Source organism: Calonectris borealis, chromosome 1 (assembly GCF_964195595.1).
Source record: "Calonectris borealis chromosome 1, bCalBor7.hap1.2, whole genome shotgun sequence".
Lineage (NCBI taxonomy): Eukaryota > Metazoa > Chordata > Aves > Procellariiformes > Procellariidae > Calonectris > Calonectris borealis.
Genome location: NC_134312.1, coordinates 145,067,024 through 145,174,534, shown reverse-complemented (window position 1 = coordinate 145,174,534; position 107,511 = coordinate 145,067,024). Strand labels below are relative to the sequence as shown.

General features: G+C 43.1%; 2 protein-coding genes and 1 non-coding gene across 16 annotated transcripts; 1 reads left to right on the top strand and 2 right to left on the bottom strand.

Annotated features, from left to right (window-relative positions):
* The first annotated feature begins 8,466 nt into the window (after nucleotides 1-8,466).
* On the top strand, nucleotides 8,467-26,579 carry CHST7 (carbohydrate sulfotransferase 7). Of its 9 annotated transcripts, none has more exons than XM_075134603.1 (5): nucleotides 8,467-19,547; nucleotides 22,277-22,657; nucleotides 22,864-22,982; nucleotides 24,221-24,282; nucleotides 24,540-26,579. In XM_075134603.1, exon 1 carries the CDS (start codon nucleotides 8,652-8,654, stop codon nucleotides 10,068-10,070), a length of 1,419 nt encoding a protein of 472 aa, XP_074990704.1. In that variant the 5' UTR covers nucleotides 8,467-8,651; the 3' UTR covers nucleotides 10,071-19,547; nucleotides 22,277-22,657; nucleotides 22,864-22,982; nucleotides 24,221-24,282; nucleotides 24,540-26,579. The 9 variants fall into 9 exon arrangements, 8 of the variants coding, with proteins under 8 accessions (XP_074990704.1, XP_074990685.1, XP_074990734.1 ...); XM_075134584.1 differs by having other exon boundaries at nucleotides 24,535-26,579; XM_075134633.1 differs by lacking the exon at nucleotides 22,864-22,982.
* A 3,664-nt stretch (nucleotides 26,580-30,243) lies between these two features.
* On the bottom strand, nucleotides 30,244-106,100 carry SLC9A7 (solute carrier family 9 member A7). 6 transcript variants are annotated; one of them, XM_075134537.1, is made up of 17 exons: nucleotides 105,757-106,100; nucleotides 71,310-71,509; nucleotides 69,898-69,975; nucleotides 69,059-69,135; nucleotides 67,960-68,072; nucleotides 66,511-66,616; nucleotides 66,081-66,222; nucleotides 61,954-62,059; nucleotides 61,486-61,574; nucleotides 61,258-61,371; nucleotides 58,691-58,802; nucleotides 57,154-57,307; nucleotides 50,013-50,072; nucleotides 44,935-44,998; nucleotides 42,302-42,384; nucleotides 38,197-38,302; nucleotides 30,244-32,790 (listed from the first exon to the last, which is right to left on the bottom strand). In XM_075134537.1, exons 1-17 carry the CDS (start codon nucleotides 106,025-106,027, stop codon nucleotides 32,542-32,544), a joined length of 2,124 nt encoding a protein of 707 aa, XP_074990638.1. In that variant the 5' UTR covers nucleotides 106,028-106,100; the 3' UTR covers nucleotides 30,244-32,541. The 6 variants fall into 6 exon arrangements, 4 of the variants coding, with proteins under 4 accessions (XP_074990638.1, XP_074990645.1, XP_074990651.1 ...); XM_075134544.1 differs by having other exon boundaries at nucleotides 61,954-62,054; nucleotides 66,076-66,222; nucleotides 105,757-106,089; XR_012670527.1 differs by lacking the exon at nucleotides 44,935-44,998.
* LOC142078122 (U2 spliceosomal RNA) lies at nucleotides 34,747-34,929 on the bottom strand. The gene has a single exon (XR_012672132.1). It is a non-coding gene; the product is annotated as a U2 spliceosomal RNA (small nuclear RNA).
* Nucleotides 106,101-107,511: the final 1,411 nt, after the last annotated feature.

Sequence of the window (107,511 nt, the reverse complement as noted above, 5' to 3'; positions counted from 1 at the left end):
GAAAGCTGTTTGGAAGCCCTATCACCAAGACCAACTAGATAAAACCCCAAAACAGCTGAAATGCAAAGCGACTGTTTAGCTACTGGTTCTGCTCAGTTTGGAAGCAGGCATGACTCTTCATGGTGGAGAAGTTACTTGACTCAGTCCCAACACTCGAGAGGACACCCCACCCCCTTTGCAAAATGGCTGTGCATGTATCAAGGAGACTCAGAGAAGGTATACCCTTGCCATGTTTGTGTTATGCTTACTCTGGGGATATACAGACAATAACCCACTAGTAAGTTTCTCTTCTTTTAGCAATTATTGGTGAGTACAGGTGGGAGAGCCCGGTTCTTACAGCAGCGAGTCAGCTCAGATGCAGGTGGGTGTCCACACATCCCTCAAAGTGACTCTTGGCAGAAATGAAAGCCAAGAGTGCAGAAAATTGTCAGTTACAAAGTGCCGGGCCCCTGAGGGCACCCGCTGTCCCTGCCCAGCCCCGCCAGGCTCCCCCATCCTGCCATGGCCCAGGACCCCATTTCAGCCCAGCCCAGCCCAGAGCCATCAGTCAGGAAAGGTCCCAATCAGAGTTTACTTTGCTTGAGGTAACTTACCTTCATCAGAACTCAGATGGAGGCAGCTGTGGCAACAATTTTAAATACTTAAAATATTCAAAAATTGAGTAAAATTTTCTGCCTGTTTTACCAGTAGTCTTGCAGTGTTTTTGGGAGGTGTTTCCCAACAGCAGGTTGAAGGGGAAATCACAAAAAAAAAATCCCCGAACAGTAAAACCACAAAGTATGGCAATTTGTCAAAACAAGATGTAAAATAGGGGCTTCCTTCCATTTCACCCCAGTACCAAAACAAATGTGAACAGCCCTCTGTAGCTCCTGCCTGGGCAGCTGCTTCAGCCTCAGGAGGGTCAATGCTCTTCCCTGGAGGTTGGGTAACCGGACCATCCAGCAAGAGGATAAACAAAAAAAGCCCATAGGTAAAAGGACTGAGGACAGTGAAGGAAGGACAAAAGAAAAACCAACCAACAAACAAAAAAATACAGCAAAGGAAACTACAGTAAAGTTTCCTGTAAGCAGAGCAGAGGTATGGGGAGTTTGAATGCACGCTCCAACCTTGGCTGATGAACCTCATGGCCAGTAAGCTGGAGCGGCCTGATTTGACTTGTTCAGTCCTACCACCAGTAATGCCTGCATGCTCTTCTCCATACAACCAAATCCAGCAGCTAATAAATGATGCAGGAAGCCTGCCTGGACACAGAATAATTCCAGGAGGTGCAGAGATCAGGTTTTCCCAGAACATTTCTATAGTCAGCCAGAAGGCGATAGGTGGAATGGGAAGGAATTTCTTCTGGGAGGAGAATGTGAGGAGTATTGCAGAAACTGTGCTGAGATCAGCTTGAAGTTTTCAGGCTGCATTTAAATATTTTCTGTTTGAGCTGCATGGTTGAAATTAATTTTGCACAGCAGCTCTGCAATTGCATGTAACATTTTTTTGTTGTTCAGCTAGAGCATTAGTTATCTCTCATTTGTAAATCAGCCGCTATATCCTGTAGTGACCTTTTACTGTGTGGTTTTCTTCTGTTCACCCACTTGTTTAATGAGTTGGGTTTCTGGGTCTTCTCTTCATTTTTCTGATAGGTATTGTAAGAGTGAAGCTACTGTGAGAGCAGAAGAGCGGATGATTTCTCTGCTAAGGCTTTAGTAAATTTTGTGAGACAATTTTCAGAGTCATATACAACCTAAAATTGCATTAAATTGTCTACATAGCTAAAGCAGCAAAGAGCCTGACAATTAACGCTTGCATACAAAAAACTGCCCAGAGCAAATTTAAGCAGCCCCCCCTTCATGGAAAACTTGTGTAAGCATTTCGTCCTAATCACCTTTTTTCTGCCAGGGCACTGATACCTAATGCATCCTCTACTTCTTACTCCCACCTAAGCTCGGTCCCGACAATGAGAAGTGCAGGTAGCAGACGCCTGTCCTGGGACTGTAAGACAGCAGCATCCTGTCCTCGTTCAGCAGCTTTGAGAAGCAAAGCTCTCTTACCTCTGACAACCACAAACTTGATAGTGTGAATAGGAATAAAATACCCGTGATAGCTGATGTGCACGTCAATGCAGTTGTCTGTGTTTGTTACAGGGATTCTCAGACATGCATGAGTCTGCACACATGTGGGCATGCATGGGGGTCCTACCAGGAAATCTTCTTGTCCTCACAGACAAGTAACACAGCTTATTGCTTCCAGTTTTTAGTATAATAAACTATATGTAGTCAAAGCTTATTTTAAACCTTAACCATAAAGATTTCTTTTTAAAACTATTAATATCTAGCAGCTTATGATCAGCTGAGTTGGGCTCAGCTTCGGCTGGACATGCCTGTACTGACAAAGACCTCTGTTCAGGAGCCACGAAATGAAATAGTGGCACTGGAAACTTAAGCAGGGTTGTCCTGCAGAGCCTGAGGAAGTGTGGTTAGCCAGTGTGCGAGTTCTTTGTTGATAAAAGTTACAGTCAAACCAAAATGGTTTTCGTATAGTGTTTTAAGCATATGGATGTATCGCTAAATAAATAGTGTGCTGCAGCCGCATGGTTATGGTATGATCCCTTTGGCCAGATTTTGTAAAGCTTGTAGTGAGGGCCCAAAGCAAGAGACTATCATCACCAATTTTTAAATCTGTTGCGCTTATTAGACAGCTGAAAAAAGAAATTATGGATTGCTGACTACCATTCAAGTTGGGAAACCCCAATTAACAGTGTAAAAAAAACAGGGAAGACTTCCTCATTAATTACCAGTAATGACAACCAGGGAGCTAAACTGGTTCCCAAGGTTCCAGGAACCCAGGAGTTTCTCAGAATTGCTACCTTTTTGCCCACTAACATTTTCCTCATAAAAGTTAGATCAGCTGGCACAAGCATATACAAGAATAAATTTCAAGTGAATTATACATTCTGGCATTTGTCTTTCTCCCATACAAGCACAGTAATGTCTCCTGGAAATCATTTGCACCAGAAATTCTGAATTTACAAAATGATCTTTACAAAACTTGACGGGACAATGTTATACAGTAGGTGCAGTGATTAAGCCCTCAGCATTTTCATTTGCACATGCCAGTATGGATTTGCACATAAGACTGAAATGAATAAAAAGGCAGATAGATTCTCAGTCCAAAAATTATATTCTGTGCGTGAAAGTGTTGCCTTATGAAGGCACAGGAGAGCTGTAAGTATTTTGTTACAATGGCTGTCAGAGGGGTTTTTTTGGGAAAAAAAATAATCCCCGGTTAAAAACAGGTCTCAAATTTTCTAGTTCATTTATTCGCTTGACTGAATTGTAAAAGATTTAGTTCCCTAATTATACCGACACAATGGCTTAACTTGTTGAGTTGCGAAAGCTTGCTGTTATTCTTAATCAGCATCTCTAATTCAGCAATAGTAAGTCTGTGACAATGAGAGAAAACAGAAAAAGATTCACGGTTTCTGCCATTAAAAACAACTACTTCCCACGCATTTTAGTGTTGAGGCACTTCTAGTACTCGACGCTGTGAGACCCCAAACACATTACCATTGGAATAATTTTTCTTCAGCAGCTACTGTAAATTGCCAGGCAGCGGGAGGCTCGACGGAGGTGCTGGCTATTCGTAGCGTAAGCCCGTTTCTGGGTTGTGAGATGACTGTCTCATTGCTAATGGGATAACAGAGCACACTCTGCAGGGGAAAGGCTTAAAGACTTCAGATTAGAGTCATCCTTAGCATAACTTGGAGATACGCACATTAGCATTGAGTTGGATCGCGGAATAGATGTTTTCTTCTTTCATTGTTATCCATTTATCTGAATTTCCACTGTTATAAATAACAATAGATTTTTCCTTCTGAACAACTTCTTGAGCCTCAATAAATTCATATACTTGCTTTGCTCTGCCTTCCACCTCCTGCGTTTTCTTGTTGCATTTCCTATTGCATTTTCTATCACCTTCAGTGTAGGCATTATCTTCTTTTCTTAGAGGAAGTTAGAGGCGCTCACAAGATCACTGATGACATAAAAGGGAGCATCACAAGATCACTGATGACACAAAAGGGACCATGATTTATATTTATAAAACCCCTGCTTTCAATGTAGCTCTTCTCTCGGGTGCAGAAGAGCTCGCCTAGCTGGGTACCGTCAGGCTGCTGCAGCTGGTTCAGGGAAGCTGGACTGTGCTATCAAGCATCCCTTAGCCCAAAAGCAGGCTGCAGTGCTGGTTTTCACTTCATCTGAACGCTTCCCCAGCTCACGCTCTGTGCCCGGCTCTTATGTCGGGCAGCGGAGAGCAGCAGTGCGCCTAACTTTACAGTTAACTTTACCAGTTCTCAGTTAGGAATAACTGGAGAAATTTGGGAGAGAGGAGTGAGGAACGTGCCTCCTGCCTTCCAACTCCACACGGTCCCCAGTCTCAACCGCCAGCTCCCCTCAGTCTGGAGGGGCACTGAGGGGTCTCATACCTTGCCATTGCCCCCGCTTTTTTGCAGGGAGACATTGGGTGGTATGATTCGCACTGTGACTACTTGATTATATTAACCAAAACCTGAAGCTGTACACCTGCCTTCTCTCAAATCAGCCCACAAACTCAGAGGTCTGAACTTGTTCCAGTTTAACTAGGAGAAAGAGTACACAGACCAAGAAGGTCGTGAACACCAGTTTTCCTGCCCCATTTCCTCATCTTTCTCGCAGGTACTGAAGAGTGACCTCAGAGGTATGTGCAGAGAGCAGAATTACCACCTTCTGCGTGTGCCTTTGCATCTGAAGTCCCTTCCACCCGGCTGCTCCCCAGCCCCTGCATTAGAAGCCTCCTCTCCTTTTGTCCAACTTTCCGCTTTCTTCATATCCTCTAAATTTCCACTGAGTCTCTCAAAACTTCTGTGATATTTTTTGACCTTTTGCAGGCCCTCAATCTCTGTTCCACTTTGGGGGAAACTCCACTGTGAAAAATCCCTTTTGAGCCGGCCGCCTTGCCTGGACCAGCTTCTCCATTCTGCTATTCTTAACATGTCTCTTCTGAAATGTGAGCTACTAAGACTGGTCTCATATGTGAAACATGTGGTATTGCACATGTTGAAACATCTGATGACAAAGCAACTTCAAAAATAAAAATATTGTCCTAGCTTGTCGGCTTCTTGAAGCTTTTTAAGCTGCCATTAACCACACACTTCCTTTTGGCTGAAGCCTGTGAGTGACAGTATGTGCAAGCACAGCGCTCATTAACAGCCAGGATGTTTGAGGGTGGTGCTCCCTGTGCAAAGCATATTTAATTTTATCAGCTAATCAAGCTATTTTTAATCACAAAGCGCTCTTTGAAAACGACAAGAGCGTGCGAGAGCCGAAAGATGGCTAGATATAGAGGCAACTATTTCTATTTTGAAATCTCTGCTGAGAAGATAAAAATGATTCTGAGGCTGAAACACGGCGTTCCAGCATTTACTGTCTCTCTTGTCAGTAGAAGTACCGTGGGAGATGGAAGAGCAAAAATTAAGTTAGAGAGACAATACACAGGAAGCCAATGTTATGTTAGATTAAAAACAGCCAGTACTTTCAGTGACAAGCTTGGAAACTAGAAAGGAAATATTGCTATACTAAACTATGCAGAACATGTTATGCTTATATTCTTTTTTTTCCCCTTTACAAAATAATATAAGGCACAGAATTATCACCAAGAAATGGCAGGAGCTAGATGCCAAATGGGCAAGCTGCTTCGCAGATCAATGAAGAAGAACCTGGCTGCCTCTCTCGGGTACTGAACTGTCCTGCTCTCGGAAGGAGATGCAGAAGATCATCTGTATATGTAAATGGTGTCTTTATGGTTCGTAGAAAAAGCCTAAATGGGGGGAAATCATCCCCCTTATCTGTGCTGAAGAAAGAACAAATGAATACAGAACTAAAAAGCAAGAAAAGCGAAAGCCGATCTCTTCCCAGCTCTATTCGGACCAGCAATCCACTCCCCAGTGCTCAAATTCAGGAAAGCTGGAGCTCAGCGATTTCAAGCCGAGCTCAGGCACCTGCTGGGTGGCAGAATGAATACCGGCTTTGCTGGAATCTCCCCATGCCAAAAAGCCCTAACCCAAAACAACCGAAGTAAACACTTCCAGGCTAATCCTCTTTCAGTAGAGGAACCAATGTGAAGGTGCAGAACAAAACATTTACTGTGATTCTTTTTTGGTTTGATAATCTTTTAACAACTGGCTGTGTTTTAATCTTAGTAAAGATGTAGCCTGTGGTAAAGTGATTTGCGTCTTCCACTTTTTCCAGAACAGTTGCCACAGAAGTTTGTAGCTCCATTGTCTGAAAAAAAATCAGCGTAATACGTACGTAGTTTTATTAGTTTCTCATTTGTCTGGCAGGCTGTCTTACTCTGTGAGATGTTTCATTCTTTTCAAGACAGCTTTACTTTACTTAGGCAGTTTTAAGACCTTGATTTTAGTTTTTAGATAAGTATGTGTCGTAGAAACCAGTACAAAATTAGTTTAAGGTAACACGTATTGCACTGTGGTCCCTTTGCCAGGGATGGTGCTGATGCTACTGCCAACTCAGTATTTCGTCTTACAAAGGGGAAACCCCAGCAGCTCAGGGTTATCCATTCTTATCTGCACTTCTCAGGATCCCATCTTGGTAAATCTTCCAAAATTACTATTCTGCATGATGCCACAGAAGTCAACTACACTGGAGATACCTCTCAAAATACTACATACGCATGTTCTTTGGATAAGGGAAGTTTTTTGGGCGAGACTGTGACCTGGTTTTGGCAAGTGTGTTTTTATTCTGTTGTCCTCCTTTAGTTGCTTGAGGGTCTGGATGAAATCCTGGCCTTTACAGAGTCAGAGCTGAAACTCACACTGGCGTATCTTGCTGTGTAAAAAGCCATGACGAAATATTAGCGGTGAAATGTATGTTGGGGCAGAATTTCCTTTCCAATGCCATCATTTCTACATTCTTCTGCTCAGGAGCCTACAAGTCTTGCTTGGCACCTTCTACCCACTCAGCACACCATAAACTGCAGGAAGCCCAGTCTTTAACACTTACTTAACAGAAGTCAAGTAAAGTGTTAGCAGGCAGACTGCTGGCTCGCCACCTGGACAGAAGAGAAGCATGCTTTTTCTCTTGCATTGCTTTGTGCTCCTCGTATTTTGCCCAATAAATTTGAAGTAAGATTATTCTTTAACAGCTAGACATTCAGACTATGTGCAGCAGCTGCAGACGCTGTATTATACATCTATCCTATAGAATGAGCATTTTTAGAACTTATGTAACTAGTGGGTCATTTCTGCGCCCTGTTGTATGAGAAATCATTGACTAAGGTTGTCATGTGCCTTACCACAGTGCATACATGCCACATAGACTATTCTGGGAGTCAAAGCATTACACACTGAGGGTCAGAATTGTGTTATCCTTGCTGAATTTCACCCTGCACGCCATACTTCAATACTAGTAGTGTTTTACAGAGGATGCCATCCATTGCCTAGAGGTTAGGGCAGTCAGCAGCCCCCGCTACACAATCAGCAGGACGGGAACATCGCTTTGCTGCCAGGTGGATGCCTTAACCAGGAAAACGGGATCATGGTCCATCTCTTTCTGTGAGCATCTCCCAAGGTCAGGCAGGGGCTGGGCTGGAGACTTTGAGACTATACATTCGAATTTAAAACACCTGAAGTCAACCTCTTGTTGACTCTCCATCCCACAAGAGGTGTATTTAAGCTAATCTTAGATGTCTAAAAAAATTAGAAGTCTAAGTCTGAGCCAGTAATGTTATGTTCCCACTGTAGTTAATAACAAGAAGGGTTATCAGAAGGCTATCAGACATCCAAGACAGGTTGAATGTCCCTCTGTGGGTGCCCATTTCTTCCTACCAACTGGAAAGGGTGACCAGCTCAGACAGACACAAAACTTTTAGATGCATGAACTGGAGCAGTGAGTCATGATCAAGATGTCCGTATCCCATCAGCACGCACACACAGGCAAAAGCGTGGCTGAGAAATCCCGCAGCTTTCTACAGCGCCCAACTGCAGTATTTCTGAAACCCACTGCAGATTTTAATAGCTGTCATCCATCGTAAAAATACATTTGCACCTCTTTTCGTTACTGTAGCGTGCTCTTTCTCTGGAGACGTGGTAGGTAACAGGACCAAACGCTCCTCCCCAGGTCAGTCTCAGCTGCCCGGTACCTGTCCTGGCTAACAGAGCTCCTTTGCGGTGCGCCCTTGCCCGGGCGGGGGTGACTCCTGGGGTGCCAAGCCCGCCCCTCCGGCCCTGCCCGGCGGGAGGGAGGGAGGGAGGCCGGGCGACGGGCGGCCCGGCGCCCCGCGCAGCGGCAGCGGGAGCAGCAGCATCAGGCGGCGGCGGGGCAGGTGCGGGCGCTTCCGCGTCGCGCTGCGAGGAGGAGGAGGAGGGAGGAGGAAGAGGAGGAGGAGGAGGAGGAGGAGGAGGCGGCAGCGGCGGCGGCGGCGAGGGCGGGCGGGCGGCGGGGCCGGCGGCCCCGAGCCTGGCCGGCGTGCCCGTGGGCGTGCTCCCCGGCGGGGAGGGCCGCCCGCAGCCCACACCCCCCGCCGCCGCTAACTTCGCCTCTTCGCGAAGAGCCGCTCTTCGGCAGCCAGAGGGTCGGCGGAGCCCCGGCGGTCCGGAGCCGGCCCCCGCGATGAAGGGCCGCCGGCGGTGGCGGTGGCGGGGGGAGCACCGCCGCTTCGCCGCGGTGCTGGTGCTGTACACGCTGCTGCTGCTCCTGCTGGTGCCCTATGCGTTAGACTACGGGGCCAGGCGGGGGCGGGCGGACGAGGAGCCGCTGCTGCGCCGCTGCCCCAGCCTGGAGGAGGCGCTGAGCGAGTGGGGCTGGGAGCAGCGACAGCCGCCGCTGGACGAGGAGGAGGAGGAGGAGGAGGAGGCGGGCGGCGGCAGCACGGCCGGGGCGGCGGGTAACGGCAGCGCGGCGGCGGGGAAGCGGCACATCTACCTGCACGCCACCTGGCGCACGGGCTCCTCCTTCCTGGGGGAGCTCTTCAACCAGCACCCCGACGTCTTCTACCTCTACGAGCCCATGTGGCACCTGTGGCAGGCCCTCTACCCGGGGGACGCGCTGAGCCTGCAGGGCGCCCTCCGCGACATGCTGCGCGCCCTCTTCCGATGCGACTTCTCTGTCCTGCGCCTCTACGCCGCCCCGCCCGGCCCCCGCGACCCGCTGGCCCCCGCCCCGCCCGCCGCCGTCAACCTCACCACGGCCGGCATCTTCGGCTGGCGGACCAACAAGGTGATCTGCTCGCCGCCGCTGTGCCCCGCCGCCCCGCGGCCCCGCCGGGAGATCGGCCTCGTCGACGGCGCCGCCTGCGAGGAGACGTGCCCGCCGCGGGCGCTGCGGGAGCTGGAGGCCGAGTGCCGCAAGTACCCGGTGGTGGTCATCAAGGACGTGCGGCTGCTGGAGCTGGGCGCCCTGCTGCCGCTGCTGCGGGAGCCCGGCCTCAACCTGCGGGTGGTGCAGCTCTTCCGCGACCCCCGCGCCGTCCACAACTCCCGCCTGAAGGCCAGGCAGGCGCTGCTGCGGGAGAGCATCCAGGTGCTGCGCAGCCGCCACCGCGCCGAGCCGCGGGGGCCGCCCCGCCACCAGCAGCAGCTCCTGCTGCCGCCCGGCCTGCTGGGCGGCGGGCGGGCGCCGCAGCCGCAGCACCGCGCCGAGTTCTTCCTCGGCGGCGCCCTGGAGGTGATCTGCCAGGCCTGGCTCCGCGACCTCCTCCTGGCCCGCCGCGCCCCGGCCTGGCTGCGCCGCCGCTACACGCAGCTGCGCTACGAGGACCTGGTGCGGGAGCCCCGCGCCCAGCTGCGCCGCCTGCTGCGCTTCGCCGGGCTGCCGGTGCCGCCCGACCTGGAGGCCTTCGTGCTCAACATGACCCGCGGCGCCGCCTACTCCTCCGACCGGCCCTTCCTCATCTCCGCCCGCGACGCGCGGGAGGCCATCCGCGCCTGGCGGGAGCGCCTCAGCCGCCAGCAGGTGCGGCAGGTGGAGGCCGCCTGCGGCGAGGCCATGAGCCTCCTCGCCTACCCCCTCAGCGGCGGCGACGCCCGGTAGCGCCCCCGCCCCGCGGCCGGCGGGGAGAGCCCGCCGCCGGGTGAGGGCCGCGGCCGGGGCCGGCAGCGCGGGGCCGGGCGGGGAGCCAAGCCTCAGACGGGCCGGAGGGCGGGCGCCGGGGCCCGGCTCTGCCCTGGCGGACTGCCCTGGCGGGAGGACGGGCGCTGTCGGGCAGAGCCGAGGGCGGGGATTCACAGCTGGCATGGCGGCGGCCGGCCGCTCGCCTCACGGGCCGGGCGCTCCGGCGGAGGGCAGCCCTGGCAGAAGCAAATCCGCCTCGCCTCAGGTGCCGGCAGCGCGGCGGGGTCCGGACCCCCCCCGCTTCCCGCCGTTGGCTTCGGTGGGGCGGTGTTTGCTCTGGGGACGGCGGCCACCCCACGCCGGGGTGTGCGGAGAGGGGACCGGGGGTGTTTTATTTAAGACAAGGGTTTGGTAAGAGGTGTCCTCTGGGCACGGCGTCAGTCTCGGGGCCCTTCTAACGTGAAACCGCCACCAGGTGCGAAGCACGGGCGTTCTTCCAAAAAAACCACATCGAAACTTAAATGAGGACTGTCGGCGAGGAACCGGGGGGCTTGGAAGGCGTTGCTGTGAGAGCATCACCTGTCCCGAGCGCCGAAGCGCGCTCGGCTCTGTCCTATCGCTGCTGAAACGCGCACGAGGGGCTTCTGAGAGGTTCGCCGCAGAGGTCAGTGCAGGCCCGGGCGGGCAGGAGGGTGCCTGCGGCCGGCCGGGGGGCTCTGCCGGGCTGGGCTCTGCCCCTGCGGGCTGCTGATGCTCTGGGGAGGGGGGCACCGGCTGAGGGAAGGGGAACTGCGTCCGACTCTGTCCATCGCTCGGAGCAGCGGGGTAAGCGGTCGTGCGGAGGGGGTAAGCATTCGCCCGCTTACGTGTTTCGAAGACGTTTGTGGCAGAAATCTTTGCTTTTCTAAAGGAATCTGTAATTCTTTTTAAAGTAGGAAATTTTTTTTAATATATTGATGTGGTTAGGTGGCGATACTCATGTGGGATACTCATGTGGGATGACTAATGCGTTTCTTGGGGACACGCGGAGAGGTGACTGTAACTGGAAGGCGAACACTCGATATTTCCATTTTGTTTTCTCACTTTTCTTCCCTTGCTTCCGGGCTGACCCATTGTGCCGTGCACAGGGTCCTCCTGGTCACATCCCTTCTGAACAATAACATCCTCTCAGCTGGCAACTCCTGGACAAAAGCAAATGTTTGCTAATGAGGCTAAGACAAATTAATCGCAAGGTTCCCAAATAAAAGCTTGTACTTAAAAAAAAAAGAAAAACCAAAAACTTAAGTTTCATTTTGGATTTTAAAATGCCATTTTCCTGTAGACATCCTGCAGCTTGTATGAGAACAGTGTGCGTGTGTGTGTGTGTATGTGCGAATACCACTTTTTTCTTTATTTCTTAATTTGGGGATAGAAAGTTCAGTTGTAATTTAGGGGCGCAATATTGTAACTCCTTAGAGACTGCTTTTTTGTCCATTACAGCCTGGCAGCATTTAAACGGCCCCACAAGAGTATACAGGGCTGCAGGGATGTTTACATGCAGTCCTCAAATACAAACTGAGAACATGAACTTCAAATTGAGGATAATCCAGGATCAGGAAGAAAGCTGTATTTATATTAAAGTGCTGGAAATAAAGGCGGTTCAAAGGCGTTACGTTATCTTGGAGGAAACATTTGAATTGCATTGTAGGTTTTCGTGCTCTGAATATTGTGCTGTAAAACATGTCAGTGAGTTAGGATGAACCTTCATTTGGTTTAGCTCTTTTTCTTCCTTGAGCCTCCCACCTGAGAGTACATCGGCACAAGAAGCAGGGTTCTTTCATTATCTGACAGGAAAAGGTAGTCATAAAAATGTTTTTGGGTAAATCTATCTATTTCGCTGTACCATGCTTCATACAATTCTGCATCCGTTGGTTTCTGCTTGAAGTAAAAATTACAGGGGCTTGTTTTGTGCTGCAACAACCTTTCATATTATCTAAGGGATGTTTTCTGTATTCTCTCACAGGCACCGTGAGAGCAAAATTTGTCTCTGGGTGTTCTAGTGATATTTAATAGTGGTATTTGTATAGATGGACAATACCTGTATCGATGCCTTGATAACCTGTGTTGGGTAACGTAATTTGGAAATCTTTTCTGGAAATACACCCAGCCTGACTTGTACTGACAGGTTTGGGAAGAAAGTAAGATATTCTTGCATGCCGAAAGATGATACGGTACTTATTTTCTTATGTTGGATGGGAGATGAAATCCAGTATATCTTGTTGATTTGTTTTCAGCAAGTTGCAGTCACAGATTTGTACGGTGCAACTGTTAAGCATTCGCTCACCTCGACAGGGAATCTCATCTTGTTTCAGGTGGTAAATGTCTTTCATAAGAAGTTTCTAGAAATCCACTCTTAGTTTCACTTATACCGGTTCATCATGATGAAGGAAGAGTGTTGCCATCTAGCTTAACTTGATGCTTATAGCTGGGCAGAAATACACTAATTGCAAATTATTTAGTATTTTCTGAAGCAGTTTCCATGTTTGACATAGATGCATTTTCTGTATCGAGAGTTACTTCTCTCAAGAGAAGTTGTTCACTAACACAATTGCTTTTTATTAGTGATTAATTCAATTTTTTTCTCACCCCAAGTTGTTCTTGTAGCCTTTTTTGTATACTGGGAAGAGGGCTCTGTTTGGCAAAGTGCAATTCCTGGTTTGCATTCAGGTTGCCCAAGTTCATAAGAAGACTCTAAAACAATCTACAGGGAATATCCAAAACTGAAAAAGGAGTAAGTAGCCCAGAGTGGGATCTTTGAGCAGGACGTGCAAGAGCATCTAAGACTGGGTGACAGTTGCTTAATGACTGATGTTGCGACGTGTGTGCTTCAGTCACTAGAAAGCTTTCTAAAATTCCCCTGCCTAAGTAGGACAACTAAGGCTCACCAACAAATGCATCCCATTTTTCTCTTCAAGGTGTTGCGATGCTGCCGGAAAGCATCGTTCAGGATGCTTACAGCATATATGTTGGCCTTGTAACCCATACCTTGAAGGAAAAAAAAAAAAGTACTGTCAAATGACAGTGTTGGTACTTACCTGAAAAGACAGAATCAGGTCTGATTAGGGCGACCAGCATGGACTTTCACTGGTCTTTGGAAGTAAGTAGAACCTGCTGAAAGCAGGACACCCATGGTTAAACCACATTTTGAGAGCAGCTGGACATTTGTGGCTTGGTCACCAGCTTTTTCACCGTTACTGGGCTCAACTGCGATTTTGAACTGAAGTCGCAGTTCTGCGGAATGATGTGGAAAACCAAACTAATCGCATCTTTCAGAGCAGAGGATGGCATGATAAGCAAGGGAATGATAAACACGTTTTATAACTGAGCTGAACTTGGCAGGCTTAGAATCGGGGAGCAGGACTGAGCCACAGCGTTTTAGTAGTTCAGACTGAGATTTGGGAAAAATACCTACTTGTGCTACATTACATATAATGAATTAACAACTTTAATATATTAAAAAGTCATAGTGGGAAATGGGAAAAAAACTGACAAATGCTCACAAGACTTATTTCTATCGTCTGTTTTTACTTAACTTTGGTCATCATGTGTTTGCCTTGAGGGAGGTAGAAACTTGAGTACTCTAATTGTACGTAAAAGGCTGTGACATTTCGACGCTGGAATTGTTAATTGCTCTCTTACAACATTATATCTGTATTTAAATTGTTGCTTTTGGTGAGACAACTGTAGCGACGTACTTGTGAGAAATGCTTCAAGTCCAGGGTCAAGAAATGCTTAGCCCCTGCATTACTTGCTCCCCCTAGAACATTACTGATGGAGTCCTTGTAGATACCCACGGTATGTACTCACATACCTCAGATGCAATAGAAACAGTTCAGTAGCTCTCCCAGTTGCGGTATCCTCTGAGAAGTGTTACACGGTCGTGAAGTTACCTATTTAACAACTTCAGTATTGCATGGGTCCTTTTAGTTCCCCCTCTGCCCCATCAGTCTGCGCATCAAGAAAAGTTCTGAGTTTCTACATAAAATTCTCAATATTACCACTTTCAGTAAGCCCAATGATAAAAAAGAGTGTAGAATTTCTGGGTTTATTATGGTAATGCAATTAAACAACATTTCAGTGAAGAACTGAGCTCCTGAAAGACTGTGAGTGCCAACAAGCCTGACAGCACATTCCGTTCCTTTCTTGAACACGAAGAGTTGCCACTGAGACTCTCTGATGGTATCTGGAGTACAGGGACAGTAAGTACGGTGCATGTCACTTCTCAGAATCGCCCTGCAATCCATGCAGCACTGGGACTATCTTAGATGCTTATTTTGCCATTCCTATTTAACTTGACATGACACCTACCACTGTGGAGAAGGATATGGGGAGAACAAGATGGTCAAAGCAAATCGTGCACTAGTGGAAGTTTTCAGCGCCTCGCTGGCTACTTGCACGCGAGTGAGGGGCCAGGAGCTGGATTGTCCTTCTCTTGACTGCGATTTAAAGAGAGGAATGTGAAATCCAAACTCGTTAAGGTGGTGGTTTTCAGTGACTGAGGGACCTGTTGCTCGTGGCTGAGGCGTACCTTTGGCAGTCTCGGCGCCGGGCAAACGGCTGGAAGCTGATCCATGTTTTAGTACTTGGAGCGTGTCTGGGTATTGAGTCCCGGGAAATTCTTGCTTCCAGCACCGAGGCGTTAAGCTCTGCTGCCGATCTACGGCACCTGCAGTGCCATTTCTTGGTGCTGGTAAATGGGAATCGGGTCTTTCCCCGGCGCTTCCACATTTGTCACCTTGTTTCCAAATTGAACTTTGCCAAACTTCAACTGTACGTAGGCCAAAATTTTTCATCTTGGGCTTAAGGTTTAAATCTCTTTGGGAAACTTCAGTCAAAACAGTGTATGTTCTTTTGAACCCAGGGTTACATTGTGGTGGGGTTTTGCCTATGTTCAATACTCTCGGAGATGTTTCTTTGAAATCCTTTGTCACTTCAGTGCTTTGGGACAGGAACTCCAATTCGGGTAGGGGAAATGACCTCTGTATAGAGGATGCCTGCCGTGTTTTGTTTTTACCTCTGCCTTCTGTTCTGATTTGGCCAAATATATTAATGTTTGTAAAAAACGGATAGCATGTGCTCAGCAAAAGTGGTTTTGGTATGTGCGTGTATCTTTATTTTATACCAAATAAAATCTGCGTTTTATCTTCAGTGAGCATGCTCAAACCTCTTTCTTTCCCACAGAAAAGCTCAGTGTGGTGTAGGACATACAGCAGTGGGAATCAAAGCCACGTAACTACGGCTGGGGCTGCGGTGCTGGGGCTGAACAGGGAGGAGTCTGACATTCCTGCGCTCCCGCTGGTGCCTTCTCCTCTAGCCCCTCTTGCCCCGTTGCTGGTAGTCCTAAGGAAGACTCCCGAATCCAGCGTTCAGCTTTCAGTGCTTAATAATGGAAAGGACTATAGGTGAGAAGGGGAAGACATTGCTGACGGATGGGGTAAACACGAGGGGGCAGGGGAATGGAATTGCCTCTGAGTTGTAGAGAGCGGGATTTGTTGGGCAAAGGGTTTGGGTGTGAGGGATGAGGGACTGGGACTTGGTGAGAAGGGGCAGCTGGAAGCTGTGACTGGTTTAATTGGAACAGGCAGCTAGGAGCATGCGGGAGGAAAGGAAGGGACACGGAGAGAACACGCTGGGAGGAAAAGTAGGGACCAAGGGCTGGGCTGCAGTGAGATGCTGGGAATTGCCCCGAGAACATTGTTCGGAGGAGGTGGAGGGGGAGAGTTCAGGGGGATGGAGAGCAGGGTGGGGCCGAATCATAGAGGGAAAACTGGGAGTTCTTCAAAGTCAGGTCTTCCCACTTCTCTTTTCAAATGGCGGTGCAGACAACTGGCAGCCCCCTCCGGTGGAGTGCTGGTCCACACACCAACGGTGACTTGCCGTCTGCTATCCCTTTCTCAGCCCATACAAACACATTTCTCCTGCAAACCAGACTCCTCTCTTCCCCTCTGCATAAGGAATTTAATAACTGCCCCACAGCTCTCCTAGCAGCATTGGGGTGGGAGGCATGGGAAGAAGGGCTCTCCTGCAAAACTGAGGTGGTAGAGCTTAAGCTTGTAAAAAGGGAGTCTTCCCCCACCTCCTGGTACTGTCAGGCTCAGCTTGTGAGTGCAAGAGGTGATGCGAGAGCTGTCTCATCCAGCTGCCTTTGCCTGAGGTGCATTTGGGAGTGCCTTTGCGGTCCCTTCTGCAGTGGGCATTACCACCAGCCGCCAGAACAGAGGGCTCTGGAGGAGGCCCTTGTCCGTGTCCTTGGTTCAAGTGACAGATGTTTGCACACTGGATTTAAAAGTCCCAGTTCTAGCAGTGACTCACGTGTATATCACTGACATCTATTGTTTTCAGCGTGAGCTTTTTAAAAAATGCCAGGAAACCTCTTGTATGCGCACACTGTTACAGAGACCTTCGAAGTCTGTGCTGCAAAGTCAAGCACTGAAGGGTATCATCTGCTGCCTCCCCTTTCGTGCCCCCGACAGTCATCTATCACAGGTGGCTGGTTTTTCTCCTCTGCAGCACTTGGTCCATGCACAAGGTTAGACCCATCTGGGGCAGGAACGCATCATGCCACGCATCTGGCACCGTGAGCATTGCAAGTTAGAAAGGGCGCAGGAATCTGTTAGGAGACTGAAGGAGGAGATAGGATGGGGGCAGTGTCTCATGGTTGAGGTATTCAAAAGCTCTCAGAGGAACTGGACTCAGTCCCTGGCGCCAGACTATCTGTGAGATGTTAGACAAATAATTTCGCTTTTCTGAAGAGGCCAAGTCCGAATCGAGCTGCCAGATGCCGAGTGACGCATTTGGTATGCTGGAGTTGGCTTTGCAGAACTGCTGTAGCAGCAGCCAGTGTGTGGGTGTGCCTGGTCGGGGAGCACTGGTGGCTCATGGGGGGACTCCGAACCCCTGAGCGAGCTAGTTGTGAAAAGGGCAAATGTACAGTGGCATTAATGCGTTCTTTCTCCTAGTTGCCCAAGTCCCAAGGGGATGAATTCAGATTTTTAATAGGTAGAGAGAAATGTCAAGTGAAATAACAGCCTTCTGTCTTGGAGAAGACTGAGCTGTGTGGTTTATTTAGCCTCGAACTCAAGGTTGAAAGAGGACAGCGGTGCGCAGCAGCGTGAGTAGCAGTGTGGGAGAGAGGTAATCAAGCCATGGACAATACTGGCATAGAAACAGATGTCTGAACATGAGCAATGAATCACTTCAGCCTGGAAGTTGGGAGAAGTTTTTCTTTAACCATGAGAACAGCGTGCCCTCAAGCAGGAAGGGAGGGAAAAAACACAACTCATTTTAAGAGGCAACTCCATTAATTTAGAAATAGAAAGGAACTGATATGGTAGACAACCATGTTACAGTAAGAGATGAAGCTATGTGATCCAGGAGCCCCATGGTCTGTGGAAAGTTCTGTACAGAGTGCTGAAGTCTTCTGAAAAATTAGCTTTACTGCACAAAAAGACCCGAGCCCCCGGTGTAAAGATGCTTTGCACATTTTGTTTGTGCTCTGTGGAAAGGAGGCAATGCTGACCTTCACGGAAATGTTGTAAAATAGTTTGTTCTGGAGTACTCTGCAATATGTTAATGTCTCATAACATTTCCTAGGAGGAAATCTGGTAGCTCTGTCTCTGCCAGGATTTGAATAAAATATATTAGAGCTGTACAATAAATCAAGAGGAGAGCAAACCCCCCCACCATTAACTCAGTAATTTTTGCCCTGTTTTTTTGAGAAGACAGGAGCTGAGGGGCAAGGAAAGGCGGCGTGTGTTTGTGTAAGCAAAAGCTGCGTGGCTGTTCACTTGCCATGGGTAGAAATCCCAGCTGTGTAGGGTGTGGGGCCGTACAGCCCTAACACTACCCTAGCTGTGGATGAGCTGTCTTTAATGTTTTGCCATAGATCTGTGAAGTGATTAGCCCCTGTTTATTTATGCACACGCATGAAACAGTATTAGTTTCAGGTGTGCTCTGGATAGCAGTTAAAGCGCAGCAAAGATGTAAGTGCACTTGTTAAAATAATGGGAGAGGGCTAAGTACAGCAGAGGCCTCTCTGATGGCAGTTTGGGAAACCTTTCCTCGGCTTTTCACAATCATTTCAGCTGCTGCTTGAGCAGGGGTGACTTGGGTGAATGGTTGTGTTCTCCCCCCCTTTTTTTTTCCTAAAACCAGTTTAAGAACAATTGGTGATACCTAGCTTTCTCTCAAACGGATTTAAAGACAATAGGACGGGACATTTGTCACCTGTCCCAAGCTGTTCTTAAAATCATTAGGGATGGAGACTTCCCATCCTCCAGCAGCCATTTACTCCATTATGTCAGTACATCCACTGTTAAAAACTGCTCTCAATCATCTATCTGAATCATCCTTGATTCAGTTTAAGCCTGTTACTTCTCTTATTGGATGCGGAAAACAGCCTGCTACCATTTCTCTGTGCTAACTTGGTCTTATCACAAGCATGTAATTATGTTTCTTTTTTACACAACAAGAAGAAAGCCCAACTAACCAGCTTTCAGGCCGATTAGTTTCCAGTTCAGGTCTCAATTTTACGATTCTTGTTTTGATAAAGCACTTTTTGGTTCGTTCATCCTTTCATATTGAGCAACTTCCATACTCCACCTGACTCAAGCCCCAGTTCTGCCTTGATGCCACCAGAGCAGATAACCAGATAAATATTTCAGTCATTTATATAACCTCAATTTCTTGCATGAAAAGAGGTGCTTTTGCTTACCTGAGACTTGGTCTTGGCTGTTCACAAGGGTTTTTGTATCTAAGCTGTGGAAACTGATAGAAAGCAGGACCCAGCCTCGAGCTGCTTTCTGACCAAGTGAGTTACAGCTGGTTATACGCTGCAGCAAATGAGGAGTCACTTCAGTATGAATTTCATTTTGCACCTTAAATTGTAAATTGGAAACCATATCTTCCTATTGATTCTCAGTAAATTCTTAGTAAACTATTTGTGTTAGATGGCTCTTCTAAGAACTTACAATTAAAGCAGTTACATTCAGACTGGAGGTAGCTAGCCAGTATTTCTTAAACCTTGTTCCTCAATGGGAAAGGAATTAAAATCTTGACAAGTGATATAGGTTATGTATAGCTGCCTTGATACTTCTGCACTGGAAAATGGCCATCCTCTGCTTTTAGCTCTCCACTCCATTGTAGGTTAACATGTTGCCTCTAAATTGGTAATGCTAACCTTGACGGAAATAGGTAGTAAGCAGTTTTAAGACTGAATAAACTCGACTTATTTCTAAACTGAGTTTCAGGTTGCTTGGAGCTGTCGAAGTGTGTCCGGTCATGCCTGTACCTACAGCTCCACGATTCCTGCCAGGAGGAATTCCAGCCCTGAGACACTGAGCTCCCCGGGGCTGCCCCTGGAGCACCCCTCAGCGGGTGGAGGCAGAGAGTGAAACCCCTTTACTGGCTACAGAGCAGGTGGGTGATGCCCCATCCTCATGGCAAAAATCCCGCCCTTCTGAAGAGTTAGGCTGTGCCTTTAATAAAGTTTATTTTAAAAACTTTACTATCACATGGGAGAGGAAGGTCCAAGGATAAGTGGGAGAGAAGTCTCCTGTGATCTGTTACAGAGCAGCTAGGATAATTTTGAGGTAGACATTTAATTAATATAACTTTTTCATCTTCTGACGATGCTTTGATCTGGGGAATGCAGAAGCAGTATAGGGCCCTACAGAGTAATTCCCGAGACTTATTGCTGAATGTCTGCAGGGCTTCGTCACTGCTCTACCCATGAAATGTTCATTCCCTACGGAGTGGTTTTAAACCAGTAAAGGTAAAAACTATCTAGGGAAGGTGATAGTTACTCCTTAAAATAAACCAGCTGTAGTACTAGAAGCATCTAACAGTGAGCAGTAATTTGAATACCTGTAATGGCATAAGTGCAATTAATACAGAGCAACGCTTACAGCCTTTGGACAGTCAGGTTTTGGAATAACTGCCAAAAGGTAAAATTAGGTTGATTATTGTAACCAAGTGCTTACATACATGCATAGTATTACCCTCCAAACAAAGTGTGAACTTCTACAAGAAAAAAATGCACATCCATCTTTGCAAATTTTCTTGGATAAAGGCCCAGGATGGACCACATTCCTTTTTAGAAGCATTTTTTTTTCTTACTGCTGCCTCTGCCCCACGCAGCTGTCGATAGCTTTAGTAACCTGAGGGTGGTTTTGTTTACATTTGCCCATAACATTGTAACAGCTAATTCCTTCCTAGTGAAGGGAGAACTACAGGAGAAGTTTGATGGTGTTCCCTTCTCCTCCCTTTCTAAATACCAATAGCCAGGGTAAATCCTGTTTTGTCCTGTTTATTTTTGCAGTATTTTTGCATTTTTACCAACATGCGCGTTGCTCATGCCCGAGGAGACTTTCTCCCATGGTCTATTAGACAAAACCGCACCTGCGCACCCCTGGGCTCTCCTGCCTTTTACTGCCTTAAACCGCTCAACGCTGCTGCTTCTGTGGGGCTGAAACCCAAATTCCTACTGTTGGCCGAAAAGCCCGACCAACAGGTGCGTACACCTGAAATTCCACTCTGTGGATAACCCAGCCGGCACTTGGTTCCTCAAGGTCTGGGTAGCGAGGGACCCGGCCGGGAGCAGGCGGCTGGAGCTCCGCAGCCGCATCCAACCCCGCAGCGGCCGGCCGCGCCGGCGCCCCGGGAGGAGGTGCCTCCCCCACCCCGGAGCGCACCAGGAAAGCTCCTACCCGGCACAACTCCCGCTTGCCGTTTTAAAACCCACCCTCGCCACACAAGACGCGCTCACCGGTACAATAGGAGAGAAACAATTTTCTGTACAGGATGACTAGCGTACAGTGAGAGGTGGGCTAAGCGTGGAGAAGCGCTCTCTCCGCCTTTTCGTATAAAGGCTAAAAGCACTGCCGGAAAGACGAGGCTGGAGTTTCTACGGAAAGACGAGGCTGGAGTTTCTACGGAAAGACAGGCGCGTTTCAGTACTGCGGTTGGTGTTGAGAATTTCATGCCATAAACCAAGTTTCTGTCCATAGCTGGGGCATGTGTTTAATCACTCACCCTTTCTAGACTAAAGCATGTTTTCAAGATAGCTGTAGTCTTACCTCAGGTTATGCCTCCATTTTTTAGATTGTATGTAATCATTTAATATTCAAATACTATTTCTTGTCCCATAACAAGAGAGCAGACTTGGTTTTGTTTAAGATTTTTAATAGAGGTGGATTTGATAATTTTAGTTCATTGATCAGATAGCTTAGAACACATAATGTATTTAGAAAAAGTCACATTTTCAAGCATTATGCTACACAAAACTGAATGCAGGCTGTCACTTTTTTTTCTTCTTAAAAAAAAAAGAAAAGAAAACGTCTCCTAACTTCAAAAACACACATGGCCTATGTTACTTGAAGTGCTTTGCAGAAATCACTTTGTCTTGGAGTGTGGATTAGTTTAGCAGGAACAATTTTTACTTCATGAATCCACCCTTGGTTAGGGAAAATAGGAGGTAAATGGATTAACAAAATTGAGTTTCTTTGAGAATACTGAACTCAGTCGTATCAAAGGTGTGTTAATCTTGGAACAGAAGCTATGTTAGGTTGTTTGTTAGATTGATAAAGACTTAAACATCCTTTATTGATTATATTTAAGAATACACAGAATGGCTGGGGTAAAGAAAGACAGGGTGCAGAACGTCTGTAGCTCTTCAAGCACAGTTTAATTCTGACCACCATCTCCTACCATTATTTCCACTCCTCCCTTGTTTGATCCAGTTCAAATATTCAGCTGATGTTAGCATACTGAAACTTTACGGAGTACCCTTAAAAAGCTTATTTTTAGAGGGAAGCTCCCACATTTTTGAGGAAAACATATTGCAAAAGCAAAAGAAAAATGGTTTATTTGGATTGAACAAAAAAGTTGAAAACAAGTAGCATTAAAAGCATCCATTCTTGGGCCTCCCGAACAAAGGGGCTCTGTAGTTGTAAGCAGGAAATAGCTGTAATTTTCTTAGAGCTCAGTTTTCCAAGATAGCACTTGGTAATGTTGAAGAAGAGTCCCTTTCTCATTAAATAATAACAGTTCTGAACTTCATAACTTACCTGATTACAAGCTTTCCTGTCTTCCTACAGATGCTAAAACCTACTTGTTACTGTAAAACCCGATATGCTTCTCCCTTGCAGGCTCACTGCAGAGCTTCCCTTCTTGACCGCAGGATGAACTTCAGCGCAGGGGGCAGTTTGCTCTCACTGAAAGCAGAGGGAGGGACTGCGCCGCCTTGTCAGCGAGCACAGGCTTTGCGTGTTCGGTATGATAGTGAACTAGTAAAGTCACGCTCCCAAATGTAGGGCACCTACCCACTTCAGCCAAACTGAAGTGATGCTGCCATCAAAAAATAAAGAAGTGCATGCAAAGTACAGCAAAGCCCTCAGATGGTGTCACTGGGAAGACGACGACCGTCCCTGCTCAAAGAAGGTCACGCTGTGAGCAGAAGCCTTGCCAACAATTTCATAAGCTACCAAGAAGCGCCCATGTCTTCAGTCGTCTTATGGAGAAAGTGCAAGGTATGGGGGAAATACTCATCCTGAGGTGTAAGTTCCTGTTTTCATTAAGCTGAAAAAATAATCCCAGTGCTATCTGGTCACTACAGTAATAAATTCCGCAATTTGTATGCAACTAGTATGGTTTTGGTGTAAAATGCATGATAAGATAATGCAAGATAAGTAAGACTGTCCACTGGTATCTTACACTGGAATTACCATTCTGCCAGGCTCCACCTCACGTCCTCTCCGAGGACAGGCAAAGCCCCCCGCGCATCGCTGCTTGGGACAGTCCCACCGAGCAGCTTCTGCACCGGACCCTCAACCCCCCAGCCCGGGGTCTGTGCAGGTACAGCAGAGGGGTTAACACAAGGGGTCTGTTTCCAGCATTCACCTCTTTTATTGCCAAACTCAGACTAGCTCACTGTGCGTGTATGAGGGGAAAAACCTCACAGCAGTGGTCCCTGACTCAGGCTGTCGGGACACGCCTAGGGAAGGCAATGCCACGGAATACCTCCTTAGTCCTCCCCCAACTCCTTGCTGTTCGGGGAGTGCCTGAGGCAGAGGCCAGGTTTGGATCATGTTGAATGACTGTCGGTGCAACTGGTCTTGTCGGAAAGGCTGACTTTTGAACCTGTTGATATGCTTTTGAACGCGCAGCCTGTTCACTATTTGCTTAGGGTAACAACATTGCTTTTGGTTTTGATTTGCTGCTTCGTGTCAGCAGGTACCCTCCTTTGTTTTAGTAACAGGTGAATCACCATTCCCTGTTCTCCTTTGCCATACCATTTTTAATTTCACAAACCTCAGATCTTCCTTTGCCATCTCTTCCACCCAACTGAAACAACCCAAGTGTTTACTCATCCCATGATATTTGCACGGTAATTCTGGTTACCTTTTTGCCCTGCTCTGTACCTTTTCAGGTTTTCTTATGTCCTTTCAAAGGTGACCAAAGCTACATGGGATGCTGATAGCAGGGACACATGGGCGATTTATAGAGTAACAGTTTTTTGATTTTGATTTTGGATCCCAACATTGTTTACCTTTTAAATCATTCCTGCTATCTTCTGAACACTAACCAGAATGATTCCAAGCTCTTTCTTACGAGGAGACAGCTATTTTACAGGCCATTGCACTTGTATAGTTGGAGGTGCTTTTCACTAAGCACATTTTACAGTCAACCGTGGGTTCCATAATCCTGGGTAACTGAGTATCCCGCACGTTTTTCACTTTCCTACTCACTCCCTTCTCCAGATCCAGCAGCACAAACCTCTGGACGACATTGCTAGCAACTTCTCTCCATTGTGAAAACTAGTGACAAGATAAGAAACAGAAGCAAGAATAAATGGTCACATACTAATCCTGATAGATTCCTCTTCCTACAGTGACTAAGACAGCATGAGCTAAGACTTTTTGCTAACGGACTTTCCAAATATCTTCTTATAAATGAAGTGTACCATCCTTTGTCTGCGTGATCATTTATTCTTCTTTCTAGGAACAGAGTTAGAATTTACAACTCCTCTTTATCACAGCCATATTGACATAAATCTATGTTTTATTGCTATATATAACAATGTTTACTTTTAGTTGTAGCTTGCAGCCCTTCATCAAATAAAAAGGGTATCGGCGCAACTGTTGGATGCTCCCAGGTAGGAATCATTAATTGTGTTTTGAGGAAGGGAACTCCAAATCAATTCTGTACTGTGAGAAGAGGGTTGAGTTGCTAGCTTTGTCTTGAGGAAAAACCTGCCGATATCAGCTCTTTTAACTTCTGAGCTGAAATAGGGAGTTTATACATGTGTGTCAAGCCACAGTAAGTTTTACACTATTATTAATCAAATAGGAAGAGGTGACATATTTCTGACTTGACTACAGATGACAAATATGATCATTTGTTCTAGCACAGCTGAACTCCACAAAAGCTACCAACACCGTGTGCCGCCGGCTTCCCAGTGACTCCAAGGTCTCTGTGAAATAAGGGAGTACTAAGAAGAAATGGAAGGATGAAGTACTTTGCTGACCTAGGACGGTATCACCATGCTCATACCTAATCGGAGAGTTGTTGACAGAGCAGGAGCTGCAAGCTGCACTAGCATTTCTTCTCTTTAGAAAGGAATGTGTGGATGAGGCCTTAATCAGCACACTCAAACAAAGCTGAAATTACTGCAATATCTCGTCCACGCAATTGAATGTTTAGCTAAGTATGTACACAAATCAGCCAGTGGCAGAAAGCCCAGCAGGTGTTTCTGTTCCCCCTCTGTCCCCACAGCATGGAGAGCTTTCACAATATTTCGCTTTTTCTCTCTTCCCCACCCACTGTTGTAGTTAAACGATAATCCCTTGCCATTTAACCTCATTAGGATACTGAACTCCCAAACTAGGGCTCAGAGCACCTGCACGCCATTGTTGCGCTAATTGCTTAAGACCAAAAAACTGAGCCCTGAAACTGCAGAGAGTTGCTGTCCTCCTTAAATCCTCACAGCTTAAACTGCAAATATTGGAAAGATTGTTGTTGCTGTAACTATCAACACTATGAAGAGGATGTATCAGGGGATACAGTATTATATTCTAGTTCTACTGAACCTCTGCTTACAGTAATTACTTCAGCGTTGTTAAAGACATTTGATGCAGTAGCACCCAATTTCTTGCACACAAGAGGTAAACACATCTCTGGGAAGGACTTACTGTACATTATGGCTCTCCCAACACAGCGCTTGGCCCACCCCCAGCTTGAACCTCCCACACCACACAGGCTTTAGGTGCTTCGACAATAAGGGAACAGAAGTCACCAAAAGTTTTGGACAGAACACCTACCACAGCAGTCCTGGTCAGGACAGCATGATACGCTTTGGGTGCCTAGTGCGTTTTTATGTTTGAAGTAACCTTAAGGCACCTCCTGCAACCTTACTGATGTGTTCGTATCTTAAATGACAAGAGGTTAAGAGTTCTGAGAATGGTAGACTGATGAAAATCAGGTAAAATGCTGCTTCTAATTTTCTGCTTTATGAACAGACCAGAACTAATACACAGTAATGCACATCCTCTAACTGCAAAGGAAAGGCACGGCAGCCCATCTCCCTTAAAGGAAGGAAGTGAATTTGGGACATGCTTAGATGGCTTACGTTCTCCCTGCTCCACTGAAACCAGCTATGGGTCATATCCCTTTCTTTACTTCCGATATCCCAAACTAAAATCAGACAAACTTACCTCACGTGACCCCTTGTGCTGGAAGCTGTTATTTCCCAACAACTCTTACTAATCGGCTGTTATGATCCAGAAGAGTATCTTCTGGTATTCTGCTTTCTGGTATTAATCTGTGTCTACGTCAAGGCATTCAGCCAGGCAATTTAGGAGTGAAATTCAGAAGCAGACAGTGGATGATAGCTTCCTTGATTAAAATAAAATCTGGAACTAAAATTCATGAATATGTCATAACATGGGACTGCACGACCTACTTCTCCCTGCGTCTGTAATAACAACTTCAGAGATTTCACTAGTTAAAAAATAAATCCAATCTATTTCTCATAGCCTGAAGTTAAATATTTTAACATTGCAGCAAACCCCTTTTAAGTTTGAGCATTCCCTTTTTCTGAGGGAATGCAAATCTGTTTTTTTCCAAATGAAAGTGGGAAAGTGACCTTTAAGTGCAGTATTTCAAATTATTACTATAAAATTAACCAAACTTGCATAAGCTAGCAACGTAGCATAGCTTTGAAATTGTGCTCAGGCACAAAAGTGAAGTCTGACTATTCTGCCCCCATTTTTTAAAAAAAATACATATCAAATGTGTTTATATGGGATGCTTTCAAGCTCCGAAAGGTTAAAAAAATGCAGGAATCTAGGGGCATCAGAAAATTAAATGAAAAAGCATTATGTTAACAAAAGCTAGAACTAACCCAAACATTTTTAATTTTCCCAGAATGAAGATTGCTTCTCATTTGCATGCGCCAATATAAATCCTTTCTGACTCTGTACTTTGGTATACGAACTTGGGAGGGGCACGGGCTTCATCCATACCAGCACAACCAGGTATTCAAAAAGCCAGGGCTTCTCTCCCTCCATGCAGAGACCTTTCTACACCACCAAGTTCCCTGATGTAGACAGTGCAGGCAACCTACAAAGTCCTTTATCCTGGTGTAAATTATTACGAGCTGTCTTTCCCAGTTAAGTTTCAGTCCCTAGTTAGAGCTTCAAACGCAATGGCATTTCGGAAGTCTGCAAGTCCATGTAGGTTGGTGCAAAATAGATGATGATCAAGAAAGTAGCACGGGATAAAGGTGTCTTGGATAAAGCATCCAAACCAGATAGATCATTTTATTACCTGAATATCTGAACCGATTCTGGTACTTTATCACAACTGTTTAATTTCCATAGCAAAGCTTGTATAAATTGCGGGTATCAAATGAAGATATGGAATTTCATTTGAGTCTGCAGCACAGATTCAAATATGATCGGCCAAACATTTACAGCCTGTTTGTATGTATGCACATATTGTAAGGCACCTCCATATTTATCAGACTGATGTTACCCTAAAACTACTTTCAAAATTACTAAAGGCTTTTTAGATTCAAGAAAACATAGTAATGATGCGCAATTATTTTTTTTAAAAATTATTCAGTTACTTGCCTTGCTCTGGAGTAGAAGCAAGTCAGTGCTTCCCTGTGAAAGCCTTTGATTTTTTCATCAATTAGGATGGAGGTAGCTTAATTACTTTTGCATTATCTCATTGCCTTTATTTTAGAATAAGGTATGCAGAAGTCCACAAAACTTCTCAGCATTTAGGACTGCAAGATTAAGAGTAACAATTGTTTACAGTGCTGTTCCCACAGTAAAGCTGCCTGTTTAAGCCATTTCCTGGCTTTGTAATTCACTATTTCCTCCACACTTTCCTTCTCTTTCACTTTGCAGGCTTATTTCTACTGGAAGTTATTTTTCAGAAGGGCACTCCCAAAAATCCCAGGCCAAGAAGCACCCGTGGTTTCTCATTGCTCAATATTAAACTCTCCCCCCTGAACTTGGGAAGTGAAACCCTCCTTCTGCACTGCAAATAAGGTTTGCATGAGCCGCTTCTTACAAAGAGGGTTTTTCAATATAGGAACATTTGAAATTGTTATTCTACGTGTTTTTCTCTTAGGAATGTGTTCATGCCACTAAGCAGCTCTGTCCTACTTTCTGTGACTCTGATTATGACCGAGATAGTATATACCCCAAACTGGCTATGTATAGCCTGCTTTCCTGCTGGATGGTCTCTGCCTCCCAGTCATGGTTTATTCTCCCCTCCTTCTAAGTTTCAGCGGGTCATGAGTTCAGTATTTTGGAGAGGAATACTCCCTGCTGATGCATCTGTAAGTTCTCTGGTTTCTCCCCGAAAAAGGCCCTCCCCTCACCCGCATCTTAAAGAAAAGCACATGGAGTTGGGGCTGCTGGTTACTCAAATTCCATTCCCACACTTGTGCAGAGGCAGAGACCATCTCTGCCAAGGCTGAGGTCAAGCATGTTATTCCTGTGAGCTACTTCAAACAGAGTTAAAAGAAACACTGAACCTTTCTTTGAAAAGCATGCGAAGCGTATTAGTTTCCAGGGTTTTACTGTTACAAATTAGACTCAAAGAAGATCCTCTGACCAATACTATCTGAAGAGAGACTGCAATTCAAGTTAAATTGAACTTCTACACGAAGGACCATGCTTTCCATGCCAATCTACAAAATGTCTCACTGATTATAAAGACTAAAATCACAGGATCTGGCCTCCTAGTTATTATAAGCTGCTCATGCTAGCTATTAAGGTTGCTAGACTTCCTACTATGAGGCCTTTCTCTCCCCCCAGGAGTAAAACGTAGTAGTTATCATATCAGTAGTAGCAGACATCATTTTAACCTTTGCTATGTACTTGCTTCAGATCAGGCAATTCCTTCAGTGTAAAAAAAAAAATTTTAAAAAAAAATTTTTGGTCCTTTCACAGGCCAAAAAACTTGCATCCTTGGAATAGGGCTAGACTTGGTCAAGTACCAAGTATGTGATACTTTACCCCTGTTCAGCCTTTATCAGAAAAGGCAGCTTACACTGTACCCTTCCTCTGCATAGCAGACATGTAACGTACAGCATAAACACACTTGTCAGAGCGTTCCTCCTTTCCGATAACTCGAGATCAGAGTATCAGAACTACTGCTGAAGCCAGCATAAGCAGCGCTTTGAACACCTCTCACAAAAAGCACCCTGAAAAATCCAGCGTTTTGCTCGTGTTTGTAGTGAGGCTGCTACGGTGCTGCTCTTAGCAGTCACAGGATCTGCTCATAGCTACTCAGCTTTAACTGATGAACTGCCTGTAGTCCCACAGAAGTTAAGAGAATTTGCTCTTCTGCACAAAACATGCGCAGTGTTGTACAGGCGACTCAAAACATGATCATTTCTCACACACGCTGAATTAACTAGCAAGCAAAGCACAAAAATGCCAGTTTTCTAGGTATTTTTTGTGTTCTTCCAAATTCTGTAAATAAAAATCTTTCTATTTCCCCCCCCTATCCCCAACATGATAGATGAATATACAGAAGGGTTTAGATAACTCTTTAGTCTGTTTAAATATGATGTTAGTGTACAGCTTGTGGATTGCTGTGGCCTTTAACACAAGTAAATCAGGAAGATTTGTTTGCATGGGAATTCAAGCAACTGCAGAAGAGTCTTGCCTTACTGTCAGTATTAGCTTCTATGAAGCAGCGAAATAAGATTAGGCACTTCATTTTGCCCTTCTCCAGGAGCTGAAGTTAGCAGATTCCTTGGCAACTTCAGGTGAAGATTTTCAGCAGTAAGTTGATGCAGCAAGCAACAAACTACAAGGGGAAATCACTCAGCCCCAAGTACAAGGGCAGCCACATAAGCTGCAACATCCTATGTTAGTATAGCAGTACTTTTTTCAGTGAAGACCATCTTACAGGTTTTCTTTTTCAATTTGAAGAGGATACTAATATGTATCGGTTGCCATTCATTTCAATCTTAAGCTGTGCTTTCTATTCAAAACTTCACACCAAGTTTATAAGAAAATATGCATCTGCTGGTATGGTTCGGTCAAGTTCTTGCCAGCTCAGGATCTTACTGGAAAGGAATTGAGAGTATTAAACTGTTCTTTAAAAAGGATATACACAAGAAAAAAGGATCGATTGGAGAGTTGGTGAAATATGCAGCGTTTCAGGACAAGGAGGTGTTTTTTTTGTTTTTCCCACTTTTTCAGTAAAGGAGTCCCTTGGGAATTTGGTACAAGGATCTGTGTCAGCAGTAAGAAGAGGCTAGGTGTTTTAGCTTACCTTTTGTTGGCAGTGAATTCTGGTTTTGGAAGAAGACTTAAAATGAAAAATAGATAAAAGTCAAGGAATAAAATTCATTGTTGTAATATATGAATAAGAAGTAAGCTTGTGTATACGGGCCTCTCCTCACCATGTTGGATAAGTGTTTTAAGTAATTTTTGAATGTGAAGTTAGACTATTATATTCGTTACCCCTCACCAATGATCCGTCTATTTTGGCTGCTCTTTCACAACCACATTTTGGGCTTACTGGTGAACTTCATTCAATTGTATATTTTTGTTATGGGAATTAAAAACACAGACAGAGAAGCATCTGCACTGGGATGGTTTATTGATGCTTTCAAGAGATTCAGTCTTCCTGAGGAAGCTAATGAAACAGAATTTCTAGTTCCAGAATCTGTACCTGATCTTTCTTCCAAAGAACAGATCTCTCTCTGCATAAGGCTCTGTTTTTCAGCCAAAGTGATTTGGTAAACTTCAGCTTCAAGCTACACGTAAAGATTTGCCTCACTGTATTAAGTCCATTTATTTTGAGTAAGTTTCACTGTCTCAACCCAAAATTTGGTTCATATGACTAAGCTAATAACTGTAATTGTAGAATTCTCAAGTCTTCACTCAGCATTGACAGCATGGGTCCCAAAGACTTGTCCAAAATGAATGCAATTGTTTTTGTAATTTAGGAGGAAATGACTTTTTCTACTGCCAGAGCACTTTAAAAAAAAAAAAAAGAAAAAGAAAAAACAAGCCATGTAAACAGTATAAATAGCATGGATCATTGCTATCTGCTTCGTCTTCCTTGGAAGCGGAGGAGAACTGAAACAGAATTGTTCTACTCAGAGATCTTCATGAGGGTTTGTTACTCTTCACCATCTGAGAACAGAGCTCAGACAGTACTGCTCTTCCAGTTTTTCCCCAAAAAAGCTTCTGGTTTCCTCGTGTCTCTTTTCTTAATAATGTCAGACAGTCATTAGAGATCAATGCCCTTTACAAATTTACCTTGGAGGGACAGACAAGGAGGTAGATCACTCATTAGAGAACACATTTGAAAGCAAGCAGACTAGACAATATGACTGCAATGTTTCTCTGCAGCAGTAAGTTCTTGTACCGAAGTTAGCCTGTTAAGTTTAATAGTTAAGGAAAAACAGAGTGGGTATTTACTCACACACAAATTTTATGAGAGGAACAACTGAAATGGCGGCAAGAAAAACACACTTTTTAGACAAACTGATATTACATCACATTAGTGGGCCACAGAACTCTCTAAAAAAATAAACTTTTTGAGACATGAGAATGAAATCACATTTTAGCATGCTTTAAATAGCTGAACTGCTCTTCGAAGCACAAATTTTCAGCTATTGGCAAAGACAATTATATCTCCTCATTTGGAAATTAAAAACATTTAGCAATAAGTTAAAGCTAGCGTATGTGTAAGTGGGCTAAATACTAGGCAAAGATTTTTCCCTTTTCACATTTAAGATGATACTACAGTTCACTTCTGTAGCTTATATGTTGTTGTGCAATGCCCCACTGAAGTTTCACATCTACTCTGCGAAAGAGAACAAGAGTAAACACTTTTCTTTTAGGATAGTCACAAATGGTAAAGCCAGTAGTATTTGTTTGTCTGTTTAATTAGATGTTTGCTGTTTATCACACACAAGAACTGTAAGCAGAGTCCATGGATTCTTCTGAGCGATATGAAACCTCATGGTTCCATGCAAGTCCAATACTGCCTCTCTGTCTCTCTCTCTCTCTCTTCCTCCCCCGCCTCCTCTTATCTACTGTTTTCCCCAGCCCAAGATACGTTTCCAACTATCTTCATCCGATTTTAAGAACCTTAAGGGAGAGAAAGTTTTACCTCATGACTTCTACCCAAGAGAGCCTGGCTCCAGGCTTGTGTCGGGTCAGATAAGTCTTAGACCACAGGAAGCTGGATGTTTTTCTTTTGAGGCACTAGAAGTTAGGCTAATAATAATAATCAAGTTGCCCAAAGCTAAAGGGACAAGTAGCTCTCATTGCCTTCCTATTTAAACACACTGCCAGTGAAGAAATCTTCTTTTCCCTTTTTTCCCTGAAATACATTAAGTACAGCTTGCAGTAACAGATTCCCCACAGTCTTGCATTCATGCACCTGTAGTACTAATGTATATGTCTCGTTTTACTTTATAGTTTTCTCAACCTCACGAGAGAAGTTAACAATGGGTGTCTCCACATTCAGATACACACACATCTTTTTCATCTCATAATAATTATCATGTTTATCTTTCTTCTTCCGCATTCCCAAGCTAAGCCAAGACAAGCTCAGTTCTATGACAATGTTTTCATGTAACTCTCTTCAGGGAGAGCTGCTGCAGCTGAAGAGGACAATTGCAGCATGCTAGTTATACTTGGATTCAATATGCGGTTGAAAAGAGAATGACCAGTTTTCTCATTCGTCTATTTCCAGACATTTAGAAAACCCCACTGTCAGCATCTTGAGTAAAAAATAGGTGACATCTTCAGACCCTCGTAAAACCACTTACGCATGTTAACTTGTTTAAATAAACATCCCCACCTCAAGTGACACAAGTGGCCTGCAGTCTTCCTTGATCCACCCACAGAGCAAGAGTCAGTAATCATGCATTGTCTTCCAGAGGAAATACTAGCCGGGTACCCCTGCTTGTAACTTCATGATCTGCTGCTCCCAAATCACGTTCCAGTGCTTCCTCTGAACTACTTTTTGTTCTCCTGCCATCAAGGCTAGTGGTAGCTGTATGGGGGCCAGAAGAACCGTTCGCAGTTATCGTTGTATCACCGTATGTCACAGTAAGGTCACCATCATTCAGAATAAAATCAGAATCCTCTTCTCTAAGCTGTTCTTGATTCTGGAAAAAAAGAAGAAAAAACTTAGTACAGTGCACATCTGGTCTTTGCCAGGAAGGTAACTGAACAGAAGAGTTTACCTGTGTGTCAATACAGAAGCAGTAAGCGGTAAAGTGCCACCTTAAGAATTGTTAAAAATAACCTTGAACCCAATCTTTGCAAATCAGCTTACTGCTCCCTGTATAACTACCGCTATTGTGGAGAGAAGAGGGGGAGCTGAATCCAAGAACTAGATTATGAAACAGGTAACTAGGGATTGAATAGCACTGGAAGTTTACCAGAAGTACAGGATAGATGAGCAGTATACACTGGTTTTTGCATGACAGTTTAGAAGGTAGTACAGGAAAAAGACTGGAGACCAAGCACAATTAAGTCACTCCAGATACAAAGTCAGAATTGCATCTGTTGCTAATTAGTCAAGTTCATTAGTAAAAGACTCATGCAAACTGGTAAGAACTCATTAGGCCCAAATTCTTTATATTCAAGGTTTCCTCAACAAATTTTTGTTATAGATTGAAAACTAACCATACGCTTTTAAACTACCTGCTTACTCTTATCTGGTACTAAATACTTGACCTAGTTCTTAGGAATGCTCCTGAGCGATAGAAGTATGAAAGACTGATACAAGAAAGTGCTTGATTCATAGTTTTGCAACTAGTTCTGATACATAGTTTGCAACTAGTTTTCTTTTCAAAATCATTTAAGAAAGTGGCTCACAAAACCCTGTGAATTTATTTTGGCAGAGATGGGATGAAATATATGGTCAGAGACTAGAAATTGCTGAAGAGTAACAAAACACTTAATTTCTCTATACAGCATGATACAACAGCAAGCAATTGTACCATGTTTCACTCCTGTTTAACATCGTCTTGGTAGAAGGCAAAACAGCTGAATTGGTCAGAAAATGGGGCTTCCTCATATTTGAAGAAAATTCTATCAGTACTATAAGCTTGCTTTCTTGCTACTGAAAGCAATTATTTCCCCAAGTGAATAGCTCCATACTGCTTAGCAAGAGCTGAAATGTTAAGTGTATGTATTGCTGTTCTCCTCGGCAGGCTGAACACCGATCAGTCTACATTCTCAAAATACATCGTTTTCTCCCACTTCGGCAAAGGAAGGAGGGCACAGGCTACGTGAGATAGGATGCCTGTGATCAGCATGACCAGAAAGCCCTACCTGTACTGCAGAACAAGAGTTCAGGGCTCTTGAGATTGAAAATGCTGATTAACCTGTCCACGATGAAAAATGCAGTGCCTGGCTAAATAAGACTTCCTTGGAAAGCTTCCTGACATTATTTCAGAAAGATAATCAGCCAAAATAAAGCAGCAGAAGTCTATAGATGATACAGAATGTTTAACTAATGAGGACTGGAGGAGGTGTCAGGAGTTTACCAAAACCAACGAAAGAAATTGAGCAGTTGAGTGTTGGGTGCAAGACAAGCCCTACTTAGAATGAATGCTAATTTCTCAGAACCTTCATCGCATCCAAATTTATCATCGCTTATTAGAAACAGGGTGATTGTGATAGAGAGCACTGTTCCCAAAGAGCAAATATAGTTTAGGACACTTGCTTTCTTTGATTGCAAAGAAAACGCTGAACTACTGTCACTATCTTAAAAAGGAAAAAGGCAGAAATTAAAGGGTTCAGCTATAGTTGGCAGAAACAGCCTTTACAAGATTTCCGTTGCAAAAAAAGTCAAAGTCTGAGGAACAAGTCCAAGATGATTAAAAAAGGTACACAAAGTAATCGGCTGTTTAAGAAAATCTGATATCCCTATATATTCTGCTTTTGAAGAAGAGACATTCAAATAAAGACGAAAAGCAGAAAAACGAGTAAGAAGCAGGCAGCTTGTCACTGTTGACTGGTTATGTTTTAAGAAGTTGAAGAAGCTGAGAAGCTCTATCACAAGTTGCCGTTCATGGTGTTTGCCCTTGGAGAAGCACCAAGGAGGGGAAGGCAGGGCTAACAGCGCACCAGGAGGTATTGCGATACCAGGGCCACGTGTGAAGCGGCTGCAACAAGCTCCCAAAGCATCTCCTGTCTCCACGATACTATTTAACAGCGAATCCTTGCAGCCACCTATCAAGATAAGAAACTGGTAAGAACACACACTACACTTGAGCTTCCCCAAGAGCTGAAAAGCTCTTGGAAGCATGATACTGAAAGAAGAGGGCCACAGGCTTTATACTATATGGCAAGCCCTAACTCAGTCTTTGCTGGTTTGTCCCAGGCTATACTTACATGTACGTAAGCACGATCAGTTCCAGAGAAAACATTGAGCTTTCTCTCGACATAGTGAACAAACATTGCCTTGTACGAGCCAAGTTCCCCTTATTTATTTCACTTCTGAATAGCACTGCAAGCAGCAGGCAATTTATTTCATATATTTCCCCAGAGAACATCCATGAACAATCCCATGTAGTATATGGATTTGCTATGTTTGCAAGCAAAGAGGATGGGTGAATAAACCTACTGTGCTTCATGCAGCATGAACAATTCTTTCAAGAAAGACAGGAAATGTATCCAAGTAGATCCCTAGAGATTTGAAATTCTTCCAAGAATAACCCTAAACTGGCCTCTGCAATCCCCTACAGTTTTGTAGGAATAGCTTCAATTCACTCAAAAACATAGGTCTGAACTTCACTACTTAAACTGACAAACTAGAATGGCTAGGTACCTAAATCCAAAACCCCACAAAAGATTGAATTTTGCTTTGACGTGCTGACCATAACCCTGAGGGACCTCACAGCATTCTGTCCCATTTGTGGTAAAATCTGCTCATGCTCCTAAGAATGCGTGCTGGAGACGTTAAAATGGCTAAAGCTTATTTAGAGTTGCTGCTTACAAAGCCAGTCTCTATTGCCTCCTAAGGCAGTGCAAAAAGAAGCACGTGCAAGTACGCTGCACGTACAAAGTGCTGGTAGTCATCACGTACGCTGCTGGTGATGAATACCACACAGGCATCATGGATGACAAAACTTGCATCAGAAGATACTGATCTTGTGGCTCCAAAACAAAAGCATCAAGTAGTATGCGTGCAAAATATATTTAAACTTAAATCTGATGCTCTGCTTAGAGTTTCTCTATTTCTCAGCTGAGTTCAAATTCATCAAGGAAACTAAACAATTTTTGCTATGAAGCTAGAAGCACTAAGAAACGGGAGGGGGGGGCACAGCCGAACAGTTTTCTTACCAATTTTGAGAGTTACCTCCTCGAAGACTTATATAGACTGCAAATGAAGTTTCTTTACTGGGTTTGCATATTTAGAAAAATAATTCAATTCCCTCTACTTTCATACCAAGTTGTCACACTGTGTATGGTGCAAGAACTAAACTTTCAAAAAAAAAAAAAAGGTGGGAGCGTGTGTAGGACAGAAAACACACCCCTGAACAAACAAGCGGAAAAAAAAAATCTCCAGGAGTGCTTCATGAGATGAGCAGGTGATAACACAGATGCTTCTTCCAAATGGGATAAATGGTTGATGAAACAGAATTACTAAAAGTTTCAAAGGACATGTCAAAAGGGAAGGAAAAAAGTGACCTATGTTAGTTTGGGATAAATTGGAAAGCCAGAGGAAAAAAAAACAACAAAAGCTGAAAACAATACACAAATATACAGTCAGTACAGCCACATACTTGTATGCTTTTTTGTCTATGTCCTAGTGCTCAGACATGCACCTGAATGAGATCTAGGATTTACTACTTCTTTTTGAAACATATTTTCCAGCTATGTTACATTCTGTTGAGTATTTACAGACTTTTTTGTTTGTTTAATTCAAAGCTTCAGTTTTCAGTCTTTAATTCTCTCAGATGTACCATTCCATTTTCCTGGAAATACCTCACAAAAGCACAACTATTCCAAGCAGTTTCTGTCCCCGCAAAGACATGACGCTCTCAGTTGCTTCGCTTGCACTTAATGGGAAGGCAAAAGATTCCACAGCTTTTTAGCCAGTAATAAAATGGTATAGTCACAGTGCTGTAGCAAAGCCAGCCATGCAAAGCAAAAAAGCAATAAAGCAACTGCAGAGTTTGGAAATCTTGAAGAGAAACTAGAAATAAAGTCTCAAAATTATATTCTTTCCTAAGACTAATGCAGCAATGCACCAAAATAGGAACAAGAAGAGATAATACAACGTGAAAGTTCCAACATTATACACCTTAACAAAGTATGCAGCCTTATAAGCATTTTTAATGATGAAGTTAACAACCCAAGAGGGAGCGTGTGTGTGTGTGTCACAGAACCAATCCAATTAAAGAATAAGTTTCCACATGCGGTAGTAGCTAAGAATGAGGAATAAAGAGAAAAAAAAAAAAGAGCCCAACTCTTAAAGAAAATGAAAGCCAAAGCTCGCATGTTCATTCTGGTTAGATCCTCAGTTACTGGATAACTAATCTTATAAGATCATACACAGATAGACATGTGGGCAACACACAAGTAGGCTAATTGGTCTGATGGATGCCTTCCAGCCTAGATCTCTTTTAAGATCTCCAGTGGCATTGCAAAGATGGGAACAAGGCCAATTTCTTGCATTACTAATAGCTCCAAATAGGCAGCAGACATTTCAAGTTTCTTTGAAATGTTACTATCAGGTAAAAGTAAGATGCTAATGATATCAGAAAGAATGCAGGGAAGTATTTCAAAGTTGCAAGTGGAATTCATAACTCCCTAGGAAAAGGTTAAGAGAAATCTGGTCCAAGACTACTTGAACACAGCAGGGATGTTACCATTCCAAAGAACCTGCAAATTTGAGTGATCCCACATAGTACTATGGTTTTATTTACATGCGGCTCATAAAAAGTTGTAGATTTCAGAAGCACTGTACAGATAGGAATGACACGTATCAGGATCCTGCAAGAGTAATAGGAGAATGAAGCATTAATTATTGCAAGACATGGCTGTAAAGACAGTATAGTAACCTGCTAGACTGAGATAAGTAAGTGATTAACGGTTTCTGAAATGGGATCTCAAATTTCACAGTGGAAACAATGAAGGGAAGCTCCACCAGATTTCTTTCCAGCACGGGTAAATGTGCCAGCGTCTTCTCTGAAGGAGACCTCAACACAACCTTAGCAGTAACAGGAAAAGAATTTTGTCCAAAAGTGCTGAGAAGGGACTGAATATTTTGAAGTGATTCACTGAACTGGTATATCGGCTAGGCCTGTAATTTTCCAATACCCTTAAATATTATTTTTTTAATGTAGATTTTGAACAATAAGATCATCTCTGATTTCTACTAACAGAAGCTGTTGCCTCAGGGGAGAGTATCTTAAATCTTTTCTTCCTAGGACAAACCAGCACTTTCTTGCAGTATGTATATCATACCAACCTTTTGCCTAAAAAGAAAATATGCTTTGCTGAAGTTAAATAAATAAAAAACAAAAACACAAGTATTGAGTCATTCTACTTACATCATAAACCTGGGGACTTGTCAGACAGCGGGCTATCAGGCCACACCAACTGGGTAGAGTTGTGGTTAACGGAGGGCCACTGTGAGTGAGAATTGGCTTTAAATAACTTAAGTAGTTAAGGAAAATACATCAGTGCTCAAAAATCACTATTGAAAATAAAAAGACAATTGTACATAAATGTGGTTCTGCCTTTGATCTATGTGCTGCTCAATAATTGTATATAAAACATCCATTGAAAAAATCTGCATTTGTAAACAAATAAATGAAACACATCTGCCCCCAACATTTTTCCCTTGATCCTTTTAAGGGCAGTTTCTTTACCCACACATTTACTGCAAGGGGAACTAGCTACCTCTCAAAGTTTCAAGCAGTTGCAATGTTTCCAGCTTTTGGGCTCTCTGGAGCCAAAAGGAGCAAGCAGAGGTACAAGTGCTTTAATGTTAATAGGTCCAAGGGTGTTTCTGCTCTGCAGATGGGAGCATGGTGTCGAGATTGCAAGCTAGAGGTAACAAGGTGACAGACCTGCATGGCTCAACACAGAGAAATAAAGAAGTACTGTCCATCCAACGTCCTCCAAGCAATGCAGCAACCTCAACTGGTCCACTGCTAGCTGGTCACCAACCCAGAGGGATGCAACCAGAGATCTTACTCTGGTAAGGCTCAAAGACATCTCTGCAGTGCACATATACATACCACACAGAGCCTCAGAAAGATGAAGGGAAAATTGTATGGCAAGAACCACGTAACACAGCGTGGAAAGAAAGCATCTGCCCAGGCAACGCTACCTAGATTACATTGAGGGCGCACAGGGGTGGGAAAGGAAGGTCTTTACACCTCTCCTCATACGTCTGCCCACAGGTAAATCCATATTTGTTCACGTTAGTACTCCAGACTGATGATATGCCTGAGGAAGTGCTCAGGAGTCAAAAAAGGTGTCCCTGCTATAGATCAGCATGCTGATCTTGACTGGCACAAGAACAGAGCTCAGAAGGAAAGTGCTAAGACTTCCAAACTTTGTCTGAAATTATGACCAGAAAGTGGGGTTTTTTTGTTTTGTTTTGGTTAGTTTGGTTTTTTTTTAAGTCAGTCTGATTATTTTAAATATATAAATATATTTAAATAAATATATATTGCAGGTATTCCAGTTACTTTCTTAGGCTTCTAAGCACAGAGAGAATCAAGTCCACTTATGAAATATAACACAGTTTCCCTGATGCTCTCAACAGATCAGGTGCTTGGGGAAAAGAGGGAGTTAAAAAAAGGGGCTGTTTTAGCAGAGATGTATCCCTCCCCTTTAGCAGGGCCTGGCATAGCATGTTTACTTGAGCACATAACGGCGTGATTATGCCACTGCAGAGTTATATTTCCTCCTTCCCTCCCCCAGTAACAGTGTGGCTACACCCAATCCTGGAAAGAAATAAACTCTTCCCCCTTTCACTAACCCACCAGCCTCTATGGCAGAGGCACACAGTGACTCAGTTGCAATAAAACAAACCCAGTAAAAGACATCTGGTACTTCTTCAAAGTTGCAGTGTTCTTCGGGTTTAACAATTGTGGGTGAACCCAGGGAACTGCCCGTGACATTAAATGAACTCTGCGTTCCACAGGAATGAAGTTCCCGGTTATCCATCCACACAGAGCTCTGCAGGCAATAGCCAGCATTGGAGCACACCGCCAAGTGCATCTTTCTCGCATGTTTTTCAAGTTAAGTTCCATTATAAAGAGTGAATTTTGAGACAATCTGCCTTTCTACCCACAAGCCAAGTGAACGCATCAGCAAAAAATATTTTGACATTTAGCCACGGGTACAGTGGTGGCAATTCTAAAGATCATCCCTTCCGTGCAATTTTAGCCCACCCAGCCGATGTTTATCTGAATGCCTCCTTGCAACAGAAGGAGCAGAATTTTACCTCTAAGATACAATAAGACAGTTCTGCCTCCAGATGTCAGCTTCCTTGGCGCATACTTCACAGAAACCTTCCCTGAAGATTGCTAGTCACCACTGAAAAAGCAAGTGCACTACCAGCATCCTTTACTTTTCTGTGAAACAGCTAATTAAGCTGTAATTTTCACCCAGCACTCCCCCCGGTCCTTGCTGCAGCTGCTGGGGACTGCACTTGTGCTAGCGTCAGCCGAGGGGAAGTCAGCATTGCCAACTACTCCTTTTTTCATCGGGCACATCCTTTTGTAAAAGCAGGGGAAGAGGATAGCTCTGCTTCCTTCTTAAAAAGACAAAAAAGAAGCAGTCAGTCACAGCCAGATCCTTCCGTGCTCTTACCACAGAAGTCGTGGGTTTTTTTTTTTTTAAATAACAAAAATTGACGTCAATACACTTTGACACCAGTCACTACAACTCAAAGGGTTAACTTGAAATTACTAACATTTATGAATATTTAAACTAGCACATTCTCCTGGTTTCGGCTGGGATAGAGTTAATTTTCTTCCTAGTAGCTGGTATAGTGCTGTGTTTTGGATTTAGCATGAGAATAATGTGATAACACACTGATGTTTTAGTTGTTACTAAGTAGTGCTTACACTAAGTCAAGGACTTTTCAGCTTCCCATACTGTGCAAGCGAGGAGGTGCACAAGAAGCTGGGAGGGAGCATGGTCAGGACAGCTGACCCAAACTGGTCAAAGGGTTATTCCATACCATATGATGTCATGCTCAGTATGTAAGCTGGGGGGAGTTGGCCACAGGGCAGCGACCGCTGCTTGGGGACTGGCTGGGCATCGGTCAGCAGGTGGTGTGTGGTTGCATCACTTGTTTTTCCTGGGTTTTGTTTCTCTCTCGTTTTCCTTTTCATTACAATTTTTAATTGTTATTATTATTATTATTTTATTTCAATTATTAAACTGTTCTTATCTCAACCCACGAGTTTTCTTACTTTTGCTCTTCCAATTCTCTCCCCTATCCCACCGGGAGGCAGGGGGGGAGGGTGAGCAAGTGGCTGTGTGGTGCTTGGTTGCCAACTGAGGTTAAACCATGACACATATACACTCCCTTCTGAGCTTTGACCCAGCATCTGAAAGCATCAGTCACACACAGATTTTATCCTGAACAGGCAAGTGCTATTAGGATCTAAATGCTTTCAACACAATATCTGGGTTTCCCTGGATGGGAAATCTTGATGCACAAGGCATGGAAGGAAACCACTGTGCTCCTACCAGGCCAGCAATGTCTCATCAACCAATGGCCAAGACCACAGTGAAAAGACTCCCTTCTCAGATGCAAGCTGCAACAAGATTAAGGCCCTGTCATAGGTATTTACGTATATTTAACTGCCCCAGAAACTACTAGGAATCAAGGACTGAAACTTCTTTGAATTTCTGGGTGACTTGCCATGGCCACAGGATTGTCTTTGCCATTTTCCACTAAGTGAGTGTAAGCTGTTAAGGAGGGGCACCTGTATGATATACTGATTAAAAATATGCTAAGTAGATTAAAAAAACACAAGCATGAAAGACAGAACAACTACACAAAAATTGCTCAGAAGCTTAAGCAAGGCTATCTAAATAGTATAATAATAGCTTCAGAAAGGTTGTACAGTACTATATACACACAAGGACACTCTCTGCTTTAACACGCGTAAGGAGTTCTGGATATACTGAAGGGAATAAGCTGGATCACATGTAGATTTTTAGTTCCAGAACTTCCCGTGTCAGCAATGGGTTTCCAAAGAGGACTCCATCGCAAAAGCAGATGGCTCTTCCGAGCAATGAGTGGGGGCTTAGACATGTACAATGAACTGGAAAACTAGTTTGTGCTATGAGCATCAGTGAAGATGAGAACAGATTAATGGAACAAATCAGAGGACCTGAAATAGTTAATTGTCTGTCTTACTGTTTATGAAGGAACTTCAGCTCCTAGAACTGACTGGTTTCTGTCCTACAGCAAGCGTGACATACCATGCATTAGAGAAAGGAAAGGTCCGTCTTCTGAGTCAGTGAGTTCAAGCTTCAGTTCTGTGCCTTGAACCTGTCAAATACTTGATCTTTCTCTTGTTTGACTCTCTCAAGTGCTTAAGGCTACATATGGGTACATGAAAAGGGAAAAAAAGTGAACATTTCATGCCTTGAAGCTAAGCTGTGTTTTCAAAAGGATACTTATGGTCAAAGCTATACCACAGTCTGAAGAGCCAAGCACTTTCCTGCTTTGTCCTGTTTCTTCTTTCAGAATCTGGGCCATCCTAAAAATAAGATAAAAACCACATTCAATTATTTCAGGCAGGAAAAAAGCACATCACACATCATACATTCCAGTCATTCACATTACAACGTCCTGTCCAAAAAAGCCAAATTACTTCAATACTGTACTTGGACTGCAGAAGAAAGCTATTTAGAGACATGCTTATACTGAGAAGGTTACTTTCCCTAGAAAGACCAGAAATGACTGCAGAGAAGAAGTAGGCCCTCTTCTTCATTACCCTCAAGTTACCTTAATGAGCCCTCTACCACCAAGTTCCCTTGACTCTAAAAGCTTATCACACAGTTAATGCAGTAATGGACACAGAAATAAGTCCAAAACTGACAAATAAGCCTCACTGACGTCCCATGTCCATTCTCCTCCCCAAATAAATGAACTGGAATAATCCAGATTGACCCCTATTCATTGCATGGTTGGCTTCCTTAACTCTAGGTCTATTTGATGTTCTTTCCTTAAGCCTATTGCTTCCTTGGAAGAACAACGGAATTTACCATACCTGATAAACTCTTGCAAACCTGATGAAAAGTATCACACTTAAAAGAACAGGGGATCCATACAAAAATCACTATTGAGGAAGGTCATACAAATTTTGTAAGTGCTAGATCAAACTCAGATATTCAGATATATCTACCACTGCTAACAGTGTTAAATATAATCCCTTTACTAGCTGTGCTGCAAGTCATCACACCAGCTGGTCTGCAGCTGCATTTGTTTTTACTTTTGTTACTGTTTTGAACTGGTTTTTGTTTTGGCCAGAGGCCAAAGTTAAACACAGGAAAACAGATGAAGTGAGAATGCCTTGTTTGAATCATCTTCCAAACTACTGACAAAGAACAAGACGGGATTGCCCTGTGTACTTCTGATCTGCAAAGAATCCATGATCCACCAAGAGTTAAAGATTAGTACATTTTCATTCCCAAATTATGTATTTTCTTTAACTGTGACATGCTGCTAATCTTGGCTTGGTGAAAGAAAGAGGAATCCAAAGGGAACTGACTAATGGAGTCAATTAGGAATGCAATGCACAGCTAAAGAGGGAAACAAATGGGTAAGTGCTTTATGTTTACATGGGAAAAAAGCAAACAAGTTATTTCCACCCAGACACTGAATGAGAACAGAATACTCATGCTCTGTTTCTTGTTAAAGCAGTTCCTCAAATACTGACAAGCTCATCCTTAACTAGCCAAATCCATCTTACCACGATACCACTTCCTAACCTTGGTTCTATGCAATACCTGTGGCCTTCATTGCAGAAGGTGTTTTGAGGCCTGGCCTTCTGGTTGCTTCCAGATAGCTACAAAACCAAGTTCACCCTTTTTGGTACCCAAACCCACCATTTCGGAATCTATTTTGTGTGCTGGACACAGGCTTCTACAAAGAACACAGAGATGCCTAATGCAGTTTCTGCAATAAAAGACATGGTTCCCGAGCAAATCACTCTTATCTGTACAACCTGTGACAAAAAAAAAGGCAAGGCAGGAGAAACCACTAATAAGAAAGTTGACCCCAAATACAGCAAGTACTCCGTGCACGTATCTGTGACCAGCCTGGACACCACCGTCATACAACCTGAGGTTTACAAAGCAGAGTTCACACACTTGCACACTATGCATCCTCTGGCTCCAAAGTCATCCGTCTTTCCTGCCATTCAACTTCCTCTAGCAGGTTCCTACATGAGCAACCAGTTGTGCTACTGAACAATTAGTGTCAAGCAGTACTCTGGGAGAGTGTAAGCTAAGGTCTGGACAAAGGAAGCTCCCAGTTAAGCCTCAGGAAATGTTGGGTCGGTATTTTTTTTTTCCCAGACCTTTCACTCCTCCTGTGAATTCACTCAATTTATAGATGAAACTTCTGCTACAAACAATATTCTTTTGATACTCTTGTTTGCCAATAGTATGTTGCGGGGGGGGGGGAGGGGGGGAAGTCAACTCTTGGGTTGTTACTGATGCATAGAAAGCTGCACTAAAAATTCACAGCAACAGTTTGCTGAATATAAATGACAATTTTCCAGTGCTCCTTTTGCCTCATACAGGTGGCAGGTAGTACAAGCAAGATCCAGCTGGCTTGTGGCACAGTTTACAGAAGCTGAGCTGGGATTAGCGAACGTAATCTTTGATACTAAGCAAGTCCTAGGCCCAAAATTTGGTATCAATTATTGAACAGAAGCCAAGAGGGTTATCTCTGGTCAGTCGTGGGGAGGACTGTTTCTGCTGTAGCATGTTAAAAGCAAGCACGTTGAGTGGGTGGGGGAAGAAGAAAGCACATTGTTAAATAGAGTGTATTAGTAGATTTGGGAAAGTTTTTGATGCCTTATATATATATGTACACACAAAAATTTGAATGCTATAGCATTACACCCAACGCTACAGAATGTTTTTCAGTGGGCATTACTTGAATATTAGAAAGTAAAATGCATTACTGACTTGCCAGCTAGGAGAGAAAGGTTTTATCCATGCACATAGCTTCTGCAGTTCTTTGTCATCTTAGTTATAAAATAAGATCAGCCTAATACAGAAGTAACATAATTACTTACTCCTTGTAAGACTTGAAAGCTGTCATTAGTAGGTGGAGGATCCTGATCTGGGTCAACCCCAACCCTACAGAAACATTAGGAAAACAAAGCAAGTGGTGTTACTGAGGGTTGCAAATGCTGTAAGTTTGGCAGAATGCATTTTAAAAGCACTTTAAGCACCCAGCAAAGCTGCATTCAGAGAGGTTATAAGAATAGTTTGAGGAAGAGTTGTCCATTATTCCCCTGCAGTTACATACCTATAAACAAGATACTTTTTCACTCAAGCAGCAACTAGCTGTAGATAAGAGCTTTAACTCCATCTCGGCATCAACTTTAACTGCTTACCTTTGTTGTCAATTCTTTTGCGACATTGGCAAATACTATTTTTGGCTTAAAAGGTGAATTGTGGGTGGCATCCTTTTCAGTGGAGAGCATCCCTCATGTCCAGCAGCAAGAAACCAGAGACTAAGGATAAGCCCAGCCTAAATATTTGACACACCAAACAACTTAGCTGCCAGATAGGCCTGAGAATGGCTCAAATATATGATTTTAAAAAGCCACTCACACCCCAAGTTTTAATGCACTGTGAAGCAACAAAAATACTTTATAAAGACTCATAATATTAATTTGCTGCAAGTTTCATTCACTTAACATAACACAGCCACAGTGGATTAACAAGAGGTCTGTCTAGTCCAGCCTCCCACCTGAGTAGGTCTGTATAATGAGATGGTGGATGATTACAGAATAATATGTTAACAAGAAACTGTCTACTTGCTTTTGCATAGTCAACGAGCACCTTATTACTGAACCATCCTTTCACATAGTGCTCCTATCCAAGATGGGTATTATATCCTTGTAATTATGTTCACATTTTTCTGGTCTGTTTTGGGGGTAGCTATTTATTAAGATTAGACTTGTCTAGTTTTAAATCCTATTCATGCCTTAATCTCTGTGCTCTCTTGTAGAACCTAGACCTCCAACCTCAAATGTTAGGTAAGATTGTCAGTCTCAAACGTGTTGTGTTTCAGTCCTATCATGTTGCATAATAAGTATAGGAAAATGCACGCACTAACAAAAACTTGTTGTCTGAAATGGCTAACTTCTTCATTTCCCCTCTTAGAAGGGACTGAGCTGGTTTAGTGCAATTTCTTTGTTACCTAGACTTTATGTCAGCCATTTCTAGCCACAGTGTTTATGCAACATCCCTGAGGATCACCAGAAACCAACAGAACATTGCTGGTAAGACCATATCATTTGTGTGTCCCAGGGACATGTGCTTGCATAAGGCAAGCAGTGATCCAGACATGATTTACCTTCAGGCATAGAGGATGGCATGGATTAAACTAAAAGGGAACACCTTCAAATAACTTCCAGGGCAGCACTTTATAATAGAACAATAGAAGAAGAAAAGTAGGCACTAAACTAAAGTTTTAAGTCATCCTTGTGGACTCACGGCCAACCCAAGTCCTCACATGAACTACTTCAGGGAAAATCCAGAAGGCCGCTTTAAGACAACCTGCAGCAGCCTCATACAGAGTTAGTGCTGGCCCAGTCCTCTGCTTGGATTTTTTCCCGAGTCTCTTTTCTTTCCTCATCACTTCCTTTTTCCACATACAGAGTCATCTTAACCCTTAGGCACATTTGGCCTGAGAATTCATTGGCACTGACCAGCCTCCAGACTAAGAAGCTTCACCAGTTTAGGGGAACACTGGACAGACAGTGTTGCTGGATTGTAACACATGCCAAAATAAAATGCCACACAAGAGCTCTGAAAGGTTACAAGGGCTTAGATGTTACTGCTTAGGCTGTCACTAAGCAGCAAAGACATAAGAAGGGTTTTCTGCAGACAAACAAGTTACCCAATGAAGCCTCACGCAGAAAGCTGACAAGCAATGTCAGGAAACCCCCTCAGTATGGCAATATATGTAAGATTGCACATTCCTTTATAAATACACATAAAAATAATAAAAAAAAGATTTGTGGCTTTCCAAACTCCAGCTGCACATTGGGGAGGTTCAACGTGCTATGCACAGCAACCACGCTCATGTTAGCCGTGCAGCTGGCAATATGAACAGGGAGTTCAAGAAGCTCGTTCCAGAAGATGAACATAGCTGGCATTCCCTAAATAGTTTTAACTCACTGGGCTACCCATTCACTTCACAGTACGGAAGAAATCCAAACAATTCAGAATGTCTCAGCTTTTACTTGACTTACAAGGTTGTGCATTTGTTTTGGGGATTTTAACTGCCCTTAGGCAGAGGAAAGGGGCTTAGGGAAGGACCAAAGCGGGACAACCATACTGTTCAGTGAAAAGTCATAGTACATCATAGGCCAGGTGTTTGGGTTCAGCGTTGTGCTGAAGAGGAAAAGAGAGCTTTTCTATATTAAAATGGTTCAACTTTTAGAAAAAAGTTCTTACTACAGACATTTCTTTCAATACTGAAATAGTACCTTGACGCAGACTTGTCCATTTTAAATTTTTTTCAAAGTTATTCTTCAGGTGAATTTAAATTTTGAGTATTTCTAATTAATTCTTTTCTATAAATCATTTTTTTTTTTAAGTTCATGTTTCAAAGTGTGTTCCTCAGTTCACAGATTAACACAAAATACATTACTATTTTGAATTCCCACAACTACTTTTTGCATCTTTCAACCAGCCTACTGTGTCTCTTATCCTCTATTCTAGCATGAATTGTATAGGGAGCTTTATTTTTCATAGCAAGTCTGCCTCTTCAAGTTTCAAGGTATACACACCCTGGCCTCATGACAAGCATCACGTTTTTGCAGGCCCTGCCCCAAATTTCTAAGAAAGTACCATCTTTACCATAGAATCATAGAATAGTTTGGGTTGGAAGGGATCTTTAAAGGTCATCTAGTCCAACCCCTGAAATAAAACAACACCAAAAACCAGTCAAGTCTCTCCCAACCTCCTTTACAGTGAAGAGAAGCACAGAAAACATTCAGTTACTTCATCCTTACTTAACTACTTCCATAATTAAAAGTAAAGCCAATGCATGTATGTCTTCAACATAATTTTGTTGAAGAAAAAATCCATCTCACATCCTAAGTACATTTAAAAAGCTTCAGGTAATTTAAATGTGCTGTAAAGGCCAATATCAGATCTCATTTATTTAACCAGTTTTTAAATTAAGAAAAATTGTTACTGGATTGATTTACGCAGATCCCCTCTCAGAGATCAGGGGCACAGAGAGGGTAGCATCGCTAATGACTGTGGTGTTTTGCTCAAACCCCCTAGCAGAAAGGCAGGCGAGCAAGCAAGCTCTGGTTGAAAACAGTGTTTTGCTGAAGGGGCACAGACTGCGTGATGAGGGCTGGGGAGCACATCGGCTGTGGGACAGCCAAGGCCAGGGCAGTGCAGATGCCAGCAAGCATCTCTGCTTTCCCCTCCACCCGTTCTGAAAGCCCACTGCAGCAGGCGTCTGTGGATTCCCCGAGGGTGTACAGTAGCAATTCAAATAAGTAACTCTTAAAAAACAGACGTCAGATGAAGAATATGAGCAGTCTTTCAGCTGTAACAATGCATATATATCCCAAAACTGGTGAAAAATCCATCTATTTCCCCCATTTGCATCAATTTGGTATTTGATAGATACCTTAATACTTCAGTACAGACAGTTACTAGTACATAAAGTTCAGCCATCTTTATTTCTGCCTTGGGAAGTTCACTGGAATATGTAGACAAGAGTATGCTACAGTAAAAATCCAATTTAAGTATATTTCTTCACTCTTCCCTAATTAATTTTTTTTGTTGTTTTTAAGGCACAAAAGGCTTTTCACGCTTTAAGAACTCTGTAATAGCAAAGAGACTAGCATTGAGCTCCTAACTCCCAATACCAAAGCACCACATTTCTGCTCCTAACTGACGCCTGACCTTCTTGGTTCTTATTCTACTGCTAGAACTCCAGCATCACATGTAGGAGAGCAGTTACTCAGATTTGATCCCTCAAACACTAAGCCTATGTATACTTCAGTAATTTAAGCAGTGTGGTAGAAAATGGTTGACATACAAAATGTGGAACGCAAAGTGGAAACTAAATGTATGGAAATGAATGGTAAAAAAAGCAGATAGAACTACTACAAGTTCTCCTCTATGTCATTTTAAAATGGGTGGAACCATTTCTTCTGATACTTCAAAAACCTTTCCAAGGCCCTGCAACACATAGATGACAAGTTACCAAAATGCTAGGCTTTATTACATTCTACCATATGTAATTAGTGTGCCAACAGCCAAGACTAACTGTAATAAACAATAGTTTTCAAATTCTCTATACAAGCTAAGGTACTGCATCTCTGGCAAATTTAGTAGTTGGCTGGGAACCTTCAAGTGTGACAGGATAAATGAAAAACTTACCATTGCCCCACTCCAAAGAGTTTTCTTTATATAAATATTCTGTGTTTCATATATATAAAAATATATTTTTTTTTTTTTTATATATATGTATGTATATACACACAAACACAGGCATACAAATACACACTCTCCTATAGCTGCCAGTTACAGATTTTTTTTTTCCTTCTTTCTCTATCCATGTGTCAGTTATAGAAACCATCAACTGGAGAAGACTAGGATTCTGGTTTATCTCCACTCTTATTAGCATCTTCCTATAAAGCAATCTGATAACTCTCAGTTTTTAAAAAACATCCCCAAAGAGGTTGGGCTAAATCATCTATAGAAGCCCCTTCCAACCTGAAGAGTTGTATGAAATAACCCCAAGGAATACTTAAGAATACCTGTGTGATTAAGGATCATAGGATCGCATCCATGACTTATCAGCTTTCAAGTCTTCCCAGGCCAGAGACACTAATTTTGCTTCATTAATTACCCATACGCAAGAGTTAAAGGAAGTGGTGTTTTGTGGGTTTTTTTTTTAAGCTAAAGACATGATGTGTGATCCACACTCTCCCAGCTCGGAAGAAGAGAACAGACTCAGAATTGAGGAACATCTACGGCACCCTGCAGAAAAGGAGAAGCAGCAGCAGCATGCCATAGTATAGAAAAAGAGCACACACACAGTGTTATAAAGATGAAGAAAGCCAAGCACCAGGTTAATTTGGTATAAAGGAAGGCACAGTGTCACCTGAAATACAGCCAGCGGCTTTCACTCATCTCTTCCACCGATGGAACATGGTCACCAACTCTGGTACAGTACAAGAATGCAATGTGAGTAACAAAATGTTTATGAGATGGTAGTTTTATAGAGCTCCCTAGCAAAACAAAACAAACAAAAAAAAAACCCTACCCAATCAAAAAAGACAAAGCATACAAGAATAAGAATGGCAGAACAATGACAAAGTGACAAAAATCACAAAAATTAACAACAGCACTTTATGATTGAGACGTCCAGTAATATTCTTCATTCCTTCAGATTCAGGCTGGCAAAACACCTGTATTCAGGCTAGCTCCCCCAGAAAATTAGATTCAATAGCTCTCCAGAGAGCTGCTACACAGAGACAGAGCCAATCCAAGACAACTCCTACCACTTCGGACCTGCACACGGACTAAAAGAGAAAAAGTTATTAGAGAAAGTCATGACAGAGGTCATCAATACTGCCTCGTTTCAGAGCAGTCCAATACAACTGGCAATACATACTAAATCACTTGGTTTAACTAACAATTGACTAAAAATCTTTAACCTAATAAATCTCCAGTCATAGCAGAGTGTGCTTTTACTCCTTGCTTTGCCTTTTTCAATTGTACTTAAAAAAAGAAAAACACAAGTGAACGCATGTTTGGTTTCTAGTACTTTCCATGTAAATTCCTCAGCAGCTTGTGGGGTTTTTTTCCCTGTTTTTCCATGAAGGCACGCTACGTGAACTATATATTGCTTATGTGAAATAAAAGCCCAGATGATCAGAAATCCACAGGGCCTTCACTTTACAAAGAGCAGGTGTACACATCCTGATTGCAGGCTCACATCTTGACGAACCAAATATTTAAAGCCATAGCTTGCGCTATGAAGAGCATGCACTCATCTAATCTTTGAAGGCCAAGGCAAATAGCAGACTTTGGATAGATTTGTTTTGGATTCGTGGTTCAATAGCTCTTCTTCCATACCGACATACATTCCAGGTCAGAGCACTCTGCCCTGAAAGGCCAACACTGAGACGGCTCTGCATATGCAGCAAAAACTAAAATTAAAAACTGCTCAATAACTTCCCTTCTATGACTTCTCTTTGCTGTGTCTTTGCCAAGTTAGTATACTGAAGTTTTCCCAGATGTCTATAATGAGTGCAGCATTTTTGGAAAATTTTATCTATTTTGGAAGAGTTCAACTGTTTCTCAGAAGATGGCTGAGGAAGAAGATAATTCCCACCACCATGTTTAAAAAAAGCAAGAAAACCAATAAACAAAGAGACCACTAAAAAAACCCTGGAATTAGGAAAAGTTGTTTCAGGTTGGTTTTAGGGTGCATTTGGGTATTCCTTTACTTGACCTAACCAAGATAATGACTCCTGAAACTGCCTGCTGAGGCTTGCCAGAGCTTGGCAGTTAAATCCATACCACCCATGTGTTCTGGATATATCTCAATCCAGCTTCTACAGAGTCCGGGCCTCCCCCACACTTTTTCTCTCTGGTGTGAATTGCTATGTTTCAGAGCACAAGAACAGAGATAAGGAAGCATCTCCCATGCTTACTTCCAGAAGAGGAGGAAATCTCTTTCCCACCTAGGGAAAAGCCCAGAGGGGTGAGGCTGGAGGTTCGGAGGCTGCACTGCACCTCCATTAAGAGAGATTCAAGATTGATGATGAGAAACTAGAGATTGGGAAAGAAGGAGGAAGACGAAAGAAACTAGATTGGGAAAGACAACTGGAGAAAACAGTGCAGAAGAAGATATGGTGAAAGGAAAAAGCCCACAAGAGAGGGCAAGGGACAGCGCCTGTGTCTGTGCATCTGCCCTTCAAGGGCAGCAGAGAGCAGTGAAGGATCTAAGTTGTAGAATAATGGAAACAGGCTGCAAAACGGAAGGATGTAACCTGTTATCAGACATCCCCCACTCCTGTCCGGAACATAACACAAGGCTGGATCCCAGGATCAACACTCGCCTCCTGCCATCACAGCACACTGAGGCAGGGTATTTAAGAAATGGACATTTTATCATTGGACCACCCTGGGTAAGCCAATAGAGTATAACCCGAGACTGCCACCAAGCTGTCAGTTTTACCACCATCCCAGATAGTTAGGTAGTTCACACAGCAGCTATGTGAGAGTCAGTGTTTCCAGATTTCTTTTTCAGCTTGCTCATTTAAAGAAAAAAAATGTTAAAAAAACCCACTAAGTAGAAAGCGCTTAAAAAGATTGTATTTGCAAAATCAGACATAAGGCAGTAAATATCTAAGATGACATTGTCTGCACAACCTTTAACATCTATGGTAGAAAGATAACTAAAATATTTTAAGTTGAAAGACATAATGCTTTAAGATTTAGGAAAAGGTTGCTAAGTACAACTGAAATTACTTCATTAAAATAAACATGAGCTTCCATGAAGCGGATTATGAAGGAGAGGAAGGCATTAATCTACATGTTGCTTCGTTCAACATGAAAAGAACCAGGTCAATAACCTCTAATGAGAAGTGGAAAAAACATTATTTTGCAACACAAATGCTAGGAGTTCCCTTTTTTTTCCTGTGACAGATGAATGAAACGATGAATCAGCTACTTTTCTGAAAAGAGGAACTTTGCCAGTGGTTTTGATTTACAGGGCTCTTGAGTTTGCTGAAATTGTTAAAACTTCAGGCAGGAAATTGTTTCTTTGTTTTAGTCTCAAAGGATGAGACTGTATTTTTAATATCCAAGTTATGCTTTAGTTTCTACGAAAAAAAAAAAAAAACTACTGCTAGAAAACTATAACTGTTTACCACTCACATGCTTGGATACATCTCACTGATAGACAGCCAAGAAATTCAAACACATGACATCATGGCTTTAACTCTGGTTTCTGGTATTAATTTTTAACTCGCTTAGCGTTAAGTGGCAGAAATCAAAAGCATCTAAAGATCCCATTATTTTTTACTCAGATTTTTCTGTCATGACCTCACTTTCCAACCAGTTAAGCAGTAAACAAAAGTTAAGTCTCTGCTACAAACCATAGGTCCTCTGCTTAGCTGTACATTTAAGCCTGATCAGTGGACCCTGGTACACTGGTAACATACCCTATCTGGAAAGATACCTGCTCTTCTGATTACTTGAGACATTCAGAACAGAGCAAGAGGAGGCAGAGGGCATTTTTGCCTATTTTCCTCCTTATACTCCTTTTTACTTTACCAGAACTTAATTTTCATGTTAGCCTCTCTATCCCTCACCTACTTCTAATACATTTCACATCATGGGAAAGAAGGGACCACCAGAAGTTTAAAGAACAAAGCATGCATCCCAATTGCTATGCAATTAACGGTGCGGCCAGAGGCATGTGCCTCTGCCTCTGAGCCACAGCAAAGCAATTCTGGACCCTTGTGTAGGCACTGCCCCGTCCGTGCATGCAACTGTCTCCCCGTGAATGTACTGGTATCAAGCCAGGCTGAAAGTCTTCGCTGGAATCAGCTCTCAGGTACTGTTCCACTTAAATCGCGCAGGCACAACCTTAAATAAGACCCTTCGGTGTTGACATCCGTCTTCGCTCCCCTGACTTGCCCAGTACAACAGACATGCGCCTGCAGTTCCTACGAAAGAAGCTCAGCCCATCACAGTCCACAGGAACTATCGAAGGGGCCACCCATAAGCCCACTGATGGGCAGACCAGTACCCACACGATTACAGTAATGCCACTCTGCCACACAATGACCAGGCAAGCTAAACCACCCTGAAGGGTCAGTCAGCCTGGTCGATATTTTGTTAAAGCAGGCCCTTGTCTTCTCCTCACCTCCACACTGCAACAAGGCCAACTACTTCATGAGGACTTTGTAATGGCTGACTGGCTTTCCATCTCTCCTTCCACAAAGGCCAAAGTCAACCAGGATACAACTGGTGTGAACTTCACACTAGAGCTGGACTTTTAGGAGTCCGCACAAATCCTGACATTTAAGTCCAACACACAAATGGCATTATTTTCTTATGTCCCTTCACTTAATCTAGGAAGCAAACCACCTTTTATCTTTTAACCTCTTTTCTGCTAAATAATCCTGTATGGGAGCACTACTTATTTCCAGCCTCTTGCAATCTAACCTAATGGGCAAGTGGCAAGGTTCAGAAAGCACCCCAGGCCACCCCAGGGACAAGCCTCAGGACTGCATTGTGCTGCCGAGCGAGGCACTGGCACAGCATCTCATCTTCATCTCCTCCTGCCTATCTCTTCCACTGGGTAGAAAGGGATGGAAATGAGAAAAGCAGCATAAAGCAGCATTTCTAAAATTCAGCTGGAAACTAATTTGTCCCTTTCTTAAACCTGTAAGGTCAGACAGGACTTGCTTTCCAGAAGAAAGGGCTTTATCACAAAGGGTACTTTACCAGCACCGAGTGTCTAATTATCAATCAGCTGCACACGACTGCCATCTCCTGGCACAAATCTGATTTCATGTCGTCTCAAAAAGTGCCATCTCCATCATTAATAGAGCAGTGCCTATCAAGGAAGCTGTAGGCAGACCCATGCAGTTCTCTGAAATACTTCCTGTGTAGAGGTCCCTTGTTTACATGATATTCTTCCCTTAGTAGGGAAGTTAACCATTTATTTTCTGTCAACCATGCAGAACAAATGACAGTTAAAATTACTACTTACTAGCAAGAGTGGGTAAATCTCCCAAAAAGCTACAGCTAAACACTCAAAACTATGGTTCAGCCAAGTGCCTTTTGGCAGCTACTCCTCTAGGAATGGTATCATAGCCTTTCCAGCTGTTCTGCCTTGTTGGCCACATTAATGATTTTTGCAAGTATAGCCTACCCAAAGGGCAAACCTGGAATGAATACAGTGTTAGCCCTTTCTCCCTTCAGGAGCAACTCATCAGCCAGGCTCATGGAGTCTCATTACTGAACTAGATTAGTCCTGCTAAAGGAGTGAGTGCATATTCTTGGACGCTTCCACAAACTGCTTCCTAGGCTCAATGGGGAGAAAGAAAAAAAAAAAAAAAGCAAAAAAAAAAGCTGCTACCTCAGAACTGGTTTCCAGTTGGCCAGGAGCTGAGCCACATGCTACAATTCAGTCCTGTCCTACTGCTGACGACTGAAGGAGCCCTGTGGCAGTGGTAATGGTTGACTGCACTCAGAAGCTGCCTTTTGATACAGGCAGACTGAAGACAAGTCCTCTTCACTTAGCTGTTCAGCAGCGCATCCTGTCCCTTGCTGGATGACAAGGTTTGAAGGAAATACCCAGCTGTGCTCCCTCAACAGGAGGGGTGCAGGCAGCAGGGCAGAAGGCTCAGGATGCCAGCACCTACGATCAGAGCTGTTAGAGTCAGTTTTGTTGACCTGGTTGCAGCCGTGCTTCAAAAGATGCTTTGGAATCCACTCAAGCGGAGATCAGACAAGGGATATCCTCACATCAGCCATCGCAGAGGCTGCAGGCAGATCTTGGCAGACTTCACTCGGCCATTGCAAGCAGACGGCAAGCAGCGTTCTCACCTGCGTACTGCTGGCCAGAACTCATCTCCTGCTCCCTCGTACCCCACGCCCTGGACAGTCTATGCACACTGCCGGTTACGCAGACACTGTGCCTGCCCTGCTTGCGGAGGTGTACTAGTACAGTTATTCCTTATATACCACCATCAGACAGAAATCTCCTTCTGTTGCCAGAGGTGCCAAATGGAAAGCTGCACATGGCACCTATTCCAGGCACCTTTTTAAAGTCGTTACAGAGCTCTCACGTGGGAACAGAAACCAGTCAGGCTGGGCTTAGAAATATCGTTATGATAGGGTATCTCACGATCATTCATGACACAACTGCACTGGAATTGTTTTTGTTGTTGACTTCACACCAGGTGTTGCATTACCTGTGGTTAGCGACATGACCTTCAGAGAGCCTGACTACATGGAAGTGATGCTTCTTTCTGGTGTGCTAGCCAAACATCTGGAACTTGCATTTAAAGACAGTTTTAAAGGACAGAAATTGATTTATTTGGCACCAAAAAAAGGAAACCAGGACTTCCCAATATTTGCTGTTAGTCAGAGCTGAGATACTGTAAATCACTGCTGTAATGCCCGTCTCTGGCTGGAAGCATGCTACCTTCAATGAGAAGGGTTCACAAGCATTTTTGGGAGTCCCATCCTTTTTTTTTTTTTTTGCCAACCTAGAAAGCACCTGCTACTTATTGCCACAAGCAGTTCACTTAAGTTTTCCAAAAGCAGCACCAGTCCCTAAGAATGATCAGTTCTTCCAAAGACTGAAACTGGTTTTACCTAAGATTGTTTTTTCCTATCCTATCACAAGACAACGGGATACAAATTCTGGTTAGCACAATTAGAAAGCAAGACAAAGCAAGCTTTCAAGTGCCAAAGAGCACAAATAATTTACATATGAAAAATGCACTGAAGGGTTTGTACAGTGTATGTTGTTTTAATTCCACTCTATTTACCTTTGCCCCCCCAACTGCCAAAACTTTCACAGAATGGTAACACATGTGGTCTTTAATAATGATTGATTCATGATTCTCTAGCACTTCTGTTGATAAGTATCCTCAAACACGAATGTACTTGCAGCCTGAAAGTACTAAGTATTGGCCAGGATTTACGGACAAACATCTATAATCATGCTACTTACCATTTTCACAGGTCTCCTCAAAACAGGAGGAAAAACACCCAGAAGACTAGGAGGATCCCAGTTGTTTAGATAATATCAGGTTTGTTTGAATAGATGTTTAAAGTGCCTTCAGTTTAGCACCACCCACTAAAGACTCCATTTAACTTAAAAAACATAACAGGGTCATTATCAAGAGCCAAAGACAGGGAAATGTCTTAGTATAATAGGAAGAGAAGTTTATATGGGACTAGATAGATTAATTCTTTCTTTTCAATATAGGGGCTGCTGTATCAGGCAACACTATTCCATATCCTGCTGGGCTAACAAGGACCTAGATACCTACTTGCAGAGCCTCAGAGAGCTTTAGACTGAATCCCAGCAGCATCAGTACGTTTTCTTTACCAGTCTGCACTAGCACCTTCCTCTATAAAACATAATGTTCTAAATACCTAAGACACCTCTAGCAAGCATCAAGTAAGTTCTGTAGGACTATGCCCGATTAGCACAGTTGCCACTTGAAAAGTGAAGTTTCCCCAGCACACAGTTGCCTACTGACCTGATGTTCAGCCATGACAGCATGGGAGTTGTACCTCCACCGACAATCCACACAGTGAAAAAGACGATGAGGAGAGTTGTTGAGAACATCATTTGATGTGAGTAAGTAGCAGTATCTCGTATAGCCAGAGCAAATGCCATGGCTCCCCTGAGACCTATGCGAAAGAATGAAATAGCAGAACTTCAGAAGTGCAACCGTGCCTATTTATAACACAGCATCTTTCCTTGCTCCCTCCCTGCCACACAAGCACAAAGTGACAGGCAGAAAGCACTGGGCTCCAGCAAGTTTTAATTCCCTCAGTTTCCCTGATTAATTATGCCCTGGGACGATTTAGAACATAATTTGCCCTGGTAGTTTTCTGTAACTTATAGAATCCACAAGTGCTAAGAAAAGGTGTAAATATTTCCAGAAACTAACAGGAAAAAAATGCAGAAAGAAAAAAGTTGTGGACAACAACAAAACATATTATGGAAATCAAGCAGCTCCCTGAATCTGAATGAAAACTCACACTTTTCCAGTTGATTCCATAACTGAAGTATGAGTTCTTGGTATGAAATTGTTATCAGCTGGAAAAATATTCTAGTTAGTAACATGTTCACAGGCAGACTATATTCCCCCCCTTCCCCGCCCCCGATTATGAAACTCCACTAGCAAGGCCAAGCCATGGCATTTGGCCATCTGCAGACTTCTTCAGTAGGGGAATCACAGGATGGTTAAGGTTGGAAGGGACCTCTGGAGGTCATCTGGTCCAACTCCCCTGCTCAAGCAGGGCCACCTGCAGTAGGTTGCCCAGGACCACGTCCAGATGGCTTTTGAATATCTCCAAGGACGGAGATGCCACAACCTCTCTGGGCAACCTGTGCCAGTGCTTGGACACAGTAAAAATTGTTTCCTGATGTTCGGCGGGAACCCCCCGTGTTTCAGTTTGTGCCCATTGCCTCTGGTCCTGTCACTGGGCACCACTGGAAATAGGCTGGCTCCCTCTTCTTTACACCCTCTTGTGTACAGAGGCATCCCTGGCACTTCCTGAGGATGCACATGTTTAGACACACAGACACACACTCCATGATTTTCTTCAAATGACAAACAGTTACCTGTGTGACAGAAGTTGTAAGGGAGTTTAAGTCAAATACCTTGCTTTCTCCAACTACATGGGAGAGGCACCCATAAATATGCCTCTCTACTCAGCAGGTATCTGTTTCTGCACAATGTGTACATCATCTCAGCTAGAAATAACCTTCTGGAAGAGATACATCCCAATTCCCCCATCCCCTTCAGATGCACTTCAAATGAAAATACCCCATTACCAACATGAGGTGACTACTTGCTGCCAGCAGCTGGCATTTCAAGATGTCACTCTTCCCAGACATTACACTTTCTGTAAAGGTTGAAAGATACATGATTGCACGCTGCAACAACCATTAAGTCTTCTATTCAGGATGCATGGATGTGGATTATAAAAGCAGAAAGTAGTACTATAAATTGCTTATGAGTTAAAAATAAGATTTTTTGCTTCACCAAACATTTTTGCTTTTACCTGAGAACATCATCATGTGCTGAAAGTTCCAGCTGATCTTATGCCTTCTGCCCAGATTCAACAAGAAGGAGAGAGGGTAGACGTGTGCAGCTCTGCCCAAAAAGATTGCAATCTGTTCACAGCTGAGGGTTAAGGATTTCACTTTCCTGTGGTATGCACTCTTGGGTACCTGGCTCAAACATGAATCTTCTGTTTTAGCGAGAAGTTTACATCCTGATATCAAGTGTTCTTGTTATCTCTGTCTATATAAAACAGACTTTCGCTAATTATGTGCATACAGAACTCATTGCACAGAATGCAAATTTTAACTAATACAACCAAGTTTTTTAATACATAGTGAAATTATACCTAGTATTAAAATTACCAGTTGTACAAATGAAGACTTTACTTAAAAAATTCACAACTATCACCACCACCATTCGATTATGTGTTTCAGACCAACAGAAATGCAGTCCTACATACAGAAGGAAAACCAACATAAGACCAGCAACTGGCCACTCCATTACGGCTCCTGCAGAGGCAAAATCTCCTGCTGGCTGGCAAGCACTTAGGAGTACAAAGTTACTAAGATGATAAATCCAAAAAACACTTGTCAGCACTAAAATGAAGTTCAAAAAGAGTAGTAAAAGAGTATTGCAGAAATTCATGACAGTATGTAGTAAACTCCTTCCCTCCCTTACTGTAGCGTAAAACATCCGGTGGTTCCAGTGAAGAAGCAGAAAGCTGAATATACCCTCCATCGTCTAAGGAACACTTTGGGACAAACTAGAGTGATGTGCTGAAATCCTAAAACACCAACTCAACCAGAAGCTCACCAATGACTGATCATTTGCTGCTGGCATAACAACATTAGAAGAATGAAACAGCTCTCTTACGGAAAAGAAATAAAACCACATAAGGGCTCTAGACACCACTGGATTGTTGCCATAGCTGAAGTAAAGCAATACTGTCTGCAGGAAATTATGTCTCTAAGAAAATAAGATTTTGATTATTACTTTGTACAAAAAGCTTCATGTAATTATTCCAAACAACTTTTATAGCAGTCCTTTTGAGGACTGCAGAAGTCAGACATCAGAAGCCATCATGACCAATGTACATAGGAAAAATGGCTAGGATTATGTCAACGACACTGAGGCTTTAGCTCTGCCTTTGCAGTTCAACCTTTCTCTTTCAACAGCTAATGATGCCTCTACATTTTGCTCCTGCAAGGTGTTAATTCAATGGAGACCACAGCTGTTGAGGCAAAGTGTGGGTGCTAGTATTAGCTGCCCTCCTCACAAAGGTACAAAAACACTCAAGAGGCCACAGAAGGTTAAGTGCAATGGTAGAAAAAGATGTGAAAAAGGTAATAAAAGGTAGGTGGGTAGGAAGAGAAAGGAACAAAATAAATACTGAAAACAAACCTAAGACAGATAGCATAACCTGAGACAGGACAGAAGGCCACAGCAAAGATGAAAAATTACAATGCTTAGTATACCAGATGCAACCATTCTGTTCACATCTTTATCTGATGCAGGGCTCTGGAGCATTTTTTAGGTCAGAAGAACGGACGTGAGGATACACAGGAGAAAATTTATTACTGTTTCAGAAAAAAAGTAAATGGCCAAAGGAAAACAAAGACAAATGTGATAAATTCCTAGAAGCAGTACAGAGATGAGAGAAAACAGTGGAAAGACGGAGAGAAAATAAATACGTTCTGGATTAGGCCATCTTTACCTGCCGTTTCACTGGGTTTTATCTCATTGCCTATAGCACTACTCCTGCAGCAGGCAGAGAGAAATCAAGACTGGAAGACTAGTTCCCATTTTTTCATGCACACTTTTAATTGCTCTGAATTTTCAAGCAGCCAGGAATATAGTGAAGAAATAGGTATGTAAGCTATTTCAACAGGAGCGGGGTGCAAAGAGGTATCTAGTGATTCCCAGTTTACATGAGTGTGACTACTACAAAAGTGTTCAGTTCTGGGGAATTTGAGAGCCAAGTACCACGTCAGCCAGGCACGATGGGAACTGGATAACCACCTCCAACACCAGCACTTTTCAGCAGTGCGTACCCTTCACGTCATGGTCTGCACCACAGCTCAGTTCCTTCTTCCTCCCATCGCCTGAGAACTTGACCTCTACCTTTGGGGCATCGCTCAAAGATATTCTGTTCACCCATGATCCTCTTTATTTACCTGAGGTTTGTTTGTTTTCTTCAAGGGACTGTTGGAAGTGAAGAGAAAAAATGAATCCTTTCCAGGCCCCCAAAGTTCGAATACAAGAGCAACACAAGCACTGCTGGCTCTCAATAGCCAAGTCACACAGTAAAGCATATTCATTTATTTATCTATTGAAATTATATGACTTCTAGCACTTGCTCAGGTACAGAGCCAACAACTGTGTGGTGCAAAAGCCTTAGGGATTTGATGAAAGGGGTAACCAAAGATTGTTCTCAAAATTCTTGTGCCCGCAAGACATGAGGGAAACTCAGGTCAGCCGCCGTCCTCTATTTGGTAAAGCCAACAGACACCACAAGTTTTCAGGCACATAAGATACAGAAACCTCACACAGAGCGAAAAAGGATACAAAAGCTCCAATGATGAAAACTGGGCTGAATATGTGTTTCTGGAAAGTAAACAGTGCCAAACCCATGTAAGAAAATATGAAGTTCTCTGCCAGGAAGTGTAATACCTCAAAGAGCTAGGGAGAAAACAGTCACATGTTAATGGCCAAGCAATAAAGCTGCTTTTCAAAAACAATAGTACACAGAATACTACGGCAATACAATGTACAAAAGATGAAAGACAGTCTTGCCTGCTTAGTGCGACTTCTTGATTCAGCTGACAAATTATTGTATGTATAATGCGCCTGGGTAATTCCACAGAAGAGGACAGCCACCACACCTGTGAACAGAATCACATGTAAAAATCAGCCTGTTTACTGTGTGAGCTCAACACATTCACCCCTCTCAAGCTCTATTAAATTTATACATCATCCTTAACTTTGATATTTTATGAACCTTATTTTCAACTGAGTTAGATTCCAGGTTGGAATCAGGAGGGAGTTGGGTACGTGAACCAAACCAGTGCTTTTAAAAGCCACACAGTGAGCTGCCCCTTCGATGGCATTGTACAGAACATAGAAAAGCTTAAAGCACCAACATCTTGTTTCTCATTGGGAGAAACATTTTCAATGTTTCTCATTTTTCAATGAGAAAGTGGAAAAAGGGCTGCTAAGACAGACAGATTTCTGTCTCCATATGCTTGAATCCTAACAACTCACCAGTAAATCCACAAGCTTCTGCAAGCAAGAAAGTGCTCCAGGACATCAAGAAGAAGAGAGCCGTTTCCAGCAGGGGGAAGCAGTGCAACTTTGTAAACTTCGTCACGTTAAGTCATTTGTTAAGGGATCAAAAAATAAATCCTTTGGCTTCTCTGTACTCAGTATTTATGAAAAACACTTTTATGTGCTAACAGCCAATGCTAGCTGGAAAACAGAACACTTAGTGCTGAAAAACATCAATTCCATCACATCAAGACAAACTTCAGAATCAAGGTCTCCCCTTGCAACAGTCAGTTTTGGATATTTTTGCTGCATATCCATAGCTTAACTGTGGCTCCACTTCTCTGAGGTAATATCTTGCTCTATGCAACGTTTCCCTGCAAAGCGTCAGCAGGGAAGGGATATATACCTGGCGCTCCTTTTAGATTGTGTGTCTTGGTTTTTCAGGGGTTTTTTTTTTGTTTTCAGTTTGGGTTGCCCCCCTCTCCCTGCCCAAATAAAGATCCCCCCATCTTTAAATAAAGAATAAAATTCAGAAGCATTTAATTCACAGGGCCGTTCTTGACTACAGCAACCCTAAGATGAAGGAGATTTATCAGATTTTTTTCTGCTCAGATTTGTTGACAAATCTTTTTCAGCAAGCATGGCTACTTCTGTACTTTTGAGGCAAAACAGAAATCCTGCCTACAACAAAACATATCTCCTCTCCTTGTGTTGATGTGTTTCAGAGTAAAAGCCAACTCAATCAGAGCAGCTCAGTCTTTCAATGGGAAGAAAAAAGAAGTTCATCTTCCAGAGGAGAGCAAAACTTGAGGAACGTCAAACACATACTGAATTAACAGTTCATACAGCTACTGAAGAAGTGGAATGGATTTCAGTAGTGTTAAATATAGCTCTTTACATACAAAAAAGTTGTTCACATATTTATAGAGTTTTTGGGGTTTTTTTTCCCTCATCACGACTCTGTCAGCCTGTAAACACTGAACAGCTCACTGTACCTGAGGTGCAGACAGCTATGTGCAACTCTACTAGAAGACACAGAAAGAAACCACGTGCTAACAGGGGTGGTAGAGAGATCCCTGGTCTTTCTGAAAGCTGACAAGTAGCACAATCTTCTCTGAAATCCAAGCGGGAGGACAGCAAGAGCACAGCAAGGACACTTGAAACAGTAAGGTGGTGGCACTTCCCCCTGCTCATATGAAGGCAATTGGTACCTCAATGGACACATCAAGACTGCACCGTCATCCACCATTGCTGTCCACGCGTAACACAGCTGCATCCTGGGCTCTCTGCAGCACTACACAATCTAAACCTAATGGCAGCACCACTGCTTGGGGAGTCATGGCTCAATAGGGGATAGGGATGCTAAAAGCAATGAGCAGCACCCCCTTTTCACAAGGAAATTCACAGGTCCTGGGAGGTCTGGGGCTCACAGCACTCTTGACTGCCTCCTGCAAGTAGCAGTCAGGTAGCCCAGAAGACTCAGTGGAAACAGTCTCCCGTGGGCTTTATCACAGAATACAGCATTCACAACAAGCCACAAGTGATTAACACCAGAGGCAAACAGCTGGCAGCATTTCAATGGGAGCCTGGTCAGGACGAAGCAATCCTGAGGCCGGCCACCCGCTCCCCACCCACACCTACTTCTTGTTGGCATTCTCTGCTAACTTGGAGGAGGGCAAGGGCACTGAAACACATGCCCCAACTACACCTTCAGCTGCAACCCTGCTTTGTCAGAAAGCTGCACTCTAAACCATCATAAAATATATCTATATCTCCCTTACAGTTGACATTACACCAAATATAAAACTCAGCATTTTTTTAAACAGCTTTTATTCTCCACACAGTCACTTCTCCATATAAACCATTTCTCGAAAACTTTTGAGGATGTACTGTTACACTGAGCTAGATTATTTTTTCCCCTCCTAAACAGACCCATTTTGTAACATCATGCTTCTGAAGAAGCAACATCCATCAGAGCAACAACTAGAACCCGTCTTCCCACAAAGCACTCGGATAATTCCACTGCAAGTTTATCCCAGTGCTTGGCTCAAGAGGCATTCATGGATGCTTGGGAGACTGGATAGCCACAGTCACTCCGCGGGAGAGGAAGAGGTTGAACCTTGTTCCCCTGAAGTTAGGCAAGAGCCCTTGTCAGAACAGATTCCTCATTTCCAGTCTTTTCTGGCAGCTTTGTGAATCAAACTCTATGCCCCCTGCTGTTACTGTAAGTAGCCATATCAAAACATTTCATTAAATCTGAAATGAAAACCTATGCTCATTATTCTGGAGGAAGAGGAGGGTGAGAGAAAGGTAAGAAAAAAATCATCATCTTATTTCATATAATAATTGACCAAATTGAAGTGTTAATTCAAATTAAATTATTATTTCTGTTTTCTTAACTTAAACATTAAAGCAAAGACAACTTTCTTTCTTTATTCCTTAGGCATGGCTTTCTGCTTCACTTCATTTCAATCAGGCAGATTCTGCAATTGAGAAGGAAAATACAAAGTGGTACAATACCTTAATTGTTATAAAAATAACCACAGACATTGAGGCCAAGACAGCTTACTGAAAGCCAGAAGAAGTCCACGTATGGTATCTGCATCATATTTGGAAACTAAATATTCTGCCTGTTTTCAAAGTTTTCAATGACTGCATGAAACCCCTCACTCATAGAAAGGGACAGTTATAGGTACTTCACAGCTACGGGAATAACAATCTATTCACTTCATTCATGACAAAAGTTATGGGTTCTAATGAGCTATGAAGAGTAAAAAGCAAATTTACAGTTTGCTTCTACAGTATTGCATGACATTAAGTATTTTTGCAAAAGAAAATAGTTAAAATTGTGTAACTGAGCAACAATTTAAGGATTTTTTTGTTTGTGGTGGTGTTCTCATTTTCAAAAAAGAAAAAAACAAAACAAACAAAACACTAAACAACCCACAGAGGCTGTCTTCTGAACAGCCTCCCCACTCCCAGCCTCATGCATCCTCCTGAGCACAAACATTAGAAACAGCGAGAACCAATTGCTGCTTCAGAAGCATGATTTTACAAAATGGAACTGAATGCATTTCAGCTGTAATTAGTAGCCAACCAGCAAGTCAAAAACCACAGCAACAATATTTGATCAGCTAGAGCTATGGATGGCCGGTAGCCTAAAAGCCAGATGAAGAATCATGCTTCTGGGCCACATCGATGGCAGAACAGTGGAACTGGAAAACCGAACATCACAGCACATCTTCCTCTTATACCTGAAGGGTTACCATTATGCAGACATATATCAGACAAATCTGCACGGTGTGTATATACACGGTTGAGACATCATTACTTAAGATGAAGAATCACAGGTTCATGATTATTGTATAAAATATCACATTCTACCCCTTTTAGATGAGTTTTCAGAAACCTAGGCAGATCAAAGCAATCTGGGATGTGTAGCTAGTCTAAAAGCAAAGAATTTGATTTTTTTTCCTGAAGAAACATCACAATTTCTGGAGCAGGTCAGTCTTAATAAGGTCTACTACCTGAATCTAAAACAAAACCCACACAGATCGCTCGCTGAGCACCTCAGAGCTCTACTCAAATAGCAGCAGTCAGCTTCAAGAGAGCAGGACAGGTCATGCAAAGCACATCATGTTATGATGTTAACTCTAGTAGAGATGCAGTCTTATCCAAGACAGATGACAGCAGAAAGGTTAAATGCAGGACACTCAGAAAGAACCCTGTGGGGTCAGAAATAGCTATTAATGATTTTGCTGACAACAGAATCAAAACACCAGTTATCATGAGATGTCTTTCAAGCCTAATAATAAACATTTTTTTTAATTTCCTAAAATGAAACTGAATATTAGGACATGCCCATTTAGGGCCTCCCTTTGGCTTGCAGCATGCAGCAACATCAGTAAAATTTCCAGTGTGGCCACAGTTATATTGGAAAAAGATTATTTCTGTGGGTACCTATATGCCTTTCTATAGACAAAGTTTACATGAATACGGATCACATCTTCACGCTCAGATTAAAACAAGCTAGCGTCAACATTGCTATAGTTGGAAACAGGTGAGCCCTGTTAGTACCTGAATATAGCATCTAGTCTGGAAGAGCTAAACGTGAAAAAGGATATCAGAGCTGTCACAACCCCTGTCACTGCTCCCATCATGAAAGAACCACTGAATATTCCCAGGAAAACACCAACAGACTTAAAAAAAGCTGCTGCATCAAAAGCATGGGTATTTTCACCTGTTGGCTGGTAGGCAACTATAGATCTAGAAAGAGAGTAACACAATGAGAAGTTAGAAGTGGTATCAGAAAAGTTTTATTCCATAACAGCAACACCTGAGCAACAGAAGAGACAATCCCACACTGAAGGCAAATTTGCCTTTCTGGTGTATGTATGCATGAGGGATCTTGACAAACGTTTGTAATGTTTATTAATTCAGTTCAAGACAATCCATTTAAATTCAAAATAACATTTCTCAGGAAAAGCATTTATTTTAGACAAATACCAAAAGCAATAAAGTAATTTCAGAGTAGAAATTCAGGTAGTTACTTACGAAGATAATACTATGGCAACAGCGTCATTCAACACGCTCTCCCCAAACAGAAGGGCATAGAGATCAACATCAGCATGCAGCTCATTAAATATTGCTAGCACGGTAACTACAGAAAGAAAAGAGAAAAACCACACTGGCTGACTTCAGGAACGACTGTGTGAGCTGACGGAGCAGACTTTCCAGTTTGCCTAAAGCAACAAAACCCAGAAATTGAAGTACAGGATCAAAATTAAACTGGGAAACAGACTAGTCATGTTTATCTATAGGTAAGTAATTCCACCATCAGTTTTAGGGCAGCTCCATTAGGAGGTGGCTCTGCTGTCCTCCCATCTGCACAGTGTTTGTAGGAAAGCCCCCAAGATGAAGGGGCACGGGGCAGACAAAGCACTTCTACCAAAGTCCTGATATTTTTTGTAGAACATGTTCCATAAAGACAATCAACAAAACGTTGTGCAGCTCGTGCTACTTTTAAAGACTGTATGGATTGTTGACATAGCTTTATTATTTCAGCCATTGTAAAATAGTGCTAATAATCCTAAGTATTCCCCAAAGCATACACTATGCCACAGGAGTGTGCATTTGTGCAGAATTTGAAAAGGGCAAGACTGTAAATATGTATAACCATCCTTTCAGGAAACTTCAGTCTGAGATGAAAGACCATGATCTTGAAGATATTCCCATATATGAGCTTGGTGATTTTTGCATAAATTGTGTGCAACCACCAGCTGTTCAGAGCTCAGCTCAATCACAGGAGCTACTTTCCATTTTCACACAAATCACCACTGAGCACCTCAAATAAGCTGTTTTAAATGTCAAGCTTCATACTTCGCCACTCCCTACCCTGGCCCCTGACACACATTGGCTCTCCAGACTGACGTGTCAAGAAAAGACACCTACATGAGCCTGCTGGACTTTGAAGGATGACTGGATTATTTTGGCAAAAGCTCAAATTACTTTGCTGGAAGAGCATTCTTCTGCTTAAACTTGTAAAACATGAAGTTCATTTGAAGGAGAAAAAAAAAATTCCCCACACCTAAAGAACCTAAAAGCCTCAAATATTGCTCTTAAATTATCCAATGTCCCAAGCAACATAGCTAAAGAAGGAAGTCCTGCTATCCAGACAATGTAATAATTTCATCTATTTGCAGTCTTAGACTTGATGCACACTAAACAAAAAACCTACTGGGGGAAAAAATATTTAAAGTATTTGAACAGGAAAGTTACGTTTTTCCCCAAAGATACCATCACATCATACCAGTCCAGCACCAAACCGACAGCGAACAGCTTTCACAACACTCAGAATTTGCATGCGTTTCAGAGAAGAGGATCAGAGATACTAGCATAACATAACTGAAAATAAAGTGCTGTTAATTTCTTTGTGCTATGCAGCCAACAATCTTAGCAATAGGATTATTTTGGAAGGTTATTAAAAAATGTTCAGCAAGCTACCTGGATCAGTGGCAGATATTATCGCTCCAAAGAGGAGGCAGTCTGTATAATAGAATTTATCAGAGAGCTGACCCACCAACTTCATTAGTTTCACAACCCCATACATGAGATTCCTGAAGAGAAAGAGGATAAAACAGTCCAAGTCAAACAAGTTGATGCATTTCAGGCAGGCAAAGGAAAAGCACAAGTAACAATATTTCAGGTGGGCTTGGTTATGCTACAGCTCCATGGGACACTGCCAGTTTAATACTAAGCTCTCAAAATTAATTTTCCTCTTTTCCCTATGAACTGAGTCAAGTGATATATGATCCAGAATATATAATTTAAAACCAGTAAGCAAAGCATGAAATCTGTTCGCGCCACTAGCACACAGAATCTACAGGTTGTTTCCTTTTTCTATCAAAGGGAACATTTTCCTGCTCAAAAATCCCCTCAGTATTCCTTCTCCCAACACAGTACATGGGCCAAAAGCTCTGAGCTAAGAATAGCCTTCAAAGTATTTCTCTAGTAAAATTCTTTGAGAGACAAACCAAGGTCACCTATGCAATTCAGGATTTCTGTATTTCAGAATATCCATACACCAGACACAATAATATTAGCAGCATAAGAGATTGTATGCAAGTAAACTAACGTGATTAGCTATCTTAAATGTGTGTGTACATACACACATAGAATTATATATATACACATATGCAGAGAGAGAAAGAGAGAGCACACGCACGTATGTAGGCACTGAAAGGGACATCTCTAGAAGTTTGATAGCTAAAATTCTATTACAAGTAGTGTCCACAATTCAAGTTAAAGTCCATTCCCGTAAGAGTCTAACAAGGTTTTGTTTTGGGCTGGACCATTACATCAAAAACTCAATGCCGCTCTTTAGTACCGTGGACTTGTCAAGTGATTCAAACTTGACAATATCATTTCAAGGGACGGTATTGTTTAGAAGTGGGATAAATTTCAGCAAAAGTTACATTTGCATTTTGTCTGGAGGATACACAAATAAAATCCTCAAACAAACAAATTACAAAATTGAGGCATTCTGGAGGGCTCAATATACACTTTATCAACTTAAACTTTAGTATAGAAAGAGTTCACTTACCCAATAATAAAACAAGAGACTGCTGTTCCTAAAAAGGCGTAAGCCAAAATGGACCCCAAATTCCTGAAAAAGTGTCTCTGCATAGGAAAAAGAGGTTTATATACTTATTTAAAACAAGTTATATCACCTGTTCAAAAACATACAGCGCGCTACTACACTTGCATTAATAAATTAACTTGCATAGAAACACCCCTCCATTTCAGAGAACTGCTTCCATTACTCCAATGTAAATTCTGTCCAACTTCAATAAATCGAATAAATCAAACCTGAACCATGTATTAAATCCTACAAGGAGCTTATTGACAGGAAACTTTCCACACAGATGTTTTCGTAAGAGATTTAAGAGTTAGCTGCAAAACTAAAAACCAGCACCAATTCATGGTATCGCCAAGCGAGAGCAGAATCTGGGCCCTTCTGCCATGCAGTGCCTGGCACATCCCCACCGGGATTCCGGTTTGGGTCCACTTCTCAGCATAATTTACTGCATTTTGCATTTTTGAGAAGGACCAAAACAATTCATAGCAGGACATCTTTTAATTTAAATGAAATTGACGTTAACCTCTGGCAATGTTCAAAGGAAAACAAATCAGCAAGATTAAATAGAGTTCAACGTGTTTATAGTGAAAAGTACATGTATTTTCTCTTAAAACAATATGACTTAACCATCTACGGAGGACATGAGATTTTTCTTACTGCTATTAAAAAACAGAATGCTTGAAATGGAGACTGTACTCCTGAACAAATCAGCAGTCTCTTTCTTAAAAAAAAAAAAAAAACCACCAAAAAAAACCCAAACCAAAAAACTCCCACTATTCTCCTCAGAAAATTAGTACACTTACTTTCTTCAGGCTATAACCAGCATGAAAAATAATAGGAGGCAACAGAATGTTGAAAAACACTTCTGGGTCAAATGTTACCTAAAAAATAAAATATGAAACTTCAATTAGAAACAGACAAACACAAATTCTTAGGTCTTTTTCCTCTTTCATTTTCTGACAAATACTATTTTTGGTTGTCAAAATAGCAAACAACTGGCTAAGTCGACCCTCCAAAATACTGGCCAGCTCTATACATATGCAGCAGCAAAAAGCAGCAGCTCTTTGTGGTAAACAGTATCCAGAAAAATAGACATTACATCCATCACCAATGATAGTCTTGCAGTAGTCCCAAACACAGTCCCCTTTTTAAATTAAAAAAATCTAATAGAAATGATGCTGGAGAAGATATCTCTTATTGTGGTAAATGATATTCATATATTTGCAGATGAGATGTTATTCAAGCTTTTTTTTTTTTTTTGTGGCAAGTCTAGCCCCTGCATAGCTGTTGTAATCAGTTCAGATACAAGACTGGTTTTCAGGAACTGGGATCATCCATCACTTCCACGTATTTCAGTGGAAGCTCCAGATATCTATGAAAGACTACACTAGAGTGAGGAACACAACCCGACATTTAAAATCCAAACAGAAGACCTGCACACATGTGAGACTAACTAGGCTCTCTTCACCCCTGTCTAAGCACAGGTTAGAAGACAAACACAAGTGTGCACTCCCAGAACAGGATTCATTTCAGCTAACTTTAGATATCTACAGCAGACAGGTATATATAAACAGGCACCTAAGCTCTCTTCACAGTCAGCAGAAAGAAGTATTTTTAGGTTACAAGCCTAAAGTCTCAATGCTACACTTCAAAGTCTAGCTTTAATACACACAAAAGGTGGTTAGTTCTTGACAGTGAATAGAATAAGAAGCCAAATAGATCTGAGTAATAGTTAATATGAATTTCACTTTGAATACCAGACTTTCTCATTTGGTGGATTATAGGGACGTAGGCAGTAACTATTTCCTGAAATTAAACGGGAATAAAAAACCCTAGGAAAAAAACCACTAAGAAACAATCACTTTTCACTAGGAAAAGATCATTTTCCTTATATTGTATTATACAAGGCAGCATCAGGCTTTTTTTGTTCAGCTGGTCTTCGTGAATTCTACAGACATTAGAAACAGACAATAAGTCTTCAAACAGCAATCAAGGGCTTTGGGATTGGACTACATACATGCAACAGAGCACGGTTTCGCCAGCAGCGATATAATACAGAAGGTGTTTTTGAATTAAGCATTGAAGTGCTGTTACTATCAGGAATACAGACACTTGACACTACCCAACATTCAAATGGGATGGTGTGGGGAAGAGGGAGGGAAACATGGATAAAGGAGAAACACTCAGCCAAGCACACAAAATGGTCTACCCTCACCTTTCGCAACATGTCATTTTGCTCCACGTTGTGGATCTTCCCAGGGCTTATTTCCCCTTTGAGCGTATACTCAAAGAACTTCCCACTGACGTTGACCAGCAGGGTTGTAAACGGCCTGTCCTCCTGCGAGCAGCTGAACGGCTTGTCATGGCCGCTGGTAGAGGGAGTCCCATATCTCAAGATCACTCCAACTATGAGTCCTGGAAGAGAGTTAAAAATCCATGAGGCTGATTTGCTATTCCTGTACCTAACTTGCTAGTTTCAAATAACATCCAAGGTATAACGCGTGAGCATTACAAGCATATGTGCAAACATAGAATCATAGAATCATTAAGGTTGGAAAAGACCTCTAAGATCATCGTGTCCGACCATCAACCCAACACCACCATGCCCACTAAACCATGTCCCTAAGCGCCTCATCTACACGTCTTTTAAATACTTCCAGGGATGGTGACTCAACCACTTCCCTGGGCAGCCTGTTCCAAGGCCTGACCTCTCTTTCAGTAAAGAAATTTCTCCTAGTGTCCAATGTAAACCTCCCTTGGCGCAACTTGAGGCCATTTCCTCTCGTCCTATCGCTAGTTACTCGGAAGAAGAGACCAACACCCACCTCACTACAACCTCCTTTCAGGTAGTTGTAGAGCGCGATGAGGTCTCCCCTCAGCCTCCTCTTCTCCAGACTAAACAACCCCAGTTTGTTCATTTTGCAGTGAATTGTTACTATCAGTTTCCTGCAGAGGAAGAGAGGCCTTGAGCACATCAAAACTACCAATGAATTTATAAAATCTGGTATCTGCCTGAAGTGACAAACAAAATACTCCATTTTGTGTTTTGTCTTCCTCACCCTCATTTACACCTGTAATGCGTAAACCCTGAGTTGCACGAGAGGCTAAACACTAGGACACATCAGATACATCTCACCTGCTAAGGACAGAACTGAGCAGATACACCATTGCCAGCAAATAAAGACTGCTGAAAACATGTGACCATAACTGAGCTGAAACAGTAATGTTTGCCATAATATTTTATGGCTGCAGCAAGGATGCAGCTTTTTTGCCTGGCAATTCTAAGCAAGCAAACAATGCTTGTTGCACAATCTCCTGCGTACTCTTCAAACTTTGCAATTAAATTTCAGGTTACATGCACAAAGAAGCCAGCTGTCTTTTGCAAGCATTTTCCACGTTTCACAAAAACAAAAATAAAGTAAGGTTAAAAAATGAACAATCATAAGAGACCTGAGATTCAGGAATATATGAAGAATTACTCAGCCAGCCTAGATAAAATCCAACCAGAAAACACTATCAATAATGGATGCATCAAACACAATGACAAAAATAATTTGTAACCTAATGCAAGGGTCACACCAGGAGGCTGGAGAAGCACAAGGTTTTAACCAAGCACCGTTTTACAATGTACTAAGAAAAGAACAAGACTCCAGTTCTGCGGAGAGAACATATAAGAACAGTCAAAGTGGTTTTGGTCTGGTAAGTAAACAAATTGATACCCACTTACTAAAGGCTCCCCTGTCACCTTAGGATGATCTGCTATTTAATCCTCGTTTCAGACAACTGCAAGATGAAGATGGATGTTTTATCCTTTTGTTGACAAGTCAGTAGTCAATGCTGGTTTTGCTCCCCGTGACCCTCACTCTGCATCCATAGATCTGTTTCCCCAGGCAGTAAATGAAGTTGACAGGTAATAACCAGAGAGTAAATAAGGTACAACACAGAAAAAATCCTACCCCACACCACAAAAAACCCCAAACAGACTTATCTTTATGGCATAGTGTAAAGAGTAACCAAACTGTACCCCAAAAAAGCCAACCAAAAGAACACACCTCATTCTCTTCAAGTTCAGAGTGGAAAAATAGTTTCAATGCAAGAGAAGGTACAGCAGGTAGTAGCTGTGACACTAGCGGGCGGCTCGCCTCCAGCCCTCTTTCTCTACGATCAAGAGAACATAGCGGCAACAAGATCATTAAAAGTAACTGGAAGATTAAGATGTATTTTATTTAGAAAAGAGAAGTACATATTCAAAGAGAACACAGGGGAAGGAACCCCCTCAGCAAGATAAATATACTTACTGAAATTTCAAATGCTGAGAATTTAAATGCAGAAGTGTATACAAGCACACTCCTAGCCACCCCGGAGCATTTTAAAGCTACGCATGGTGGATGCAGCAGAAACGCAGCTCTGCACAAAGTGACAGGTTAGGGCCAGTCACCTCCAAGCCACTTGCATGACCAGTTATGGCTAGAGACATCTTCACCAACCCAGCCAGGCAAGCAGCCAAAGCTTTCTGCTGCTCTCAGCCCCCTCACACCTAGGAACAGCTAGGCTCACAGAATACATCAGGAAGACTGTCTGTGTTAAAAACTGATCTAATCAGCATCAGCCAGAAGTCCTGTAGTAAATCAGAAGCCAGAATAACAACTGTACAGACGAGCTTATGCATAGCAGTGGCACAAAGCCAGATCCATACTGCTACTAAGCTGAGAATAGAGAGGGGGACACCGACAGATGTAATAGCTTCTTAGGCTCAGAGACTGTCCAGTGAATTCATTGCAAAAGCAGACGGGAAACCCCCATTGCTGTTGCATTAGCAAGATGCACTGGAGAGCAGGATGTGATCGCATTATACAACTGGATATAATCCACTCATATGTTTTCCTCCCATAATAAAATATACCAGTTATTTTAAAATAAGTTTTGAAGATACGCCAATTATATCCATAATTGATACCCAGTGTTTGAAGCGAAACATCCTTTAACCCTCAGAGTCCCATGGCCCAGCTAACACAGCTACAGGGAAATATCCTGTTTTCATACACCTTCTACCAATAAAACACCAAACTGGACAACCTTTGCACTGAGCACCACACCGTTCAGGAACATCCGATGCCTGCCGCCAGGCTGCTGTCTCGGACCAGGGTGGCCAGTGTCAAAGCAGGAGGCCAGCAGAAGCAGCGGCAGCTGGTCAAAGCAAGGTGCAGTCCACTGGCTAAAGCTACATGGGGCTCAGTCGTGAAAAGAAATAGGTGTGAAAATAGAAGGGGCCAAGGAAGCCACACAAATACCATGGACAGCTTCATTAGCAAAAAATACTAGGCACTTGGTAGGTCAAAAGATGAGTTAAGAGAGGGGAAAGTTCCCCAATCTTACAAAGGTACAGGCATACCACTATATTTATCATACAGCCCCAAAATAACAGGTTTTGAACATTAAAGAGAAATGTGTCAGCTGGACGCGTTTAACAGACGTGAGCTGCAGAAATCCTGAAGTCATTAATGTTTTTCCACAGAAAATTACAGTCTTTATGGAAAACTGTATGGAAGTATTTTCAGTTTTCCAACTAACATCAAGTCTTTTACACACTAAAAAGTTACTGGACTTGTTAGATGATTTCTACATCCCATCTCACCTGATAAAGCAACATTAACAAAGCCTATATATTTAGTCAGCCTCCAAGGTCCCCAAAAACCCTAAAAACCCCAAGCGCTTTTCAGGCAAACCGAACAGCCTGATTTACAGCTTCAGAAAGGATGCCCTTCTAAGCTGCCTGCCATTAGGTGTTATACAGAAGGCCAGGGCATCCTCTATAAATTCTCTCTGGATACTTGATTTCAACCATTTCTAGAACGTCAGAGTTGCAGCTGGGGAACAAAAACAGAAAAGAGAGAGACCTGGAATTGCTCAATGAACAAACCTAGTGGGATACTCTAGACTTACTTCTAGGCTGTCAACACAAGCATAAATTCAGTATAGCTCTGTTGCTTATTTGGAAGCAAGGGGAGGGATGGATGCTGGAGGCTAGGAACAGATAAAGAAGAATCAGTACACAAACTCCGTGTTGCTTCTGCACCACAAGGTCTCACTGGTGAAGAGTTTATGGAGAGCCTGGATCAACAGAGCAAATATTTATCTGACTGCTTAAGAACATTTTACCTCTTCAAAAAAGAAACCTCTAGGGCCACTAATCCAGGACTGTCTTTACTGCAAGACTGTCACAAGAGAAAAAAAAAAGCTAGAAATGGGCTATAAATACTTCAAAATTTGAGAAGAGCCTTACTTTCAAAGTTTGGGTTTGTGGTAACTGTTGCAAGGGCAAGTTTACATCACTGCTCAAAGACCCTCAGGAAGGCTAATCTCGAAAATTAATACTTACTGCCCTGTATGCATGACTTGCATTCTCAGTTTTAACAGAGAAAGCATTTATGCAGTATTTTTGTGTACAATGCCGATCACACAACTGGTACACACAGAACATCTTACTGGAAATGAAGCATTAAAAAGCTGGGAATATTTTTTCCCTTTTAAAACAAATCACTACCGATAATAAAAAACATTAGACTTCAGACATAGTCAACCCCAATCTACACAATACACCATTTAAAATGGCATATTTACTTTTGGTTTTGTTTGAGCACAGAACTCACTGAAGTGAGAACATGAATTCAGCTACGCATGCGCAGCTGCCGGTGCCCGTCCCTGGCCAGAGCCGAGCTCTGTGTGGTTTCCAGCCCAGTCCTTTGCTGCAGAGCCAGCCCTGAGGTTTCAGGCAGCTTCAGCAGGCAGCAGCCTGCAGGAACCGGAGGCGTTCGCACTCCACGACACACAGTTCAGTCAGTGAATTCGAACTGTGAATCGGTGGACTGGATCAATCGGTGAACTCACACCTGGTTAGATACCGTTTCTTTCATATGCTTCTGGTAAAGAGCCAGGCACCGAATACTGAGGGTCCTTCCCTACGTAGTGAAGTTTGTATTTAACCACGTTTCAGCCTGAAGGAGGCTCAGCGGAGATCTTACTGCTGTTTGCAGCTATCTACTGGGAAGACAGAGAAGAGAGGCACAGACTCTTCTGAAAAGCTCATGGTGATTAGGACTAAAGGCCACAAACTTGTTGCAATGCAGGGAAAAAAAAATTAGGTAAGGTTTGGTTTTGTTTTTTAAACAATGAAGTGGCTAAGCACCAGAATAGGCTGTCCAGAAGGGCTGTATAATCTCCACCCTTGCATATAGCAGAGGGCTGGACAAGACTACGTCCAGAGGTCTTTTTCAGCCTGGATTATTCTGCAATTCATACTCTTTCCCACAAACATTTGGACCCCTCAGACAGGTACTTTGTGCTGCAAAGGTTTCTTTGAAAGCAATTTTGTTGCTTCCTGTGTCAGTCTTGGGGATTTCTGTTGCTTTGGAGTTGAGTTGGGTTTTTTTGTTGTTGTTTAAATGACAGACTGCACTGCTGACCCTAAAACTAAGTCAGACGAGAAGAAGTGGCAATATAAGAGTCTGATCATAAAAGGCAAAGTGATCCAGCAGACTGGGAAGGGGATGCTTTTACTCCCTCAATCCACCCTGACTTGCCCCCTGCCCTGGGCCACAACTCACCCCATGGAAAACAGGCAGAGGGGGCGACCAGGAGAGGTTCAACTACTGTTAATGCCACATAAATACAGAACAGCATATTCTGTGATACAGCAGAGAAAGCACCTTCCTTTTTTTAAATGTAAAAGTAGTAAGTTTTGATAGCAACACTACAGCAAACCATTGAGTGCTCTGCCCAGCCGGGCAGCACCGTCAGCGGCGAGGCCCGCTCTCACCTGGGCACACAGCCCGTCTCTCCTGACCCAGCCCACGCAGGGGCAGGGTAGTGTGTTTTGGGTACTCGGACACCAGCTTCCTCGTGGTGCAACGTGACGGTGTGTAAAACACCTGTTTGCTTTTGAAAAAAACACATAAAGAATAGGTAAAAAGGATTTCTTACATTTGAAAGTCTGTATTTTTTTCCTCCATACTCCCAAACTAAACTTTTTACCAGCTTGAAGACAAAGAAACAAAGATGAAGAAAAACTTGGCAAGAAGGATGTAAGTATTTTCAAGGCAAAAGACTAATAATATTTATCACACAGCTTGTTTTACTATAGGATGTTTGTGTGCATCAAGATATCACAGTTGTAAAGTTTTAATTTAAATAGCCTGAAACACCAACAGAGAAAATATTTTTCCTAATACAGGGTCAATCTTTGAACCTCACAATCCACACCTTCAAATTTGACAGTGATTTATGAGGAATTTTCAACACTTCTTACAAAGTAATTCAAGCATTGTTTCTGATCCAGCACTGAGCTGGTGATGTTGCACATTAAAAAAAAAAAAATCAGATCAAACGTTAGGTACCACCTCCAGAAGCACTAGCAACCCACTCTTACACCATTTGCTTGCCATTCACTGTGCTATCACGCACAGGAGTGCAGAGGAACACTGCTATGCATCCCCTTGAAAAAGGGTTAAGCAAGTGACTGCAGAGCTCCAGACCTCTGTCAGGGTCTCACACTCAGCATCGCTCGTCTATTAGCTACTTTCTTAATGGTGCAACGCTGCCAGCATGGCATTTATCAGCTTGTCACATCACTGCAGAAGATGCGAGACTTGAAAAATGGGAAGTCTGTTTTGAAATTAATCCTTGTCTTTGGCAGTTTATGTTCAGCAGCATAATCACAAGACAAGCCCTCACTGTGTTTCAGTAAAAAAAAAAAAAAAAACCAAAAAAACACCCCCCCAAAAAGTCCATTTTCTTCCACAGGGAATGAAGGCAGGTGATGCCAATTCTTGAAGGAAATTTTGGGGATATCCAAAACCTGAAATGCTGAATTACAGATTCAAGGTCATGCTTTCTCATTGCCTTAGGGCTATTTTAGATAAGGAAGTTAAAAGACAGTAAACAAGCTGGTAATTCTTCCTTGTAGGCAGACGCAGCAGTATGCTATCAAGGGCATCTTTGTAATAAGCATTTTAACCACTTTTTAAATAAGCCAAACTAAGCATAGTTTTGAATTTAAATAAACAGATAACTCAAAAAAGTTATTGGGACACTGGAGAACCAAATGTCAAATTAACTTGCTGGCTCTGCACTGCTGGACGCATGTTCACCATGCACCCCCTTGCCTTCTCACAAGCCTTGGGTTGCAAAAAAACCCACAAGAGTGTCTGTGATGGTCAAAAATGCCTTCTGACTAACTGTTGTTTGGGTTTTTCCCAGGGGAACTAATTCTTTTTCAGGTCATGTCATGTTAGTGTGATCTACATACTCATATGTATAGTGAAATAGTCAAAAAAAAATTATGAACTACAGAAGCAGGCAGATATGCTTTATTCTGTAATGCACGTTCTTACTGATGATGGGGTTAAACAACAGGTTTAAGGTAGAAAAAAGTAATTTAAAAATACAACTATCGAGAAATTTAAACAGAAGGCTGCTTTGGAATTTCAGTAGTTAATTTCTGAAGAATTATTAAGTTTCACATATAGCTTCACATTTGCAGGGGAGAGTTATAACTCCAGTAAAATTAGTTTGTCCCAAATAAGATGGCAACCACAGAAATATGATTATAAAAATGTGGCAAAATGACAACCAGTAATAAAAATTACTTCCTGTATTCTCCCCTAGAATCTAAAAATCCAGAAAAGAGAGAGTTAAAAAGAACCCACTAAAACAAAACAAAAACCCACAACAAACCACAACCCCACATCAGGTATTGAACAGCCTAACTGAAGGCTCAGCCCTGGAAGAAACTGCTGTCCTGCGGTAAGAACATGTGGCCTCTGGTCCAAGCACAGGACTGTGAGTCAAGGCTCCTGACCCAATTCCCAACTTTAGCAGTGACTCAGTGGAAGAGCTCAGACAAGCCACAGAAGACAATTTAAAGAGACACTCTCAACTTAGAAGTAGGATACCACAGTTATAAAAGGCACAGGTATTTGTCAGAGATTACAAAGAAGCTCAGAGTCAGCAACTAATCTCAACTCCCCTTGTTCATGTGTTTTCAAGTTCACTTACCGCACAACCAGTGTTTCAGGCAACACAGATTTAACAAAGCATTTGCTGTTAAATATTTTATATATAACATTTAAAAAGATTCTTTGTACTTTCAGAAGCATAAGTATTCCTCCTTAGCAATGAGCCCCAAAGCAGTGAAAGCCATACACATACTAATGCCACAGACGTTCCCCTGCAGGTGTGAGCTGCAATGGGCAACCCCAAAGACACTAACCTCTGCCCCCATGCGATTCCCTTTCCTTGCCCCATACAGAAGTGACTCCCTAACAGGGCACCAACTGCAACTGGTCTCAGTCCCCTGTGGCAGGAGCAGAGCTGAAGCATTTCTTTCAACACTTCTTCGAAGCCAGATGAGGAAAAACCCCAAACACTGAGATCTTTTCCCCCAGGCACATTGGTGACCACACTGGCAGGCACCTGAGAAGAACAAACAGCAGGCACAGCAGCAGCTCTGTGGTAGATAACAGAAAATTTCCTGTTTAATCGTTGTATTTTGTTACTGCTTTTCTCTCCATTTGCATATGCATGCTAGAAACACTCGGCGTATCTCAAATAGGAGGCCACAAGCTCCTCAGAATCCGAAAAAGAATAACATCAAGCCTCCTGTTACAAAAACCTTTACAGCTGGCTCAGGCACTAGCAAGAAATGAAGCTTCACAGTTTAAAAGAAAAAAGCCCAGACAATAATTGTTCCCCCCCTAAAATATGCTGTAAAGCTTCACCAAAAGGAGTTATTAATCTGTCATTGCAAGGAGTCAGGCTTCAATCTACAAGCCAATTGAAACTCATTAAGCAGTAGCAATCTCTTTGCTGACACTGTCATTTAATTTTGAAGGTTTGACATAATGAGAGGATGAAGGGGCAGGAAATACATCCATCTTGGCATGGCTTTGGGTTCAGAGACCCTACAACAGCTACAAGGACAGCTGTTAACTATAGATAAGCCTGTGTTCTTGCTATGAGGAGTTCTGCAAACCAGCCTCAGGCCTTTCCTTATTTGAAGGATATTTAAAGTGATGGATGTGTGTGGAGGCCATCCTAAAAACCATTTCTGGGAGCTTCTGATTAGGACAGGGGCCCAAAAAAAGTCTTAGGAAGAAAAGAACAGGAAGATGTTTGAGCAAGGTGAATGAACTAAAATCTGCATCAGAAAGGTTTTCAGTCGTCTCAAGGAGAACTTCCCAGTACTTCTGTGCTGGTTTTGGCTGGAGTAGAGTTAATTTTCTTCACAGTAGCTAGTATGGGCTATGTTTTGGATTTGTGCTGGAAACAGTGTTGATAACACAGGGATGTTTTCCTTACCGCTGAGCAGTGCTTACACAGAGCCAAGGCCTTTTCTGCCTCTCACCCCACCCCACCAGCGAGGAGGCTGGGGGTGCACAAGGAGCTGGGAGGGGACACAGCCGGGACAGCTGACCCCAACTGACCAAAGGGATATTCCACACCATATGACGTCATGCTCAGCATATAACGCTGGGGGAAGAAGAAGGAAGGGGGGACGTTTGGAGTGATGGTGTTTGTCTTCCCAAGTAACTGTTCTGCATGATGGAGCCTGACTTTCCTGGAGATGGCTGAACACCTGCCTGCCAATGGGAAGTAATGAATGAATTCCTTGTTTTGCTTTGCTTGTGTGTGTGGTTTTTGCTTTACCTATTAAACTGTCTTTATCTCAACCCATGAGTTTTCTCACTTTTATCCTTCCAATTCTCTTCCCCTTCCCACTGTGGGGGAGTGAGCAAGCGGCTGGGTGGGGCTCAGCTGATGGCTGGGGTTAAACCATAACAACTTCTCCCTTCCCAAAGGTCTTGCTGCCTCAAGTCCCATCCATTTACTAATAACACAACCTCCTTCCTGTAGAACAGTCAAAGGTTTCGAGTTGACCAATTTTCAAGGAAATCTTTTTTGCTGAGACAAGCCCCACACTCTGTAGCTGTGGGCAGAAGACCAACCGGTACTTGTAAACAAGATGGTTTGTGGCTTACAGGGAAATGCACTGACCCAAAAGACAGAAATAGCGGCAAGATGACAACTCTGGCTTTTTGTGATCGTTATGTCTCACCATAGAAGTCTTGTTATTGCAACATCCAAACACACACAGTCTCCACAGAAGAGCTATCCCATCTCATAGGGACAACCTACTGCTTACAGACATCTCCCAAAGCAGAGTTGAGAAGCCACGTGTTCCCTCTGGTTCGCCTTTCTGGGTGACTACTTTGAGCACGGGCACTTCGGTGGCTGTGGCCTTCCCACAAACACAGCACAAGCCCACTCCACAAGCCCACTCCACAACTGTTTAACCCACTGACCCAGCTACTCTGACATCCATCCCACCTTACATGCTAGGAACCAAAAAAAGCCAGAAAATACTCTTCTAGGACTTTATGAACAGGTGAACAGAGGATCAAAGAAATTGACTATTATTTGCCGAAGACTGCCCTTTCTATTTTATATATAGTGTAAAATTTAAGCAGTTGTTTTAGTACTGACTGCAGAAGCCAGGCAAATGACTGCAGTTTATGACAGTTCTGTCTTTCTGACTGATTGCCATGAGCTAAAGAAGAAAGATTGCACTTCGAGCTTCAACAAGAAAAGCCAGCCAAAAGCTCAGCCTGCTCACAAGCAGCACATTGTCCAGAGGTCCCACAGCTGCAATTCCCAGCCTCCTACGCACCCTGTTACCACCCTCCTTCTTCCCTCCTAAATTGGTACAAGCTTTACCTTACTCCAGCCAAACTCACCCTACAGTTCCCAGTCACTAACTTCTTGCTTGCTCCTACTACAGACCGATGCCTCCTTGCCTGCTCCTGACAGATCTCAGGTGTTGCTCCGGCCTGACTTTTTTGCCATCCCTTCCAGCCTTTTTAGCATCAGTGGTGCCAGCATGGTGTCCGAGCAATCATATCCACTTCGGCTCTCCTCTGCATCCTACCTCAACTCTAACCCCAGCATGTCTCACTAGTGGCACAGACATGGTTGGGAACTTATGATTTCATGTCCCCTCCTAGTCCAAAGGTGCCAGCTGAGCGCTAGTAAGATCAGATTTATTAGAGATAAAGAGCAGCCAGTCTCCACTACATGGAAAAGTCTGACCCACTGACACCACAGCGGCTTGGTGCAAGACCCCTTGGCAAGACAGAAAGAGCTAAGGAGTAAAACACCTTCCAAAGGCTGATTTCACTTACATGAGCAGAACCACTGTGCATCCCATGAGCTTGCTCTTATGCTAGTCATTTTAAGTGCATAAAGCTATTTATTTATGCTGTCTTTTGGCCATTCATTCTTCTCCCCTGCATATTCTCTCAAACAAATACAACCTCAAGAACAAACATAAGAGATTCTTAGACTGAACCAGCAGGTTTTCCCACACAAACTGTTTCAACACAACTACTCCCAGCCCCACACTAAAATCTTGGGTTTGGACATATGCAAAATAATCACTATATGGCAATTCTTGCATCCCAAGGTGGATGGATACCCCTTCAGGAAGATACCAAGCCAAAAGAAGGACCTTTCTATTTCACTCGCTTCATACCACTGCACTTTCAGGGCTGCTTCAGATAAGCATCACCAAAATATCCTCCAAACTTCCTTAAGTTGTTTCTCATGGCATGATTTTTACCAATACAAGGGGTTAAATATGTCTAGTTCAGTTCAGTTAGGAAACTGCTTAAGTCAACATGCTTTTAAAAGTATTAACTGCACACATTAACTGTATGTATAAAAACCTGGGAACTTACACATTTGCCAGCAGAAGCACGAACAACTCCCACTTCCCTTAAAACTAGAGGACAGGGGACGGACTCACACCCACATACACAAGGTAGCACAGAGAGTAAGCAGGCTATGAAACCAAGCACTGCTGCTCACCATGCACATCCTTTACTTAAAATCGTGTATGCAAAAATGGTAATCAGCTAATTCTGGCTTCACTTCACTTTCACTTCTCCAAAGACACTCTTTTCTTAGACTACGAAAATTCTTGACAGAATAATACAAGTGCCAGGGACAACATCATGCAATACGATACCATGCATTTTGTCTAGCTTACAACTGCCATCCCAAACCACAAAAAAGTACCTGATTTAACAGCGATGTGGCTGTTAGGGCTCTGGTATCAGATAAATAGTTTAAACAAACACAAAAAACCCCCAAAACATTGGTTTGTGTAGATAACAGGTTACACCACCCTGCACTTACACGCTGAGACAATCTACATCTGTCAACATTGCTCATCAAGAGAGCCACCCTCAGAGAACATGCAAGTCTTTACAACAAGCTTTCTATTTTTAAAAATTACACGCTAGTACTATTTCTTTTGGAAAATGTGGTTAAGAGATGGATGATTATCTAGACACTTGGAAAAACACCTCTTGAAACGTTAAGTAGTACTTGCTCCAAGATTTGTTACCATATGAATTTGCAGGTTAAATGGCAGTGTATGTGCACTTATTACTACCCTCACAGCACACAAGCTGGATCGGCAGCTAATACATAAAGGCTGCAGATTTACTTCAGTAGAGGTAAATTATCTAGGGCAACTCATTGCAAGCTTTTATTTTGCCTCCATCGAGCTTAGTTTTGGTACCACCACTCTGTATACCCTGACGTTTAGGGAGGCCACTAGGATAAGCGAATGGCTCTTGCCCAGAGCCAGCAGGAAACACAGCTGTCATCTCGTCCCCTTCCAAGCAGCCAAGCTTACAAGCTAAGAAGAGAAACCAGTCAGAGCCTAGGCTTGCCTGTTCCTCCCATTACTGCTCCAAGCCAGAAGATATCTTTTCCTTTCATCCCACTGCTTGAGGCTTCCAGCCCAAAGGAGCATTTTCAGCCCAACATACTTCCTACATCCCAGAAGCTACGTTTTAATATGTCTCAAAGTATTAGAGTTGAGTTCATTTACACCCCATAGGCAGACACTGGATCTTCTTTCTGCAATTCATGTTAAAAAAGCCACAGAAGTGCTACAAATGAAGTTCATTTTTTGCGGACACTGAAAGTCCATGGTGCACTTGAAGAAGAGAGTTCTGATTTAATGATTTGCCTTTTAAAAGCCATTAGCAGTTTGCAAGAGCTCCCACATATTTATCTTTCAGGTTTTTCACCAAGATGGGTGAGAAAAAAAGAACAGTATTTAACTGCAAACAAAACAAATTACAATGTTGAAGTATAAGCACCAACTTAAGTCTGACAAACAAATCTAATACCGAAGTTCAAGCTCAAGTGCAAAATCTAAAGCCATATTAGGAAAAAAATGAGATGTTCTTACAACGCATTTGCAACTTGCATAAATAACTAAAGAGAAAAAGAAATGATCAAAATTCGACTTAAGCCTTGGGGTAGGGGAATTACTTTTTTAGATGTCAGCTCAAAGTTACTTGCTAAAACCACTTTTGAGACCCAAAAAAACCCACTTCTGTGGGTTTAAAAACCGACTTTTTTTGGAAGAGTTCTAGAAAACTCCCAAGCCCCATAACGTAGAGCAGTACTTTTCAATTTCAGCTACGCAGCTTCTTGCACAAAAAGAATTCAAAGTGTTACTGTGTTTAGCATGGATTTTCTTGGTGAAATACGCCCATGTAATGGCAAATACTTCTAATAATTTGTGCGTGACTTTCTACTGGGTAAGGGTTTGCAGAAAGAAGGAAGTCAGATTCTTCACTTTGGCTGCCCGAAAACCAGAGGAGGCAGCTGTTTCCACAGCAGCCTCCATCTCGAGCTAGCAAATTTGGAATACAAGGTGCAGATGATGAACACTTTCCGCTACCATAAGTAAGTCCAACTGGTGGGAACCTGCAGACAGTTAGCAATCCTGAAAATTGACTCCTGCGTATCCAAAGACAAAACCAGAGCTCAAATCAGAAGTTTGGAAATGAAAGAGCCCTTATGTTCACAGATGCTGCCTAAACCAGCTTACTCAGACTGTATTTCCCTGAGATTCCCCATGGCTTTTGGCAGGAGACAAAAAAAAAAGTTTGTCTTCAGGGAGCAGCCCCAGTTGCTCTTTTCTAGCACATCAGCAGAGCTTTATCTGCAGCTTCGACTGTTGCCGTTTTACTGACAGATGCGGGTTGCACCTCTCATGCATCTCCTGTGCATTCAACAACCAGCTCCCTCTGGAAAAGTCTAGGTCCCCGTGGGCCACTCGGCATCAAGCGGACAACCAGAACACGCAGGCTGGACAAGCAGCCTCTGCCAGGTCACTTACCTCTTAATACTCACCCTCCTGAAAAGGCAACCTGAGACTTGCAGTAGTTCCCACTGATCAGGGGCAAAACCAAGGTCCTGCTGTGCTGTATAAAGTATTCTTTCTGCAAACTGCTTCAAAGTTTAATACAACAGAGCATGGAGCCATAAAATTGATGATTATTGCTTTACCCTCCAGACACGGCGTTGCAAGCACACCTCTGAATTTAAAGAGCCTGGCGAGAACTCCAGCAAAGACACAAGGCAGTTTTTAAAAGAACTGCTCTCACTCTGGAGATTGCAGAGTATCAGGCTTATTAAATATTAAGGCCAGACAAATTGCAGACATGTCAACAAGACTCAAGGCTTTGCAATCCAACACTGACAGACTGAGTGGTCTCTGTGGTATCCTCACCTAATGTTGCTGCAGATTTTGCAAAAGGTGTGCTTGCATTGAAGTAACTTGATTTTTTGCAGACAAGGAATAGAAAATATTTCTGTCAGAAGAACGACATTTCACAGTTCCAGTTTCTGACGAAATGTCTCATAAAAGCAAGGCAATTTTTGTCTAACAAAATTTGTATGAGTTCTCTCACTAGGCTTAAGTCCTATACTTATTAATGCCTGTGCTTCAAAATAAATTTGCTGTAAAAGATTAAATAAAGACCTCCATAAAAGTTTTTTAAAAAGGCATTCAAAAAAGAAAGTCAAGACTTCTGAAAAAAAAAGTTACAATTGTGAGAAAAGACTCTGTATTGTAGCTGTTAAGACAATCACTTACTACACTAGAAAGAAAAATCCAAATAAACTTATGAGTATTTCCAAAGAGGCTTCCATCCCAGTTCTGCCACTTTATGAAAAGTTATGAAAGATTACAAACAGTTCTGGGTATCTACCCAGGCTTCCACATTTACTTGATCAAAACTACAGCACAAACTCATGGGACACCAGAAAACCCACAGATGCTGGAGCAGGGAGGGCACCATGGCATAGCTCAGAGAGGGAGGAAGAAGGCTGGGTGACGACAGGCTGTAGAAGCAAAGACAGAAACACTCACCAAGAAGCAAAGCGCAAAGAAGCCTTAACCAAAATTGCATGGAACTGCATCCCCTGACTTGTCTCTTCCCTCCATTACTGTTACCATTACTTTATCTTAACTCCAATAGCACCTTTTTGTGCAGAACACAATTTTCTAAAGCAAACTGAAGTGTCCCACTTTGCACATGCAGCACAATAAACTTCATTTCAGTTTGCTTTAGAAAATTGCTCTCCGCTCCCAGAAATCAGCAGGCAGAACATGAGAACGTTGCACTGGGTTAGACAGCTCAAACATGATATCCAGCCTCATTCCAACACACATCTTGGATTTACTCTAAGATTGGACTTGTTAAAACTCAGAGGAGGCTGCTGTGCACTAGGACCATGTCCGGTTTGTTAAAATTTGGAAAGGATATCTGCAAGGTGGGTCTCTTCCAAGAGCAACAAAGCCTTAAAGCGAAGCCATGCTGTCTGCAAAGCTGGATTCCAGGCTTGAGTCTGTAAGAGCTTCTGGGTGATGCAAACAAACACAAGCCACTTTTCACAAGGGGGCATGACTTGGCATTCTTGAACAAGTAAGTATTTAGGGGTCTGGTTTGCAAGCTTCACTGATATATAAGACTGTATCTGGGAGCACAAAGAGAAGAAAATCCCAAATGCAGGCATCAAAAAGGGACAACTAAAAGAGATTCAGTGAATGCTTTTGATCTTTTTCCTTGCCACAACTCCTTACCTGCAAGATGGAGTAATAGTACTCCCCTGCAAACACATCACAGGATTTAATGGTTGTGTGAACCCCCAGAGAGTAGCAATCATATTCCCAAAAAAAAGGAGAAGGAAGGAAGGAAGAAAACTTTACAGAGACGTGTTACATGGTAAGAGCTCCATATACCACATACAAGCTCTCTTCTAGAAGCTAAGAAGAGACAACACTGTGAGTAAAGTAGACTTTTCAAGTCAACTGTACGAGGTCATTTTCTGGTTTGGACACCCTCTGTCTCCACCAATATCTAGGAATTGACCTTCGTCACTGCTAGAAACAGAATATCCTTGAGCCCAAGGTAAAGCACAAGTTGGGCTAGCACAGCTAAAGCTGAAGCATGGGTGAGGTACACTGACACAAACATGACGATGCATTTTCTTAGAGTGGACACAAGCAGAGCACAGGTTGGTCTAGTACACTTTCAGAGTGTGACAGTCATTGCTTTTGCAGTTTCCAAAGACCTGGTGAAATAACCTAGGAGTCCACATGACCATGGGATATAGTAGTATTGGACATTGTTATTTGATTTTCTGTGCCAGAAGTAGCGTGGAAGCTGGTTCGTACAAATGTACTATACAGGCCAGTTCCTTCAGTGTGACCTATCAAAATTATCAAATAGGAACACACACAAAAAAAAAAACCTGACATGACTATAGCAATGCAAATCCAGCCTGACAGATAACAGCTGGGCAACTGATGCCTACAGAAGTGCAAATATTCAATTAACAACTTCTATCAGCAATAATCACAGATGACCTGATGTCAGGAAATGCAGTCACACCAATTCCCATCAAATCAGGGAACACACACACATGAGCAGAGATCTGCAAAAAAGCACATCACTGTGTGCTCAAGTCTACTACTAGCAAAGATCCTAAAGATGGCAACTGCAAGCAAAATAATTTCACTGAAAATCTGAAGAAAACAGTATTCAAAATATGCACCTAGATGGCTTATATAGCACTATGTCTTCATCAAGGGAAAATCTCTTCCCCCTTGCTTCCCTCCCTCTAAATATATATATATCTCAAATAGCTACTATTTTCAAGCTCTTAGTTTGCTATTCAAAGGCTCTTTACACAGACTTGTCATTAGTAATCAACTGTCACTAGCAAAATACTGTTCAGGAAAGGTTCTCTCTTTAACTGATGTCTTCAAAAAACACCACTAACATTTGCCACTTCAGTAGCTGTATGAAAGTCCCCAGGCTTGCTTGTTGACTCAATCAAAACAGATTCCATAGTGAAAACTCAAAGGCAAGAAAACCTTCTACAGACCAGATTATTAACACCGTGTGCAATAAATAACACTCACATAAGTGTTAGATTTTTTTATGCAATATTAACAGGTGTTATATTTGGTTTGTGCAGTTGCTAAACCAGCTAGTACCAATGGAGTCAGAAGCCCCAGACAGTCACAAGAGACATGTCCATTCTGCACAGGCAGTGCCAGGCACAGTAGGTACCCATACCCTGCAAAACGCTTTACCAAACAATTTAATTCTAATTCTTTGTTTTAAATTACATTGTACTAGTTTTCTAATGTTTCATCTATTTAAAGTGGTGGTCGTAGTTGAACCAGATTGTTCTATCAAGAGCAACTGGTAATGTGAGATGTTATTTAGTTGCTCTGGTACTGAAGCATTGCAGAGTGCTGCATGCTACATAAGAGTGCAGCAACTGCCCAGAGACTATTTACTCCTGATTAACACTGTATTTAGAAGATACTAGTATCACTGAGGATAGAACTGCTAAAGTGCTTTATCAGAACACCATGGAAAAACTTGCTTTTACTACCACCCACCATGACAGGGGCAAAGTAGAATCTGAAGGCACGCAACCCTTGGTCACAGTACTATTTATATTTGCGAACACAGGGGATATTTCAGACTCCAGAATCACCTCTGATCTTCAGCCAGTACAGCAAGGTCTTCCTTCTTCAGTGCTTCTGGCATAACACAACGCAGCATCCCACTCGGAATTGCGAGTACCTTTTTGATAAGACTTGTCTGATAAGACAAGCACAGCTAGCGATGGAAAGTAGAATTAAAATCTAAAGTTACAGCTTTTGGTGAGAAATAAATAAATCAATCACACTTAAGAAGAGAGATACACTAGTACATCACATGCTGTCTGGGAATACACTCTCTCCGAGTACTCCACTGTGCTTTTAATAAAATGAGTATGTTACCCAAAGCTAACATTTTTTGCCAGCCCAAATACTTCACAATATACTGGCAACTGAACAAATGCCCGGGACAATCCGTCCATTCACAACCACTGGAGTTCATCATTCCTACTTATTCTTCATCCTTCGCAGATGCAGTAATCCTTATGAATGCAGGCTTTCTTTAGATTGTAAAGAACGGCAATAGGGCCATAATGAAAATCCATCCAAAGAAAACCCAAGCTTTCAGAGCACGCACTGAAGATTTGCTGATCTGTACAACGGTCAGCTAGAAAACGTACACACTCTTCAAAACAAAAACAGGAAAATAGTGGAAATTGAGTCAAAAGGGGTTTATGAAGCACTACATCATTCAGATACTGTATTTCAAAAGCTGCAAAGTGCTTCTGTATAAATAAAGTTGTTTTGCGGCACCCTCCCTCCCAAATGCACAGAAAAGACTACCTTTCCCCACTCCTTTGTGTCTAGGGATCAATAACTCACAGAAAGAAGGAATGACAAAAATAAGGTTACGGATATGCTGAAACTCTGTTGCAGGCACTGTGGAGCATTCTGCTGCTTCTGTACAAAAAGTATGTTCATGTCAGCTCCTGACAATGATACATTCTGAAGCTGTAGCAATTAAAGTAGTTCTTGAGAAAAGAAAAATTACTGGTGTGATGCCTATTCATGCCAAGGACCTCGGAAGAATTACCGCTTCAGCAAGCCTTCCTTCAGTAGCAGGCAAACCAGCTGCACAGTGCTTTTGCTATAACCCAATGTGAATAAAAAATTGCCTCACAAATTCTAAAAATAGATTACACAATAGATAATGCAACCCAATAAATACACATTCATTGCATTTTTTTTGCAAAGCTTTTAACAAGCTGTATCAATTTAAGCAAGAGGACCTGTTATGAAATATGAGCAGGTTAAGCAACAATAAATGGAAGATCAAATTGGATAACTGCTCCTTACAGTAAAGTGTTACCTAGCTATTAAACCCACAGGTATACAGGATCAGTTTTGGGATCGGAGCTAATTATCATAAGGAAGCAAGTAGACTATTTAGCCTATCATTTTCTTTTGGCATAAATAACTAATATTTCAAAAGGAACAGCAGAACTTTGACGACGAGTACATCATTATTGTTACTGCAATGTTTCAGGTTATGAGATCCAGATGGGTGCAGGAGAAAGTGTCACCTTCTGGATTGTTATAAAGCATAGACAAAAGGTGTGCCCAGTTACTCATGCTAAATGCTGACAGACTGAACTGCCAGATCATTGGGAAAACACTCATCAGACTGCAGTGAGCCAAGTTTTAGACCACAAACGTAACAATAAAAAAATTTGGCAGATAATATCATTAGATGTATAAAATCTACATATTCAGAAACCAGCATAATGACTAGGCACTACTAAAAGATTTGCTTTGAGAACTGGATTCAGGTTTGGTTACTCTCTGAGGAAAAGATCATCTTTTCCAGCAGTCTAAGTGGAAGATTTATCATTAAATTCAACCGAAAGTTAGCACGGTGTGCCACAATTCTCCTGTCACAACATTAACTAAAAATCTTGCACCGAATCGAACAGAAATAAAGGACTGAGCGGGTCTTACGAGATGAGTAATGTGAACAGTGCCCAATACTAAGACAGTCATGGCAAACACCAAAAACCCCACAAAAATCCCAGGAACCCCCCTCCGTTAACTATTTTACAATACTCAGACACCCATCAAAACCAGAAAAAAAGTCAGCTCTCCTTATAACCGTTGGCTAGAAAAAGAGGCAGAGGTCACTCACAGGCCTCCATGCCAAGGTTAAGGCTCAGTGGAGAAGGGGCACCCCAGCACTTCTCCCGTAAGGGACGTGGCAGCCCGCCTGCTTTGCACGGCTGCTATAAAGCAAAAATCATGGATGTGTTAGAGGCACAGTTAAGATATGTAAAGTCAGATCATGTTTCATCGAGGCCCTGTATGGTCATTACAGGACCAAAAAGCATGCACAGCATCAACTGCTACAGAATGGAGGGTTCTGCTTTTCCCTGAACAGAAAAGACGACGCTAGTGGAAATCGCCGAGTAAGGACAGAATCACAACTCATGATCCAAATTCAGCAGCAAGTTTCCTGAGCAGCCTTGAGCAAACTTTTCCTGTTGCTTCAGATCCAGTACTATTTTCCACCTTTAAGAGGCAAAAATTATTGAAGGTTTTACAATGCTTGGATGCTAATATGGTATTTCATACGCACACTTTTTTTTTTTCCTATCTCACATAAACAGGTATAAAGCGTTGTGAGGAGAATTGGATCCTAACTTTCGGCTGATGAGCAGCAGTGGCCCAACCATTCCCCTGCTCCCTGCTATCACACCGTCCCTTCAGGTGTGCCAAGCAAGTAGGAGTACGAAGAAAAAAGCAGTGGCATAAACAGGTGACTAAAAACATTTTTATGGGCTGAGCAATATAGTTGTGGTAGTTCAGAGATGGTGAAACTCGCATTGACTTCCGAGAACATACACCACATAGCTCAATAGCCTAACCCCAGCCACAGCCAGAAGCTCCCTCCCCAGTTAAGTTCCTGAGGTAAAGTGTTCTTTTTCAGGATTTCCTATTTATCACCTCAAAGACTTGAGGTTACTGGACTGCGACCCTTTCTATGTAGAAAGGTCTGCCAAATAGCATAGGGATATAGCAATGAAAAGCCTAGACCAGTAATCAGAGTATTTTTCTTCCTTGCAGAAAAGCTTCTACTTTTTCCAGCCATTTTTTTTCACCCCTAAAAAACCAAAATCATATCCCCCAGAACACTTTTGCCTTCCCATAGTCAGTCTCTCAGCCCATATCAATAACCCTAACTGAATCTGATGCTTTCTCCTTGGTTAAATCTCCCTCTGCAGATAAAGTTCAGCCAAGCATTTCTCCTTGGGGTACCTGTTGCCCCAGCAACTTTTTCTGCAACTTCTTCCAGACAGGGTAGGTGACTTCTTCAGTACTGGCTGATCTCCTGCTCATGGAAGCTTACAACAAAACTTCTCAATCCTCAAGCACATCAAACCCTAAGTCATAGATAAATTGTCCTGGTCAATACAGCCACTTGTCTAGCAGAACATGTCCTGCAAATGTGACATTCCAGTAGTAACTCCAACTCCATGGAACTTTGTTAGTTTAGTTACAGTACAAAAGTGAGCTTTTTTCAGACATTTTAAAAATAAGATACTGTTTTCAATTTAATGTTCCTTAACTTTGAAGCCCAGCATTACAGAATGGACCTCTGGCAAACAGGTGGTAACAGGAATCAATAGGATCTTCCCAATCCTTTTTAGCAGCCCCAGAACACCCTCCTGGTCACATCAGCCCACCGCCTCCGAACCAAGTAAAACCCCTGCCTGCTCAGGAACTTCCCATAGATCCGTATTTGTCAACAAGCTGCTGTTTCAAGTTTCTCAACCAGTAAGGCAAATACAATGTAACAGGTAAATCACCTATAGTAAGAATTGTCAAATTTAATGATTAGGTGCATCAGATCGCCATTGATCATATATTTATTTCAATATATGATTCATAGACCTTCTATGTTCTCCATACACTATACACTCAAGTTTATGTTTCAGGACAATAGGAAGAGGGCACCTAAATTTCCCTAGCTGACAATTTTTTCTGGTGTCATTAGAAAAAAATACCATCTCCACATGTTAAATGGTATATTTTCTATACTAAATCAAATGCAAAGAAATATTGTTTCCAATCAAGTGAAGCATCAGAAAACTGTCTCTGTGTTCAGATAGAGAGTATTACACAAGAACAGGCTATTCTGGAAAGTGAGTAATTCAACTCTGATGTGTGCAAGTTGTATGTGGGTGCACACACGTGGGTCAGAAATGTGACCAGTTCAAAGATCAAAACAGAAAACACCATGCAGATATTGCATCATTTGGATTCTGGCACTTTGTCATCATTGCAAAAACTGCCAACTTTGGTTCAAAGCATTGCCCTTTTCTGCAATTAAGGGTTCTGAAGATCTCAGAAGATTAGATTCACTAAAAGACTATTTTTTACAGATTCGTTATAAACTAGTGTTAAAAATTGAGTTAAATTCCTCACTCGCCATTCCAAGAAAATTCTATAACATAACCCTGGTTGTAAATAGTCATCAGCGGTCCAGGTTTTCTTCTTATAGCTAAGCAATCTGTAATTTGCCGACGAGTCAAACTTTAAGCCTTCTTTGAAAGTCCAAGGACTGAAAAGGAGGTCTTGCTTTTGACACAGCCTATTAGCTAGTTAAATAATGTTAGTTTAAGTCTTGTTATAATTAAATATTCCTAGAGACAGTGGCATCTTTACCTTTCACTTCACAAAAACACTGATTCATATAGCATTAATTAAAAAAATCTAAAACCATACCCACAGAACCAGGAGGAGAGCTGAGAACACAGCAATAAAGCAAGAGAGGGTCAAGGAAAAAAGTTACTTATAACACAAACAGCAAAAGTTTAATCCGAACACAATCCTTCTCTGGAGAAGCAGAGTGTCGAAGGAGTCAATGTGCAATGAAAGCCTGGACTATAGCTGTGTAGAGAGAGATAGGAATTAATATCTTGCATATATGTTACCTAGAAAGAACCTGCACAGCTTAAACAGCTCGCAGGTGAAGACAAGGTATAGATCATTTCAGCAGTGCTCGAGGAACCAGCCTGAGAGATGGACAAGACTGTGGTAGCTGGAGGAAGAAAAAAAAACGACAAGAAGTTATTTCAGCCATTCTGAGCTCGAGCCAATTCCCACACGTTCCCAAGAGGCAGAGAAGTGAGCAAAGATTTTTAGTTTAGACTGAAAAAAAAGAAAGAGTAGGTCTGATATATGAAGAGGAATCCAGGTTGTCAGCATTAAGATAAGCTATTGGATGAGCCTTGGGGAGAAGCAGAGAAGTGACAAGGGAAGAATTTTAGGCGAATCCCACAAAAAAAGCAGGCAGGCAGAGTAAGTATAGTACTTCTTTCAAGAGAGCTAAAAAACAAGAGCAGAAAAGAATAGTCAAACCCACAGGAACCAGCGGAGGGCAAGATGTATCTGTATCTGTGTCAGCACTTCGCGTATGAAGAAAGAAGAGGGAAAGGAGGCTACCAGATTTCCCTAGTTTCTCTTGGAGTGGTGGTAGAGGTAGCACATAATGCAGAAAAACAGCTTGTGGTCTGGTAACGGAGAAAAGAGAACCATGACTTTGGCCAGTAAGTGCAGCAAACCAAATGCTTCAGAGGCAGTTTTTTGTTTTGTTTGTCTGGGTTTGTTTTTAAGAACATAACTATAAGTTTAAGAAGTACCTAAAAGATTAAGGCCCTGATGGGGGGTCTTAGCTTCAACAGGCTAAGAAGAAAGTGTTCATAAACACTAAGAAGATTGTGCTTACACCTCCTGCCACAACCTTCCAGTCTTTATGAGAGGGGCTCTGTCATATGTACACACAATGTGTAATGCAAAGTTTCCTCTCTCCCTAATTAGGGTTGACAAAACACTTATGCATCTGACATCATAAGTGCCTGATTAGGTATTTGTGTCTGAAGTACAGAGAACAAGAAATATAACTGTCCTATGTTTTACATTTTGGAAGAGATCCCAAAACCATTAGGGTCGAAAACTGAAAATGTCATAATAAATACTCAAGTATTAGCCAGCAAGAGCAATAAACTCTTTTTATGGTTCTCTGAAGCTAATACATGGAGAAGGGGGACATAATCAAGTACCAGGTATCACCAAGATATCTTTGTTGGCATTTCTCTGGTTCATGCAGGCACACATAAAAACTGAGTATGCTGCAATTATATTTGGTTACTGCAGCTTAACAAGCATCACCAGTAGGAAATCACTCATTAGCTCTTCAGTCATGCAGTACTGAGGAAAAGATTAATTTTTTGTCCATGAATCTCCAAAAAAGTCATTAGAAGGATGGTCACCCACTGGATTTTTTAGAAGCTCAAAAAAAAAAAAAATCTGTGTGTGTTCTAAGGGGGCTCCTTCTCTCAGAGAGGGAGATTTTGGAGCAGCAAATTCCCTGAGAACTTGGTAAGTCAGAACCTCAGAAAAAAGTTAAACCTGATACAGAAGCACAATCTTTCCATTCAAGCTCCTGAAGTCTGAAGAATGTATCTATTGCTCTTACAAGATGTGAACATGGTTGAAAAAAGGTTAAAAGTTTCTAGAGATAAAAATCAAATTCATAAACAAAATAGTTGCCAAGTTAGATATACTGCCGTGCAGAGATGAAAAGCAAGAATGATTAGGCTGAAACATTGTACTGGCACTCAGTTGCCCATATGAAAGTCTATTCCAGAGTTAAGGCTACTTCACTCGCACCATCACGTCTTCAAAATACTTACCTCCTTCCAAGAACTATTCACTGTAAACAGTGTCTGGTGGGAATACGGTCCCTGCAAGACACTAGTATTGCAGATAGGTATGACAAAACTGTACCTTTTATGCTGTGCAGGAGTCACAACTGCCAAAGTGTAAAGCTTCAAGCTAAACTAGCAGAAGTGCCCGCTTCAATTCTGTGAGCCCGGAAAGGATGCTAGAGCCAACCTTGCCAGACGTGGCTGTGGAAGGTCACATACAGTCACCCTCCTCTGCTCTTGATATACAGCATTACATAATATTCAACTAGAATACCAAAGATAACCCAGGGGGAACAATCAGGTGGCACTTCCACAACAGGAATAAGCCTTTCACGAGTTTTCTTCCTCCACGCTTATTCCTGTATTTTCCAGCCATCGCAGAACTGCAGCATAGCCGGTGATGCCAACTCCACACGCTGCTCCACGTCTCCTGTGAATGCCCCTTCCACCTCAGGTGGCATACCCCTCCCAACTAGCCAAGGAAATCCCTACATGTGCCAGTTCAAACTCCTCTATCGAGTCCAACTTCTAAAGACTACTTAGAAAAAGTCAATCACACAGCGAAGCTGAAAGCCAGCTGGAATAAGTTGGTATTTCAGGCCAAGAATAACAAGTTTAAATATGGTATCTGCTAGCAAACATAAATAAAGCATGAATTGTATTCTCTCTCTCTCAACCACTTTACATTATCAACTTTATTGCTCATACACAAACAAGCAAATACAGTATCAATTAGGTAAAACCTAGCTAGGTCTTTGATGATTGCCCTTATATGAAAAAGTCAACCCAGATCACTTTCAGACATGCCCAGACGAAGCCTCTGCTTCTCCAAATATAACTTTTTAAAAGTACTTCACAGTGTATAAAAGTAGAGTTTGTAATTCACTTAGAAAAACAGCCAGATCCTAAGACTGCACATAACTGTGCTGGGTATACAGGGAATGTAAATACATGACCTCCAGCCTCAGCAAGGTTTTGGATGGGGCAAGTGTCCAACTCCATAGCAAGTGACTTGTATGTTCAGCAAAGGCTGTAAAGCAAGTTCTCTAGCTGCAGCAGAGGGTGGATTCTGGGGCTAAACACTAACAATTCGCTCACTAAGGCGGCGATTTAAGGAAGAACAGTCAAGCTGTCTCATGGATAAGGAAACTATTCCCAGGAGAAAGGTCATTACACAATCAGTAAGCACAATGAAGACTGACGTGAAGGAAAGAGCAAATAGGAAGGATCGTGCAGCAGTAAAACAACAGCAGAGAGGTATATGACACTTCAAAGGCAGGTCCCCTTTCACTGCTGAAGGACTTGATATCAAGTGCTAAGAAGTAGCGGAAAAAAATAATTTCTCAGAATTAGTGTGGAAACAGATAGTATCCATTCTAATGGATTCAAAGAGTACAAACCAAAAGCTAGTCATATCCTTGTGGGACACTTGATATTTTTAAGCTATCATCAGTTATAACATCTTTCTATTAGTATCTCATATTCAAAGCAATGGCAAAGGTTAACAGCAGTTTTCATATTTAATCCAATTCTTGAATTAATGAGATAGCATCCGAGCCTCAGAAGCAATGACTACACTCCCAGTGCGTTGGCACCAAGCATGGCCACAGCGTGCCCTGCTGCAGAGCCGACACCGGGAAGAACCTCACACGTAGGGGACACCAAGCCACACCAGCAGCTTTCTCTTCAGCTGGCTACTGATGGTAAGGGTCACAGGTGCATCCACACGCAGCCAGCACATTGAAGACTGTCATCTTATGCACAGACAAGTTAATTGCATTTTAGAATACATTTAGACTGTGGTCCTTTGTTTCCACCCTTTTTTTTGTTAACAATAGTACCCCAACTTCACAACGAAAGAGCAGAAGTCAAAGAGCAGCCACTTAAAAAAAAAAATCTCCTCAGGACTAATTATTCTTTTTAAGCCTAAGTGAGAAGTGAAGACAACTATGGAAAGGCATGACATTCAGAATAAGCATACCACTTTATTTAAACATTTCCACAAAGCCGGCACACCAAGGTGTCCATCAGACCCACAGCTCTGCTGTTCAAACTGCCCCTCCAAGAGGCTTACAAGAGGAGGAACCAGTAATACACTCATTACGTCCACTTAGTTTGCAGTGGTCCCCAGCTGCCTTTAAAACCTATTTCAACAGGGTGGGGGTATTTTGAAAACCCTGCAAGCAGAGAAAATGGCAGCTACGGAGAAGTAGCCCAGACTACAGCAAACCTGCAAGCCCCGCCAGCACGGCTTTACCGGCAGGACCCTCCAGTGGCAGCAGAGCTACCCCGTTGCTGGGCCATGCGGGGTAGCAGCGCCGGTAAGCCCACAAACACCTTCTAGCACCTACAAAAACTTTGCCAGGACAGACCTGCTGGGTAGGGGTGTGATCTTTTTCCATGCATGGCTCACACATACAGCTTTATCAGGAGAAATGCAGAGCTTAAACCCAGCCTTTGAAACTGAACATGAAATACTGAAGCCAGGAAGAAAGTACAGAAACCACGCACCTCCCCTGGCTAAGAGCACAGTTCATCTCCTCTACTGTAATTGAGGGGGAGCTTTCAACTATTTCTCCCTGATAAAAAACCTCAGCTTCTTCCACCATAGCTTTCAAGTGCCTTTAGGCACTTCTAAAGTGAAGTGAATTGAATGATTTCAGGGCATGGGGGAAAAAAAAAAAAAAAGCAGCAGTTTTATACCATTTCCCTTTTCTCCCTTCACACTCAGCTAATTGCAGGCTGAAGTGTTTTTTAATAGGGGGGAAAAAAAGCAGTGCGTTTGAGCTAAATTACCCATCTTTGGTAGACACAGAAAAGATCTCATCTGCTGAGAACAACTGTGTATTTTTTGCAAAACTAGTAAAAACCCTTCAAGATAAATACCCTTCTAAAAAAATAATTGCTTGTATCACATCCTTTCAATACAGACACCACTTACTCTAAAGCAGGGGGAGAAAGGCAACATTCAGTGTTAAATGGGAATAAAGCATTAATCCTGAGTCAAAAATAAGGACTCTGTTAGGGGAAAAAAAAAAGTATACAAGCTGGTATTTCTGGCTGTCAGAGTGGAAACACAGCCTTGAGTTAAATACTGAGGCTGTCTCCTGAACACACAGGATCAGTTCAGCGGCTCAGTGCCAGACTCGCAGCAGTCAGCACGTGAGCAAGGAAAGAGCATCCATGGTATGCAGCACCTGTTAAAGGGCTAGATAGGAACTGCAAAATATTTTTACTTCTGGCCCCTAACAGGCCAAGGTCCATAGTGCTGGACTGCAGGAGGTGTCCTATAACACACCATAGCTCTGAGGCTTTTTTTTTTTTTAAAAATGATGGCTGACCTGTGGTTCCTGCTTCAGATTTCTGGTTTCTAGATCAGTAGGGGGGTGGATACTGCCACCTCTACTTCATGGAGAGAATGGTTGTTCAGATAGCAGGGGATGGGGGTGGAAATATCTCCCTACCAGAAGCAAGGGAAAGGTTTCACCCAACTCTTTAAGATGTTGTCTTGAACTACACTACAGAGTAGGTAGGTAAGGGAGGGCCAACTTTCAGAAGGAAGGATGGGGGAAAAAGGGCTACAAAGTGAGGTTCGTGGGGACAGAGGACACAAAGGGGAGCATAACTAGCTGAACGATGGCACTCTTCTGTCACAGGGAATCAAGCCTTCCCATCACCGCTTCCAGAGCTCTCTGGGTGGGAAACCATCCCAGCTTAGAGGCAAGGCCAGTTGCCTGAGAAGGGAGAGTTTGGGCCCCAGCGAGTCAGAGGCAAGGCTTACGTCTGCTTCCAGTTGTACCAACTTTGCTGACAGTAGGAGCTGGGAGCACACTCAGCAGAAGTCTTTAGCATTTCCACCTCTGTTAGTGAGCCCAGGACATGCAGTAATTTAGAAAGGCCTTTCACAGGTTGCACTCCTGCACCTATATGCTGTCCAGGACTTGTTGTACAGATGAACCAGAGGCACTTCTGAAAGCACTCTGCTGTGTGGCTAATTGCTTGGGGTGAAGGGGACTTCAGTGTTAAGATGCTCTAGTCTTTCTATAGCACAGAAAGTGAGAAAGGTGTATAAAAGACACACTGCAAGAGAAGGCACAGCTAGACTCACTTCAGTCCAGCACAACGTTTTTTTAAATTAAATATCAGAAAGAACAATGTCTGAATTGTTCCTTTTGTTTTGCATAAGGCATAAGTCAATGCAATATTGTGAAACCCAGAGATAAGACTACGTGTCAGTTGCTACATAGATTTTTGTTAACATAGCCAAGGAAATGCTCCCTATTACCCTTCTATGATCATCCATAAAACAAAGGCGTAACTTACCAAAGGGAAAAGAGACAGCTGAAAACCGGGACCTGATCTGCCCCATCCACCTTCTCCCCAAAACATACAGAGCCCGAATTACTGAGCAGAGCAGCACTAAAATGGGGATACCATCAGCACCTGAGAAGCAGCTTTGGCCATCATGTAGGATTTGACAACTTTTATACACTCCCTCACTGTCTCCTTTTCAGTCTTCTCACCTGCACCAAGAGCAGAAGCTACTGGAATAGCTGCAGACACTCTGCATCTACAGAGGAGCTTAGTCCTTGCGTTGTTTTAGGGAGATTCCTTGGAGGACCTGTTTAGAGTGTTATTTCTATTGCAAGGTAGCAAGGAAAAATTGGAAATGGTTGCAAAAAAAAAAAAAAAAATCTTCTGAAGTGGACTAAGGAAAACCTCAGGCTCCTACAGGGCCCAGACAAGAGCAACGGTAACCCGTAACAAGAGGAGCAGAACCACCTCACTGTCTGACAGCAAGTTTGTGCACCAGACATCGGGTTATCCTCAGTTCAGCACGCTCCTACATGAGCAATTTGTAAGCTATCCAACTACCCCACATGAAGAGCAAATCTGAAATACAGGTAGGTTAATAACGGAGATATAGCATTTCTTCCAAAATCTCTCACAAGATAAAATGTTCCATCCAGTCGCAGGCCACAAAGCAAGCTTACAGACAAGATTTGCAATACAATTAAAGTGTCCTGAGCAGCCAACAAACTGACCAAGACTCACTTTGAAAGCCTGTAAACAAGTGATTTAAAAGAATATCCAGGAAGAACAAGCAGGTTGCCAGAGAAAGGATAATATTCTCAAAACTGGGTGCTCAGAGTTATGCTCCTAAATCTCGTATTAGAAGGTTTATGTGAAAGTGGCTTATTAAATACCAACACTGCCATTATTTTGATGGCCGTGGAGATGCATTAGGTCATCTCTAGCGTGTGTAGAGACTAGAATTGTAACAGAGAGCACTACAGCCAGATAAGCTAAAAATAGACCTTTTCGGTATCTACTCTGTGGCTACAGAAACTTAGTCTGATATAGAGTATTTCAGAACAAATCTGATATTTTTATCCTAAACATTTTCCTCTTATCTCTCATTTCTGATCCATAAAAGGTAATAGAAGTTTTATATGCCTCTTCATATATTGTTTTTCTTTCTGTGCACCCAAGTCCAGTTTTGCTTTTACTTTTACCTGCAGCACTAGCACATGTGGCCCCCCGGCAGTTTCAGAACAACTCCACAGTCGAGAAGGTACCTGGTAGGACTGACACCTGTGCTGCTGTGTGGGTTGCCAGTTACCCAAATTATCACTTATGAAAAGGGACAAACTAATTGCCTAAGCGAGTGATATCACTGGATCTGCTGGGACACATCTACATATCCAGATAGCTGCTTCCTAAAGAGCAGGGTGCTGGGGAGCCACCATCACTTCCCATTCTTAAGCTCTTCCCTGAGCTCTCAAGGCACATGGTCCATGTCCTGTGGCTCCCTACCACATGGGGATGCTCCTCAGCAGAGAGTGAAGAAACCTGCCATACACAGTTGAACCTCTTCAGGAAAAACACAGCTCAGACCACTTTACCCTTGGGACTCAGACCAACACAAAGAAAAGCGAGCATCATGATCACTATTGCAAGTTAGAATACATGTGTCAGCAAAGTCTCAATTCCTTAATCGCTCTGTTGTGGGTTGTTGGTTGTTTTTTGTTGGGGTTTTTTGTTTGTTTGTTTTTGGTTGGTTTGTTTGTTTTAATTGCTTCATAATGACTTGCATTTGTAATACTGTTGCTGGAGCAGCTGCAGAACATTTGCCCCATGCAAGTATTTAACTTCCACAGAGCAAGATCCTTGTTACAGTTTCAAGACTAGAATTCAATGTATTTAGCACTTTAAAAGCCAAAAGCATCTTGTGGAAAGACCCGTGGATAATCACAGTGCGATGGCATGGTGCATAATCAATTTAAATCAGCATTGTGCTTGAACCTGCAGCTTTAGGTGCGAAGTACTTCATGACATTTTAAAAAGTTAGGTCCCTTCCCCTTTCACATACACAATTGTCAGATCTAGCACATGTAGCTGAGGTCTGTAACTTTCATATTGCTTCATCAAAAATAAGCTTGTAAGTTGCACATCACAAAAAAAGCAGCACTGTAAGTCATTAAACACTCCTGTAAACTTAATGTTATTTCACATCTTAACAGATGTTTCCAGAGAAAGATATTCAACACATCAGAATAATACAGAGAGAGAAGCAGCGACTGTCCCTGAACGGACAGGGACAACACAGGAAATAAGAAACATGGAAAGACTACATAATGATTTTAATGACTTTTTAATCTTCAACTGAAGCAGCTAGCATGATGAAGTTATATAAAACCTGTTGAGGACTGGGTAATTAGAGCACCACACTGAAACTGTCAGGCATGACAGATGCTTCTCATTCAAGGGGCAGCAGAAAACATGCTACTCGAAGTCTGGAAGAAATGCAGACTTCGGCAGCACCAGCAGTACTTGGTCTTTTTAGCTGGGTAAAACACATGCCGTCTTTGACAGAAACATGATCAAATCAACAGCAAAAACATGAAAGTAGAACAGGATGTGCTCGTATCTGGATTCTCAGAAAAGATAAGCGAGAAAGGTTGGTTAAAGCTCTGGCTGGAGGCAGCTCCTCCGCTTACCGTTTCAAGTCAGTGTCATGCCACCTGATTCCTACTGCGCTCAAGAAAAGAGGTCTCATTGCACATTACTGTAAATTAACATGGCTAGATAAGAAAAAAAGAAATCCAGTTCCATCACCTCTTCTTAAAGAGCAAAAGAAGCAAGCAACCGTCAAGACCTGCTGTTCTAACTAGCTCAGGTCAAACGCGTATTTGATTTATACAACCATCCAAAGATTAATTACTGTGAAACCAACAGTTTTGGAGGGGTTTTAGGTGCAACAAGCCATTTTTTCCTAGGTCCTTGTTTCCACAATAAAAATTGATCAGCACTGAAGTGCTAGCTTACTTCTCCTGTAAATGAAAGTCACTTACTCAGGTCGCATTGAAAACTACTGCGATGGAAACACTTTGCTTTTTCTGTTAGAAAAATTGAACACAATTGGTACAAGTGCTGCCAACCATAAAACCATGTGAAAGTTACCCAGTGTGCAGAGTTTGGAGCCTACACCAATAACATATTATGAAATACATCCTTATGAGAGCACCTAGACACCCAGAATTGTTTCATTCTATATACTTGTGGTTTTAGGACTACAAAATCTTTGGTTGAAATATTGCCATATAATTTTATTTTTAAGTCAGACTGATCAAATACATGCATTTTAAATACATACATAGTTTGAAAAACATGCATTTCTCAGATACCAAGTTATCAGCAAAATAGAAACTCATCTCTCAGTTTAACAGCTACCCTTTAAGTGACAAAGAAGGAAAAAGAATTTATTGAAGAATAAAGCCTGGTTATCAAAAGTATAACAGACAGTTACTATGACACTTGCTATGTTTTTTTTCTTTGCCCTAAAGGAAGTCTGCAAAATGCTTAAGTGAAACCAGGCCTCAGCAGATCTTTACTGGCATGAGGGCTAACAGTGTTAGAAAGGAACTGAACTCGCTAAACGTGTTTCCTCGGATGTTTGCCACGACGGGCAAGAGTCAGTTTGCTTGGGAGGGAGAAAAGCATGCATTTTGGTATACTAAAGGGGCACATTTAGAAGGTGAGTGTATTGAGGAATGATCTATAAAACCAAAATTATTTAACTGAGGGCGTACCAAGAATGTGCAATGGTTTGAGCCAATCATTCTTTCGGCAGTGCTGCCTGTGGTGCAGAAAGGGCTATAGCGCAGTGCGCCTTTCCTGATACAGAATACCAGCACTTGCACATCAAATTGGGATTCTAGCATCCATTTCATGGGTCAAGAACTGGATGTTAGAGTAAACTACTTTGAGTTTAACAAAAGGCAGAAGTTCTCCAGTTGAATAATTTCTTATTTCCCACACAGCTCATCAAAACACATACCCAAATGCCCTTGATGCCCTGGTAATTGTATTGCATACATTAGCGCTCACACGTACACGAGATTTCCATCATAAAGTAAACCACCTAAATCACTGAAATGGTCTCAAAACATAAACGAACTTTCTGAAGGTGACAACGCCAGGGTAATATCTAAACAACATCTTCAATACAACCTTACTGTGTCTCTACCAATCAGCACATACACATTTAATCTACCATCTCCTGAGCACTATTCAGCTGCTAAGCATTACCACGCTAGTGCATAACTTACTTATATGCCCAGTCGTTAATTTGCCAGTTTTCAGCAACAAGCATATGTGAAATACACAGCAATGCACCAAAGAGATCAGTGACTAAGAGCAAATTGGGATGGTTTAAGAGAAGCATCAGCAGAGGAAAATTCCACTGCTTTGCAAGCGATCATGTAGCTCTCAAGAGCAGTAGTACTCATCGGGGAGGAAACAGTTCACTTTCTCCCTCCCCCTGAGTGCTGAATTTCTCATCTGTGGTTACCCTCAATATGCTCATCCCAACCAACATTGGGTAGGTGTTTCACACCATTCAGCAGGAACCGATTCAGCTCACCAAGGAGAAGAAGTGCCCTGGCACTAGGGCAGTAGCCAATCACCGGCAGACAAATCATCTTTTAAATGGATGGCTGCTCCTCATCGCAACTGTTTATGCTCTGCGTAGCAAACTGCGCACGAAATGCCATTGTGCGAGTTCACAGCGGAGTAAGTACTCCGTGCCGCGGGTTCAGGCTCACCTGCGGACCTCTGCGCCAGCCATTAACGGCACCAGCGCAAAGCCCAGGTCCTCCGAATCATCTGCCCCACAAACGCAGGGGAGAACACACCTGCTGAGGGATTTATTTTCCCTTTGCTCCCGTTCCCCGGGAGAGAGGGATGCTGGAGATGACAAACTCGACTCAGTATGGTGCTTATTCCACCGTGGGTTCAAGATGAGCTGCGGGTGCTGCCTGGGGTGTCTGGTGTCACTGCAGTCAGTCGGTGAGCAGCAAACTCAGGCCGCCCGTGACAGCAGCACGCCAACAGTCAGCGAGCAAACCCCAGAGCATCCAAGTTTAAACACGTTCCTTTCCACACGCTGCGTGCTGCAGCACGGCGAGGGCATTTGGATAACGCTCTCCGAAACCATTACTGCGATGACTTGCATGGCGCGGTACTCCAAACTGCTAGAGGTACCCGCGGCAAGCTCGCTTTCTGCGGCGGGGGGGGTTACTAAAACGCCGTGCCCTGCCAGCACGGCCACCCTGACGCCGGGGGACGGTGGCAGGGCGCGCCTTCGCGCGGGACACCGCTCTGCTGCCGCACGGGAGGCAGCGGGCCGTACCCCCCCCTCCCTCCTTCTGCCCCCGGCCCGAGGAAAGGCGCCGGCGAGGGGATCCAGGCGCCCCGGCGCTGAGAGGCTTTGCCGCGGCGGGGCTCCCTCTGCCCCGGGGCGCGGCCTACCCCTGCGCTGCCGCCCGCCAGCCGTCAGGGGGGCGCGAGGCCGCAACGCCGCCGCACGCCCGCACCTCGCCTCGCCTCGGGCAGCGGGGGCGCGGCCGAGAAGCGGGGCCCGCCACCGCCCCCGGGCCGCCCCTCCCGGCACCTGCCGGGCGTGACACCGGCCCTCAGACAGCCGCCTGCCCGTGGAGGAGCGGGGCTGAGGCGCGGGCGGGCGGTGCTGGCCGAGCCGCGGTGGGTGCCGGGGCCCCGGCGGGACTCACCGTAGATCATGGCCAGGCCGGTCTCGTGGAGGAAGCGGACGCGGCGGTGCTTGAAAAGCCAGATGGTGAGGATGGTGAGGGTGAGGAGCAGGATGAAGGTGAGGAGGCTCACGCTGTCCTGCCGGTGGCTCTCCTCCGCCTCCTTCTCGGTGGCGAGCTCCTCCATGGCGCTGCTGCTGCCGCCGCTGCTCCGTTCCGCCGCCCGCAGCCCGCCGGCTGTCAGCAGGAGAAGCGGGAGCAGCGGCAGCCGGCGGCGCAGGGGCAGAGCCATGGCTGCGGGTAGGCTGCCGCGGCTCCCCGTCCCACACCGGCGGCGGCGGCGGCCCGCGGGCACTGCCCACCGCCCGGCCGGCGGGGGAGGGAGGGACGGCGGGAGGGAGCGGCCCCGGCGCGCAGGAACCCGCCCGCCACCACCGCCTCCCCCGGCCCCTTAAAGGCGCAGCCCGGCCAGCGGCGGCCTCGGCCGGGGAGCGGAGGCTCGTCCGCCGTGAGGACGCAGTGTCCTCCCGTGCCCGGCCCGGCCGCCCCCGCCCGGCGGAGGTGAAGCGGCGGGAGGCGCCGGGGTGGGTGAGAACCGCCCCACCCCGCCGCGGGGCCGGTTTTGCTTCGGGAACCCCCGGTGCCGCCTCGGCGGCGCGGGCAGCGCTGCGGGGTCTGTCCCGGTCCCGCTCCCGGTCCCGGTCCCCCCGCGCCGCACAGCGAGCCGGTGAGCAGCTGTTACACGGCATTGTAAATCATCACCCTGCGGCCCGCTCTGCCCTTCCCCGGGACCGAGCGGGGCCAGGAGCCGGCGGTCTGCGTGAGACCTGGAAGGGAATAAACGCAGGCACTGGTCGCTCTGGGTCTCTCCGAATTTGCAAAAGTTCTCCCAAAAGAGTGAGAATATACTCACTCTAGTGTCTTCCCACGTGGGGTTTTTTCTTTTCTTTTTTCTTGCTTGGTTTTTTTTTTCCTTTTTTTTTTTCAGATTCAGGAAAACTTAGTAAACGCAAATTGCTAACTTGGGGTTTTCCATCCAAATACATCCTGCTGGAGATTTACTTCTAGGAAGCAAGACAATTGTAGGAAATTAATAGAGCTAGTCAGTATCTCTCATTTGAACTTTCTTTGCTGAAAAAAAAAAAAGAGCATATGCCTACTCTTTTAAAATCACCTCGAGTTGGGGAAGGTAAAGAAAAGTCGCTTTTTGCAAACAAGCCAAAATCAGAACTTTCTCCTTTAGCCTTTTTCTTTAATGAATTTAAAAAAAAAAAAAAAGAAAAGAAAAAGAAAACAGGGAATTCCAAGTAATGAAAATGTTTGGATTTAAAGAAATACGAACGGGTGTAAAACTCAGGTTTGTGGATTGTTTGGTTTTTTTTTTTTTTTTCCCAATCAGCTTCAGCAGGAGCGTGCTTTGCCTTTGCCTACCAAGAATTCCCTCCCAGTTTCCAGTGGTGGTGTGAGCAGTGCTGATAGTTCTGCTCCTGTGACACTTCTCCCAAAATTGTTATTTTCAATCACAACTTCTAGCCATTATTTTGCATAAAAAGAAAGCAGAATACCTTTGGCCACGTGTTTAATTAGTTATACGGCAGTGTCGTGGTTTAACCCCAGCCAGCAAAAATAAACGCCACGCAGCCGCTCGATCACCCCCCCTCGGTGGGATGGGGGAGAGAATCGGGAGGGCACAAGCAGGAAAGCTCCCGGGTTGAGATAAAAACAGTTTAATAATTGAAATAAAACTAAGTAGAACAGTAATAATAACAATGAGAA

Excerpts from the sequence above, each read along its gene's own strand:
- SLC9A7 (XM_075134537.1), bottom strand. The coding sequence starts at position 106,027 with ATGGCTCTGCCCCTGCGCCGCCGGCTGCCGCTGCTCCCGCTTCTCCTG. Across the intron at positions 61,372-61,485 it reads CAAGAAGTCGCACTAAGCAG|CTCTTTGAGGTATTACACTT; the intron begins GCAAGACTGTCT and ends TTTTCTCCCTAG. Across the intron at positions 32,791-38,196 it reads CAAGTCCCCAGGTTTATGAT|AATCAAGAACAGCTTAGAGA; the intron begins GTAAGTAGAATG and ends CTTTTTTTCCAG.
- CHST7 (XM_075134633.1), top strand. The coding sequence starts at position 8,652 with ATGAAGGGCCGCCGGCGGTGGCGGTGGCGGGGGGAGCACCGCCGCTTC.